The sequence below is a fragment of the Centropristis striata genome, chromosome 23, assembly GCF_030273125.1.
Source record: "Centropristis striata isolate RG_2023a ecotype Rhode Island chromosome 23, C.striata_1.0, whole genome shotgun sequence".
Lineage (NCBI taxonomy): Eukaryota > Metazoa > Chordata > Actinopteri > Perciformes > Serranidae > Centropristis > Centropristis striata.
In genome coordinates, this window is record NC_081539.1 from 15,792,552 (window position 1) to 15,911,421 (window position 118,870).

The 118,870-nt window shown below is 39.6% G+C and overlaps 6 protein-coding genes across 9 annotated transcripts; 4 read left to right on the plus strand and 2 right to left on the minus strand.

The window, feature by feature from the left end:
- The first annotated feature begins 2,981 nt into the window (after positions 1-2,981).
- agtr1b (angiotensin II receptor, type 1b) lies at positions 2,982-15,858 on the plus strand. Of its 3 annotated transcripts, none has more exons than XM_059326527.1 (3): positions 2,982-3,109; positions 5,947-6,081; positions 12,577-15,858. In XM_059326527.1, the coding sequence occupies exon 3, from the start codon at positions 12,683-12,685 to the stop codon at positions 13,769-13,771; it is 1,089 nt and encodes a 362-aa protein (XP_059182510.1). In that variant the 5' UTR covers positions 2,982-3,109; positions 5,947-6,081; positions 12,577-12,682; the 3' UTR covers positions 13,772-15,858. The 3 variants fall into 3 exon arrangements, with proteins under 3 accessions (XP_059182510.1, XP_059182512.1, XP_059182511.1); XM_059326529.1 differs by lacking the exon at positions 2,982-3,109 and adding an exon at positions 4,394-4,503; XM_059326528.1 differs by lacking the exons at positions 2,982-3,109; positions 5,947-6,081 and adding an exon at positions 7,203-7,340.
- Positions 15,859-16,680: 822 nt separating this feature from the next.
- cpb1 (carboxypeptidase B1 (tissue)) lies at positions 16,681-23,237 on the plus strand. Its single transcript, XM_059327010.1, has 11 exons — positions 16,681-16,745; positions 17,968-18,043; positions 18,393-18,517; positions 18,612-18,711; positions 18,799-18,900; positions 19,010-19,114; positions 19,203-19,313; positions 19,435-19,525; positions 20,883-21,085; positions 22,382-22,466; positions 22,768-23,237. Exons 1-11 carry the CDS (start codon positions 16,681-16,683, stop codon positions 22,953-22,955), a joined length of 1,251 nt encoding a protein of 416 aa, XP_059182993.1. The 3' UTR covers positions 22,956-23,237.
- Positions 23,238-25,221: 1,984 nt separating this feature from the next.
- Positions 25,222-37,403, plus strand: gyg1b (glycogenin 1b). The gene is made up of 7 exons (XM_059327100.1): positions 25,222-25,348; positions 27,075-27,210; positions 27,337-27,511; positions 27,598-27,760; positions 34,202-34,328; positions 35,559-35,775; positions 36,484-37,403. The coding sequence occupies exons 1-7, from the start codon at positions 25,342-25,344 to the stop codon at positions 36,628-36,630; spliced, it is 972 nt and encodes a 323-aa protein (XP_059183083.1). The 5' UTR covers positions 25,222-25,341; the 3' UTR covers positions 36,631-37,403.
- A 6,477-nt stretch (positions 37,404-43,880) lies between these two features.
- bdh1 (3-hydroxybutyrate dehydrogenase, type 1) lies at positions 43,881-51,516 on the plus strand. Its single transcript, XM_059327507.1, has 5 exons — positions 43,881-44,314; positions 46,515-46,625; positions 46,814-46,955; positions 47,047-47,199; positions 49,868-51,516. Exons 1-5 carry the CDS (start codon positions 44,102-44,104, stop codon positions 50,332-50,334), a joined length of 1,086 nt encoding a protein of 361 aa, XP_059183490.1. The 5' UTR covers positions 43,881-44,101; the 3' UTR covers positions 50,335-51,516.
- Positions 51,517-51,813: 297 nt separating this feature from the next.
- nck1b (NCK adaptor protein 1b) lies at positions 51,814-83,608 on the minus strand. 2 transcript variants are annotated; one of them, XM_059326796.1, is made up of 5 exons: positions 83,403-83,608; positions 70,921-70,973; positions 70,187-70,427; positions 57,583-58,337; positions 51,814-56,254 (listed from the first exon to the last, which is right to left on the minus strand). In XM_059326796.1, the coding sequence occupies exons 3-5, from the start codon at positions 70,410-70,412 to the stop codon at positions 56,054-56,056; spliced, it is 1,182 nt and encodes a 393-aa protein (XP_059182779.1). In that variant the 5' UTR covers positions 70,413-70,427; positions 70,921-70,973; positions 83,403-83,608; the 3' UTR covers positions 51,814-56,053. The 2 variants fall into 2 exon arrangements, with proteins under 2 accessions (XP_059182779.1, XP_059182780.1); XM_059326797.1 differs by lacking the exons at positions 70,187-70,427; positions 70,921-70,973; positions 83,403-83,608 and adding an exon at positions 66,553-68,152.
- Positions 83,609-86,079: 2,471 nt separating this feature from the next.
- Positions 86,080-89,343, minus strand: slc35g2b (solute carrier family 35 member G2b). The gene is made up of 2 exons (XM_059327109.1): positions 89,055-89,343; positions 86,080-87,839 (listed from the first exon to the last, which is right to left on the minus strand). The coding sequence occupies exon 2, from the start codon at positions 87,816-87,818 to the stop codon at positions 86,568-86,570; it is 1,251 nt and encodes a 416-aa protein (XP_059183092.1). The 5' UTR covers positions 87,819-87,839; positions 89,055-89,343; the 3' UTR covers positions 86,080-86,567.
- Positions 89,344-118,870: the final 29,527 nt, after the last annotated feature.

Consider the following 118,870-nt stretch of genomic DNA (forward strand, 5'->3'; position numbering starts at 1 on the left):
CCTTCACAGCAACATACTCACTTCCTTGCTGGAAGGCAACATTACCTCTTCCTCTGTTATCTCAGTCTATAATGCTCCTCCAGCGGAACCGGATAGTAACTTAAGGAAGCAAAATACGTCTATATGACAGCTCACTGTTTCATTGAATTCAAACGTCATCCCTGATAAACCTCACAGGACTGGAGGTAAGTACAAATGCCTTTTTTAAACTGCTCATAGATCTAATAAAGAGCCTAAAATATTCATGGGAGAGGTTACACTAAAGGAGGAGTAGCATCACCCTCAGTATTTTCCCATCCCTCCCTGTGTGTGCATGTAAAAAGGCAACCTTGGGGAGCCCAGACCTAAACAATGTGACTCTTTAGAGGCCCGTCACAGGCCTTCCCACCACTTTCCTCCCCACCACTTTCCTCCCCAATCTCTTGGACACTTCCTGTTTGTGCAAAAAGATTTGTTGTCTTTGCCATATCTGTTCTTTTTAGCTCCGATCAAGAGAAGTGTGACTGTTATATAATTTTTTATCTCCACACACAACCTCTGGGTTAGTGATTTCCGTGACGTTAAGCAGCAATTAAAGCTTAGGGGCAAAGGTCAATCCAAAACCAGTGTACTCACAGGTTACTGTACACAGACTCCTTACAGCACCAACTAAGTTATGTGACAGAAGACACTTTCTGCTCCGTTACTTGTTAGTCTTTGTCCAAGTTATTCTCGCCCTCCCTTGTAAACAGTTTTTGAGTCAGGCTCGTGCAGTCAACAACACTAACAAGGCGGGTCAATTCAGTGTGAGAGATGCAGTAAATATTTTCTGAGCCTTGACGGCACCAGAGGGATGGAGCTAGAGCTGTCCTTGACACCTCCGCAGTGCACTGAGAAAATAAAAGGCTTGTTAAAGTCACTTTGGACGGGTCCCTCGTGGGCCATCGGAGGGATATGTATGGAGTCCTGGATGTTTAGGACTGTCAGAAGTCCGTTCTGTACAGATGGATGTTTGTTATGTCTAGATAAAGTGTGAGAGTCCGTTAAACAAAATACATGTCCGATGGTGTTCTGGTGACTTACTGGGGTCCAGCCTTCCTGTCACATTAGCTACACTACAAGTCAAAACACCACAAAACATATTTTTAAGACAGCATAGCATTAAAACATCCCACACCAGATGTAAATCAGTTATAGTGCTTCCTATTGTCAACTAAACCACCAAGCTCCCCCCAATGAACATCAGTCTTTAACATGAGGTTCATATGTTATATTTATTGTAGCACTATAATCACTGCAATATTTAAACATAACTATTTATGTTAATTAGGTGGCTAATTAAGTTGATAAATGTCTTAATTAACGTATCTCTAAGTCAGCATGTTGTCACATAGCAAGCATTTATGGATATGTCTGCTATGCTTTTAAAAGTACAGTGTTAAAAATATTTTTTTTCCTCTCAATAACAATTTATTTATTGTGCTTTGAAATTAATTTCACCTGGGTAATTGGGACACAATGTAATCATTGCACCCGGTCAATAGGAATAAAAACAGAGGGTTGTTTGAGGGTTGAACTTTATGGGAATCTCTCGCTCTCGCTCTCTCTCTCTCTCTCTCTCTATATATATATATATATATATATATATATATATATATATATATATATATATATATATATATATATATATATATATATATATATATATATATATATATGTAACCGTAGAGAGGAAAAAAAAGTCAGAAATAGGCTTTGCTATGTGGTTATTTGATATGATATGATATGATATGATGTGATATGATATGATATATATCTTTATCCAGATATGAAATTACCTACATTGAGATAGAAGATTTTGGCCATATTGCCAAAAATGTGACTATAAAATCTAATGTTCTGCATACTACTACTGTGTATATATCATTGCGTCAGGGCATTAACATGGCAGCTATGGGTCGGTTCAACTTACATGAGAGGGATTTATTATGTGAACTCAGAGTTGATATTTGGCATGTAGACTCTGACCTCATCACTCCCCGCAAGCATTCACTAAGTTCAGCGCAGCAGGAATTGGGGAGCAATGACAATAAACTTTCCTCCTCAGAGGAGAACTTTGAGACTCAGTCCACATGTGGATGCAGTGGTGGACTTGGAGCGTGTGAAATGCAACATACCATACACAGTGTATGAACAGCAACAGGAAGCAGTTTGAAAGCTGAGTTTGCAACAACAAAAAACAGCAGATGAGAGCAAAACAGTAGGAATAGCTATGGGGCATGCATGCAGCACACGGTCATTAGGACATGGATGTAAAATGATAAACAGCTGAGTAGCAGCAGCGGAAACCACAAAGCAGGATTGCAGGAGTAAATCTTATAAGATGAATATGAGAAGGAAATGGTTAAGTAAACTGCCACATAACAGAGTTGAAATACTGATTTAATTATTAGAAAAATATGGAAAAGTCCTCAATGAAACCAGCATTACAAGGTAATAAGTGAAAAGCATGTTTGCAAGACAATAAATACAACCTACAATACACAAGGGACTTCTTCTAGAGCTATGTCAAGCATACAGTTAGAAACTATTGCCAAACAACAGCAATGACTGGGAAGGAAGGGTGATGCAACATTGTACCAATTCTGCCAATAAAAACATTTCACAACCATGCAAAATCATCACTATGAAGATATCATAATTCAAGTGCAAAAATACAACCCAAGTTCAGAAAACACAACACAGCATCCCAATTAACATCTATGCGAACACTGCATATTATGAAAGCAGCAGGCCACACACAGCTCTGCCTGAGAGCTATTAAACAGCAAGCAGCTTGTCAGCAAAGCACACAAACAGCAACTGAACAGAGCCGGGACATCTAGAGATACTCACAATATACCGTATATTAGCACAAGCAGCAAGTTCTCACCTTAATGAAGCAGAGCAGTGGCGTCTCGGGGTTGCAGAAGAGCCAAACTTCACAGCAGGGACGAAAAATAGCGTTTCCGGTTTGGGGTTCAAGTTTTGGGCCGACGAAGGAATGACGAGGGTTGGATTTTGGCGACTAACGGCCCAGAGGACGCACAAAACATACTTATTTTCCTCGCAAAAACATCCTGAAACAAAGGTGAGAGGAACAATGCCAGTTAGCTCATGAAATGCTACATTAGCATTAGCACCAATTGCTTATGGCATTTAAGGGGCAAAGTTAGCTTTGTTGTTTCATATTAGCGCCAGAATGGAGACGAAGTGACGATGCGTTCAATTACACTGCGGCAAAAATGTAATAATGCTACTTGCAAACATCGCCTAGCTTTACGGCACAATTTTTTAGACTTTGTTTTGGTTTTGCCTGTTTTCTGTTGTTGTTTTCCCCTGTTGTAGTCATTTTGCATTTCTTCATGGTTTTCTGTGTTTTTGTAGTCATTCTGTGTCTCCTTGTGGTTGTTTGTAGTCTTGGTGTGTCTTTTTGTCACAAGAGGCAACGCCTTGTGATCATTTGTGTCTATTCGTGGTCGTTTTGTTGCTCGAATGTCTAATTATTATTGGCAAATATTGAGATCAAGATTATTTAACACAATAACTCACTGGCTTTGGAATCATTATGCCTTTTTTTAAGGTTATATTTTTTTGTAAACTTATTCAACTGATTCAACAGAAAAATCTAATGGAAAAATTAATATAATTTCACTAAGTAAATTTATATACACAAATAAGTAAATATGAAATAAATAAATTAGATCAAAGTAAATAAGATCACCTGCTACTGCTGAAAATTACTAAACATACAGTTACGTCAATAACCGTATATTTGGGAAACATAATGTGGCACAGATTTTTTTTGTCTTGATTATCTTGTTTTCATAATCATTGGAAAGGAGAATCATAAATGTAAAAAGAATCATCATTATTGAAGATAAAATGTCATTAGTTGGCAGCCCAAGTCATTTTGCAACTCTATGTGATGGGTACGTGTCTCTTCGAGTTACATTTTGCAGTTTGAGGCTAAGGAGGCCATTGACACTTTGAGCCCCAGGGCCTGTGTCCTATAGTTCTGTTCAGTAATCCATCCATGCTTAGCATCATCTCTCATCCAGCCCAGTTTGTTCCCTTTCATGTATTATTTTACTTCATGTAAATTACAGTAATGTCGCACAGTCAAAGACCTTGGTAATACCTTAAAAGGTAAATTTGAGCTAACCCTCTTCCCTGCTTACATTTTGACCTGTCAAACAGCAGTGTATCTAATAACATTATTAATTGTTGCATTTCACTGCAGTGATTGCTGGAACATGGACATCCTTAATGTTATTGGTTCCACCTGTGCTTTTCCTGCCATGATGAGTCCAGATGTGTGCTGTTGTGAAACAGCTAAAATTCACTCGGGAACAATGACGCACCAAGATTTGTGTGAGATTTAAAACACGGACAACTACAGGCAGAACCGACTTTTGAAGAGAAAGAGATGATTCTCATTAAGAAAACATGTCAGCCTGTTTTGATACAGAAGAGATGTCTTGCGTAAGAAGTTTGGCAGTTGTTTCTGTTTAACTTGCATTTTTCAAAAGAAACTAACAAATAGCATGTGAGGACAGGAACATGCTCATGCAGCTCATGTTCTTGATAACTTTATTTTTATGTGCAATTGGCCCCTTTTCACTTGTTAAAACGCAATTAGTTCACACATGTTTTTTTAAATAACACCATGCAGCCACATGTCAGATATTTTTAAACGGGTGGAAGAGATGACTCATCTTCTTGTCAATCAAAACAGGTCAGCAGTTAAAGCTCAGGCTTCACAGAGTATTGTCTTTCTTCAGCAGGTGGCTGCGTGATGGTTTGGCATTTTAGTACCTGTGTTGCTCTGGTGTAAAAGGTCTGCCATGTCCCGCAGTGCTCTGTGCTACCAGTAATTATCTTGGTCATCAATTCATTGTACTACAGCTTAAGTGCTAACACAGCTTATCTTGTTAGAGTGATTTGATTAGCAAGAGCATCGCCCACAATCACACCTCCAGGGTATGAGCATTTGAGATGAAGCTTTGTCCTCATTCTGGCCTTACTCACCCAGAAATGATGCATTGCCCAATAGAAGATAAATTACCTCTTTTTTTGTTTTACTACAGTTGCATCAGATTCCTAAGTGTTGCACAACACCAATTTAAAAACGATCTTGGAATGAGTAAATATGGAGTTCTTTTGTAGGACATAAATGAGGCCCCACAACCCGAAATAAACACCACTCATCCATTTAAAAAAGTTACTGTCCCATAGGAAATTTAATAGCCTCAAATAATCTTCTCCTCCCAGATCTCCTTTTTTTGCTTTTAAATCATAAACATCTGTTTCTGCTTGTACTTGCGGGGTGTAAATCAATGTTGTAGTGCAGTGTGTTGCAACAACATCCTGTCCCCAATGAGGATTTTTTGTTTTGAAAATGCAGCAGAGATTCAGAGCTCGATACATAACTCTCTCCTCGCTTCCTGAGAGGTCTCGTGGGTCACATATAGATTGTTGATAATTCTTGTGGCACCGAGACCAAGACGGTGCAGGGGATGTGATACTGTACGGCTGCTCATTGCTGTGACAGGATAAGATAACATTCGCCTAATGGATGATTCTTATCATTCACAGTAATTGAAGACATAATGGATCATAATCCTCCCTGGAGGTGTAAATTGCTCTGTTGCTGTGTTTCAGACTCTTCCTGAAAAATGACAGGTATAAAGACAGAAGAGCTCTCTGGTGCATGTCATGTACTTTCAAGAAGTTTTCCAGATTTTTGTACCTGTTGCCTTTACGCCGCATAACCTCCGAGACACTGTGAGCCATAGAAACCTTGTTAAATGTGATCATTCTCAAATAACTGGGTCACACCTAAGTGAGCAAAAGCCACCAAACAGGACCTCCACTTAGCCCAAAGTGTTTGTTTTTCCTTTCTTTCCTTGTTTGTCTTTAACCCAGGTGATGGCTTTCTTCGCCATCAACGCCGCAGACACTGAAACTGAGGGGATTTAGAGGATGACAGCCATGCCTCCTCATCCATCACTATCCATCTCCATGACAGTTGCGATAGCGGCTTCGGACTGAGACAGAAAGGTGAGGATGTGACCTACTTCTCAACACCTGTCAGGACCTTGAGAAAGAGAAGAATAGTGAGAGACAAATATCTTTAGAGCCAAGGAGTGTCTGATGGATGTTTTAGTCGCTAAAAATAGAAATCTTGCACAACCAATGTATGCAGGTTTCAAATTCCTCAATTTCACACCAATCGAATTCCTTTCTATCCCACGTGAAATTATTCTTTGGAGTACATTTTTACCAGTCACATTCTTGGGCAAGTGCTGCAATCACACTTAAATAGCCTCAACAAAGGCTGCCGGACCACGGGGAGTTGTCAGATCGGTCACCCTGACATGCACATACGTTCGCACACTCCAACAATACGTCCACCTAAAAAAAACTTTGACAAATGAGTGACAACTGAATCAAGCTGGAAAACGGGAAATGTAGTTAGGAAGCCCAGCGAGGAGTGATAGAAAAGCGGTAACCCAACTCTCCCACTCCACCCCGCCAATATCCCCCCTGTCCGAGCCCCTGATCCAAGCCAAGGGCGAGCAGCTATTAATACAGTGTGTCGACAGGTCCAATCACAATCAAAGCCTGGGCATTCCTTTCATGCTGTGCAGAGGACAATAGACAAGGGGCTGTCATGGGATGAGAGATGGACATTAGTGGAGAAAAAGAGGTGGTGCAGATATTAAAGCAAGATTAGCCAAAGTGCTGTCTACGCCAGTGTGCATGCACGTCTGGTTAATTAAACTGTAAAACTGAATTGAGCAGCCTCAAAAGGTTGCGCAACAGGCCCAGATTTGGCGCTTTAATCAGCTCTACCTGTCAAAGGCAGCAATAAATTTCATATGAAAGGGAAAGTGAGTGATTAAAAGCAGACATTAAGCGGAGAGGAGAGAGAGATGGTGCTTGGGGGTGGAAAGAGGAGAGGAGGAGGAGGAGAGAGGGGAGGAGGAGGCGGAGGAGAAGAGGTGCTATTGTGCAAGATCTTGTGTGTGTTTGTTTGTGTGTGCGCAGGCCACAGAGAGAGATGGGCAAGGACAATACGTAGCTGACTGGCTCCAGTGTAATTCATTCATCATTGTAGTGTGTGTGTGTGTGTGTGAGAAAGAGAGAGAGAGGAGTGGGTGTGTGTGTGTGTGTGTGTGCGTGTGTGTCAGACGGTATTCCTGCTCGTCTCGCTCCACCAGTTAAGTTAAATCAGAGGCAGCCACTGGCACACTGCGGTGGTCTCTCTGAGTGTCCTGCTCTGACAGCATCAACAGCTACCTGATTCAGCACCACAGGTAAGAGCTCACATTACATCATTTTAGGATGTTTTTACCAACTTTTTAAAACATTATCTTGTCTTTAAACTCTTGAAATGTAACTCGCGGCTGTTTTTAGGCGTTTCTAATGCTCCAACATCGGCACAAAAAGGTTTCAGTGTCTGTAAATATTTATCTCACCCTTTGTTAAAATATTACCTTGGGAACCCGCAAACGTACAGCAGCGAAAGCATTGAACAAAACGACATATTAGATGTATTCACTGACTTGATCTGTGCCACCTGTTGTTGCTGTTTGTTCAAGTTGTTCATGTGAAAGTCCTGTGTGTGCAGAGCCTTTAAAACTGCTACTGTAGCTGTGCGATAGAGACTGGAAGAATCCAGAATTAAATCATGCAAACTATAGGCTACGAAGGGATTATTATGGAGTCTATTTGAACGTTTACATTGTCTCATATCCCCTTAGAGAACTGGATCCACTTCCTGATAAACAGTTGCACAGAGCTTCCTAAAATCCTGCCTTTATGAAGAATTTAATCCCAAGATAAGCAGGGAAAAGGGGAGGAGGTGAAGTGAACACAGTGGATGTAGACTAGCAGGGAAAGGTTACTGAAGAAAAGAAGAGAAGAACAGGTGACATTTATTTTTCTGCCTTGTCAGAGGGAAAGACAGGTCTAACCGTTGAAATAGAGCGAACACGAGGAAAAGAAGTTGTGGCTTCAGAGTGAAGGCTGCTCAACATCACGCTCTTAAACCAAGAGCTTTGTATGGGTTTCACTTTTATAGGTGCTTACTTTGCCCCCTAGTGTATCCATGTTGGAGGCAAATGCTACTTGTGAGAGCCAGTAAATGTGTTATTCAATATAATCTCAGATTCTACGGTGAAATAATCTTTAAACAAACTATCTCGATGATTGAAATTAAGTAGGGGAGAAAAGGATTTATAATTTGTTTTGATTTTGTAATTGAACCTTTGGCTTATTTGAAAAAAGGCAGCACAGGAAATGAAGGCAGGCTTTGCAGGCTGAAGTTTGGGCTGTTTAACTGTGCAAGTCACATTAAAGTGCAGTTTTGTAAACAAAAAAAAATGTAGACATGGTCTCTGAAGCCAATATTTCCATTAGCTCCTCTCTGGCACGCACAAGTCAAGTCATCATGTAGTTCATGGACACTGTCACTCTCACTCTATCTCACAGACATATAAACACAAACACACGCATGCTTAATCAGAATCTTCTGTTCTTACTATTCCCGAACATACATGTATGAGGTGCAGAAATGGAGAAGTACGTTGGTTTGTTTTTTTAAGTTTGCTCTTGGTCAGGTTTCCTACTTCATACACTCTTCAGCTGAAGTGAGGACCTGTAAGTTGAGAAAGAGGAGGAAGTGACTTGTAGGACGATACGGTTGAGGTGCACTACACTTTAGGACAGCGATATCATTACTCCACAACACATGAAAGTGACATATCATGCTGTAATGCCATTTTAAGCATGCCATTTGTTGTTGGTGGTAGTTGGATATTAAATTGACAGTTTACACTAAATCAAAAATACATATTTTTCCTCTTCCAAGGAGTGCTGTTTATCAATTTAGGCTGTTTTAAGTTGTTGTTCGTGGACATATCAGCCATAGAGATGTCTGCTTTCTCTTGATTATTCAGGAACTAGATGGCACTTAACTTTTGTTGCTCAAAGCGACCATAAAACTCAACCGCAATGTCTCTTTCCAGATGTCATGACCTGGTTACTCAAGATAATCCACAGACCTTGTTGTAAGCAGTTTCGTATAGGAACTATTTACTTCCTAGTGTATAGTTAAAAATATTCTTTCTAGTACATACCTTAGTGTCTTTATGGGACTTACAACAAGATCTGTGGATTACCTTGAGTAACCATATCATGATTTATGAAGAGAGACATTTCTGTAGAGATTTTCAAATGAGGTATTTTGGCGCTTCGAGTACCACAATCTCTACCGCCAATATCTTCAGTAATCAGCAACTTACACCAAAACAATCTAGATTGATTAACAGCACTACAGGTAAGAAGACAAATATGCATATTTGCTTTTGGGGTGTACTGTGCCGTTAAATGTGTATCCCTGTAACATGTTTAAAGGTTCAGGATGCAAAGCAGGAAAGTGCCCGTCGTTGCAAAACGTTCTGTTGACCGAACAGGCCTGAAACGAGGCCTAAACGAGAGGATGATCATGAGGCGGGTGGCTGAAGCGTTGTGTTCCCAGTAAGATGAACCTCACTTCATAATGGGCTGATATAAATCATTAACTCCATCAAACAGACATTTTAGTGGCTCTCTCTATGGGCAGCCAGATGGTGGTGCTCATGTCAGAGCAGCCGGCTGCTCAGGCCGAGGGCAGCCTCAGATAGCTCCGTTGATGGGAACCACCATTCCATCCAGGATCATTTGGCTGTGAGTTTAATTTTCCTAGATTTAGTTTTTTAAGAAATTCCCATGATCCCGGGAAGGGGCTGCTTTTTAAATACCCCAAAATAGGATTAGAAAAGGAATGTTGCTTTTACAGTGCCATTCAGGAGTCGGCCTCTGCGCTGTGGAGTGGAAATGCTCCCAAACTTCCTCCAAAACCTGATTTTATCATTCACTGTAAGCAGTTGTGTGTTTGCAAACAGGACCATTGTCTGGTCCGAGAGGATGCAGCTTGCCCGTGGACCTTGTGAAGTAGCTGTTTACCTTCCTGTCTGTGGTCACCCAGGGTTTATGGCTGTCATTCAGTAATGTGCCATCTCACTCCCGAGCTATCGCTCACTGGACACAGCCCCACTAAATCACCTGCTTCCGACTCACCTTCTGTCTTTGCCACCGCACCTTTATTATGGGGCTCACTTACATACTATATAGGCAGCAATAACTTTCAGCTTTGTTTATATTAACTCCCCACACACGTCCTCTCGCCTTGAGCATCTCCCTCATGGAAAAATACTGGCGGTTAAAATGCCAGCCTTTCCAGTCACGGTGAAAGGCATGTGGTGTCCATTTTCTCCCATATTTCCATTTGTAGTCACCAGAAATCTTCAAGAGATATTCTTAAATGCTTTTGAATCCCTAAACTGTGAAACTGATATGTGTTTTCACTTTCTTCTGTATAGTTTAAATTTACAGCCACCCACTGTTATAATCATTATAGAAAGAAAACACATGTACACTAAATCCAAGCGGTGACATCTGTGTTGGTGCTTTACCCTACTCACTACACCGGAGTCTGAGCAGGAAACTCGCAGAGATATTTCATTATTCTGTTGCCCTTGGCACCCACACATCTTCCACACTCAACTATCCCCACATCTGCAACCGATACGGTAGTAGCTTTAGTGCACGCAGGGGTTTTTTCAAAGAGTTCATCCACTGAATCCTGCTGGAAAATGAGGAGATCTTTCACTGGGAGATAAAATAGTTCTACTGTAAGGGCTCAGACTGTGTTAATGCCAACCAGAGGGCAATAGGAATGCAGATAGGGAAGGTTTTTAAAAGTGCATCCAATAAGTTGGCAACACTAGTTGTAAGAGCAGACTCGATTTCTGCAACAACATAAGGCACTTTTCAATATTTTTAGCTATAGAATGATTTCCTTCATGATATCACTGTGCAGTGTCAGTTGTGAGAGGGAAAGAGTAAAATCTTGAAGCTAGAATGCCATCTTGTGGCAAGACACCAGCTTAGTTTAGTCAAAGTGGGAATCAGAGGATATTCATTTATATGGCACCAGCTTATACAGTAGTCTGCATTTTATCTACCGGTATATAAAAAATAGTCCTCTTCAACACACAGTTTTATTATCAATATATCAGTGTTTTCCCTAAGTTTGTGGAATAATTTTTTCATTCAAATTATACAATTTCACATAATTTTGTACCATAACTAATAATGTATCTGAGTACAAGAATTTTGGAAAAGCTAGAGCAGATAATACATTTAAAAAAACACCCAAACAGCTTGTACAAAATGTTCTCAAATCTCCCCAGAGGACCAACTACAACTGTTAAATTAATAATAAACTGGGAAATCAGTTAGTTAGTTTTACTGCTTTCCAGATTGATTTTACATTGTGTGTGTTGTTGTTTTTGGTATTTTTCTTGTCCCTGTTTTTCATTTTGATATGAAACTTTTTGTTCTGCTGCACCTCTTTCCCAGCAGAGGAGATATCATATCTCAATGGGACCTTTCTGGTTAAATAACGGTTAAATCAATAAAGTAGATGAATACATTCACTGAGCTTAGTTGTTGCCCAGACTGGCTTGCATGCTGCGCTTCAGCTTTTGAGCTCCAAATTCAGAACATGTTTTCCTCGAGCATCTGTTTGGGTTTAATGCAACCACAAACATGTTGTCATTTTCATGTAATTAGTAACAGAAACTATCTTTGCAGCTTTAGTAATAGAATATACGAGGCTTATGCAAATATTATTACATCAGCCCCGCTAATGACACTCACTAAGCTATTCTATTAAACATAAAGACTCTCAACAAAGGGGAGAATTTGTTTTTTATTCCCATTTCACATTCTGCTGGTACAAATGAAGCAAAAACTAGCCCCGAGGCAAATTTTCCGCAGCACGCAGGTTTGATTTTCTCACAGAGCAAAGTTTCCACAGAGCCGAATCCCTGCTGTCCTGTTTGTTTAGGTGTGTGCTGATTAGAAGTTCTCATGCTGGGTACAATGTATCTCTGCACACCAAGGGTTTGAAACGTGACATGTCTTTTACAGTGACTGGAGCCTCAACGCTCTCTTTCTCTCTCCTCCCCACTCCCTCAGTACCTCAGTGTTTAATGGTGTTGTTATCCAAGCTCGCACTTTGCCATGCAGTCTTCATTAACACAGGTCGTAACACAAGGCATAAATGTTCTCCTTCCGGGTGCTGACAGTCCACCCAGATGGACGGACCATTTGATAAACACTGTACTGTTTTACTGTTGCCATTCATTAGCCGAGAGACGATTTAAAGGAGAGGGGAGAATGGAGGCTGTCTGAATAATGATGTTTCAAAGGGCATTTTTGGAATATTGAATAACATACAACATCTGTTTTTCATGGCTTCTTATTTTACAGAAATAACATAAAGCGTCAGGATGGCTTTAATGTGCAGGTCTTTAATGAGCTGGTGTAGGGTGAGCACTTTCATTGGTGCTCGTGTGGATTAGCGTTTATGGACCATGCCAGCGGTAATGACGGCTCTTCCCCTAGACTGCCTGTGACATTTTTGTTGTGTTTCTTTTATAGGACTCGCTGAGGCCCTCGCCCAAGGCCTGTATCAGTCACCACAGACGCACCCTGCCGACAGGGCCCCCTGTTTAAAAGTCCCAGGATCTGGCACTAAAAAGGGAAAATGCAGAATATAACGGCAGGAGCACCAGAAGGGGTAGATCTGAAATGCGGCATGTCTGGAAGCCATGATTTCATCTTCACCCTGGTGCCCATCGTCTACAGCTGTAACTTTGTCATTGGCATTGTTGGAAACAGTATGGTGGTGGCTGTCATCTACTGCTATATGAAGCTCAAGACAGTTGCCAACATATTTGTCCTCAATCTTGCTATTTCTGACCTTACCTTCCTCATCACTCTGCCCATGTGGGCCACTTCCACCGCCACAGGCTATCACTGGCCCTTTGGAGCGTTCCTGTGCAAGGCCAGTGCAGGGCTGGTGATTTTTAACCTCTACACCAGCATCTTCTTCCTCACAGCGCTCAGCATTGACCGTTATCTTGCCATCGTCCACCCAATGCGCTCGCGCAGGTTCCGCACTGTGGTGTACGCACGCATCACCTGTGTAGTGATCTGGCTCTTTGCCTTTGTGCTCAGTGTGCCCACTGGGATGACGAGGGACCTCCACAACATCACAAACTACACTATAGTGTGTGGCATTCTGCACCCGACCGAAGAGAACTCTGTGAGGTTGAAAGAGCTCCGGCTGGCCATGAGCCTGATGAAAAGCCTGCTGGGCTTCCTGGTGCCCTTCATCATCATCATCACCTGCTACTGCCTCATCGGACGGGCGCTGCTGGGGGCGAGACGCATCCAGAAAAGCTCTCGTTCTCGGGATGACGAGGTGCTACGCATGCTCGCAGCAGCTGTCCTGGCCTTCTTCCTGTGCTGGGTGCCCCATCAGGTGTTCCACTTGATGCAGATGCTCACCCAGCTGACACTGGCGGAGAACTGCGCCCTCCTGGAAATCATTGACACCGCCATGCCCTTCACCATCTGCATCGCCTACTTCAACAGCTGCGTTAACCCAATTGTGTACGGCTTTGTCGGGAACAATTTTCGCAAGAACTTACTGCGTCTGCTACACTGCTCGCCAAGTGGACCCACAGGGCCTCACCCGAGCATCAGCTCCAAGATGAGCGCCCTCTCTTTTCGTGCCTCTGAGGCACTGAGCCTCACAGCCAAAAGCAAAGCCTCTTCTGACGTTAAGTGATGGAAAAAAAGGGAGAGGGTATAAGTTCGCTCTCCCCGATCTTTTGGTCTGTGGTTGAGGGGCCAGGGATGGAGACATTCCATGCTTTTAAAACCCCAACTGTATTACCAAGCACTGAACCATACAGACTGGTTGAAACATTGTGTTCATGTCCCTCTGTGGGTCCAAGAGACATTCCCTATCTTGTACAATGCCTATCTGCAGGATAATTCATCATAAAGCATCACATGTTACACAGCGTTCATTCATAATGCAGGCACATGTCCCCCACTCACATTGGTGAAGTAAAAAAAAGTTGTTGTTTTTTTTTTTAAGTTTTTAAAAAATCACATAATTAATTATAGCAATGATAGAAAATACTATACATAACTAAAGATCACTTATCCCATTATTTATATGAGATGTCCATGTACTGCAGGATTCTGTGTCCGTCCTGCCTTGGGGACACAGTGCAGTGATATATTGTCCAGTGATAACTATTCTGTATGCTCAGCAGGTCTTTCACCAGTTGGAACAGTGATCAAGTGCTCAGCAGCGATGCCAAAGTAAAAAAAAAAAAATAAGCCACCCATGCATGCTGTGTCAGAAGTTTCAGTTCATCTGTTAGTTAGAATGATCAAAAATATCACACCATTGCAGCAAAGGTTCAGTGCAAATATTTTAAATGTAATGCAGCTGGAGCAAAGGAAAGTTTAAACCTATTATCAATTAACCAAAGACCATGTTTACCAGTTATTTTGCTGGCTACTTTAACCATGTTGGAAAGATGCTTTTTGTTTTGCATTGAAAGGTTCCCATACCAAGATATCAGACAAAAGGTGGACTCAATAAAATATTTGTAAAATAAAACCATCAGTGTCTTGTCCACACAAAAGTATCTGCAGATCCCAGATGTGTTGAGGTCGTGTTATTTTAAATCCCTGGTCCCAGGTACTTGTAGCATTCAACAAGCTCCACAAGTGAACCCAAAATAATGTCTGGAAAGGTTGAGTGGGAGAGTTTCCTAATGTCTTTGGTTTTGTGGAAATTTAACTTAAGGAAGTGGTCGTTTACCACTCTACAAAGTCTTTCATAACTGGCCTGTGATCGACTAGGACGCAGCCCGGGGGTGAAGCTGTAGACCACATCTGCTTCTGGAGTAAAGCACCATTAGCCCTAACTGTCTTGGCCTACATGCAGAAGAGTTTAATACCCATTAGACCAGATCTGTATCAAGATTAAAAGGGAACAGAAGCACAGCAGCTCAATGTCCATAGTGCACACAGTCTTTCTGACACAGCTCCCCCTTGGGACTGTGATGTCAGCATCCCTGACGTCAGCACACAAAAACCGCTGAGGGTCTGTCGGTATGCTGGAGTCAGTTCGGTCTCGGTCAAAGCCATGACGTTAGCTTGGATGTTGCTGATTTATTTCAGATGGTCTGGGCATTGCTTAGTGGTGTGGATTAGGACACTTAAGCCTCTGTCTGACATCTCCCCGTCTTCCCAGTTTCCAGACTTCACATTATTTATGTCATATATTGAAGTAGGGGAGACTGGGAGCGATTGTAATATAAGGACAAGAATTACCCCTTTGGTGGGAGAAAGTGTAGCAAAAATACAAATAAGTCATATTTACCCAGTGTTTCCCTATAAAGCCAAACTGATAATGAAAGGAACTTCTCAATTTTAATGAACCCTTTTAAATGTTATTTTACATTTACATTTAGTAAAATGCTTTCATTTTGTAACAGAAAAGTTTGTCAACATAGACACTTGTGGCACATGTGGCACTGTCCCTGATCCTGCAGCCTTGGTAAAACATGCAAGCTTGCAACACCTACATCAGTTGATCATGTTCATTTATAACCAATAAAAAACTGATGTAAGTTTCAATGCACTCATGTAAAGATTTAACAGCAGTAGAGAAGTGCTGTACCTCCAAAATGTAACTTTCATACCTCAAAGTCAGCTGATCAAATGATCCTGCTTCATTTCCACAGAGAGAGAATCCAACTGAGCATGTGCAGAGTAAGTGTCATCACTCTGCTTTGTTTTGTGATTTGAGTAATCGAGTGTTTTACAATTTCTTCCAGTCCCCCATACTCACAGAGATGTCTCCTATTTAACCCTAAAAACTGACTTATATCTTAAATAAATGGGTAATTCTTCAGTCATGATATTTAAAAGGACTTACAAACACTTAAAGAGGAGACCTCTACTGATTGTCAGTAGCTTCCACTGCAGCCCTTATCTTCCATTCATTCCTCAGCAGCTGTATACATGGAACAATAGGAAGTGTAGCAAACATGTGATGTAAGTTTATATCACTTATGACTATGATAACTGCCTGTATACAATATGTGGTTAAATGTTTGCATAATAAGACTGAAATGATGAAATCCTGCCTGGTCTGGGAGTAACATGCTGTATAAATAAGACACAAAGTCCAGGCAGGGTGATTGTTGTTCATATCTCTGGTGGTTGTTGTTGTGCTATTTAAACATGTTGATAGATTTTTTTTCTGTAAATGTACAGTTTGTGAATATATAAAAATATGAATAAAATGTAAAAATTAACAGTATTTCTTATTACCTCCTAATGAAACGAGACAAATCATACTGATTAGTGATTCAAATGTGTCATTATTTTTGAGAATTTTTGCAGAAATAACAGCTGATCTGAGATGAAGTACCTATTATGAATAAAAATCAAGTGACCTTGGCTCAAACAGCAGCTCTAGTATCTATTAATCATTGACTATGCATCATGCACGCCCCCCTGTTCCTCCACGTAGCACTTAAAACTTACAGGTGACTTTTTTTTGGAGGATGTGTGACATGTTGCTGCATCACAGATGGGGATTGGTGGATGGGCGGCAGGTCGGGGTTATAAGTGCTGTCGAGCCGGGAGTTCAGCCTCACTGTCAACATGAAGGTCCTCCTGCTTCTCGGATTGGTGGCTGTTGCCCTTGCTGACCTCACACGCTTCGAGGGGTAAATCTCTAGTCTACTTCACTGTTGCTATTAAAAAAATTCAGTGCTAATCATGACTTTGCACTGAGGTGAGACAATACAGGTTTCTCTTTCATGCACTGGTCAATTCCACAACATGTCATTTTTCACATCCAAATTTTACTACACTTGCATCTGTAGATTTCTGCTAAATTCACCCAATGTTATCATTAGATAATGCTTTATTTGTGTACTTAAACATTGTATTTCAAAAACTAATACAAAAAAATGTATTCATGTAAATAATCAACTGGGGAAGTTTCTTGGTTATATCTATCACTTGCACTGTTTCACCCTATTCCACTGTAGTGTCTTTAAAATGTACAGAATTTTACAATAACTTAAATTGCATTGACATGCACCAAACTTTCATCCCCATCTATATTCTGAAGGTTTTTACAGAGGGGGTTGTTTTATTATTATTTATAATCTGGCTTTACTATGGCTGTTGACAGTATTTTATGATTTATGGAGTGAGTAAAAGGGATATCCAAAATTCCATCTGTAAAAACCTAAAAATGAAATAAGAATTTCATTCAGATTTCTACTCTGGATAATGTATAATTTGCACATTTAAAAATAAAATATTAGAAAACTTGTAATACAAAATAGTTTCATTGCTATATCTATTAGTTAAAAGTTTTACCCCATGATGATCATGATGACATACTGTATTATGATTCTTGACCTGTCTGCTTTGTATTATAGGACTGCATTAGCTCACGGTAACTAGTGGACCAAGTGAGTACTGTATAGGCCAGAATAATGGTTCAAAATAATTCACTTGCATTCAAGTTTAAGTATTTCAATTTTGGTGTTTGTGGCAATTTACTAGTTGTTAAAGTTGTTTTGCAACTGTTGCTTCATGCAGCTGCAATACAATTTACACAAGATACAAACTGTTCAACTGCTCAAAAAATGGGCAACTGTTGCTTTAGGCAGCTGCAATTCAATTTACACAAGAAATGTTGTGAAATTAGTCAAGAAGTGAAATTGAAAACAGAAATAAAATAGGTAATGGATATAAATCCTGCACAGATGCCATTTCATAGCTCTGAAGCACATTTCATTCTTGTGAAAGGTCAGCGTCAGTTCAGTCAGTTTACATGAGTTTAAACTGTGTATTGAAGAGACTGCCCAGTCATATGAACCACAAAACTGTGACTTTTATACTGTATTTGTGATCTCTGTCTCTTTTCACTAGAGAGAAAGTCTTCCGTCTGAAGCCTGTGCTTGATGAGCATGTGACCCTCATTAAGGATCTGGCTAAGAGCATCGAGGTACCTTGCTGCTTTCTCTCACACACTCACACACCTTATAATGCCATCCTTACTCACTACAGGATTTAATTGGTTTGCTAATGGTGAAAGAGGCTAAATTAGACTTGGGTTTTTTTTGGTCATGTCACTGGAGGCCTGTTAGGATATGCAAATCATATATAAGTGTGCCCTTTTTTGAACGCTTGCATTGATTACTGTCTATACTTACTGGCTATTTGGCATTTCATAGTCATTTCACAATTATAATCTCTTTCAGTTTACCACTGTTTGTCGAATGAGAGGCTTACATTATGATTTCATATCTAATATTACAACATGCTCAAGTGTTTGACTTTGGCGCCATCTGCAGGTCGACTTCTGGAGCCCCGAGAGCGCTGAGGTGGTCACCATCGACATTGATGTGGACATCCATGTGCCTGCCAAGTACCTGGACATTGTGTCCACCATCCTGAATCAGAATGACATGGAGCACGAGTATGTCACATTTATTCAGTTTCCATTTAGTTGAACACAAGGTTTTATTTTTTTTCTATATGTTTATTTTTTTTATTAATGAATCCCTCCTCAGGGTCCTTATTGAGGATCTGCAGGCTGCTGTTGAGGGCCAGATTGACAACAAGCCCGAGCCCAGAGCCTACAGCTACACCAAGTACAACAACTGGAACAATGTAAGAGACAAAAATCATAATCATCCAAAAACTTGACCTGACCAGACAGTTATGTCCCATTCTTATTTTCTCTCTGTTTAATTTCAGGTTCAGTCCTGGATCAACTCCATTGCCTCCTCCAATCCCAGCCTGATCAGCAAGCAGGTGATCGGGAGCACCTATGAGGGACGCCCCATGACTGTCCTCAAGGTATGTCAGGCCTTGTCCACCATACCAGGCTTTCCTGTTTAAGAATTTTAGACAGAAATACTTTTCTAATTACCTCTAATAAATGTTTTGTGGTCACTTTTAACAACAGCTCGGTAAGAAGTCCAGCTCCACCAAGCCCGCTATCTTCATGGACTGTGGTATCCACGCCAGGGAGTGGATCTCTCCAGCTTTCTGCCAGTGGTTTGTCAAGGAGGTAAGGAAGACAGCTGGAGGGTCATGGCAACATTTATGCCAAGACCTTGATCAGTAACAGCACGGATTGTTTTTCCAATCGTCCTCAGGCCCTGTCCACCTATGGCAGTGACTCTCAGATGACCAGCCTGCTCGACCAGATGGATGTCTTTGTTCTGCCCGTCTTTAACATTGATGGCTACGACTACACCCACAAGAGCGTGAGTTCAAGTTTATAGTCTGATTGAACAGGGACCATGCTATCTTGTTTATTTCAAAGAATTTGTTGATTTGTTAACCGTATGTCTGACATGTTTCTTTTTGTCCACTTGGGGACTTTAGAATAGGATGTGGAGGAAGACTCGCTCCAGGAGGTCTGGATCCAGCTGCATTGGTGCCGATCCCAACAGGAACTTCAACGCTGGCTGGTGCAGTAAGTGCAACATATATTTTAAACGGGAACTCAACTGATTTTTTATTGCACTTCCGTTAAGTTGGGGCTTACATGAAACAGATTTTTTTAAAGGATGGTCAAAATATGTGCAGCAAAGGCTGAGATATCTTGACTTTTTGTGCATAGAATGAATCACACCCTAAAAAACTTAAATCCTTCATTTCCCATAATGCAACTGGGTAACATCTTTGATTAGAAACACCATATCTTTAAAATCATCAAATTTCTAACGTTTGTAATTTCTATTGACAGAAATCTGCATTTGAATGTAAAATCTGTAGGCAACAGGCAAGATAATGATATCAGAAATGAGAGTAGTATGAACCAATCAGGTTTGAGCGGGATTTGTTTGACGACAGGAAACAATCTGATCATAGATGTCATCTCTAAACTCCAACTCAATTCTCGTATCTCCAGTTGCTAATCAGACTCTAAACAATGCATGGAGGAGATAGTCTTGGCCCAGGAATCCATTTTTTTCCCGTTGCCCCAAGAGGCTTAAATGTCGTCAGACATATAGTCGATAGGTTTAAGATTTTAATGTCTGTAACGCAGGGTTTCTGTTATAAATGTGTGGTCTTAAGCTGAAACAGAGGCAACCCTGATGACATCACTTTGACATCATCAGGGTTATTTTCTCAACTCCCTGCAGTAAATTGAACTTAATGTGTCACAATCAAGGTTATTATAGTTAACGAAAACTAACGAAATAACGAAAACTAGAATTGAAAAAAAAAATTTGTTAACTGAAATAAAAATAAAAACTAGAGTTTTTTAAAAAACGATAACTAACTGAAACTGTATTGTGTGGTTACAAAACGAACTAAAATTAAAGTGAAAATGTCCTTGTGTTTTCGTTTTTGTCAACTTTTTTCATTCATAATTCAGTGTTTCTATTTGAACATGCAACACATGGTAAATATGTTTACTGAGACTGGGATGTCTACACTAGAACCAAAATTCAAAACACCCAGAACTGTAAGAGTTAATAACCTTATTGGGGCTGAGATGGATAAACCAAAGGAAATAAAGGCAAAATTTATTATGATCTATTTGAATCTCGCACCCTACAGCCCATTACAAAAAAACTAAAACTAACACTAAAACTAATAAAAAACTAAACTAAAACTAAGCATTTTCAAAAAATAAAAACTAAACCAAAACTAGAAAACTCACTCTAAAAACTAACTAAAACTAACTGAATTTGAAAACAAAAATTCACAACGAAATCAAAACTAAAACTAATGAAAAATCCAAAACTATTATAACCTTGGTCACAATGCATTTGAAGACATAAAAAAAGAAACTGTTTTCAACTATGTAATTTTCACTCCAGCCACCGGAGCCTCCAGCAACCCCTGCAGCGACACCTTCTGTGGCTACAAACCTGAGTCTGAGATTGAGGTCAAGAACGTCGCCGACTTCATCCGCAGGAACAAGTCCATCCTCAAGGCCTACATCACCATCCACTCCTACTCCCAGCTGCTGCTCTTCCCCTACTCCTACACCTTTGAGCTGGCTGCACACCACAGTGAGCTGGTAAGTCGTCATTAGCTGCCATAAATGCCGTTTTGTACATACAGCTGAAAAAGGAGAGGGACTATATTAACTAGAATTATTGGTCACATTGACTATATAATTATTCATCACGGCAGTGTCACATGCATCGCTATAGTGTGGCAGCCTTGTGTATATAAAGCCTTGATTGAAATGTATGCACTGAGAAGGCAATAACAACAGATTAACTGCATCAGGCATAGGCGTGTTACATTTTAGATCAACCTCTTTATATAAATATCTTTATAGAATGTTTGTCAGACATGTATTAAAAGTAAAAGAAGTGCCACTATACAGACTATACTGGAAGGAGATTGGGATTTTTTTTAATTATAAGAACTTTACAGAAAAAGCACTATTAGATGCAAACTATATAGTGTGAAAAATGTCTAGAATAGCAGAATAACAAAACCTTAAGATCAAGGGGTGTTATATATTTTGAATATAATGGTGTTTCCAAAAGCTGAAGCAAGAATTCAACCCAGCCCCATTATGACTCTTATCTAAAGGCCACACTTATCTGCTGCAAATCATTTACTCCCTGCTCATTTGCCTCATTCTCATGGCTCTTTTACCTCTCACTGGGGTGTACAGTTAACACTCACACCCCTGCTCCAGCTCTCACACTAACCGAGGCAGATCACATGTCTCTGCCTCTCTATTACTCACTCGTAATTTAAGCTCTCTTCTGACACTTTGCAGAACAAAAGAACTCCGGGGATCTGTCATAACTCATCTGTTCTTTGAGAAATATCATTTCCTGCTTGTGCATTTCCCTGGGGGTTTCATTTCCTGTTGCAACTCACTGAGTTCTTCTTTTTCCCTTTTTTTTACTACGATATCAGTAAAAGATGCTTTGTTTGAAAAAGTGCAATGGATGGTGGAGGCTGCAGGGCACAAAAACAAAACAAAACATATATTTACTATTCTTACTACCAGCTGTATTTTTATAGCTGTTATTGTATAGTATTATTCCATTATCAAACAATAATTTCAATTTAAAGTCATACTATATAAAACACACACTGTTGCTCAATTCATTGCACTGAACTGTTTTGTTGATAAATCCTTACTTGGTCTGCTATTACCAGTAGGTTATGGTGGCTAATGTAAGATTTTCTTTGCTCCCTGATGCTGTGTGAAGTGTATAAATTCAGAAAATAGAAGATTTATAAAATGATTCAGTAACATATATGAAAAACTCTGTACTTTATATATTTAAAATCTTCTGACTGGTCCTTTAAAACATCTAACTTTTGTTTCTTCTTTATATTGTAGCTGAAGGTTGCTGAGGGAGCCTCTGCTGCTCTGCGTAGTCTGTATGGTACTCGCTACACCAGTGGACCCGGTGCTGCAACCATCTGTAAGTATTGCAGCTGCATTGGTCTCCGTGGGGAAATAATGTATGAGAGGAAGAGTGATATTCTATTTCCCAGCTATAATAGTATGCATTATGATGTATTCACAATGCACAAACCTCTTTTTATAGATGTGTCCTCTAGAGGCAACAAAATGGAATCACCTATCATGAAAGAAAGCTATTTCGAGCAAACAAAGGGTTTTTTTGGCCCCTGAAAGTGAAATTTGTATGAAAATGCATCCTGGCTGTCCCAGGTCATCAGCATATCCCACTCAGAATAATCCCTCTCCTTATCTGCCCTCAGACCCCGCTGCTGGAGGTTCTGATGACTGGGCCTACGACCTGGGAGTGAAGTATTCCTACACCTTCGAGTTGCGTGACACTGGTCGTTACGGCTTCCTGCTGCCCGAGTCTCAGATTAAGCCCACATGCGAGGAGACCATGCTGGCCGTCAAGTACATCGCCGCCTACGTGCAGAAGAACCTCTATTAAAGAGCGGAACTGCCAGGACCCCTGCCAACTCAGCTCCTCTGTACCAGCCCCCAGCCCCGCCAACCTCTCAGCCATCTCCAGCCCGTATCCATGGATACGGGCACCACCCGCCATGTTTTCTCGCTGTGCTTGACAGAATGTCAAGATGAGTGCAAACAATAAAATCAATGATCCATCCCCACATGCTGAATCAATTTTTTATGTGTATATGATAATATAGTGTCTGATGGACTGAGCCTATGTCATTTGTATGAAAATATACAACAAAACAGTTGCAAAATAATTCTTACAGCACTTACAAATGGCACTTAAAGGCCAGAAAACTTGTGTGAAGAAAATTATAAGAATAATTGTTCTTTGCCCAAGAAAACATCGTAAGACACTGAACTTAAACAATACAGACCATCCTGAACTTCAGCTTTTACATACTTAAACTTGACAACGCTCAATGAAAAAAAGGTACACAAATAACAAACCATCTACTGATCCACTGTATCAGACCCTTTGAACCGTGGTGATCCTTCTTGCTCTGCTGGCACTGTTCCAGTGGTGGAGCTTTGGAGGGTGGGGGTATCAGTCTTTAAGGTTTTCAGCCCAGCAGCACAGCACGTGACCCCGACAGAGTAACTCCTTGGCAGCGTCTCAACTCAGCCAAGCATTTGCCTGAGAGAAGAAAATAAAGGAGCCAAAGATCAGCAGGGAGTTTAACTGCACTGGCACACATTTCTGAAGTAGGAGGTAGAATATCGGTGATTGCTTTTGTAGCATTATGACAATTGTAAATTAAAGCTTCAGAAGGTGCTGACATTTGCACTGTCACTTGTACATGGAACAGGTAACCTATGAAAGAAAAGCTGGTTCCTCTGGCTCCTCCTATTGCTCCTGATGGTATTTGCAAGAATCCATGGTGCCTGAATGAAAACAACAAATCAGAGCCTGAAGGAGTCTCTAATACTGTCAGTCAGTGCTTGTGAGTCCGTCGGACGGCTGGCAAGTTAGCTGGGTAGCTCTCTGATTCCCATGGATGTTAGCTAATCCCACTTGTTTTCATGCAACACAGAAAATGAGCTGAAAAACAGCAGTTTATTGGGCAGCAGCATTGGAAACTTTTTGCAGTGTAGGCAGTACGTGCAGATGAACAACCCTCCCTCTCACACCACAGCACAGCACCCGGAGCTTCCCCCACTGACCCACTGGCAAAAGGATATCTTGCTTCACAAAATGAATTACTTACCTACTTAAATTAATTACCAGCTCGCTCTCTGTCTGCGAGATTGACAGTTGGAGAATCCTCCTGACTGTTTGGTTGTTTTCCTTCAGGTGCGGTGGATTCTTGCAAATACCATTAGGAGCATGAGGAGGAACCCGAGGAACTAGATCTGTCTCATGTACATGGACAGTAGTACTGTCCAGATATAGTGACAGTTTCAGCAAATATGAACAGATTTTTTTTTAAATAAAAGTTGCCTACTGAACCTTTAAAGGTTTCATTATTTGTTGAACTTTTTCCTAGGCTGGGTTCCTCGTCCATGTTCATAATTTCCCTCAAATCAGCAGTGCAGTTAAGGGAATATTCCAATATATGTGCAATAAAGTGCACCCACCTAATGTTGTTTTTATTTAACTATACAAATAAATAGGTACAGTTAATCCCCCTCCCCCTATTATGAGACCCATGTCCACACACCACTTGATCTGAGAATTAACGCAAGAGCTCCACTGAGACCACTAAAAATAATTCACTGTTGTGTAACACAACAACAAGAGGACCAGGGAGCTCCACAATTACCCCTGTGTGTCTTATGACTGTCCTGCTATACTGTCTTTACTCCACAAGATGGCAACAAAATACAAAATGTGTAATATGGGACATCTTGTTCTTGATTTCTGCAGCACCTCATTACAGCATCATCACCATGTCTACATTGTCATCAAGAGTAAAGCTGACACCAGATAAAGGAGCACCATGGGGGCTGTTTGAAAGGTCAAGGCTGCAGGATGATGTCTTGGGAATGCGAAATTATGTCAAGGTTCGTTTTTGGCTTTTTTTTCCGCGTTGAAACGAATTGTAAACAAACTTTAGCTGTACAAAACCGGCACAAAAGGAACATAAAGCCCGTTAAGAATGATAACATGATACTTGTGCCTCTACATTTGAATAGAATACTTTGTAAATCTGTGAATAGCCGAACTCCCTGACCTGCCGGGGGGTGTGGAGGCTCATGTTGGGAGCAGGTGGGTGTGTGGACACCGTCACATGACGCTGCGGCTGGCTACTGTCACACTGGTATAAATCCTCCTCTGTAGATTTAGTCAGCCCTTTCCTCCACGCAAAGCTGCTGTGTGTTCGAGTCCAGGCTACAAAGTAGCTTCGACTTCTTCAGTCATGGGTGGTATGTAACGTTTTAAACTGAGATGTTGCTGTGTCGTTTTCATGTAGCTACATTCAAGCTAAAACGTGCTCTCTGCGAAGTTTTAAAGTCTTTCGAGGTATTCAAACACCGGTGTGTTAGCTTGTAAAGATGTTAGTCCTTCGTTAAAGTTGCTTGCCTGTTGTTTGGTTGTGTTTGTGCAGCTGTCCCCCGAAGCGGGCAGAGTATTCAGGGCCTAATTTGCAAAGGTACATTGTGTCTCCCTCTGTGTTTTGCTGTTTATCATACTGACCGTCACGTCAAGGCGTGAAGTTGTCGGCCATATCTGAAACATGCTTACCATATAAGACAGTGTCACCAGCTAGCCTGTTTAACTGTGTGGTCCACTCTTTAAAAAAAACTGTTGCAGTAGCATGGACTATTTCCATCTGAACCATGCCCAACTTCTAATTCTAATTCTTCTAATTAATCTGTTCTGGTGTCAACATTTTTTTGTATGGCATTGCAGCAAAAGAAGTCAAGCCCCTTGACCTTAGCTTTCGAAACCCCTCTGCTACTGTATGTCATGAATCTTCATTCCCCAACTCCCCACTTGTGGTATAATCTTACTGTGGATTATAGAAGTGGGCGTGTGCAGCCTGTACTGTAAATTCACTGAGCCTGTGCTGTGGATGAACTTTATTTATAATGTGTTTCATGTTGCATATATACTACATTGCTTGTTGTCCCAATTGAAAAGGGTGGTGGTGTGAGAGAAAGGAGGTGTGGCACTCGTGCAGCCAGTGAGACTGAGCAACTTTTCCTGGCAGCTCATGGGCAAAACTGCACTCTGACTGATCCATTAACATTTTATACTTACTGTACCTATACTCTCCTACTACCTCTACCCATTCTTGGGAGTACAGTACCAAGAGGTTGATATACAATCCAAGTGTGATTCATGTTGGCCGACATGCTACAGTCACACAACCTTGCCAGCTGGCTGCCTGGCTGATTTCATCATCACAGTTTAAATGTCCTCTCACAGGCGAGTCATTGTTCTGAATTCTGACTTGGCAGGTAGATGACAGATTTTCCTCCCTGCCTTCGGAGGTGGTGGTACAAAGCAGGCACCACACTGCAAATAAAACTCACCTTATTGAGACATTTAATCAGACATTGGAAACTAAAGTATTTTTTCCTGAAACAAGTTGGAGATCTCCCATTGAGGCAAAGCCATAGTGCTTGTGGAAAATGCTTGTTTTGAGTATTTAAAATGACATGAAAGGTGCATATCAGGCATTATTTGCATTAAACATTTAACTATTCAAAGCGTTAACATCAAATGCAATGTTTTAGTGTCAAACAGTCAAATAATTATGGCTACTTGTTGGACACCTTTATCACCATTTGCTTGACCACAAAGCTCAGCTTTGTGCTTACTGTGTTACACTTTTTTTTAGTTTTTTGGCTTATGTTAGCTGGCTATATTAGTACATTGGCTCTGAAACATGTTTGCTGGGTTTTGTGGAAATCTTGGAAACTTTCAAATTTCACCAAGTCGATGGGGCAACTCCAAAAAAGACAAAGTGTGTGGTAGAAAGTTGGACGATCAGTTTACACCATCAAATAACTAATTAAATGACAGTGTGCACAGACATACGTCTTCAGACATTCAGACAAGTGTTTTTTTTAACACTAGACATTTTCAGCTTCACAGATAACAATTAACTGCTTATGAGTGTAGTAATCTTTCTTTCCTTTACAGACCAGGCTTTTGTGACGTTGGCTACCAATGACAACTATGCTCGGGGAGCCATGGTTTTGGGCAAGTCCCTCCGCAACCACAACACATCCAAGAAGCTGGTGGCCCTCATTGGTCCACAGATGTCAGATCCTTGCCGGTAAGAAACCCTAACCGCCAACCAGTGGTGCAACATTTCTAAATCACACCTGGCATTCTTGTCAAGTTTTGTTTTCCACCTGGATTGTTGGATGGTGATTCATCCTAGAGTATTGTGAATCATTAGGGACGTGCTGACGAGAATCTATGACGAGGTGAGGGTGGTGGATGTGCTGGACAGCGGCGACACAGCGCACCTGGCCATGATGAAGAGGCCTGATCTGGGCATCACCTTCACCAAACTCCACTGCTGGACTCTCACACATTACTCCAAATGTGTTTTCATGGACGCAGACACGCTGGTGAGCATTTTCTTAAGCAAGAGTCATTCAACATGTTGTACTGTAACTATCCATCTACTGTATGTATTTGTTTGTTTTCCCCCTAGGTGCTTTCAAATATAGATGAGCTGTTTGACAGAGAAGAATTGTCAGCTGCTCCCGACCCTGGCTGGCCTGACTGCTTCAACTCCGGTGTGTTTGTTTTCTGTCCGTCTATGGAGACTTATGGCAAACTGCTCCAGTATTGTACAGAACACGGCAGCTTTGATGGTAAGTCAAGAACACATTTTTTAATATTGTAGATTGGACTTTTGGTTAAACCAAACCATGAGTAGATTACCTTGCCCTCTGGGAACTTGTGATCATTTTTTTCCCTTATTTTTTGCATTTTACCGATTTGAAACATAAATTGAAAATACTTTGTAGTTTAATCAGTAATAATCCTAAATTGTATCCCTACTTTTACTTAAGGATTAGTTTTACATTTTTGGAAATGCACTTTTTTGCCAAGGGTTGGATCAGGAGGCAAACAGTAGCACCCAAAACTTGTTGTACATCTCAGCTTTGGAATAAATGCGACTTAATAATATGTGAGCTTTATGGGTGCTGATGGTCATCAAACTCAACAGGAAAAGGAGTAAATGCATTTCCACAAATATTTTCAGACATTTCCTCGAAATGCCCATGACATTTTCTGCTGCTGGGGTCCATTCAAAACCATGCCAAAAGACGGTTTGATAACGTTGTGAAGTAGTGTGGGATCATGGGAGTTGTCCTCACCACCATTGCAGTCAGTATCTCCATGTTAGGGTTCCTTCATTGTTCAGTGGGGTTTTACTATGAGCCAAATTATGTCTCCTCCACTCCAGAACATACTGCCCCGTCGATTAAAACACTGAAGATAGGAGTTTCACATTAAAAATCAGTGTTTCTCAGAAGCTGTTTGGTGGACAAAGGACATCCTGGAGGCGCTGTGAGCTGAGCTGCTTGTTAGTCTGATAACTTTAGATCCAGACGTCCGATGACTAAAATCCTACATCTGCTTAAAAATGACCAAGCAATAAAAAGTGTAGGATTAAAGTTAGGCTTAGAACTGGATAAAAACTCAATGGCATCGTCCGGCATATAAGCAAAACATTGACCCAAGCAAGGCCATTGACGGGCGACCAAATGAAACTGACTCTAAAATATTTAGGATAATGTAAGAACACTACTCACAAAATTTAATTTGCGTTACCCTTGACTCAATACACACATTTCCAGTTATCCTTTGAACTTACTTCTGCATGTTGGCATTAGATAAAATGTTTTTGTGTCATGTAAAAGTTTCTCCAAATAGACACTTCATATTTCACTGCCAAATGCATTAAAAAGAAAGGATTTAATATGCCCAGAATTGCAAATATTTCTGGTTTACCACAACTTGGTTTTGATGTCTGCAGTCTTTTTTCAGTCATACTCAAACATTTAGGCTTTGACCAGCTTTGAGTAACATTGAGTTCTTGGTAACATGAAGTTAAACCAAGCTTGTTTATGTTTTGCTCTAAGTAGGGCCTTTATAGAGCCCAGTGCCCGGACACAAGGCCCTCCTGTCACAGACTGTCTAGCTCTGTTGAGTTATTCTCAGGGGCTCACTGGGGAGGGGTGGAAGTTAAATTTGAGAGGCCGTGTTCTGTACAGAGCTCCGGTTGACATTCAGCAACTCTTCTCCATGAGGCATACTGTAACTGAATTGTGGTTGTCGTTTTGGCTCCATATCAGGTTTACTGAGCAGCTCAAATCTGCGGCTTAAAAGATCATTAGTCATACTTATAAAGTGCTGTGTTTTGCATACTGCAGGTTTGCCACCTTTGCTTTCCAGAAAAAAAGTTATAGCTCAGTACAGCTAGAATGTTAACACTTGAATCAGCCACTAACATTTTTGAAATATTACCAAACTCTGACAGACCACCCATTCACATGACCAGGACCAGCATAAGTATACAATTACATCACCATACCTTGCATACCTTTTCCAATACGCTAGCTAAGAACTTTAGAAGGGCATTTTCTCATAGACTTCTTTACAATCTGACTTATTTTTGCAGCCAGTGGAGTCGCCCTCTGCAGGCCATTGGAAAGTTTTCAGGTTTTGGGCATTTCCGAATTGGGCTTGGAGGTTAATGCTTTATAGGTACTGAAAATTGAACTCCAATGCTCTGTTGGTCAAAAATTGAATCAACTCAGAATTACCTCAAACATGTATATTTGGCATTTTTCTACTGTAGTTTGTTTCTATTATCAGCCAACCTATAAGGCAATACCATAACTGGGTTTTGACAAAATAATCTTGATTACTCTCTGAGAGTGTGAGATTTAGTCAAAAGCCCTGGTAAAGCTTGCAAGTGTCCATAATTGACCAACCTCCTGTACAAGTTACAAGTGTACAAGTTTCCTCAGTGTGTTCAACAGTACAGTAAACAAAGGAAACAGTTGTGGAATAACCAAAACAGGATGCAACTTATAGTAGGGCTTGGAAGAGCTGGGGCTTGTCCTTGTTAGCGGCAGTGAACCTTTTAACATTAAATGGCAAGCTGTTCTCCTTTGTGATACTGTGAAAGAGATTCCATCAGTGAGAGTTCATTGGGAAATCCAATTAGTTTGCTTAGTCGTGGCCAATGCTTTCAAGCGCCGACTCATTCTGGCTGCCACAAGTGTTTGTTGGCAAGAATTTGTCAATCACTGACAAAAGACATTATTGTTCTAATTTTTCCAGAAAAAATATCTCTTTGTCAATGAACATTCACCTTTTTTCAGTGTCATTTTATTTACATTTTTATGTCCAATATTTCAATGGGATGTCAGCGTCTGTATGTCTGATGGAATGCTAATGAGTAAAGCCGTCTTATTTATAGCCGTGGATGGTCTTTTCATGTGCACTGGGGCATGAGTTGAAGTTGCTTTGACCTTTAGCATTTAACTTCCACTCTACTATATGATGTACACATGCCGCTCTGCCCTGCTGCAGTTCATGGATGATATTAAAAAATTGCTGAGGAAAGACAACAGGAAAATGACTTCAGCCTCGAATAAATTCACAGGCTGTATCGCTGCATCTGTAGCCACGGTGTTGTCTGCTGCCAAGACAAACTGGCAGAGTTAGATGCACATTCTTGCTGAGCAGTGCTCATCCCCTCAAAATGAAGACACTCAGCCCCATATTAAGTTTGAAATCTCCCCAGTAAAGGTTGTGGGTTCAGACAAACAGCAGCTATGTGTGTTATTTTAAACTGCAGCAGGCTGTGGTTTCACAGACTGTACAGTCCTGTGCTTCTTTTTAGGAGCTAAATGTAAAAGTTCTATTAAAGGCCAACATCTTGTGCCAGTGTTGGTCCAGTGACTTACTGTATAGGGACTAGTTGAAGCAATTCAGCATGAATAGTCAATGAGATTGTGTTATTTTTTTGCTTGGCTTCCAAATTCAGTGTTCAGTCTGGCTGGTGCAGATTTGATGATGTAACAGAGAGGAGACTGAAAAAAAAAAAAAGGCTTTTTAGTAAGGCTCATTTCAGATCTGGTTGTATACTTGAAGCGTAACTGACCTACTTAAGGCCAATTGTATTCCTGGACCCCAAACTGTCCTGAGTTCTGTGTTTATGTAAGCCACCGGCACGACAAGGGCTGCCCAAGTTCTAAATTAGCCAAATTGAGCGAGGGCAAGTGGCCGACCAGCCCTCCAGTCGGGCCCCTAGGAGCTGAGGCAACTCAAGTGCAAACTTTAAAACTAGTGAGAGCAATGTTGATCCAAGTCACCAGAGACAAACAGTTTAAATACTTGTGTCACGTTCTATTATTTACAGTTGAGTAGTCATGAATAGGGCTGGTGATCTGTGAATATTTTAATAACAAGTCCAGGTCATATTATTACCAAAAATAATTACCTTAAATATCTACCTTTTTGAGAAATATAAAAATCCTCAGACTCAAGTTCTCCTCGACTGCTGACTAACGTGGACCAACATAAGCCGAAACAATAATTAATCTGGCAGTCACAGGTGTGCGGATCATTTGACTGAACTCACTCTGCTTTTCCTCTTTCAAAAAAGCCATCCAGTCATATGCTGAACCTGTCAAAGCATTTCATAAGCTGTATTTCGAAAGCAGGGTTGGCTGGAATAACTGACATTCTCACAACATGTTTACACTTGGGCCTGAAGTTACTGGATTTCTTTCCTTCCCAGGGAAATGCCATTCAGTGACACTGAGATTCTGCAAAAGCATAAACCTTATATGCGCCCCCTAGATCTGATTTGACCAATAAATGTGAAGCAAATGTGCTTTTTGTGATGTGGATCAACAAACTGCTGGAAAAATATAAAAATCCTCAGACCCAACAGTTCTTCTTGGATATATGGAGCATTTTAGTGTTTTTCAGTTCCGATTTGCAAAGGGGGTCATGTTCTCGGCTCTGTTTCATTGTCTGCTTCTCAGGTCTGTGCTCAGGTTGTCATCCACAAAAGAAAAACTACTAACTGTTTTGGTTTAGTCTCGCTGCTTTTTATCATTGTTGTTTCCAGACACACCAAGCTGATGTTTCCAGCAAAATAACTCTGATAAACCTACTGCATGCGACCTTCCCAGCACTACATAACAGATGGACAAAGCTGGCGACTAGCACACACATGCTCCACATACGGCCCCAAGGCCGGAACTGGCCCTTGAACCACCTTAATCTAGCATGCGATGGCTTTTAAAGGAAAACAAATGACATCCTCCCCATCAATAAAACGCAGCATTATGGTAATAAATCTTGAGGGCAAATTACTACCATGAATCTGTATTGCTACAACCCCGATTTGAAAGAAGTTGGGATGTTTTGGACCTGTCCAGGTAGGTTTAGGTGTAGGGGAAGGATTGGACCAAGAAACAATTTAAGATAAAGCTTATTACAGAAGAGTTTGGGCTTTTAACATCTAGTTTCTTCAGTTGTTTGTTTAGCATGTGGCTAAAACACAACCAATACCACATATGTTTAAAAAAAAAAAAACATTTTTTGACCGACTCCTACCCGTACCTCACCCATTGGTGGGCGTATTGGTTTTAAGAGGTTAAATATAATGTCTTTGTTAAAGCATTGTATTGCATGTTTCAGTTCAATTGTCCAATGTGTGGCCCTTCGCTTAATTTATATAAATCAGTATGGCCCTCTGGGGGGAAAAAAAATCCTACTCCTGGACTTGCAGGTGAACGTAATAGAGCAAAGAGCAATCAAAACCTAAAAAGACTTCTCTACATTTAAACAGTCTACATTTAAATCAGTAGGTGGTTCAACCTTTACAAAATGTTCACTCAAAGTAGAATTTAATTGTTGGTTTTTTAAGAGGTTTTAATTTTGCGTTGTTAAAGTTACAACTTACAAGACAGTGTGCAGTAATACATTTTATGTGCATATCCACCATATCTCTTACTATATGTTTATGTGAGGAATTGAATCATTTGGCTCCATTGACGACAAACTTTCATTTCCGTCTGCTTACTGCCTTTGATACTGCAGGTGGTGTTGAGCCAAGTGTTGGAGGTCAGTGAACAAACAACAGGCAATCAATCTTTGTCAAACAGACATGAATAAATCTTCACCACAGAAGTGGCTTAGCCAAAGAGCCATGCCTTCCTATATATATACCCCTGGGCCTTTAACAACACACTGATCTTTGATATTTTGCCATCAGTGGAGAGTTGGATGTCAACAGTAATGCACATGTGACAGACATGTTCTGTACATAATGTCTCTTGAACGCTCCGTACGGATACAGTACATAAATAAATCTATACTGTGCTTCATGTTATGTTATTTTAGAAAACCTCGGATAAAACCTATTGAGTTCTGCAAATTACTTCTAGCAAGGCTGATAATTTAATTTGAAATGGGCATGGCAGATTGTAAAGGAGGGAAATCTATCTGTGTTCTGAATGTGTGGGAACATTTCTCTTAACAGCTTGTCTGGACTGATGTCAGCTGACTAATGTGGACCAACGTAAGCGGAAACACTAATTAATCTGGCAGTCATAGGTGTGCGGATCATTTGACTGAACTCTCACTCTGATTTTCCTCTTTCAAAAAAGCCATCCAGTCATATGCTAAACCTGTCAAAGCTATTCATAAGCTGTATTTCGAAAGCAGGGTTGGCTGGATTGTCACCATAACAGTTTCTCACAGCATGTTTACGCTTTGACCTGAAGTTACCTGATTTCTTTCCTTTCCGGGAAATTCCATTCAGTGATTTTGCTCACTGAGATCATGAGCCTCATATGTGGCCCAGAGATCTGATTTGACCAAAAAATCTTTGTGAAGCAATTGTGCTTTTTGTGATGTGGATAAACAAACTGCTGGGAAATCAGAGCTCGAAAACATGGGATAATGAATATGTACACCTAGTTTGTGGTTTTACCATGTGAAACGGCATTACAGATCATTCCTAACGCGTACAGTACGTTATTAATATACTGGCATAAGGAGCTGCATCATTTATCGACAGAAAAATAAAGTGTTTTCAGCTTCTCTGATATGGACTGTAACTGCCTTTTTTTATATCTAGTTAAGTTGAATATCTTCTATGTGGACTGACAAAAGATATTTAAAGACTACCTTGGACTATGAGAAAGGGGATTGACATGTTTCTGTTTTCTGACATTTTCTAGAACAAACTATTAACCGAGCCCCATCTCTTGTAGGTGGAGACCAAGGTGTTTTGAATGGCTTCTTTGGAGACTGGGCAACAGCTGACATATCAAAACATCTCCCCTTCATCTACAACCTCAGCAGCATAGCCATCTACACCTACCTTCCAGCATTCAAGCAGTAAGTGTCTACTCAGGTTATTTTTTATTATTTCTAAGAAAACAATCAGTTAGAGGTGTTTTGGTGTTTCTACTTTAGTGAATACAAGACTGTTGTATTTTACTACTGCAAGTCTGTCAATGTGACTTTCGGATGCAAAGCCAATGTGTAAGCAGACACTCGATCACATGAAAGTGTAGTCACATCGTGACGACGTCAGGTTACGAGCGAGATGAGCGGTTAGATTCCAGAGGCTCTACCGGAGCATCCCCCCAGCAGGCCTCAGCGCTGGGTTGGATATCCACCCTGAGCTCCCAACAGCTGAAACCAAATCCAAAAATAGAGTGGGTTATTTAAAGACCTTTTATGCTCGCCTCTAGGACTGGTCATTGTGCACTCGGCCTTTAGCTCCCCCTCCCATCCTCGCTGCATCTCTGAGGCCAAACCTTTCTTTTCCATAGTAACAAACCTCATCAACAAGGTCTTTGGTTTGACATTTTCTGGCATCCAAATCAGGATGACAGGGGTGATAAACATGTATATACTTGTTAGTTGTCAGCATAGTGGTGCTTAAGAGGTCTGGCAAAAACAACAAAACAAACCCCCCAGGGCAAGATTCAGGTTTATTTGTGTACATGTGCAGTTTGCCAATACTAGGAAGAAAACCATGTCTGCTGGGGTTGGCAGGGTCTGTAATAGAGACTGTTTAATATAATGTGGTCCAATATAAACAGGCTACCAATACAACAACACAATGTGAACCTTAAATCTTATTTTTAGAGCTACAATTTCATGATATGAATGGGGACAGCAGTACTTTTGTTATGCCTTCGCGCAGGTGGTTGTACTTCTGTCCCGTTCAAGTAAATGCAAAAGCTCAGAAAAGCCTATTTCAATTTCCACTTGGACTCTAGGATAAATTCATTCGATTTTTGGGATCAAAGGTTACTGGGACCTTAACCTTCCCATTCGCATGAATGCAGTATCTTCGGAATCCCCTCAGGGACTTAAAATTTTGACACAAATGCCATTTGGACTTGACGATGAACTGATCAGATCAAGAAGGTCAAGGTTAATATGACCTCCATAACAAATTTCTTTGACTACAATTCAAGAAATAAAAATTATGACAAAATTTCACAAAAATGTCTAATAGGATAAAATGATGATCTGATTGGAAAATCACTGCTGTGTCTTAAATCAGGTAGGTGTCTGCATTCTAATTCTCACATACTATACATCTAATTTCAGATATGGTGGCAATGCCAAGGTGGTCCACTTCCTCGGGCAGACCAAGCCATGGAGTTACACATTTGACCCCAAATCCAAACAGATTGCAGGAAGCGTGCATGAGTCGAGCTCACATCCCACCTTCCTCCTGGACTGGTGGAAACTGTTCTCCAGCGCTGTGGTGCCCATGATGCAGGAGCAATATGGAGACCAGCCTTTCTACTCCGGATGTGTGGAGGTAAATTGTTTCGTAGATTTTCTGCTTTACAATCATGTCACTTTGTGTTGTTGCATTAATATGGGACAAGAAAATAATCTGTATTCCATGAGAGCTGTAGGTTCATTGGTTAAGTATATAAGCCATTGAAAACTGTCCATCGAAGCTGTCAGCTGATTGACATAACCAACTTTTACAACATCCAACTATGTTAAACATCAATAAGCTAAACAAGTTTTCATGACTTTCCAGCTCTGCAAAAAATAGTTTGTTGATTTTGGTGCTGTATGTTTGGACATGGGATGTACAATATTAATGTACACGTTTTGCTGTCACACACTGTATGTTATTTCACCTTTTATTGATTTACCTGTTCACCTTTTGTTCTGGATGATACACCTCTTTTCTGTCTTCCTATTCATCTTGTAAAGTGCAAGAAAATTGAAAATGAAATGGTCACTTGTGAGAGTACACAGGTATGGTGAAAATGATGGGCTTTTTATAGCTCAGCAGTCGATAACAGTTTGTTGGCTATTTAATGCTGCTCTTCCCCTAAAATCCAAGCTGTCGCGTGTGTTTGCCTTTGATTTGCCATTAATTTGGAAAGGCTACGTATGGCAAAGTTCACTGCTTTGAATAAAAAAAAATATGCGCAAGGGCTTTTTTTTGTGCTGTCAGTGGCTATCTTCATAGATTAATTTTCCTTTTTTTTTTTTTTTTTTTTTTCAGGATAGCTGCCCTTCATTTGCACAGTCACTCGAGCCCGAGATGTCCTCAGAAGAACGGAAGCAGAAATGGGAGCAGGGCCAGGCAGACTACATGGGAATGGACTCATTTGACAATATCAAAAGAAAGCTTGATACTTTTCTCAAATAAAGAAGCAATGAAGCGGGATATCAAAAGAGCACTTGCAGTTTATAAACTGTCACCACAGGCCTTTCATGATTTTCACAACTAGAACTGGTTGAGTCTCTCCCTCCACCAGCATTACCCCCCCTCATACTCCAAAGACAACGCCGTTTAAATGGGAAATGAAAAGTAAATATTCTGAACGGCTTTAATTGTCTATACAAGACTGTTAATATTCAGTGTACCCTGCCACCGGTATCTGATCTGCTAAACTGTGAAGAGAAATTGGAAAGATTTTTGATAACACAAAGTCACTCATTTTGAAGTTTCTTGCAATATAAATTTTGCAATGTTCTTTTTTGTCAAATGTTGAACTGGGTCTTTTGTATCTTTGTCTAAGATGAGCAGTCACTTAAATGTACATTCTTTGTTTTTCATTTTCTTTCTTTCTTTTTCTTTTCTTTTTTTTTTCTTTTTTTTTACTATGCAGTCACCTAGCAGTCTTCCAAGCATTAACAACTTCTTTTCTCAGTTTATTTCTCGTGCTTTTGAATTGACTGTCTAACATGAATCTAAAAACATGTTTACAGGACATCTAAAGGCCATAGTATGGTCATTTAGCCATACAGCATATCCTTAGTGCCTTACTGTGTTTGCTCTCTCTTGCCACCATCCTATCTATTCTTGACTAGCAGCTTTAATGTAGAATGTTAGGTTTTTAACTTTCTTGTTGTACTTGACAAGGATGTTGGCTGTACCACAATCTTTCATCTGGAAATATTAAAAACACTAAAATGGAAGTGTTATTGTTTTCTTTTGTGTGTGAGGTCTGAGTGGAATACCATAGCAGCATGTTCATTTATATTTGCGTAAAAGTAAGTGAACAGGTTCCAGTTCTGTAACCAGTTCTTTAGCTGTAGGAGTTGCAGGAAAATAATTGGGGCCCGAGCAGGCAACAACCTGCGAGGTCCCTATTGTATTTCGAATGATTTTTTTTTTTTTTTTTCTTCTTCCCAAATGATCGCATTTTTCACTGCCTGAACATACCCCGTAACTCATAAAACTTTAAATATAAGTCACACCTGGCGAAAAATTGTATAATCTATTGTCATCCTGAATTTACACCACTAGGTGGTGCTATAATAAAAGTGCGTTTTGGCTAATAACTCCCACATACTTTATCGCACATTCAAAAACCTTATATCCACGCATGCACTGAGTTGTGCTGAATCTCGTAATTTTTGCAAAATGTCGTAAACATACTTTTCCGAACTCCTCCTAGGCAATTTCATCGTTTGCACCAAACTTTGCACACAGCATCTATGGACCCTCATAAGTTATTAAAATAATTTTGATAACCCAAACAATACTTAAGTTATTAAATAACAACTTCCTGCAGGTGGCGCTATTTTAAACACAAAACACAAAGTTTGTGTGTCTGAATGACATGAAACTCAAGATCCTACTTCCCCATGAGCCCCTGAGGCTCTGTGCAAAATATTGGCCGATGACCACTAGGTGGCGCTCTTTAAATTGAAGTATTTTATATCTCCAAATTGGTTGGTCGGATTAACACCAAACTTGGTATACTTATTGTCAATGCCCTCCTGAGGATAACCCTTGAAGGTTTTATTGATCGGCCCCTAGGTGGTGCTCTGGTGGCAGTCTAATTTAATATTTGGCACTGTGCCCAGACCATAAGACTTAAGGCAATGAAATTCATTATCATGTTTTTTATCTTTTTATCTATGTTATTTACTTCATACTGCAAACAAAATCTACCTCTGGGTACAAATAGTCCTCATACACACACACAAAAGAGGCACATTTCACACATCATTCAACTTAAGACAGTGGGAGTTAAGAAATGGCAAGTTAAATAAAAAATTAAAAAATTAAATTAAAAATTATTAAAAGTTCTTAGAGGTCCAGACTATACTTGGATATTGATGTGAACTAAAATACGAATAGCAAAAAAAAAAAGAAGACAGAAAAATAAACAAAATAAAACCGCAAAATAAAATAAAACTTGTTTTGGCTGTAAAAAAACGTAGCTAAAGGTTAAAATGTATATATAGAAATAGTAAAAACATACATAAAAGCAACAATAAATAAACACCTGTGCAAAGCATAGCAGGGACAAAACTGTTTTTGTGTCTTTTTGTTCTACACCTAGGGATTGTAAACCTACGCCCAGAGGGGAGGAGCTGAAACTCTGTGTGCAATGGATGGGAACTGTCATTTAAAATTGAACCAGTAATGCGCTGTAATTGTTTTGTGTACAAGGTCTCCACATTGAGCTGTGGCTCACCAATCAGACCACTTTACTATTTGGTTGACTGAGTTTTTATTTTTCAATGAGAGGTTGCCGTCAGTGTGTGCATTACAGGGGCCAGTCTATACCACCCCTATGAATTTCATTGCCTTAAGTGTTATAGTGTGGCCACGGTACCAAATATGAAATTAGACTGCCACAGTGCCACCTAGGGGCCGATCAATAAAAACTTAAAGGGTTATCCTCAGGAGGGCATTGACAATAATTGTACCAAGTTTTGTATAATAATGCACAAACTATTCCTTTAATCCGCATACAGTGTCTGAAGGAGGACTCTTAACTGATATGTATAAGTTAGAAGAGGCAGGTAGCAATGGTGGAAAGTAACTATGTACATTTACTCAAGTACTGGACTAAAATTTTGAGGTACTTTTTTTTTTTTAACTTTTTTTACATTTATTTTTCTTTTATTTTTATTATTATTTTAATTTTTTATTTATTTTTTTATTTTTTTATTTTATTATTTTTTAATTATTATTTTTTCTGCGTTTCTGCTTCTGCGCAGTGTGCTTCTGCTTCTGCGCAGCGCGGCCTTTTTTTCCATTTCTGCGCATGCGCGGCCTTTGTTCCGCTTCTGCGCATGCGCGGCCCTCTTCTGCTTCTGGTTTGCGCAGAAGCGAAAAAAGTTGCGCATGCGCAGAAGCGGAAAAAGGCCGCGCATGCGCAGAAACGCAGAAAAATTAAAAATTAAAAATTAAAAATTAAAAATTAAAAATTAAAAATTAAAAATTAAAAAATTAAAAAATTAAAAAATTAAAAAGAAAATAAAGAAAAAAAAATGTAAAAAAATTAAAAAATTAAAAAATTAAAAAATTAAAAAATTAAAAAATTAAAAAGAAAATAAAGAAAAAAAAATGTAAAAAAAAGTAAAGAAGTAAAAAAGACAGTGGTGGAAGAAGTGTTCAGATCCTTTACTTCAGTAAAAGTACTAATACCACACTGTGAAATGACTCCACTCCGCTCATTTTAACTACCTAATGAACTTTTAAGTGGTTTAATTTATAAAAATGGGTAATCATTTTAAATGTATCATGTTTTTCATTTTAAATCTTGACCTGAAAAGTAACTAAAGCTGTCAGCTAAATGTAGAGGAATAAAAAGTACAATATATGTCTCAAAATGTAGTGGAGTAGAAGTATAAAGTTACATAAAATGTACATAAAAGTACCTCAAAATTTTACTTTAAGTCCAGTACTTGAGTAAATGTACATAGTTACTTTCCACCATTGCTACCTGCCTCTTCTAACTTATACATATCAGTTAAGAGTCCTCCTTCAGACACTGTATGCGGATTAAAGGAATAGTTTGTGCATTATTATACAAAACTTGGTACAACTATGTCAATGCCCTCCTGAGGATAACCCTTTAAGTTTTTATTGATCGGCCCCTAGGTGGCACTGTGGTGGCAGTCTAATTTCATATTTGGTACCGTGGCCACACTATAACACTTAAGGCAATGAAATTCATACGTGCGCATGTGTGTATGTGTAACTAAAATCCCAAAGTTACGTGAGTGTGTGTGTGTGTGTGTGTGTGTGTGTGAGAGAGAGAGAAGCTTGTGTATCTGAAGGAGTGTGCACGCTTACGCGCACGTGTGTGTGTGTGTGTGTATCTGTAACTGTAATGTGTTGGTGTGCATGGTTGTGTTTGACAGAGACTGGATATTTTTGTATGGGAGACAGGGGTCAGCAGTAGATTAACTGTGGCTCTGGCCTGAGGCTCAGAGGTTACCACGGCAACTTCAGGTGGTTGTCAATGACAACAGAGGCAACCCAGGCAGAGACCCACAGAAACATTGAGAAAAAGTTTTGTCCTCCTCTGCACTCGTCTCATATTTGGGCTTATTCTGACCAAACGGTAGCTCCTATCAGAAAAAACCCCAGACCGTGAGCGTCACAAGGACTTCCTGAACATTTTGATATGATTTTGGTGTTTCTACAGTAAATATTTTACAGACGTGCAATTTTAAAACAGGAGTCTGTTCTGCTTCTCTCAGAAAATCGTTGTATAACAGTCAATGAGGAGAAGAGAGAGACGTGGCCGCACTTGGAGGCTGCCCATTTAAATTCCATATGTCAGATTTTTTTAGCACATTGTGAGAGACATAACAAGTTTGTCTACAAATTTGGAAAAAATAATTTGTATAGAAAGTAAATTGTGGCCAGGAGGAATGTGGAAAGAGAAACGTTTCACACAATTTCAGACCACTTCTCCCACTCTGAGCAATGATGTCACACACTCTGACACGAACATTCCATGTAATACACACCCATTATAATCTCAGAATTTCTCCAAAAATGATCATGGTCATTGAACATGGATTGATAAAAAAACTCTATGACCTATCGAAACGTGGATTAATACACCAATACACAAGACTTGTGTCTACTGTTTAAAGTTTAAATGGAGTCTCTAGTAGACGTTTGAAAATCTTCAATTATTGTTCTTTTTCGCTAATTTTTTTCGGCCGTCCCATTCACTTCAATGCAACATTTTGCGCAGTTCTTCGCGACGTATTCGTATTCCGTAGAGAAAAGTAATACCACACTGATCCCGATCAAACAGCATGTTTTGATATATAATTTGTCCTGCAGGACGAGTAGCGGGACGAAATTGTGTCCAGAAGAGGAAGAAGAAAAAATCCACAGTAGTGCTCGGGCCGGGGCCCCTAACCATAATAAATAAAGGCAAAGTATAGCATCAGAATTACATAATTTCAAAGTTTAGGATATGAAAAAAATGTACATTAAAAATAGTATATCATTCGTTAATATATTCGTTAAATTCCCAGCAAATCCAGTGAAATTACTGCTTTTGCATTTATGTTTGTAAAGTTGTCCAAAACTAAACTGCGGTCAAGTGAGCCGTCATCCGCTTCTCCGGAGTCAAGCCAGCCGTCCCTATATAATGTAGTGCGCCCGTATTGTGACATTTACGGTAAATTCACTGAAACTGCTCCGAGCGAGCTGGCATGAAGTATAAACACTTTATTGTCATTTATCACCTTTTTTTCAGTGTAAAACTCTTACCAGCAGAGAGGAGATGAAGTATTAACGTTACATCAACAGTTACATATACAGTGAAATATTACACTATATTTTTTAAAAATCATAAAAATTAATTTGTCTGTTTCCAGTCAATAATTTCACTGCAGGCTCATTCTATGGCACCTAAGGTATATTATCACAAAATTACAGCACTATTCACTGTGGAAATTCATAATAAAATGCACTTCAATATTTACTGTACAGTAAAATATTATATTATATTTTTTTAAAATCATAAAAATTAAACTGTCTATTTCCAGTCACTAATTTCACTGCAGATTCATTCTACAGGACTTCAGGTATATCCTTGCACATTTACAGGACTTTTCACTGTGGAAATTCATAATAAAATGCATTTGAATACTTACTGTACATTAAAAATTTTACATTGTATTTTTAAAAATTCATAAAAATTAAACCTTCTGTTTCCAGTCACTAATTTCACTGCAGGTTCATTCTATGGCACCTAAGGTATATTATCACACATTTACAGGAATTTCCACTGTAGAAATTCATAATAAAATGCACTTCAATATTTACTGTACATTAAAAAGTTTACATAAAAAAATAATTAAAATTAAACTGTCTGTTTCCAGTCACTAATTTCACTGCATTTACTTTACAGTAAATATTCAAATGCATTTTATTATGAATTTCCACAGTGAAAATTCCTGTAAATTTGTGAGAATATAACTTAAGTCCTGTAGAATGAACCTGCAGTGGAATTAGTGACTGGAAACAGACAGTTTAATTTTAATTATTTTTTTAATACAATGTAATATATTACTGTACTGTAAATATTAAAATTCATTTTATTATGAATTTCCACAGTGAAAAATCCTGTAAATGTTTGAGGATATACCTGCAGTCCTGTAGAATGGACCTGCAGTGAAATTAGTGACTGGAAACAGAAGGTTTAATTTTTATGAATTTTTAAAAATTACAATGTAAAATGTTTAATGTACAGTAAATATTCAAATGCATTTTATTATGAATTTCCACAGTGAAAATTCCTGTAAATTTGTGAGAATATAACTTAAGTCCTGTAGAATGGACCTGCAGTGAAATTAGTGACTGGAAACAGAAGGTTTAATTTTTATGAATTTTTAATGTAAAATTGTTAATGTACAGTAAATATTCAAATGCATTTTATCATGAATTTCCACAGTGAAAAGTGCTGTAATTTTGTGATAATATACCTTAGGTGCCATAGAATGAACCTGCAGTGAAAGTAGTGACTGGAAACAGATAGTTTAATTTTTATGAATTTTTAAAAATGCAATGTAAAATGTTTAATGTACAGTAAATATTCAAATGCATTTTATTATGAATTTCCACAGTGAAAAATCCTGTAAATGTGTGAGGATATACCTGAAGTCCTGTAGAATGGACCTGCAGTGAAGTTAGTCACTGGAAACAGATAGTTTAATTTTTATGAATTTTTAATGTAAAATTGTTAATGTACAGTAAATATTCAAATGCATTTTATCATGAATTTCCACAGTGAAAAGTGCTGTAATTTTGTGATAATATACCTTAGGTGCCATAGAATGAACCTGCAGTGAAATTAGTTACTGTACATGTAACTGTTGATGTAACGTTAATACTTCATCTCCTCTCTGCTGGTAAGAGTTTTATACTGAAAAAAATGTGATAAAGAATGACAATAAAGTGTTTATACTTCATGTCAGCTCTCTTGGAGCAGTTTCAGTGAATTTACCGTAAATGTCACAATACGGGCGCACTACATTATATAGGGACGGCTGGCTTGACTCCGGAGAAGCGAATGACGGCTCACTTGACCGCAGTAAAACTAACGGGTTTCAGACAAGAAGTGTCACTCCTATGTACTTCCTGCTTCGCTTCAGTCCTTTGACAGCCAGACCGGACCTACAAGTACGGGCAGCTGTTAACCGCTACCTTAAGTTTAACCGTTATCTGACAAGCTTTGGTTTAACCAAAATGAAGAACGGATTAAATACGGTGCTTTCTTAAAGCGTAATTTAAAGTTTTCCATGAACATGAACACAACCTCCGTGATCTCATAGTGGGGGCGTGCCGTGACTCCGCGCTGGGTGATGTAGCCATAGGAAAGTAAACACACCATTCTGGCAAGATGGCCCCGCTCTCTGTGTTCCGAGTGGCACTTCTCGTATCATTTTCAGTTTTCCTGACTGTTGTGTTGGGTTTTGGACTCCCTGGTCTACTGAATGGAGCGATGAGGATTTTGGGATTACCAGAGACAAGTGTGACGGAATGCATAGTTGTGCTGTATTTACTTTTCGTGTTGTATGTGGCGACGCCTCGAATTCCTAGAGGATTGGTGCAGGTAATAGTACAGTATAAACTGTTCCAACATGAAAATGAATTCATGTCCTATGTCCTACAGGCATATTCTTACAACATATTATAGAGGAATGCAAACACCACAGCATCAGTTTAATATCACGCAGTTTCCACAGGTGATAATTAATGACTGCCTCGTAACGGTAACACTGTAGTATGTAGCAAAAAGTATCATACAAATGTCATTGTAAGTCATAATAAAAAAACGTCATGATATACTACGCCGAGAAAATATCACAAAAATTGTTAGTACAGTATGTCATGAAGAAGTCATTATTAAAAAATCACAAGATTGTAAGTAATGCAAGTCATTAAAAAGCATAGTACTATAGTACTATAGTTATTATAATAATAATAGTACAAATAATTGTAATAGTATATATATATATATATATATATATATATATATATATATATATATATATATATATATAAGGGTATATAGTATAATATGCCATTAAAATGGTGATAATGATGCATTACAGTGAACCCTTAAAATGTCATTAAATGTCCAAAAAGTATATGTTATTAACGTTTCATAAAAAATAGTATTAGTTAGTTAGAGTTAGTTAGATCGTCATAGTATAATCCTAAAAAATGTCATATTAATTGCCACAGTATATATGTCATAGTAAAGTTTGTCATCAAAATGTCAGAAAATACTATGTCCAAAAATAAAATGAAAAACGTCATAGTGTAGTATACCCAAAATTGCCCCCAAAATGCTATAGTATAGTATGTTTATACACACAACACCATATTATTATTATTATTTGTGGGGTTTTTTCATAATTTTGGACATACCATATAGTACATTGAAAGGCAGTGAACATGCAAAATAACAGGAAAACACCACATTATAGGATTTTCAAAAAAACCCATGCCATATTAAATTATTGAAAAATAAGAAAATAAAGTCAAAAAGTTTTAAAATGCCCTGAAAAGCTTAAAATGGTCCTATTATAGTGTGTTGATACATTAAAGTATAATCTGTTGAAAAATCACAGAAAACACCATATTATAGAAAAAAATAGTCATACTGTAGTATGTACATTTTTGTAAAAAGTTAGCAAATTTTAAAATGCCCAAAAACTCTTAAAATTGCCCAATTATAATCATACATATTAGACCATAATATGGTCAGAAATTACAAAAACACACCATATTTTGAGATGTCCAAAATTTGGGAAAAAAAGCATGTTGAAATTTTTGGGGAAAAAGTTGCAAAATTTTTAAACTCTCAAAATGAGCTTATTATGGCATGTTGATACGTGTAGTAGGGTAGCTTTTACAGTATTAACAAAAAAAACCCCACCATATATTGAGATGTCCAAAATTTGAAAAAAAAGGTATACTATAGCATGTCAGAATTTTTGTGTCGACATTTTTTTGGGGAAAAGTCGCACATTTTTTAAATGCCCCCATACTCTTAATATTGGCTTATTATAGCCTGTTGATGCGTGTAGTAGGAAGGTTTTTCCTGAAACCACAAAAAAACACTACATTTGGAGATGAAAATTTGGAAGAAAATGCAAATTTTTAAATGCCCTGAAACTCGAAATGAGCTTATTATAGTCTGTCGATATGTCTAGTAGGGTGGCTTTAACAGTTTTAACAACAAAACACTATTTTGAGATGTCCAAAATTTTGAAAAAAAATTCATACTATAACGTGTCAAATTTTTTGGTGAAAAGTCATAACATTTTTAAATAAATCTAAAAACGGTTTTATTATAGTCTGTTGATACATGTAGTAGTATAGTTTTTCCAAAAAATAAGAGAAAAACACCATATAACCGGATGTCCAAAATTTCAAAACATAACAGTCATATAGTATGTCTTATTATTTCCTTACAGATGTCATTGTCATGTGTGCCATATAAATATCATACAAAATTAGTCGTAAAATATATTGTAGTGTGTGATAAAAAATACAAGTCAAAGAATAGGAGATCAGCTTCTATGTGGAGTAATGCATATTAGTCGTAGAAATTGCTGTAAACATCTAGTTATTGATAATAAAAATAATCTTAAATTACACAATCATTTAAATTTCTTAAATATTACCTTTTATTACATTACATGCATTAGATATTAATGACTGTACACTTTTATATTGTGTTTTTGTTTCTTCTTTAATATATCATTAATTACAAAAGCTTAATATTATGGTCTTCTCTGCAGGTGAAGGGGAAAGCTGTGTTTATTACAGGTTGTGATAGTGGATTTGGTCACGCACTTGCCAAACATCTGCACAAGCTCGGCTTCATGGTCTTTGCTGGATGTCTTTTTAAGGTATGGATAAAACATACAGTAACAACTCATCTACTGAAATTGCCAAGGCAATTCCCCACCGTTTTTAATTCTCTGAGGTTGGTCATTTGTTTGCATATTTTATGTATTTTGCCATAATTTTGGGATTCAATTGGTGCATTTCATCGTAATGTCACAAATTACTGAGGAGACATGTCATATATTTGCAGGATAAAGGTGGAGAGGGAGCAAAGGAACTGGAAGAATTTCATTCAGATCGCATGAAGGTAGTACAGCTGGATGTCTGCAGTGAGGAGCAGGTGAACCAGGCTGCAGAATACATCAAAGACAACCTGGAGGACTCAGAACGAGGTACTGTAAACAACTGACACGAAGATCAGCATATGTGTTAATTTACCGACTCTCTTTCCTCTTTAACTATCTGTCACTGGTCATGATCCAGGTCTGTGGGCTGTGGTGAACAATGCTGGTGTGTCAACGTTTGGAGAAGTAGAGTTCACACCCATGGACACCTACAAGCAGGTGTCAGAGGTCAACCTGTGGGGCACCATCAGGGTCACCAAAGCTGTTCTGCCTTTAATCCGCAGGGCCAAAGGTCAGTGGCTGGAAAATAACACAACACTTTGAATTACACATTATCACTTTGTGACACATTAACAGGACAAAGCTAGTGTCCAAAATAAAAGCGCTAAAATAAAACTCACACTTTATTTTTGTATTTCATATTATTTTTGAAATACTAAGTTTCTTTATGAGGGATTAAAGGCATTCTTATTATTCATCAGGATAAAAAATGCTGCAGCCATTCAATAAGTTGTGTCGCATGATTTCTGAGAGGAATGCTAACAATGCAAACAAGCCTGCAATTGGAGAATAATGTAAAGTCTTTTTCTAACTTTATTTCTCAATATTAATAACTTAATCTATATAGCACTGTCCTTGAAATTGATAGTTCATATTTATTGAAGAACACCGACTATGGATAAGTACCCCACTTCAATAAAGTCAAACTTTTCCTTTAACATAACTAAATAAAACCGGATAGAATGGCATATAAAAAATACAACAATATAACCCTGTTATTGATTATCCTATAAAAGCTAGTTTGAAAGGGTGTGTTTGTAGCTGACGTTTAAAATAAAATGCAATACTCTGACCTTACTTTCATGTTTCATATGTGTCTTTATAAAGGATTATACGCATTCTTAGAATTCCTTGGGAAAAAAAATGCTGCAGCCTTTCAATAAGGAAACCGATGGTTTCTGAGAGGAATGCTAACAATGCAAACAAGCCTGCAATTTACAAATTCTGTTTTAAGGTCTTTCTGTGTAAGGTGAAATTAAAATTTTAATATGTATAGTGCTTTCCTTGAAAGGGATATACAACGTCCCTTCAATAAATCTGAACTTTCCCTTTAACATAAATAATAAGTGCTTAAATGAGAAAGACAACAGTCAGTAATACAAATATACAATGAAAAGTAAAACAGGATAGCATGGTATATCAAATACAATATCCATCCATCCATCCATCCATTCTTGTCCGCTTATCCGGGACCGGGTCGCGGGGGCAAGAGGATAAGCAGACGTCCCTCCCCCCAGCCACAACGTCCAGCTCCTCTTGGGGGACACCGAGGCGTTCCCAGGCCAGATGAGAGATATAATCCCTCCACTGTGTTCTGGGTCTTCCCCGGGGCCTCCTACCATTTGGACGTGCCCGGAACACCTCTAACGGGAGGCGCCTGGGAGGATCCTTACCAGATGCCCAAACCACCTCAGCTGGCTCCTTTCGACGCAAAGGAGCAGCGGCTCTATGCTCCCTCCGGATGTCTGAGCTCCTCACCCTATCTCTAAGGCTGAGCCCAGACACCCTACGGAGGAAACTCATTTCGGCCGCTTGTGTCCGCAATCTCATTCCTTCGGTCACTACCCAAAGTTCATGACCATAGGTGAGGGTTGGAACATAGATGGACCGGTAAATCGAGAGCTTTTTGCCTTTCGACTCAGCTCCTTCTTCACCACAACGGTCCGGTACAACGCCCGCATTACTGCTGAGGCTGCACCAATCCGACTTTCCATCTCACGCTCCGTTCAACCATCACTCGTGAACAAGACCCCGAGATACTTGAACTCCTTCGCTTGAGGCAGTACCTCTCTTCCCTCCCAGAGGAGGCAATCCACCGTTGTCCGGCAGAGAACCATGGCCTCAGACTTGGAGGTGCTGACTCTCATCCCAAACGCTTCGCACTCGGCTGCAAACCACCAAAATGAGTGCTGAAGGTCCTGGTCTGATGAAGCCAAAAGAACAACATCATCCGCAAAAAGCAGAGATGCAATTCTAAGGTCACCAAACCGGACCCCTTCCTCCCCCCAGCTACGCTTTGAGATCCTGTCTATGAATACCACAAACAGAATCGGAGACAAGGGGCAACCCTGGCGGAGGCCAACACCCACCGTGAACGTGTTTGACGTTGTGCCGAGTATGCGGACACAGCTCCCCCTTTTTGAAAATGGGGACCACCACCCCGGTCTGCCAATCCACTGGCACTGTCCCAGACCTCCACGCGACACTGAAGGGGCGTGTCAACCATGACGGCCCAACAGTGTCCAGAGCCTTCAGCATCTCAGAGCAAATCTCATCCAACCCTGGTGCCTTGCTGCTGGGCAGCTTCTTAACTACCTCGGTGACTTCTGCCAGGGATACTGGTGAAAAGTCCAAAAGTCCTAAAATATAATATGAAATACAATAATACAAAATTGTTATAAACTATCTTATAAAAGCTAAAGGTGCATTTGTAGCTGAAATTTGAACATGCAAAAGCAATGACTGTCATGACTGTGAATGCTGCCTCACTCCACAGCTGAGTTGGAATAACAACTTGATAGATAATGTTTTAAAGCAAATAGAAAACCTGGTGGGCTTACTGTTCAGAATATCCAAGGGTCACAAAAGTTGTCTTTTATAGAGTTTATCAGCAGCCAACAGAACAGCAGTGAGGTGACAGTTTTTTAAATAATTTGTCAATGAGTGACTCATGAGAAATAGCAGAGCATAGCACAGTTCTGGTTAAGAATGACGGTTGAACTTTGGATTTGGAGGCTTAACAGGCTTTATTTCATTGCACATTTTTGTAGTACTGGTGGTGGTGCATACAGTTGCCATTGTATCACACTATTCATTCTAATCCATCATTTGTTTTGAATAGAAATATGGTCACATAGAGGATATAAATGCCTACATCTCTGTAACATGTATCTCTGCAGGTCGTGTTGTGAACGTGGCCAGCATGTACGGGAGGATGGGGAATGCCCTGCGCTCGCCGTACTGTGTATCTAAATACGGCGTGGAAGCCTTTTCTGATTGCCTTCGCTACGAGATGAAGACCTGGGGAGTTAAAGTGTCCATCATCGAACCGGGGAACTTCATCGTAGCCACCGGCATCATGACCCGTGACATTGTGGCCAGCACGGCCAATAAGCTGTGGAAGGAGGCACCCGAGCATGTGAAGGAGGATTATGGGAAAGCCCACTTTGAGCAGTACATGGCTTTGATGCGCTCGTACTGCAACAGCGGCCAGAAGAATGTGACCCCGGTGCTGAATGACATCACTGATGCCATCATGTCCAAACGTCCATACACGCGGTACAACCCCATGGAGCCGCACTGGTGGATCAGAGCTCAGGTGATGACTCATCTGCCTGGCGCCATATCTGACTTCTTCTACTTCTAGAAGAGCTGTTCCTGTACGAGCTCTCTCTGTTTTCGACCAGCAGCATTTTACTCAGCTATGTAACACTACACAGATCTACACTCACTTCCTCAGCACTTTAAATCATTCACTGATCAAGCCTTAAAACATTTTAAATGTACAATGATTATTGCACTTTGCTAATTGTATGTATTAAAGGAACCATCATTCTATCTATACAGATATATTCCATAAGTAGTAACTACTTTGTGTTGAATATCAACCAGGCTATGACATACTCTTAGCTATAAACAGCGTTCGTACAAAGTCTTAAAAAGTTTGGAAAGTGTAAGTAAGTATTCAAGGTTAGGAAATTGCATGATTTTGAATATAGTCCTTGAAAAATGCTTGATTTTAAACAATTTTACATTTTACTCATGTAAACCAAAAAAAAATCATAGCTAGATAAGTCCTCTGTTGATTCCTTACTTTAAACTAGCAAACATTAAATAATCATGATCAAATCATACAATCAAAGTTAATATGAACAGCTGGTAAAGTAAACAAAGTGACAGATATTTCATACTGATTCAGGTGTGAAAATAAAGGCTAGCAGAGTGGATTCTTTTTGTTGTTGAGATACCTTAAAAGTGCTTAAAAAGTGGTTGAATTTAACTCTGAAAAAGCTGTATGAACCCAGTATAAAAACTATATCATTATTGCTTGCTGTGGTATTATCTTAAAGTTTTCCTTAAAAAAAAGTTAGAAAAACATTGTTTGTCCCTTTATATATATATTTTTTGTCTGATACTTGTAATATTCTGCCTTATGGGAATTTTCTGGGGCCACACTGGCATGAGGACCAAAACTGGTCGAGCTGGAGAAGAAGGCTCCTGCTGTTCTGTTGTGGTTCACGCCGGAACAAACCAAGGTCAGCTACTGTAAGGCCGTGGTGAGATTTGGCTGGATTCACCCCAAAGTTACGTAACAACAACACAAGCCCACTTTGTCTCACATGCACCACGAGATCCTGCGTGCTACTTCGACAGCAAGGTTGATTGATGTGATTAATGGGCGCGCTTGAACAAAAAAGGTTTTCCCCCTCTCTTTAATGGACTTGGATATAGCATGATGGGAATGAAAAAGCATTTTTTTTGTTTGGGAAATTTTACAAGCACAGTTTCATTGTTTAAAAGTGATTTGAAATAAAGTGACCAAATGAGATGGTGTTTTCTCATGTTCTCTCATTTAAGGTTCAGAAAATGTAATGATACAAACGGCCACCAGGTGGCAGACATGCATCATAAATAAAAATAAAACTGCTCTCATGCATGAATCATCTGCTATCTATCAGTTAATGTACCAATTTAAGCTGCATTATCATCTTATAAAAGCAAAGCTAAAGAGAAGAGATGAAAAAAAAAGAACTTTCATGTAGTTTGGACTTTTATACAAACAGTATAAAACATTTTTGTGATATGCGGTTTTGTAATCCAGTAAAAAAACAGCTTAAAGACAAAATTAAAGTGGAAATACCAACATTTAATTCAGAGTATTCACACATTGCAGCAGATAAAACACAAGACATCATTACGGTATTGTTTTTATGTCGTTTATTACGTCTTTTGAACACTCTAATAAACTCTTCTAAATTATTACACCTGAAGACGACCTCCCCTCCATAAAAACAGTATTAAGAGCATGACATTAAATTTCACAGCACTGCCTTTATCATTCCACAGCATGGATCTGTTTTCTTCACTCTCTCTCATACAGGGGAAAAAAAAAAAAGCTTTGTGAGACAACACCAAGAAGCAGCACAAAAGCACCAAAGTTGAACACGGGGTCATTTGTTTGGAATATTATCAAGAAATCCAGAGATTCAAGATTTATCTCAGGCTAGTTTAACAGTCGAGAAACAAAAGAGTTGCCCTGCTGCACTGTAGTTCTTGATCATGAAAAATAGTTTGATACAGGATCTCTTGATAATATCCACCACAACTGACTTCAGTGTCTTTTTAAGCAGATTTAAAACCATTTCTGTACAGCTACAAGGCTCTGCTCATGCGGCCTCCATTGGTGAAAAAAGATCCCAGTTTATAACAATATCTATGTAGGGAGATACTGTAGTTCTGTATTTGAATATCAAGTAAAACATTTAAGTATTGAGGAGTTTTTTCTTTACATATTTAAGTGTCTAAACTGCAAAAGTGAATGTCTTACACTAAGTCTTATATGAAATACATACAGACATAGAAAACTATTTCCTTGGAAACCATGACAGTTCCTTCACAACTGATGCCGTTACTTGAGGTGCTCATACATGAGATTCAGGTCATGATTACATCACACCTGGGGGTTATGTTTCTGAATGAACATCACATATTTTATACTGTACATGTAGGCATTCACTGTTCACTTAAAGAAGTTATACTTGATGAAATCAGCAAAGGTAAGGTCACTTGAAACTACACACAATATCACCTAATGGGCATTTTATGCAAAAAAAAAAAAAAAAGTTAGACAATGACATTTTCAGCCAACAATTAAATGAGGAAATACCCCTCTTATAGGGATGACACCCCCGACACGTCGATCACTAATCAGACGCACATGCAAAGCTTTAACCAAACAGCACGCAGCGGTGACAAGAGAAGTGGGAGGGAGAAAAAAAAAAAGGGACACTAAACCTTTGGTTGACAGAAAGCTGTGAAGGCACATTAAAATCTCCTCCTAAATCCTTCAAACTGGGGCACATTGCGTTGGCGTTTGTCACTTTAATGCTGCGTAATATTGCAGATGCTGTTGAACTGGAAGTCAGGGAGGAAATTTCACCCAAAAAAATTGTTTGTTGATAGCAGTTGGTTATCACTGCAGGCAAACACTATCGCACATTGAGCATCAGACGAAATGGCACCAATACAACAGCCAGGGATTGGGTGTAAGAAATGACACGTAACAGGACTCCTGTAACCCGAATACTTATCTGGTGACTGACAACTACGGAAGCCCTGAAGGGCAAAACAAGGATTTTTTTTTGACCCAGTATCATTATTTAAGTCACTTTTTTAAAAGTAATATATTGTAATGTATTTCTTTTTTTCCATCTGTAAAAACATTTCTTTTTATACCCGTTTATACAGATGGAAAAAAAAGTAAGTTAGAAAAATGAGTCTGGAAAAACAAATCAACAACAAAAAAAAAAAAACATTCTAGCAACAGCAAAACACCTTTACAGATGAAAAAAAAATAACTTAAAAATTTGATTCTGGGGAGGAAAAAATAACACAAAACCAGCCTTTTGGGCTTCCGTAGATAACACCAAAACCAAGAGGGAATAACTGAAAATAAAGCGAATACAGGTACAAATGTTCTAGACAGCTTTTTTCTATAAATTTGGGACCCAAAATCAACATATCATAATCACTCCATCCATACTGATAAACAATCCTGCAATTTACATTTTTAACCATGTTAGGTATTAAACAGAATCTTTGAGTCCAGACAAACGCATTTTAAACTTGGAATGTTGTTTTTTTAATCAGATGTAATCTCACGTAAATTAACTGACGACTGGTACTGTAGGTGCATAATTAGAACTTGCCATTTTAACCCGCCATAAATCAAACTGAAAGACAACTGTTCCACCGTTTATAATCCGTCGTTACAGCTCCAAAACTGAGAAAACATACTGGCAGCTCTCGTATGAATAGCTCTGTCAATCATCTGGGGAATGGAGAGAGGAAGAAAAAAGGTTCACACCCATGTTTTGTGTTCTTTGTGGCATGACTGACTTTTTTCATGCTTGGATTAATTAGACCTTAAAAGCCCTCCCATCCAAATCTCCTTTATTCTCTCCTATGATACATCAGTGTTGGCCTCCGTTCATTTCCCCACCCGTATATGACTGGGAGTGCTAATCCAGATACTCTTATTCAATGGAACACATTCTCCAAGTCTCCTCCCTAGATCCTACTTCACTGCTTTTGTTTTTTAGGGTCCAATTTTTCCATTCCTCCTCTATGAAATCCCTCTTCCTCCCCCCTCTCCCTTTCTCTGCTGCTCGGGTCCAACTGGCTGCAGCTGGAGAACTCATCATCGCAAGCATCGTGATCATCATCATCTTCTCTGAGCCCACTGCTCCCTGCCAGCTCTGATTGCAGGCGCTGGTGCTAGCTGCCCCTTCAACATTCAAAACACTACTTGGTCCATTTTCACTCATCAAACACCCATTCACTGTCAATATAAACCATGTTCTGCTGAAAACATTCCACTGTATTCTAACTTGACCATACATTTTGGGGAAAAACAAGCATGATTCCCCGAGCTAGGACACTTCTTAAGACATGTTGGCGATGAAAATAAATGCCCAGATATCAAAGAAAGGGTACTTAGCTGAAGGGATTGTTTTCTGAAAATCCTTTGTGCCTCCTTGAGGAAAAGGGCGTCTCCTAGCTTGACGTGTATATGTGCGCTGCAACCGCACAAACGCGACCCCTGGGCGACCCCTACGTTCCCTCCAGTGATCACTAATTCAGGAGCAGTGACATCATGCTCTGGACTGGTCCCTCCATTTCCCCTCCCAGCTCCACACAGAGCTGGCGGGTGTTTGGAAGCCGCGCTGCTGTCAACGTACACCCACCCCGCTTGCCCTGCTCCCTCCTCTTCTCCAGAGAAACATCCCCTTTAGCAACACTGGAAGGATGCATCAGCTGTCAGTCACACCCCAGCAGGGGAGGGAGTGTGAGGAAGTCTCCAGACTATGAGGAAAAGTACTTTCTGACTCTTCGCATGACCTCTAAACACAAGGGTAAACTCCCCATCGCTCACGTGGACTGCTGATCACTCTTTTAAGAGGTAACAGTGAAGGTGTGAGGACATGCACGCATGCAAAGTCACCCCCACTGTCTGTGATGCCTCGGCTTTGTAACATTCACATGATATGGATACAGCAATATGTGAGACAAGCAGTTCCGTTGTACAAAAAGAAAAGTTGAACAACTAGTTTGACTTTGCACAAGAATCCTCAAAATCCTCTGACCACAGATGCGTGCGTTTGATATTCCGATCTCCACCGCCATGATCCTAACAGAATTCTATCAATAAATATATTTTGGTCACTTAATTTTTATTCATGATTAGGAGTTAGCAGAAGTTGTGGATTAGTGCGTCCACAATCATAAAGAATTAAGACAGACAACACAAAAATGAGTTGAAATGTAGACCTCTGTGGGCTAGTTTGCTAACGTGAGAAATGCCTCATATGGGTGGTTGTTGTGTACTGAATACAGTTTAAAATCATCACATTTTTAAAAAGAAACTGTTAAAAAGATTATATATTATCAACAAAAAAAAAAAAAAAGAAACTAAATGCAACTCTAATAGATATCAAGGTGGAAATACATGGCATTGCCTATGACCTAACTCATCTGGATAATTTAAAATAGGCGACCAAGAGGTCTGTAGTCAACTCTCAGGAGTCCATAGTCTTTTTGTCTCCTCCTTCCATTGCTCCGTGTCTCTCCCATGCTTTTTCCATGCCTCCTCTTGGAATGCTCACAAATCGGGCATTTAAAGTCCTGATGATGTGTTAAGTCCTCAGGCTTGGAGTTTAAATGTTAGTGTGTGTTCTGGCGTAAGTAATCTGAATGAATATATATGGATGCAGTTAATGTATAAGTGTGTGTGTGTGTGGGTGTGTGTGTGTGTGTGTGTGTGTGTGTGTGTCTGCGTGGAAGTGCAAGTGTGTGACGGAGAGGGATCAGGAGGCAGCCAGGGCCTTGATCAGGTACAGTTTGTCTCCCTGCTCACTGGTGAAGATGGGGGCCTTTTTGTAGTGTTCAACAAGCTCTTCCATAGAGTTGAACTTACGCTGTCCAATGCAGTAAAGGTTTTCCTTCAGCTGCACTTTGAAATGCTTGTTCTTGCTCTGCGCCTTCAGGGAGATGGAGAAGTCGTTTGGCTGTGAAAAGAAAAGGAAATACAAGTTTATATTATCAGTGCACAGATGGCGTTTTTAAGATCTCCTCCTTCCTCTGTAAAGGCCCCTTTAGTGTGACAACAACAACTGTGTATATTGTAGCATTTATAGTTACATTGTGAGAATTTGGTCCAAAATTTCTGACAGCCAGGATTTTGCCTCGGGCCGTCTTTGCTCGCCAAAGCTTCAAATCGGCCGTCTGTAGATTTGTCTCAGAGCTCATTTATGCTCACATTGGATCTATATGTGGACAGAAGGCTCTGTCCACACTGTCTTCCTATTTGTGCACATTTTCTGTAGGCTTATGGACACACAAAACAGAGCAGTATCACAATAATTTGTGGCGTCTACAATACTGCCTTCACTTTAAGTACATTTTTATGACCTCCTCTGAACCACAGTCATGCTTGTAGTCAGAAATTTTTGAATCCGAGCTGAGCTGCCTGCAAGTGATGATTACATCGTTTGAAATGGACGCATCTTTCTTCTTACATAAAATGGAGCATAAATAAGGCTTCATAGTACAATCTAGGACCACTGTTTTGGACTAACTACCAAACATTTTACTACACTTTCTCTCATTTCAGATAGTTGAAATCAGACAGTATAAAGGGACCTAAAAGGGATAGTTGGAATTTATTGAAGTGGGGTTGTATGAGGAACTTCCCCATAATCGTTGTATTACTTGCCTGCCCCCAGTTTGGAGATGCAGGCATGTGTACCAACATGAAAGCTGAGTGATGAACCGCTCTCGACAGGGAAAGCAGCAAAATGTATTTTAGCCAACCAAAAATATCCAAGTTTGAGTGTAAGCTATATTAGATAAAATATTTTCACTGCTTTACCTTGCTGTCAGACCACCCTCTTTCAGTTTACGTGGGGGCTAACTGAAGCGGTTATCTATTCCACCAGACTTTTTGGACCAAATTAGACATTTTACCTCTCAGAACATGAGTTGTTGTTCCCAAAAAAGTCTGGTGGCTTTGGAGTGAGCATACAGTAAAAAACATTTCCACTTCCCTGTCAGAAGGAGCTGTCTGACAGCAAGGTAAAGTGTTAAAATATTCTAAACCACTTAAAGTGAGTTTTTTTGTGCCTTTATATGCCAAAATACTTTTTGCTGATGCCCTCTTCCCCAGGAGTACATAGCTTAGCTTCGATGTTGGTACTCCTATCTGCTTCTCCAAACTGGGAGCATGCTGACTGCCTATGGATAACTATTTAATTCAACCACACTTAAATCAGAAACATCCCTTCAATGCTTGAACCATGTATGATGACGGTTTAGTAAGCAGGTGTAGGCTACTGACCGATGACTCGCTGTCTCGGATCAGAAAGTCTCCCTCTATGCCTCTCTGGTTGAGGGCCACCTCCGCCTGGTGGCGCGTCACCTTCCCGTAGTACCACTCCTTCCCCGCGAAGCGCCCGCTGCCTGAGGGCGAGATGTAGTCACAGTCAGGTGTGGGCGGCCCAGCGGGCCCTGCGCCAGGTTTATGGGAGGTGGAGTCCAGCACAGTGACGTAGTTTTTAGGCACCAAGCCCAGATGTCCGTCCGCTTTGCGACACTTCCACCACTCCGGGTCGTTCTCGGGCTTCTCCACGACCTCCATCACCTCGCCCTTCTCAAAGTTAAGCTCCTCGTCGTTTTCTGAACTGAAAGGGTAGAGCGCCTGAACCGTGTGCAGCACTCTGTTCCCGTTCGTGGTGCTGTTCACCACCGCCGCCAGCTTCTCCGTTAGCGATCCGGCCGGGTCTCCGGGCCCGCCCATGCCCCCTCCCCCCGCCGTCCCATCCACGTCCTCCGTCACATAGTTGGACGGAAACCAGCCAGACCGTCCGCTGTAGCTGCCGCGCCACCAGCCGTCGCTGCACTTCTCCATCACCACCACCCGCGTGCCTTTCACCAGAGACAGCTCGTCCTCTCGCTCCGCTGTGTAGCTGAACTTGACGAGGGCGGGCAGGTTGAGGTCGTACAGCCGCTCGCCGTTATCTGCGTACATGTCTGTGTCTGCGTTGGAGGCTGTGTCTCTCATCCCCCCCTTTCTGCTCTTCACCTTCCCGATTCCTAGAGAAGACAATCAAGAAAAGGTGTGAGAGTTAACAGAGAAAACATCATCTGGACTAAAACAAAGTCTGGTGAACTAGGGCAGAAACTGAATTAAAAGGCACTCAGGCCTCCAGGTTATGTGTGAATTAAAACTTAAAAGTCAGCATTTTACTAAAAAGGAAGTCCCTGAAATTCCACTTTTCACACTCTTCCACTGATGTGGAACAAGTCTCAACAGAAAAACAAAAACCACACACGCACCATTAAAAACACCTCTGAAAATTTAAGGGAGGAGTAAAAACCCCAGACAAATACCAGGCAGCGATAATAAGCATTAGGGGCTGTGCTGAAATACAGGGAGGGTGGGTAAGTAGGCTAAAATCATTCCTTTTCCACATTTACAGTGGCCTAACCCCCCACTCTCCAAATCCAGATACATTCTTGAGGATTAGGCCTAGGTGCTGAGGAAACAAAAAAGCAATGCTGGTGTGGTTGAGAGAGAGAAAAAAAAATCAGAGTGGGATGAAAACATGTTTTGGCATGGGGCAATAAATCCTGTGGAAACCAAAGAAAAGTACACTAGTTTATCAAAGTAATGCTACCTAACATTGGAATGAACTACAAACTACATTTAGCTTTGAACTCTGCGGGCAAAAAAGTTCAGTCACATTTCATTGTTGCTAATCACATTGCGCTAATCACTTCGGCTGCCCTGACACCTGCGGCCTCGCTCGCACAGCAGCTGGATACCAAACTCTGTCCCACTTCTGCCAACTCTCTAGCTTCTAGCTCTCCTTTCTCCTCCCTATTTACACAAACTCTCCACTCCCACATCCCTCCCAGCCCCATCACGCTCCAAGCACCCAACTGGGCTGACCAAATGACTCAAGAGTAGAAAGTGGATGATTAAAAGGGCATATTTATTAAGACCTTATCAACTGTGCTTTTCCTTTCGGTTTGCAGGCTAAATGTCACACAGGGAGTGACCACGGGGTGAGTTTTATCATCATGTAGTCCACCGCTTGGCATCTCTGAAGAGCCCAGAGGGGAACAGAAGGGGGATTACCAAGCCCTTTAGCCTTTTTCTGGGTTATGGAGCCCGGAGGCCGAGCTTTGGCAGGCCTGTGGTCATCGTCTTACTGGACAAGAATTTCCCCTTGGCAGCCTGACATGGTAACAGTTGTATGAAACACGTGTAGCTTGCAGTGGACGGAGTGGCGAGATCACACCTTCTTCCAACTTTCCTAAAGACCAGAAAGCAGCTTGATGCGTCCATACATTACTTGTGCAAAGCAACAGTCCACCATTTTGCAAGTTCTTGCACGGCGAATTTAACAATTGTTATTATTATGGATGATGCAGGCAGACCGAAGCTGACACAGACACCGTTACCAGACACAAGCGAGCAGACCAAAATCTATTTCTGATTACGTTTGCAAGGCTATTGCTTGCATAATCAAAAGTCAGCTGGGTGAAATTATACAGGAAGGCAGGGTGTAGTCTCCAGAACACGACTGGGGAGGATGGTGTGTGTGTTTGTTTTCTGAGCGAGCAACGTGACTAATTTGTCACAACGCCATACTGTATCTGCTTCACCACAGATATACTGGTACTGAAAAGTGTCCGTGACTCAAGCAGTGCAGACAAATTTCATGGTAGTGCCGAGAGTCCGACGTCAAATTGCTTCCAGGTAGACCCTGTTATTAGTCACACCACTGTAGATAACTACAGACTACAGACAGGGTGTTAAGAGCTGATGTCTGTACGTGGAGGTTAGGTCTACTTATGCCTCTGTGCAGGCTTAATAACTCAGAGAGCTGCAAAACACAAGGACAAAACTTCTCTATATAAATATACATATTTCACATATAGCTGTAGCCAAATAAGACCAGTGTTTGGAAGGTCACATACACATACCGTTACACTTCAGTGTTTAAAATGACACAGACAGAACCTACAGCTACAATATCACAAGTTCAGGAAGAAGAACATGTTCGTGCAGGTGCAAGCCCCAGGATGTGCTCTGTGCACAGTTGGAAATGACCTAGTTAGCTCCAAACAAAGGTTAGAGGTCAACCCAGCATAAATAAAGTCACTTTTTTAGCTCCAGCTGAGGCTGCTGAGAGCTTATATTTTATCTCTCTGGCCAGGTAACACAGCCCTAATCAGTGTCAGGGATTTTATTTGCAGCTTCCTGCTGAAGTCACACGAACACTTTGCATAAAATAAGCACCGAGGCCAGGAGTACTGCATTTGACTAGATGCTCAATCTAAACTGAGGTAATAAAGGTTGGGATTTGCCTGCACAGCCATAGGGAGATGATACTCGGAGAAGATAAAGGGGCATTGAAGGCATCTGCCTTTCTGAGGGCCCATCTGTCGTGCTGTTCTAGGTTAATTGCTGAGAAATCACTTGTGTGGTGATGAAGAACAACTGTGCTTCCTTTTACAATTTAACAGAGGCTCTTATCTTACCAGGCTTTCACGCCGCACACACACAGCATGGTACATCTTAAGAGCAGGGCCACTGTCTTCAATGGTGGACACAGCTGCATTCTGCTCAGTTGGCGGTGACCGATTTTGGCGGGCACTTCCTTGATATTCTGCCATGTTTTTCTGCCAGGTTCGTGCACTTAATGAAGCTGAACTTAGAGGACCTTTAAATAAATGGACCTCTACAAGGCATGTACAGTGGGCATTCTGGGATTGACAAGAGGCTGAGTGTTTGGACATTTTACGCTTCTCTCTACACCTGAAGATTCCTCCTCTCTTCTTGTTTGCAGAAACGCACAAATTGTCCATCTAAAAAAGTACAGGGAAGTGTGGAGTAAGTGTGTCTAATTCAACATTGTTTGGACACAGAATTATTTAAACCATTTTTACCGAGAGAAATTTCTGATCACTTCATCAAAAATAACTAGCTGAATTTAATGCAAAATGTATATTGTAGCACATATATGGTTTCCTTCTTCATTACTTCACAAGAGAGTTGTTTTCTTTATGTCCGTCAGTGTCAAGTGGAGAGAAGTCTTAGGAATTAGATTGAACTTCTTATTGTTGTTTCCTGTCAGAGGAAACAGCTGATCAGTCATGTGATTAGATATTTTCTAATCTTATTTTTGCTGATGAAAACACGACTAAAGACAGAAAAAATTCCGTTCGTGTGTTTATATCTGGAGTTGACGTGTTCATTATTAACGGCAATAAAAGATAACAGTCTGTTCTCGGCTTCCGTTTGTATGTCAGCACAGAAAAACTACTCAGAATTTTCATGAAACTTGGTGAAAGGGCGTAGCATAGGCAGAGGAAAAACACATTCAATTTTAGAGAGGATCTGAATCACGGGGCAGATACACAAATTAATTTTCACTTTCCTTAACATTGCAGGATAGGGCAATTGCGCAGCATTCATGTGGTGTTGGACTAATTGAAAAAATGCATTTCCTATCATACATCATGGCTCAGCTGATCTGTTTCCTTTGCTCTTTATTGTCACGAACGTACTGGAAACAGCTCTCAACATGTGTTTGAAAAAGCTCTGAGCAACAAAATACAACACATCTTTTGTTGTTGTTTTCACATTATAACTTGGTCTGCACTCTCTAAATTCCATTCTAGTTTTTCGCACTCTAGACTACCCAAAACCCTGCATATGGAATTAAAGTTATAGTTACAATGACTGGGCAGTCTTGAGGTCAAGCACATCAGACAGGACTCATAGTTGTTGTGACGGACAAATCATTGGTTGTTATTAGGACAGAAGCTGGGAATCTTTAATTATGGGAAAGACTATCTCACCAGCCAGCCACAGAACTATCCAGACCTGCCACCACACAGCCATGCAAGGAGTATAAATGAATTAAATAGCAGATAGGCTGTTAACAACTAACAGAAAATGCCAATGTTGTTGCACACCAAAATAAACTGGATTCTATGTAACTATCCAATCCAAAATGTAAAGGGTTCTTTTTTGGCCCATGCTATAGTCTTGCCTCAAGTTTTATGATCATCGAGAAAGTAGTTTTCTAACAAGCCTGCTGACAAGCAAACAAGCAAACCAAACGAAACAAAAACATAACCTCCTTTGCAGGGGCAATTTGAAAAACAAAACCCTACCCCTGAAAGTTCACCCAACTCCTCTCTAGCTGTGGGAAGCACACTCCTCTTCATCTCATCACCTGTAGTCAACCCTGATACTGCCAACTGCATGAACTTGCATGTGTATATGCAGAGGTGGTAGCTTTCGCCGAAAACCCACAAACCATGCCACTCCTCTGCTGTTACCTGGTAAAGGTCTTACAGACAGAACAGAAATTAAAAGTAAGTACTGTGCACTGGAAACTTTTCTGTTTCAACGTCAGATGCTTTTTCCTGTGTATTTCCTGAGAGAAGGATGCCGAGGAAGGAAGTCACGTTGCGTCAAATGGCAGTAAATCACAGCAAACAATGACAAAGACCTGAACGAACATATGTTAAACCCCTCAAAAAACGTCACTTTTTTTGTTTACAGATGAGGTGCAACAGCAGGAGGAGAAGAAAGTGCCGGAGAGTTTGTTTGGCTACCAGTGACAGACAGGAACTGGTTTTGTTTTTTAATTCTGGCCTCCCTACGCTGGCTGGCTGTCCATTGTCTGCCAGGGCCCTTTCGACCTCTCGGCTTCCCTCCATTCCAGGGCTCTTCCTCTGTGGACGACAACACCCCGCGTCAGGCTGTCTGACAGCGTCTGAACATCCCCGTACTTGAAACAGAACATGATCACTGGGACGAGTTCAGAGACAGTGAAATGGCTTGTCAGCTAACAAAAAGAAATATTTAAGAGCCAAACGTGTGGCCATTCCGTATCATATCCTGACATCTATCCTCCATGCATCCGTGACAATTTAAACTGACAACAATGTGTCATTCGCCTTCACCAGACATGTGACGCAACCCAGCAACCCCCAGCCATATGGTTTGGTATGAGACTTACACATTAAATGTAATGACACCATGTGCAGTCAGAAAGAGTGAGTCAAACTAACTAAAGGGAACATACATAAGAGCGAGCTGGCATATTCTTCAATGGGGCTGGTTTGGGGTGCCTTTTAAGACTTCAATCAAGCTGCTAACTTGGCTGACTGATAGCTGCACAGGAAACATGCAAAGCTCTTTCAACTTCAACTTCAGTCTGAGACATCAAACGCAGGCAGCCATCAGTCTCTGTGATGGAGCAGAGGGAGGGATGGAGGCTCCGAGCTCCATTTGGTTTTTACAGCTCTGGACAGAGCAGCGTTGTCAAGCCATCAAGACGCTTCGCTGAGTGAAACCCTTCCTGATAGTAAAACAAGGGGTTTGTATTAATTTCTGCAATTATTAACTTTGTTCCTTAAAATCCTTCTGGGTTGTGAATCAAGCTTGGGTATTGTTTTTTGTGTACCTCTGTAACCACAGCAACACTGATTATCTCACTCTTAAACTCTTGTATTTCTCTTTGAAAAAAAATGTCTTTACAGATCGTCATTTTCACTTGACCCATTTTGTTTTCACCTCTCCTCTGGTGACCTAAATTTAAAAAGGACCTTATATCTTGGGGTTTCCCTCAATTCAGTACCCAATACAAAAAGATTTCCTTAACTTCAGCCTTTTGTACCACTGTATTATTTTTGCTACACCAGTGTCATGACACTGATTGTTCTACTGTGTTAAAATAAAAGTAACTTTAAAAATAACATTTATTTGTGGGAAGCAGGGACAGCTGGAAGGAAACAGAGATAAGCATTAACCTTTGTGGCTCCTACAAAAATCTGTCTAATGACTAAGGCTTAAAATCTTTGGTACATGTGCCAACATGATTCTGTAGCTTTTGTAACAATAATAAAATGATACTTGACTTTAAGACATATTTGTTAAAGAATACACTTTGTATATCATCTAACTTTAGATGATATATAAAGTATATTCTTTAAAAAAAGATTTTTAGATGAGCCATACTTGATAAAACTTTTATCTAAAAATCTGAAACTAACCCTTCAAAAAAATGAGTAAAAAAGATTAAGAAACTGACCAGTCTGCTTTCACTACCTGACAATTTGATACTTGGGTTTTCCATTTTAGTCAATAATGGAAGAATAAGAAAGTACAATGACACAGGATACACACTCAGACAACCACCCAAACCATTCAAATCAGGAAATTAGACCGTTAGAGCTGAAACACCTAATCGAAATGCATCTGCAACTTTTTGATAAATGCCTTTTTCTGGTTTGTTTATGATATAAATTGGATATATTGTTGTTTTGCACTGTTTGACATTTTAAGACTCTGCTTTGGAAATTTGTAATTAATCTTTTTCTATAGACTAGGGCCCCAACAAACAGTCATTTTTTATTTATTGATCTATTGATAATTTTCTTGATTATTGTATTCATTGTTTTGTCTATGTCAAAACTTTGTAAATAAATAAATCTTTTAGAATTTCTCAAAATACAAGGTGACGTCTTCAAATGTCTCATTTTGTCCGACAAACATCCCCAAACCCAAAGACAAATGGATTACAGTTATACACAACAACCAAAAGCACCACTTCCTCAAATTGGAAAAGCTGAAAGCAAATGTTTGGTATTTTGGCTTAAAAAAATAACTGAAATGATTAACTGAAAAGTAATCTGCATCTTTTTTGATAATTCAATTATCATCCAATTGATTTGTCAACCATTAGTGGTGTTGTAGAAGTTTCCACTCCTCTTGGAACATGTTTACAGAATTTGCTAGTCTTCACTAAGCCCAAACCACTGCTCACTTCCTGTTAAGCAATCCTTAATGGCAGAAGACACAGGAAAACAAAGATGAGTGGACGGCTTTACGAGAGAAAAACATCTTAAAGCCTAAGTGACGTTGATGTCTCTCCCGCCAATCTCTTAATTATGATTTTGTCTTCAGCTTTATTTGGTCTGGGAACTGTGAGCAGTGGTTTCGGAGAAAAGACGCGCGAGTTGGAAGGAGGGAACAAGGGACAGAGACTGCCAGAAAGTCAAACGGACAGCCTCGGCACAATGATTCAACTTCCTTCTAACTTCTCACTTCCTCTCTGGCCTGCACTCCTCCAACGCTCAGGGAGAAATGTGGCTCAAATTAGAGTTTCCGCTCGCTGGGGAGGCTAAGAAACAGGAAAACAGAGGGAGGGGAAGAGACTAACAGCTCTCAGTTTACACAAGCAAAAGGTTTGTTAGCTCATCTCTATGTTCTTCTCAGCCCTTTACACGCTCTGGATTCTTTACAAGCCATGGACACACACGCACACACACACACAAGCAGGGAAGATAGGCAGAGACAGGAGATACCACTCAACAGTTACAAGGTGAGATTACAGCATGGGTGTGTGCCAGAGCCTTTTGAAAAAGTGTGTCAGTGTGGCTGTAAAGTATCCACAGCCCGCGGAGCTGCCGGGGTAATGACATTCCTCTGATAACCGGGTGAGGTGCGGGAGATGGGAGCCCGGGTCCCATCAATCAGCAGAGACCCCTTCCTCCTCTCAGTACAATGACTACAGTGTTCTACACGAGCACCCCGCGTCCCTTCAACTGTAGCTCATGACTGGCGGTCGGGTGGAGGAATGGTGGTAGGGTGGGGGGGACCCTCCCAGAATGAGCGAGCTCGCCTTGAGGGTAGCATAAAAGAAAACAGACTTTGGCTATGTCTTGAGATATTCCTAAACAGGGTGGAGAGTGGTCTTCAAGCATGATAATGTAATCCACTGGGTTGCAGCCCACTCACTAGGACAAATACTAGAAAAAAGTGGAGTAGGATTACTGTGTGTGTATATATATGTGTGTGTGTGTGTGTGCGTTTAAAAGAAAGAGACAGAGAAGGATTGCTGAGGCAATTACAGGCTTCGGCTCAGCAGAAGGCTTCTGAAAAGCATATCCACCCAGTCTTTGCAGCCGCTCACACAGACACAGCCTCAAAAAGCTGTTAAGACACCCGCTCTCTGCCAGCACAACATGTTAGCACAGAAATCACTTTGCGCCTGCTCTAAATATGACACATTCACTTGGCTGACCTGGAGCTGAAAGTTACAAAGTGAAAAAAAAAATCAGAAAGGGAAGATGAAAGAAATCCTGACAGCCGCTCGTGCAGTCAGAAAGCAAAAAAGAAAAGAAAGAAGTCCTCAAACCTCAAACACCTCTCTACACCACTTATAAAACGAAAAGAAAATACAATGCTACAGAAGACGAGGAAAGTTTAAAAACTCACGAAAGAAATGTTTGAATAGGTTAGCCATGTCCATTTTGGGCTCGCTGTCTCTCCCTCTCTGTCTCTTTCCCGGCCCCTGCTCTCTTCCCACTGCAGCTGTAGAGTTATTCCATGTGAACACCCAGAGAGCTGGGCGGATATCGGAGCAGGGCGGCCCACTCCATGACCATGTGGTCAGGCTTAGCCAATGAGAGTGTGGGATAGAGAGGCCTCCAGTCCAGCTCTGGAAGGCAAGAGTACAGAGGCCTCATGGAAAGGGGAAGAAGTAGAGAGGGAGGGAGGGGGCTGAAGCTCAGACTTGGAGAAAGAAAAAGAGATAAAGAAGAGAGATGTAGGGAAAGTGACGGAGCTGTTCTATCAACATTAAGCAGCAGAATGAGGTTTCCAAGAGACTAGAGGTCTGATAAATACAAGGATTTGTGGGGAAGTTGCAACGGCAGAATGAGTCAGTGAGTGCTCAGAGTCACATGACTCAAGTTGTTTGTAGAGAGACACACTCCTAACTTTACAACAAACCCAGGAAACATGAGTCCTCAAACACACACACCAAAACACAGCCATCTGCAGACGGATCATACCCTCTCACATTCTTTCAAATGATGACACCACTCCACACCCAGCAACTGGCTTGTTTTAAAAAGAAAAGAAAAGAAAAAAAAGGAAAGAAAAAGAGTTGCATTTTCCTCCCACATAACATATGAAAGTTTAGTCATCAGACTGCTTCTCTTATTGTCCTCCCACAAATTTACAAGAAAAAACCCAAACCACCCACAATCTTCTACTTAAAAATGTCTTAAATCCAATTATAGATCATAAAAAAGGACAAATGAAGGTGAAGTATTTACAAGCTTTCTATGATTGTATTAGTGTTTAACAAGGCTCGGTTTTGCCTTAACTCATGTTTTACATTAGTCTGTTTTTTTATAGGTTTATGTCTAAGTGAGACCTGAGCCTATGTGTGTGTGTGTGTGTGTCGTGCAGCTGTTCACCTGAGGTTATGTGATCAATAGATGCAGTGACAGGTGGGAAGTTGTTGGGCACCTCATGGCTTTGGTGCACAACAACTCATGCTTACAAACTGAACACAACAGACAAATAAACCTACACACTTAAAGGCTTGAAACAATCTACATGCTTGAGTCAAACAATAACAAATAGGAAATTGCAAGTACATTAAAGTCAGTGTTATCAGGAACGTGACTTAAAGCGCACATTCACAATGAGCTAGACATGAGCTGTATGTATTAAAAAAGCCCAGAGAGGTCTCTTCCTGTTCTTGTATGAATTTTCAGTGGAGTATTTCAGCACACAGCGCTGCCCGAATATCACCAGCCTCCTCTCACCACAACACTTGCAAACAGGAAAGCACAGTTCACACGTCGAACAGATAAGTGTTTTGCAAACACTGCAGTGTGTGATACAGTCACAAATTGATCTCCCACACTTCTGGTCAGAAGAACCCAGAACAGCCCCTCTGTGCATGGAAAAGCCACTTTGGGGCCCCAGGGCTTCCTTGCAAAAGGGTCCCCCTACCCTACACAGGGGTACGTCATCACCACCACATCAATGAGCAGAGGAGATAAGGCCATCTCTTTTGTCAGTCTCACCAGTGCGGTTTGAGATTACGTTATATCAAACGGGCCCATACACAGCACATCCTGGCATCGTTTGTTGTCAGCTTCACAAAAAGTAGAATTAACTATAATACACTGGCAATACTATAAAGTACTGTGTTCACATTTCAACCACAGTATTTATCGCCTTAAAAAAGGCTTTACCGTTTATATCATGCAGACCTGCTTTAGTGTGCCTTTAGAGGGTACATATTATGTCAATTTTCAGGCTCACATTTAGATTTTGGGTTTCTACAAGAACATGTTTACATGCGTTCATGTTAAGAAAACATAATTTCTCTCATTCTAAATATAAAACACTCCATTTTAGCCTGTCTCTTTGAGTCCCCCTCCAGAAAAAATACAGAGTTCATACAGCTTTTTAAGAGTAAAAATCCAAGCACAATTCAAGCATTTTCAAGTTATCTAAACCAAACATTTACAGTCTCACATTTAACTGTAAATATCTAATCCATCTAGTTCTAACACTATAAATGAAAGTGTGGAAAAATAAAGTTGACATAATGTATATACACCCACAACAATCAATGTATATTGTTTAACTTTAGCTTCGATCATGATTGTTTAATACTTGCTAATTTCCAGACAGCCTAATCTAGCAATGGATGGCAAAGGATCACAAGGATAATTTCATTTCAAATATTTAAATTTAAATGTTTATATGAAGATAAAACACCAGATTATTTTGAAAGCTTTGCATTTCTCAAGGAGTATATTCAAATTCAAGCACCTGGTAGCGGCATTGTCTACCCATATATAGTAAAGTTGTGACATCAACAGGATACGGAAGGCCTGGCAGCTCGTTTAAAGACAAAGTTTCTGAATACAGGCTGTGTGCATTTCTCCATGGATTGAGTGTTTTGATATATCCACAATATTTAAATATCACCAAGATCTGCTTTATAATCAAAAAAGAAAAGAAAATCTCTGTTCTTTTTTTTTCCCAATACGGGACCTGTCCTGTAGCAAATACTGGAGTACAACCTTAAACCTAATCTAATGAGATCTGGCCCAAACAAACATGGTTATCCCATAATGCTCTTAACAGAGACAATGATGCCCTGCAGAGCAGAACAAGTTGGAGATTAGAGTGTGAAAAGCATCAGAAACTAAAGACAAGACCTTCACCTTTTATAAGAGCACGCAGGAGAAATGATCAAAACACAAAATCAGAGGCAAAACAAACACCAGGTTTGTGGGCTGTTTTCCAGCCTGGATGCTAGCAGTCAGTAGTGTGTACCTCAAATTATCATGAATTCCTGTCATCAGGCAGAATTAAGCAAAGACAAATGCTAACCTTGGCTTACATACAAAGTCACATTTGGCTTGCTCCTACCAGTACAAGGCCCTTGGCAAATGGCAGTGCCCAGAAATATTACTGCAGTGTTGACAGAGCAGACGACACCTGTGCTGTGTCAATTCTGGTCATGGTTAAAAGCCACAAGACTTTTTTTTTTTTAAATACCAACTTTGTTGGCATCTATATTTAGTCTAAAAAACATTTGTAATCAAATAAATAGGAAGCTTTCTTACCTGTGCAATGCTCCAAGATAAAATGGAAAAACACCACATAACATTAGACACTCTAGTCAGATACTAAAGCTTTAGTCAAAGTGTGCTGCAAGACGAAAGTAGCTCTCAGCATTTCAACCAATCAGCCTGAGACCATCTTCCGGTGGAGGCTGTTGTACAGTTCAACACACACCACAATGTGGTCAACAAAAAACTGAGGTAGAGCTGGCCTAGATATATGATGCTATCTGACACAACAATAGCAAGTGACAGCAAGTCAGTCTCCCTCAAAAAGATGGTGTGAGTCACTGAAGATATATAAATGTTTAGAGTGCAAATACAGGTTAACTGGAATAGTGCGAGCTCGTAAAATAAACAGACTTTGGAGAGTGTAAACTTAGACATGATTTCTGGTCAGAGCTTATCAAATCATCACAAGTTGAATTCAACACATCCAAACTGAAGAAATCATAAGTGATTTGTTTTACCCAGTGTGTCTTTGAGATTCTTGACAATAGAAGCTTTCCTGGCACTGTTTTTCCTCTCCACATAGTTGGACGGCACAAAGCCTGTTTTGTTGGTGGCATTTCGAACCCTCCACCAGGACTTGGAGTCGTCGAGGAGCCAGAGGCGCTCATTTTTCTTGATGTCCAGCTCCTGGTCCTGCTGGGCCATGTAGTCGAACTTGGCGATGACAATCACCTCTTCCGTCATCTTGCACTCGGTACACTGGAGGAAAATAGAATGGAAGGATGTAAAAGTGGCAAGAATGAATATTCTAATATTCAGAAAACTGATTGAATAGAAAAGTATTTCTAGTATACCATGAAATCTGAGTCAATGTTTGCATTATGTGCAACAGTAGTCACAGTGATAACTTCCCCCTCGATCACCACAATGAGGACAACATGATGGCACAGCTTCTGTTGTAATTTAAACAATGCAGGGTTTCCCCAGAAAACTGGTAACTGGAGGTGGTGTTGCAATTCTGACATTCTTTTACAATAATATGTCAAAATGCATTTAAGTAAGTAAACTTAACTAGGAAATTAGCTAGAAGACTTACACCTACCACCTTCCCTTGAACCAGTTTCCCGTTTTGCTTTCTATTTCTACCCCAGCCTTCATACACATTTTATTCTCCAACTGTGCCACAATGATTAGCTTAGAGACACACCAAGAAGTAAATTTAGAAACTGTGTTTGAATATAGATAGCTGTACCTGTTCTGCATCAAAGCTGAGAACTTCAAGGGCTCTTACACTTCTCTGTAGACCTAGAAAAAGAACAGACAGTGCAGGAGAATTACAAATAGAAATGTGCCCAAAGATTTCTTAATACTCAAAAACTTGTATCTATATTTCTGTCCAAGTGACTTGAAGACCTTAGCCAATGTGATACTGCTTTAAGTCTATATTAATTCCAAATTATGGACAGTTTTATCCAAAACTTCTCCAGCTCAGGCAGACCTCCGAACAAATGCCAGCAACAAAGTTTAGTCTTGTCAAACATAATTTCCCCCCCACCAATTGTACTCTTGAAATAACAGATATAAATGACTATTCTTTCCAGTCATCAACAATAACAGCTGCCAGAGAGTATAGCGCCAATCTCTAAGTATCTACATTCTTCATAAATTTACAGAGGGGATGATTTCCTCTCAGAAGCAGTCCAACGATTGTCTATTGTGTCAAACACGAACCTGGGAGCCAGGAAGATGGCAGAGATTACTGTAATCGGGAAGTAAAGAAGAGGGGCACTGTGCGTCAGCAGTGCGGCTACATCAGGGAGTGCAGCTCTTGCTGAGCACTAATGATGTAGGATATTGCTTTCAATTTAGCACAGACCTATAAATATTCCTGCAGTGCAGCCTATGCAAATGCTGTGATTATGTGAACCGCATTACAAGCATGGCTCCATTGTTTGCAACGTTGCTTATCACAAGAACTTTCAAGTTCCCCAGGCATTTTTAAAATTATGATTTGAGAGTACTGTGATCTACAATCAAAACTTGTTTGTGTTCAACAATGAGCACATTCACAACAACTGGTCTTATGACCCATGTAGCCATCAGCACATCTATGCTTATGTTAACACTGCAGCACTGGGGGAGTGAGGCTGAGGCACCATTGAAGCGGCTGCTTAGCTGCTCTGATGTCATGAGAGTGGATGGAGTTTCACCTTTCCCCTCCTGACTGTCATCAGGGACCAGACACTGACCTCATTGATTGAGAGCTCTTGGATTTTACTTGAAGCAGTAGTGTCTAGGTTTCAGCTGCAGCTGGCTTTGAGATAGGCCCAGAACCTGATCTTAGGCAAACATAAGGAGCTAAGCTAACTTTCAGGATGATTTGCCAAGGGGAGTAAAATAAACAGTAAATAAGTACAGGGAGTGAGCAGAGAAGAACATGATTTTCTAGAGAAAAAGTCAAGATGATGATGTGCTTTTTCATCATTTCAGAAAAAAAAAACAGTGGATGATAGCGCCCCTCCCTTAACAGTATAGAAGGGTTGGTATGACCACTAAATAAGGTAAAACTAAGATTTGTAATATGAAGACCCAAACTGTCTCTGCATTTCATTAACCATTTTTAAGGGGAACACCTGTGGTCTGGGCTATTTTTCCCCGATGCGGGGTGTTGTTGACTTCATTTACCAAAAAATATTCGGTGGTACACTGTGGTTTTATCTCATGGCATGTTATTGCCTGCTCTTTTTCCATGTCTAATTAAATTAATGAACACTGGGAGACATGTTAGGGAGCGGCACACAAAAACAAAGAGCTGATTTACTTTCCTCAAGTGCTGCCTCTTTCACCAAGACAAAGGCAACAATCTCTCCACTCCCTGGGCTGGGCTTTATAACTGTCTGCCAAAGAGGCTGACAAGTGTGTATATGTGCTCCTTCTCCATTTACAATTTCCCTCCCGTACTATCTTCTTTTTCCACTTTCTATTCTCCCTGCCAGTGCATGAAAGAATAATCAATGTAGAGCTCAACCTTTCCCAGCCATCTCCCATTTTCAGAAAGCACACTGTATCCAAGTCTCACTTTTTTTTTTTTTTTAACTGCCATGCCAACACCCCCCACGTCTAGGGTGGCTGCACACTAAGTGCACATTTACACCACAGTGACTTACGATAGTGCAGATGTGAGGGAGGATCAAAAAGTTGGGCGACAGATGCTCTGAGCTAATCGTGCAGCTGCAGACTGAGCAGAGGCCACTCGCCACTCCAAAGCACTAAACACGAGGTCAGACAGGTCAAACTGCTCAAATGGTGTCATTTCCACAGTGGATCTCCATTTACCCTGCTGCCAGGCAGAATTAACAGGTATCCAATCTATCACCACCCCCACAGTGCACTTTCAATAAATCTGAACAAAGTCTGATTTTCTTCTTTCTCATTCATAATCAATACTTTCCTTTTTTTTCATATTTTACTGGTTAAGAAAACACGGCAGAATTAAATTTTGAGCTGATTTTGTGATATTGAAAAACAGACCGTGGTGGGACCAAAGATGCAAGAATTATGGGGCTATTATCTTTTAATGAACCGGTTTGTTTAGTGACAGTAATGTCAATATTGTCTCCTATTTGACATTATTAACATTTGTAAGACTTGTTAAAAAAAAATCTAATTATTATTTTGTTTGAACAGCTTGTTCATAATTATACAGAAATTCATACAGGAGAAGAATAATTAAACAGGAGTTTTGGAATCAGGAAAGGATTGTTACAGATGCAATGATGTTATTAATCACTGTTCCTCGTTATATGACCTTCGTAATGAGCAACTGGTTGTATAGATGTTTTTGAAGAAGCAAGTCCCACTCTAAAAATAACTTGGGTACCAGACATAAAGCAAAAACAGGATCTGAATACACGAGCTTTGTGGTTGTCAACAAGGGCGACCAGACCACATGGAATGGTAGACAGGTGGTCAAATCCGGTGGCTAGTGGTAACTTTAGGGTTTTCCCAGCTAACTGTGGCTATGTCTTCTTCTACTATTCCTCCCTCGCAATATGCAAAACTGATGTGCTGACAGAAAAGCACCAAAGGAATGTCCCTTTCTTGATATCTGGTTTTTAACTGAACAGAAATGAAAGTAATTTAAGGTAACACTTACTGTAACTGCTTCACAATAAGAGCCGCCTGCTTGTGTGAAGCAGCACCAGCAGTAGCAAAAGGCAGTAGGGTTGGCGAATATATTGGTTAACAGCAAATGGTTAAGAAAATCGGCAGTTGGTTACCATGGGCGATTTTTGTAATTTCATGGCCTTTAATGGCCTCAATCAGCAGACAAACTTGTGTGAATGTAATAGCAATCAACGGTTGCGGGGCTGACATTGGCAGGTAGGAAAATTTGAGCATATTTCCCACCCTATTCCGTTTGTATTAATGAGTAACACAGAATTTAGCACCTTAATAGCAGTATATTTGATTAAGGCTGCAAGTAATTAGCATTTTCTTTATCGCTGAAACTGTCCATTAGACATTCAAATCAATTGTTTAGTTGACAAACTTAACTTTTGTTTTGTTTTGTCTGATCAAAAGTCCAAAACAAAACAAAAATGTAACAAATTTTATTATGAATTAATCTGCGAAGTCCAAGGTGACATTTTCAAATCTTGTTTGTTAGTACAAAAGCCAAGGATATTTCGTTTAATATCAGAGGAAGAGAGAAAAGCAGGAAATCCTAATATTTCCATGAAAAACTACTTTACAATTAATCAGTTATCAACTCATCAATAAGTCAACTAATGTTTGCAGAACTCTATGTGCAATGATAATACCAGGTGACAGAATAGGTTAATAAATGAGAGTGAGCCTACAAGTGTCATGCATTTAACAACAAGTTAACTACTAAATACAAAGCTGATAGAGTTGGCCCATCTTATCTGCTGCTATAGCAGCAACAACCGCTGTTACTAACAGTCATCCACTTGTGTTCTCAAGAGTGTTAACACTGGTCATGACTGTTCCCGTCAGCAAAACACAACTACCCCAAGTACTGCACTGTTCTCAATAGTATAAATGTATTTTTGATTTGTTAATAAACTTACACTGTAAGCCACAAACCACAGCAACTTCATATCAGCGGTGAAATAGAGATGTAGTGTGCAACTTTGCACCTTTTAACCTTGCAATGTTACAATGAAACAACACTGACATGAGGTTACCACATCCTGCAGTCTACAGCTGCTGACACAACCCCTCGAGTCTCTGCAGGGGAAAAAAATACACAACTGAAGATCTAGTCAAAGAGCACACCCAGTGGCCTGTGTGGTAATACATCATATGGGGATATGATAATAGAGAAATTACTAGGAAAGAAAGAACAGGGAAAATATTAGTGTTCAGCATAAAGTCCAGGAATAGTTCCGACAGCCTAGAAGTTCTTTTGTAAAAATGAAGTCACAACAACTGGAGATTGTAAAATCTAAACAAGCCGAAAAGAACAACTATGGATCCTTGTCTCTCTTCACGGTGTGAGCCAACAGTACCACTACTCGACAGGACTGCTGAGGCACTGAGACAGCAACAGCATGAGCTCACAGAGGCAGACAGAGTAACCTAATCCCTGTGACAGCCTGCTAAAATCACAGCCTCTGCTGCCTTCTGGAATGTGCTCTGTATGCTCACTGCTCACTCAGCCCCTCTGGCACTGCTGCACTTCCTCCAACTTACACCAAATCTCACATTTTGGCCACAGAGCCGGTCTGGCTTCACAACTGGACAGTGCGGGACGGCGACGGACCAATGAATATGCGCTTGTGCTCTTTTTCACATCGAACCACAGCAACTAAAACCCATGAGACTGCATCTCATCCCAGCTGTCCTAAATTCTCTCTAAACAAAACAGAAGCATAGCAGCAAAGGGTCATGGGAGACTTGGCAGGCCAGCTGTGAGACAGGAAGTGTGGACACAAGGGTGACCGGATGATGGGAAAGTGATGCAATCTGACAGAGAGCAGGCTTGACCTCTAAGTTGAGATGAGTTCAGATAACTTATCTGTGCTTTGCATTGATGCATGTAATGTATCTCAATTAGGGGATGAGAGATCAAGTTCAACACCACTTTCAACTTGCATGGAAAATATGACAGTTTACTATTATCTATATTGCTCCACTATCATAAAACTTAATTAAGGTTAGAGGGGCCTCTAGTATTTTGGGCTAAGCATATAGGCTCATGACTGTGTGAAAACAGTTGGTTATCCACCCCTCGGGATCACCCTCAGCAGTTGGGAATGGCCTAAAATAGACCGGGGCTCATGTCCTTTGAGAATTGCCAGAGATTTACTCTCATAGCAACAACCAACACCAAAAGTTTCAAGCTTTCTTTAAGGCCAACATCACATCAAAAGACGCACGCTATGCTCAAAACAAATCTGTGAGAAGCGTACACAAATGCCACTGTTTGAAATATGTTGTATAGCAATTTGGCCACAAAATGAAAAGTCTCACACAAAATCTAGCCTGGCCACTTTGACATAATGCACAGACAAATTATTTAAAAAGACAAGAGCAGTACTTATGAACCTTAGAGTAATCTCATCCACACTGTATTAAATAAATACATATTTTATTGCTCTAGAACCCCAAGTACTTAACTTTAATCACAGACTTTTGTATTCAAATCTATTGCATTAATCTTACATCACATATTGTGATAGAGTGGGCGCCAAATAGTAAGTAAATTTAAACAATCATAAAAACTGATCATAATAGATAAGATAAATAAACAAGCTGAATAGGTTTCCACTTCCCCATTTTCACTTCCTAGTTCATTACGACCGCATATTCTCCCCTTCACAAGGCGTGAGGCTGGAGGTTACGGTCTAGCCCACAGAGAGACGGCATTGGTGAACTGACTTGCCGTTTTTGTGGCTGGAAAACAGGATGAGATGTCCTTTTTTGTGTCCTTTATTTTGGAATGGTGAGACCAACTCAACATAAAAAGGGATGACACACCAGACAAAAGTGGTGGCTTCACAGAGCCTCTTATACGAGTGCTCGCTGAAAACAGAAAACCAAGATCCTCACAAGTAAGTAAATAAGTGATCTGTATCAGCTCTGAAAAGCCTGATCAAAGCAATCCTATCATACACCACAACAAATTACATAACCAATGTGCTTGTAGCAAACATTGCATAGAACATGCTAAATTTAGAAATGAGGCAATTGCATTAGTAGATCCAGACCCACATATTATATAATTATTACCTTCAAGTATTTACACAAATGGGTTTAATATAGTCTACCACTAGCCTTGGAAGCAGCCTACTAGCACGACAACACTTACATTCTCTCTGTAAGCAAATCCACACCAGAACATAATAGCTCTATGTAAGAAAGGATCCATTTCCTCAGACCCCACCTACATCAGCAGAGCCTACACATCCGCATCCACACCCTGATAGTTGCTGGAGTTGCCAGTTGTTGTCCTGGGTGGCCTGTTTGCTTATAGCTACCAGGTCCAATGATGGCCACATCCAAAGCACTCTGAGATCAAGGCTACAGCAAAATAAACCTTCAGGTTGCCTCACCAACTCTGAGAGCTCCCGGGGATTTCCCAATGACTAATCCAAGTTTACAAAGCAGGAGGATTCCTAACATCAAGTACTACTGTACAATAAATCTGTTCGCGGTTTGGTTTTGTGTAGTAGGGTACTTACAACTACTAGTAGCATTAAGGAGTCAGTAAAAAAAACATGATCTTGCCACGCAGTGTACTGTAGCTGTATGTTGCAACTGCAGCCTTCTGGAAAAAGCTATTGTTGCAGTCAAAATAGCAGATCATTTGTAAACCGCATGATAATAATCCTAGGCAGGCTGTGTCAGAGAGATGAAATGGATACACTGGCTTCCTCTTAGTCTTGGTACATCCTGGCAAATATGAGCCCCAGGGTGCTGTCACAATAGGACTAAACAAGCCACTTGGGACACGAGTCTGGGAGGGCCACGTGTTGGAACTTGTGTATAAGCATCTTGTGAGCGGGAGACATTCCAGATTACATGGCGATGGCACGAAAAAATCTGGGGTCTGCACAAATCAACAAGATGTTTGATAGCAGGGAGACATGAAAAAACAACTTTCAACAGACATCCTCATCTCTGTACTGCCTGACTGAGGAAAAGCCTACATACATTTTAAACACTGGGAAAACTGTGTTTGATGAAACTTAGCTCTAATACAATATAGTTATTTTACTTAAAGACACCATTTTTAGGGTTTGAAAATGATTACGTATAACAATTCATGTTATAGCCAGTAGGGGTGTAAAATCACAAGTTTCATCCCAATATGAAATTATACTTATTATTTGAACAATACAATATTTGCTAATATCACAAAGCCTGTCACGACACAATTTCAATTTGATTATATTCAGGGTCCAGCGATTGCTATGAGACTATATTATATGCCCATTTAACACAATCTGTTTAAATTAAATCAACTCACAAAGAAACTAAACATTTTTGAATAATTTTACTGAGCTTTTACCGACATTTAAATAAAATTCAATCCATTCTTTTTAATGACAAGAACACTTTCAAAATAAAGGCAGATCTTAAAGATTACAATATGGAACCACTTTGCATCTGAAAATATCCATACAGATCAAGCTTAACATACAGCAGTTGCCAGCAAGACCTGGGAATTTGGCTTGAGTCTTGAGGAGTTCCAAAGAAGTTTGGATGCTGCGTAAAATGTAAATAAAAACAGAATGCATCATTACAAAATACTAAAAGTTTATCAGTGTGAACATTAAATATCTTGTATTTGTACTGGATTTAATTGAATGTAGATCGAAAAGTAAGTCATTGCTTTCTGTTTTTATTTACGTTTTTCACAGCATCTCAACTTTTTAAAAAAATTTTTAGAATGTGCCAAGCTGATCAATGAAAGGCCCTTGTGGCTGCAGGTTTTTGTTCCAACCAAGCAAGAGCACACCTGATACAACAAATAAACTGAGTGAAGACAGTCCAGGTGATTGAATGAGTGGAGTCAGGTGTGCTCCTGCATGGTTGAAACGAAAACCTGCAGCTACACTGGTCCTTTCATGGATCAGTTTGACACCCCTGGCCTTTAAACTACTGCACTGCTATGTTCACAGCTATAACATTACTGCCAACAAAATACTCTGTTTCTCTCTTTAGTCTTAAAACCATCTTAAAAGTACTTTTTTTTTTTTAAATTCCCTGATGCTTAAGTCCAGCGGGAAGTCAACTAAGGCAGTAGTTCTCAAGCTTTTCCATGCCAAGGCCCCCAAATAGCATTAGCTTATGGCCGGGGCCTCCCTTTTGTAAGATGTTTTTAAAAACCCAGATTAGCTTTGTGGCAGGCGCAGAACATTACAGGTCAAAACTCACAGCTAATGACATAATGAATAATGTTACGATTGGCAGGCAATGAAAAATACTATAAATTATTTTATAAATAAGCCACATAATAACACAAATAATAACAATAATATTCAATAAAATCAATGAAAGTGACTAACCTAAGGACTGACAGGCCTTAGTTACAGTATACTGGCAGAAACCCTGCACAGTCAAAATATGTTATAAAATGTGGTGAACTTGTAGCTTAACTGTTAGTGCTGTTAAGTAAAACTGAACTTTGCTGCAGTGGCTCCACATTTTTCTTCTTACTTAATGTTCAAAGTAGAACTACACAAAAGAAATGCTGCCCTTCTCTCTTTTTGGCAACATTTTTTAAAGACACCTTTGTCTTGTTTTAATAAGCTTAAAATTGAAACTGTCACCGGACAAAACAATGTGAGCATAAGAGTAGCAGGGTCTGGCCCTATGAAAGCAGTTTTTGCTCAGCTCTAGATGTCTGAAATTCTGTTTACCAAAACATCTTACGGCCAAGATGATCTCCACTTACACATGAACAATGACACTAAGATCATCGCACATAATAATCAAGCATTGGATGTAGAATATTGGTTCTTAAAATGTTTTAATTAGACCAGTGTCTAACAAATGAGATATATGAAGAGCTATTTGAAGGTTTGAATGGTTTTTCAAAATGGGACAACCAACGCTGATGGAAAAAGTCCTCAGAAGAAAACTGTGGCCGAGTGAAGTAGACATGTAGGTCTACTGTTGGGTCAACAAATTCATATAAAATATCAAAGTGGGAAGACTAAACATAGCTTCAGTGCATCACAGTGAAAATGTGGCTGTGCCTCAAAAGCAAAGTTTCATCAAGAAACAAATTTGCACTTCTAACAACACATTTTGACAGCATAGCTTTTTATAGTCATGGACACAGCAGATTCTGTCATCACGATGAGAGCCGGAGTTGCAAGTAGACACATCCTCATTTTCATTCTGACAAACCCACTGAAAGAAAAACCCAAAACCATAATGAACTAATGGAGAAAAACACTACTGAAACTGCTCACTTCTTTCCTCCTACATGAGGAAGTCAAATCACTTACTCCGAATGAGAAATGATAGCAAATATTTAACCGCACATAGCCTTGACGTAGATTTTTACAGAAGTGAGGAGAAATGTTGACACGCCATCAAGCAGTGCTTGATTACTTTGTTTTTGCACACATTCACAAAAGGAACTCAGGAGATTTTTCAGGTTAAAAAGTTGCACTAGTCATTATTTACGTTATTGTTCCTGACAAACGGTTAAGTTCCCCTTTCAGCAGGTGACCTTGGTTAACACATTGAAAGAACCTTTATTTCAGACTGTTCAAACATGCCTACATGCATGAGTAGTCAGGGGCAAACATGTCAGGCAGAAAATGACAAAATCATAAAAGAAAATGAGGAAATGGAAGAGAGAGTATGCAATAACTGAGACTAGTGCGCTAACAAGAGAGCAGAGACACAATTAGGAACAAAAATTCCCCTCGTTTCTCAACTTCAATAGAAACTTAAAGCCACTTAATACATTAGATTCCTTGGCTTGTCATTTGACCAGGGAATTTTTCAGCCACATTAGATTTCTGGCTATCACAAAAATGCACAGTTGGTATTTTCCCCTAGGCTGTGAGGGCAGATTTGGATGCTTGAGGCCACTGCTAGCACATAGCAGGCACTGAGAAAGAGGCAAGGGCAGGAAAAAGAGCTCATCACTGCATATCCATAAGACTTTACTGTCATAACATTCAAATATGGGGATTGTTAGAGAGTATCTGAGTTGACAGGAGCTATAAATAGGGACACAAATGAAGTAAATAGGGCCACATCAGTGCGATATCGACATGCATAGCTGAACTGTAAAAGCTTTAGTTCAGGGGGAGCCCTCAATCCTGAACATGAGCTCATGACCTGGCAGCTGAAGGCTGCAAATGTTCTCCATGGGTCCTCCTAATAGCCATTTTCACATGTCTTACAAATTGGCCTCAAAGCATAAGAGAAATGTAATATCAGCCTTCAAGCAAATCATGCTGGTGCACAGGTCTCGACCATCTTTGTCCAAACTGTGACTATCCTCCCTTTGACTCCAACTCAGAACAGAGCAGCAGCAGACCAAATGTCTCTCTCCCCCTCTCACCTCCCTGAAACCTTAATGAGAGACTGTGAAGAGGTCTGTCAGTGTGACAATAATTACAGAAACTATACTAATCAGCAGCTGCAAAAAAACAACCTTTGGCGTTTGGAAAGACACATGCTAACCCCCTTAAATCATTCACATCTAACTAACCACATATCTACAAATTAATATATGCGAGATAACAGACTGATGTCGTATTAATCTGCTGATTGTTTCAAAGTACTGTTGAACAAATTCTCAAACAGGCCACACAAACATGCAGCATAAGAGCTTGCCAACAATTATACAGTCTTATCGCCCATTGTGCTACTGAAGCATGACATTTAGTCTGGCTTTGGTTGTGTAAGGTAGAAACAATGTTAGGAGATAAACAGAGGGAGCATTTTCTAAAATCTTGCTGCAAGACAGAAATGGTTTTACTTGCACAGTTCATTTGCCATCCTATTACTGCTTTCCCTAGTGAGATGAAAATGTAAAAGACATTTTCCTACTAAAATGCAGTTGTTAGTTTCTGCCCTTAAACTGGAGCTGAAAATAAATAATGTCAAGTCAAGTAAAATCACACCAATCTGGTGCTAGCTTCTCCAATGTGAAAATGATCTGCTTTTTAACTGTAAACAGAATATATGTGGGACAGCTGCCCTCAGCTGAAGAAATTTGTAGTCTGCAAACACATTTTTTGTTGATTAATGGATTAGTTCATTTAATCAACAGATCTGCAAAACTGAGTTTCTTCACAAAGAATCGTGTAAAAGCACAACTCTAATTGTGCATTTACCAGATATGTGCTCATAAGTTTCTTGGAAAGAAGTTACTCAGCATGAAAAAAATGACTCATCAACTTAATAAATCTCAGTTGACTAATCCACAAAGAGAGGGCAGCACTAGACAGTTGTTCAGCCAAAACAAGAGCCATCAACTTGGACTCTCAGAAAATGTGATGGATATTTTTTAACTATTTGATATGCTATAAATTAATTGTTAAAAAAATACATTCCAATACATCAACGAAAGGCCATATTTGTAGGCAAACAAGCGGTGACAGACTGACTACAATAACCATTTGTGTGTGTGTGTACAATCACAGCTAACTGGCTGTTTCACACAAGTACAGGGAATCACAAGTTAATATAAGGGAATGTCTCCATTGTGGTCATGACTAAGCTGGGTCCTATCACTGCATAACACTTTAAAACTTGAGCATTGGTTAACGTTACACAGTATACGCAAAAAGACAGTGAATGCAGTAAATTAGAAGATTCAATTTGCATTTTAAACCCAAAGTTCATACACTTTGAGTGGTCAAATTCAAACACTTTTCAAGGACTTTCAAGGTCCATTTTCAAGCTTTTCCAGGACCTTACAACGGTTGTAAGTTGCATGTTTTAGATGAGTACTTACATGCTAAAAGGGGTAATTTCACTCAACCATACCAACAGCGATGGTTTTACACTTTTAACAACCAAAAGTACAGTTTGCTAATCTCAATATTAATGTATTATTTTTTTCATTGAACATGTGATTATCTATATAATACAGTAAGAATTTCAAGCACTTTATCCAAAATCCAAGCACTTTTCAAACCTTGAAAATACAGCATTAAAATGTAAGCATTTTAAAGGATTTCAAGCATCCGTATGGACCCTGAACGTTACACAGTATACGCAAAAAGACAGTGAATGCAGTAAATTAGAAGATTCAATTTGCATTTTAAACCATTTAACTGTGGCTAGTTCTACCACTGAGGCGTCCTCTCCATTTTCTCAAAAAATAAAACGTGGTGCACTGCACAAAATGAAGTGTAGCGACATTCAGAGCTTGTGCAGCAGTTTTATCTGAGCTTTTTTTTATCTGATAACTTAAGCTTGACAGCGTGTCACGCTATCAAACTTGAAGAAAATTCACCAAAATTGCGTTGTAATGGCTACCAATATGAGCCGGTTACAGGCAAACTAACCGCTAGCCAGCTGGGAAACCGTATGTTGGCCATGTTGGCAAGGCGACAGACTGGTTTTGTCTGGGTTAACAGTTAGCTGTTAGCCGACGTGACTTATAACGTTACTCGGTGAATTCAAGGATAGTAGCAGGAGCTAGCCTGTAGCTCTTAGTGCGGTAGCCTGGATCAGAAAGCTTCACCGTCAGTGGCAGCTCAGATTCATCATACCGTGTCTTACCTGATTCCTGATGGTCACCTCTTCTTATCCCCTTTAAGATATATTCAGTGTCTAAGAAGCGTCACACAAACGATATCCAGAATCCTCGCTTTGCAGCCAGTGTTTTTTCCAGTCCAACAAGCTAGCCTAGCTGATGAGACGCTGTGCCCCGTTGGAATAGCATTTCTATATCAAAGCATGTCATTGCTCAGCAGCACGGCTAGGCTAGCTAGCAGCAGCCTCACAAGCTGTTCAGATCCCAGAATCCGCCCACTCGAATCCTATTGGCTGTGGAGGAATATGCTCTGTATTGATTGGATCGTGATGCTGCCAGTCAATCACACTGCAGCTGCTGATGTTTTGCGTTCCTATATCAGCATGCATCATGATTTTCGCTTTATGGGGCTTAAAAGTCAACATAATAACTACTACAAAATAAACATGTGTATGAGAGAGATTTATTTTATTATTTGTATGCATTCATTAATTAATCAAGCTCAGAATAAGCTGTCCAAAAGAAAATATGTACCAGAGTCCTTTGAGTGGGCCTTAGGTGTCATCCTGTATAATTCAGTGAAAGTGATCATTTGCAGACCCATCCCATATTTCAATATTTCTACATGTATTATGCTTTCTGCACCCAAAATCCAATCTATTTTTAATATACAACTAGATGAAGAAAAAGTCAAAAAAGGTAAAATAGTGTGGACAATCAGCTTATTTTCCTAATTTATGAAGTTCTCCTAAAAGTTGGCTGCAGCTGACAATATGCTGTCTGTACCTGCAACTTGCAATTTGGACCTTAATAATGAATAGATCTATATTTAAGAGTTTGAAAGTCTCATTAGCCTTTCATTAAAAACACTCATGGTTTTTGCTATCTGAGGCCAAACAGTCAACATAATTATTATTATAAAAAAAATGTGTATAAAGAGATATACAGAGATATCATATTATTTTATATTATGTGTTGCTTAATTTATTTTGCTCAGAATCAGCAGTCCAAAAGAAAAGATGTACCAGAGGCCTTTTGAGTGGCCCTTATATCTCATTGTGTATAATTCACTGAAAGTGATCATTTTCTATACCATCCCATATTTCAATATTTCTACATGTATTATGCTTTCTGCATCCAAATCCCATCCCATTTCTTGCAGCTCTATTTTAATGGACAAATATAAAATAAAAAAGTCCAAGTAAAATAGTGTCTACGATGAGTGCACATAAAAAATGAATCACAACTTTTCCTAATTTATGAAATTCTCCTAAATGTTGGCTGCAGCTGGCAATATGCTTTCTTTACTTGCAATATGGCCTAATATGATGAATAGATTATTTAAAGTTTGAAAGTCTCATTAGTCTTTCATTAGAAAAACGCTCAGTCAGTGGTACTGTGCGGCACAAACACAGACACTCTCACAAAAACATACAATAACTCATCATCAAATTCCATTCAGACCCCTCCTGGGAAATGATACTGCTAATAAACATGTCTGTGGTGAAGAGGGTTGCAGAGTAATTTGGAAGGTTGTGCAGCTCGCTGCAGGATGCAATCTGTTTCCTGCTCAAACAGATGGGCCTCCTCTGCATGTATTCTGCTTTCTGCACCCAAAATCCCATCTCAAAACAACACTATGATACAGCAGATATAATGGCAAGTAAACCCGCTTTTTTCTGTTTTTTCATCTTTTGTTTTATTTTGTAAAATACACTTGTGTTTTAAAAGAATAAGTGACATGGCAGAAAAAGTGTGCCAGTCTCAAATTCTTATGTTTACGATGATGTTTGTTCAACTTTAGGCTATAAAAAAAAGGGCTTGTAGTTTACTCACCATTTTATTGACTGTGTTATCACACAATGATTTTATTTCAGCGACACCTCTGCTTTGTGTGGTTATAACCACAGTGCAGATTATTTCCGGTTACAATAAAAATATGGTAAACATTTAAGTGTCGTAAATGGATAACACTGTATCAAGTCGTAAATTTGTCCAATGACTCTTCTTCTGCTGCCACTCACTAAATAAAAATGGTTTGAATTAAGTGTGTCCTGTCATGCGTTTAAATTGTTTTGTTGTAATAACTGCTGTATATTATTAACCACTGAATACACCACTAATAATTGTGACTTCAGTGGATGGTGAATGCCACCTGCTGGGCTCTTAGTGAAACATCCATGCTGTGTCAGTTTCGAACCACAACATGTCCTCTTTCATCTGCTCTGCATCATCATTACGTGCTTATTTCAAATTCCATCACTGTTGCTTTGCCACAGGGAAATCTCAGACACTGACTGCCTCAGTTTGGTTCTCTAGAGAAAAGGAACAGCACTGGTGAGCCACTGAATTGTCCACTTCAGAAAAAAAAGCAGCTGGTCTCATGTTGAAGGGGACTTTAATTCAATACAGTGCACCTGCCTCTGGGCATTAGTTGGATATGCGTCTGAAAGTAAACAGAAGCAGTATCCAGGGATGTAGTGTTAAATATCAAGCGGCTGTCTGGCCAAGATTGTGAGTGAGAAAGCACTGAAGGGTAAAATTTGTGCACAAGAAAATAGTATATGGAATAATAATAAGACTGCTAGCCCTCCGGTACACAAGATAAGATATAAATAACATATTAATCCCTGTTATATATGTCAGTTTATTTGAATAAATGACACCATATTGGGGAGCAACAGATTAGAAAAGCAATACCAGTTATTTTATGAAACGTGGGTGGTATTTATTTTTATTCTTTCATTCCTTGTATGTAGTATGAATGATTCCTGGGCTGACATTTACACAGTGTGACAACTGTGGCAGTGTGACAACAGACAACACCTTGTTGATGTTAGTAATGTAAAAGGTGCATGTCATTAAAATGATCATCTTACACTGCCACTCACAAGACCAGATTCAATATGGTTTAAAATGTTGAATCAAAAATAAATTACAGAAAATTAAATCGTTTTTTTTGCTGACATTTGGTCTTTGACACTATTCGACATTAAAGCAGTACTATCAGGGGGACAAAGTCACCATATTACATTTGTCTTTTATTTCACACACAAATATTAAGACATTAGTTACACAACTGGCACCCTTCCAACAACACAACAATACAAAATCATCAGATGAAGATCCAGACATTCTTTAAATTGCACAACCAAGCAACATTGTAAACAAATAGACTGACATCTCAAAACTCATTTGATGGGCGAGTCTAGGATCTCTTGATAATCCTGCCGAATGGCCCTGCTCACCCTATACAGCTTGACTCCTGTCAGAGTGAACACACTGATCATGATGACCAGGCCTCCGATGACGTCGTAGACAGACGGGATCATCCTCAGAACAATGAGCTGGAGGAACATGGCAACCACGATCTCAAGGTGCTGCACTGTACTAACTAAGGCTGGATGAAACTTGTTTAGAGCATAGTAGACTCCGAGGAATGCCACGGTGGAACAGATACAGATCCCAATTAAATAGCCCCAGGTCTCCGCATCCAGAGGAATGATGGGCTCCTGCATGACAAACATGGTGGAGGCACCCCACACCGTGCCCGTCCAGCCGAAGGTAAAGAGTGCCGTCCACATGCTGACGCGCTCCTTAATGGCCCTGTAGACGATCATGGAGAGGGCAGCGGTCAAGCCGGCCATCACTGTCATTGTGTAGCCAAAAGCCTCCTTCCAAAACCCCAGCCGAGACTTCTCCTCATCTGCGACGTTTGGCACCATGACCAGGCACAGGCCGAACACGCTTCCCACAACTGTGACCACATCTGTGTAGCCCAGCCTCTCATCCAGCAACAGGAAGGCCAGAATTGCACTGAAGACTGTGGTGGATGCACGCCACATGATGGTGCCATTACTGGGCGGTACTATAGCAAAAGAGGTGTAGGCGCAGGTGATTGAGATTACATTGCACACACCGTAGAAGAAGAGACGCAACCGGTAGCCCTTAGGGCCAAAGGGGGCCTCATGGTAGTAGAAGACCACCAGGATGGACAGCACTTGGATCACGGAGCGGATGAAGAGCAGCTCGAGGGAGGGCACTTTAGAGCGGTCGGCTGCTAAACGAGTAATCAGTGCCACACAACCATGAGCCACTGCTGCCCCAAACAAGGCCATCCAGGTCACCCTGGAGGCCAACACATTCGCCTCTCCGAAGCTGGCCAGCTGGCCCCCGACCCCCTTGTCTCTTTGCACAGTTGGCTGCTTCGGCTGGGTCTCCATGGTTCCAAACAAAGTCCTGCTACCTTTGCTGTCTGACACCAGTCTCTTTCCCACATTAGCTTCCGCGAAGGCGCCAAACTCCTCGAAAGAGGGTGCATCATCATACCCTTCATCGCCAGGCTGGGGGAAGTGTGTGGCGTATTTCACTGTCACTGTGTTCGGGTGGATCTTAACCCGCTTTTTTGATCCGTACTGCAGCGAGGATGAAGATACATCCATGTTTCCTTATGATGGGGTAATCTGGAAAATGAAATAAAATCATTGCACTATTATTGCATTGAAATATTATTAAATTGTTGCCCTGTGGTCTGATTTTATTTCCCTAATCAGGCAGCTTTTCTGAAAGTGAGAGAAGTGTTTGCATAATTCATAACTTGTTTTCTCAGTGTGCACCCCTCACACCCACACACACAGAACACACACGTGCTGCTGACACACACTCATACACATGCATGCACACAGATAATGCCCACACTTACTGTATCACCCCATATCTCACTTACCTTTTCACACTGCCTAGCATTGCACTTGTGCTGTGTTACTTCTATATATATCCCATGTGAGCTCATATAAGCCAAGCAGCAAACACTGAGGCTGATGCAGTCTGATGGGGATGAAATTACATAACAGGAAACCACAGAGGGGACGACACATGAATGTGTGCCACTTGTGAGATGAATGGAATTGCATACCATAAATGAACAAACCCTGGAACAAGGACTGCGTGAAAGGGTTAAGTGAATAGTTTGAATAGTCCTTCCAGTCATGAGACATTAGTGATGCTTCTTTTAAACAGTAATGGATTTGGTTTAAGGGGGGAATGACCAAATATTGTCAGAAAATCAACGATATAATATATATAAAAAAAATAAAAATAGAGAAATGTTACGATATCATTACCACTAAATCCTTTAAAGATTTCATTATTATATTCATTCTGTCAATCCCTTAAAACAGCATGAATCAAAACCACAAGGGGGCAGATAGATACTCTTATTTGCCTTCTCTCCTCTTGCATGTTATTCCTTATTGAAATATGCATAATATAACTTGATCCTTAATAATAAACGACGATAATAAAATGTTAGGTCGAGAAATAATGTCAAAAAGGAACATCTTTTTAAAAATCTTTTGGAGCATGAAAATAAACCTCAAATCAATTCTGTGAGCATTTGAAGCCAATTTAACCATGGCTTATTATCTCTAGCTGACAAAAATGTTGTTCCCAGGAAATCAAGACATGAACACCTGATCAAAAATAATAATTTAGTTCGATAAAAGCGATATATTGTCATGCGAATTATTAAAAATGTAGTTAAATGCAGGTTAAAACTGGCAAAGAGCGTTTTTTCACTCCCAGTCGTTATCAATGGACGTTTTTAAGGACGGTCCTATATGACGCGATTGCTTGTAGTATTAACTGAGTGCAGCAAGAAAAACACAACATCGTCTTACCTTTTGTTCTTTGAATAGTTCCTATTGGTGCATAAATCCGGTTTTGTATCATAAATGAAGACGTCTGTTGATTTCTTGCTCCTCACATTTGGTCAATTGCCATTTCCCCATCTTCCCCTTCGAGTGGAGCGCCTCCTGAAGATGCGTGCAGCTTATTTGTTCTCCACGCTGCCGATGGACGCTGCTGCTGCTGCTGCTGCTGCTGCTTCTGGCTGCTGCTGAAGCTGAAGCTGCTGTTGCTGAGGGCGATGATGATGATGGTGGTGGTGGTGATGATGAAGCTGAAGCGGAGGGGGGGAAAGCCGGGGAGAGAAGCAACTGTCACTGTCACAGTCAGTGGTTTCTCCTCCTCATCCTCCTCCCCACCTAGACCCGCTCATTCGTCATCTCTCAGAAGGGAAAAGGGACTTGCGTCGGTCAGTCATCATCATCATCATCATCGTCGTCGTCATGTTCATAAGATTAAATCCATCCAAAATCTGATTTGTCTGTTTGAAGTAATTATGTTGCGATGAAGGAAATAAAAGCTTTTGCAACATCTTAAGTGCGCTTTAATGGTGGGGGTCACCCCTATAGGCCTATGCATTGCTTATTTGGCAGTGGTGGAAAGTAACTAAGTACTGTACTTAAGTACAAATTTGAGGTACCTTTAATTCACTTTAGTACTTTCATACTTCTTCCCTACTACACCTCAAAGGGAAATATTGTTTTTTTTTTTTTTTTTAACTTCATTACATTTATTTGATTACTATTGTTATAATACAAACCATGACAAAGTTGCACAACACAACATAAAATGTGAAAAAAAAAGTTTAGCGTGGGATTATATAAAACTCTAAACCCACTCTACCTGTCACATATATATTTCAATTTCTAAATGTATTGATACTGTCAATATAGTTATGTTAATTGGTTACTTTTACTTAAATCAAACTTATAATAGAAAAATACTATCAACAAATAAAAGGTGAAATATTACTATTGATTACCCAGCAGTATATAAAGTAATTAAAATGAGTTCCACCTTTATAGCTGCAACATTAAAGAGAAGAGCACATTAATGCATCAATAGTTATAATCTAATACTATGATTTTATTATTGTTCTGCATTATGATTTTTGAATGCAGGACTTTTAAAAAAATATTTCTACACTGTGATATGACTACTTTTACAACATCTTTGTTTGGCACAACATCTGCAAACAGATACTGGATGAGCTGGACTATTTCTTTAATTTGGTGTTGCAGTCGAATTGATCCCATAATCCTCTCTGGGATGCTCTCATTTGCTCCATTAAGACTCTCACGAGACAGTTGCTTCTCCCTTGTGTGCAGTGCTAATTTGTTCCTAGCAGCCATGAACAATAAATGTCCGTCTGTCCTTAGGAGGATCACTTTAAACATCACTTTGTAAATACAATGATCCATTTTGCAAAGAAAAGCCAAATGCACTGAATAATGATGTCAAACAACCTCAAAGAAAAGGAGAGTTGGTTGGCATATGCTGGCTGCAAGTTGATGAAAGGCAGGCAAACGTTTAAAGTCACTCCAAGAAGGGGGAAGTTGAAAGCACTAAAATTAGATTGTTGAGTTTACCCTCCAGGCAATGCAACAGGAACCTCGGCTGGTGATGCAGATCACACTACCACTAGCTGCCACTGCCTCTGTAACATGACTGTGAATTTAATTGGCACAGAGCGCCGTGGACAGTGATTTGTGATGTTGAGGCAATTAACTCTGTGTCAACGTTTACATTGAGTTATTTACAGTGAATCAATCAGACAGCAGGCAATGTAACCTTTAAGGGACATGATCGACGTATTATGGGTGCAATAATTTTACAAGATTATTTTATTATTTTATGAGGAAATTAATATTGAGCAAGTCAACTTTGTAAAACATGAAGACATTTTTATGACACATGGTTGTTCAACACACATTAGAATAAAGAATTGCCACATCATATAGTAATCTTAAATGGAGAAGATGGATATTTATTGGCAACAATGTGTTTATGCATTATTCAGGACAATCAAAATGCCAGTGAATAATCAACACATATATCTTTATGTTTACTATCATCATAAAATGTGTTTCTGTGACTGAGATATTGTAGAATGAATCCAAATCTGTTGCATTAATTAACTCCACATTTTGGGAAATAATAATTTGCTTTCACACTGATGGATGGGTAGTTCCAGAGGTGTCATGTGACTTGGACTCATACATTTCATGACTACTGGCTTGCTTTGATATCCAATTCCAAAAATTAAAAAGTATGTTATTTTAAAAAACAAATGTGCCATGAATTGATTAAGTTCCCTTTATTTCCTAAATCAACTAACAATAAAATTTTTCATTTCCAGCAACTCCACACTTAATTCCTAAATCCATTTTGGTTGAAGCAAGGTTGATGCCGTTCTCACGTCTTTCTGTTACGCTATTCTTTTGCAGCTTAGCTTAGCATTAAGAAATGGGAAACAGCTCGCCTGACACTGTCTAAATGTTAAAAGAATCCACCTCTGGAAATCACGTGACTCATTTTGTTTACGCTACCATTTTGGCAGGAAAATGTGAACAAAATGAATGGTGCCATCTGTGATTTAACTGCCAACTTTAAGTCAAAGGACATTGATTTCTGTATTGCAAGTTGAAAAAAGCTTTAAAAATCTGAAACGGATACCATTACACCTACAGAAATATAGAACATAATGTGGATATGTGCATTATATTCATACATTGTTATACTTTACTTGTGAGATCCCATCGCTCAGCTTTCTTTTGTTTCTTTCTAGCTCATTTAATTGCAGTAATTCATTTTGCCATCTCTCAGGATTTCTAGGAGTCTGATAAAATGCTCTCCCTTTCACTTGTCCCTGAATGTTTTGGCTTCCTAGCGAACAGCAGTTATCTACCATGCTCACTCTGTACTGTATAAATACAGCAGGCTGAGAAACTTGGCAGACATTTGCACCACAACCACTTTCCTGCCAATATGGCGGTGTTTTGATTTCAAGTAATTCTGTGACGTAAACTAACAGGGATCTATAGACACAGCCAGGCAAGCTGTTTTCCCTGAGCTTCCAGTCTCCATGGCAAGCTGAGCCATGGTGGTATTAATGTTATCATCTAACTCTTGGCAAGAATGGAACTGGACATATTTCTCAAAATGTCAAACTATTCATTTGAAATCTCCCTGTTGGTTTATTAGTTGTGAGCGTCTACAGTCCTCTCTGTAATATTTGTTGGCTATATGTTTTTCTTTCTCTGAAACTGATAAGGGAACACCTCCATTTTCCTCGAATGACTGCTCTTAGTGTGTATGAAGCTGTAAATGTTAAGCATTCAGTGTCTGTGTCACAGGATTAAGTCGAGGGATGAGAAAATAAACTCTAAACTGCCTCACAGCTCATTGCACCAAGATGAAACTGGGAAGCAATAGCATCATGTCCTTTTAACCTACCATCCAGAGTGCATAATCAGGGCATGAGAAATTCATGGATGGTTTATATGATTTACTTGAAGAAAAATTCTAGACTATTGAAGTTCAAGGGAGTGGAATGCTGGCGATTTCTTATCATCTCACTTAACAGGGGAATGAATGTGCCCGATTAAATATCTCTAGGGAGAGAGTAACACATCCTATAATCGTGACTACACTCATTTTATGTCAGGCTGCTTTAGCAGAGGCTCCACTGGCAGATGCTTTCCTTAAAATAAAGTTATATTGATTGTAAGTAGCTTGTATACCACATGTTGCCTGAGTTTATCAACTGAATGTGTGGACAAGGACAATTTAAAACAGATGTGAGCACATAATGAAGACTAATTACTGGGGAGAGCAGGTCGTGTTTGTTATTATGCCCTGTAGAGCAGCAAGTTTCACTGCAACCTAGTTGAGTCACAACAGATTTGAAGTCTGTAAAAATCCAGCACATAACTGATAATTATGTAGTGTGCACAGGAACAATGCTCCACTTGCACTACATGTGGTTAATGAGTGGGAAAATCTCATGTCATGTGCAAAACTTTTTCATGGCACTTTGTGACATTTTTATGGTTTGTTACTAATTAGCAAAAAGCAACACAAAAATGTACTTCTTTTTTTACACAGAAACTTCTTCTATGGACTTTTGCCCAGTTGACTTTTCATACTTTTTCTTTCTGTGTTGCAATTTTTTTCTGTCTTTCACATATTTCAATGCTAAATCACTGCAGCCTCAAAGGAGCTGCAATTCATTACCTGTCTGTGCAACTGTCACCTCATATTTCTCTTACTCTTTTCTTCATTTATACTGAAAATTGAATTTTGTATAAACACCATTATTTTTATTGAGCATATTGGAGAATATATAAGAGCCATGGTGTGTTTTCATATTGATTACATGTTTTTCCCCCCTGTCCTCTAAAAGGCTTTTATGATGAACATGTGGCTCATTTATCTTCAGTCTAGGGCTTAGGCCATCTGTCATTGATTAAGCAGTTATAGCTCAGTTTTATTGGCTGGAAAGCTGGAAAAGACAAGCCACTATCCTCTTCTATTGGTGCATTGACTGACAGGCTTATACAGCAATTTAAGGATTTGGAGAACAGGGAAGGTGAGAGCAGGGCTGACAGGGCAAATAAAGTGGAATAAATGGAAGATGGTGGCTTAAATAGGCAATATGTGTGTGGGCGGTGAGATAATAGATGGTTCTTGTTCTTGTTCACCTTTGGAGGATAGGAAACAAAGTACCATAGTGAATGAGATCAAACATTCGTGACAGCTTCCTTGTTCACATACGAGACCGTGAAAGGTGTGCTTTACTATATGCTTTGCATGCAAATCTAAATCCAGTGTATTACCATTGATTGAATGAAAGATCCTGCAGTCAGATCAGCTGGAGGCTGATAGACTTTCATTTTGTCTGCAGGAACACACTGTTATTGTTTGCCCAGCTGTCAAGAACCAAGTCAAACTTATTTCAACATGATGCTACCTGCAGACATTGCTCTGAGAATAGCTCATCCCTGTTGGCAAGCTACCCGCACTTTTGTTTTCTTTCTATTTGCTGAACCAGAAACCAAATGGAGCCTCATTCTTCAATGAATCATAAATGGGCCGACTCAGCAGTTTGTTCTAAATCGAGCCTTTTTTAATTATGCATGAGCTGAGGAGGATTCCTACTTTGCAAAGAGGAGCTACCCCTCTGGTTTTGATATTATCTTCCACTCTGATCAAAAAAGAAAACGAGAAAAACGCAGATAAGTATCTGCTCACATGTGTAATCATAGATCATGCAATATGATGCATAAAATAACTTTGCCATTCTTTTTAGCTTTAATATAGACACAGATGTTAAAAAGACGAGTCTGCAGCCATGCTAGCAGCTCTGTGAGGTTACACTTAGACTGGGAATGACATCACACAGATATTGCATCTTTTCTTTGGTGGACTAACTGTATACTGACAGCAATGCTAACAATATGTAAAGAGAAACAAGCATGTTCACCAAGTAACTCTAAAATGATGGATGAACCTCCACACTATGATCATAGACTGTGTGGGTACTCCAGACTCCTCCTAACTCTTGGCTAATCCAAAAATGGGCAAAAAGGTGGATGTGAGTGAACTGAGGCGGGCTGAATGCAGAGGTTAGCCATCTGTAACAGCACCCACCTGTCACACAAAGTGGCCATGTTCTTAATAATGCATAATTTTAAGCCTAAATATAATTTAAATGGGAGACTTGTGTAAACATTTACCAACTGTGCAGTTGAAAAAACTGGAAAAATAAGCAACAGAGACAGAAAATTGTTTTTTGTAACACACAGCAAAGATGTTTCCTTCTCTTGTAAAGTTAGGCATTTGAACATAGGGGTCTATGGGGATTAGGCACTGGCAGACTTCCAAAAGATTCTATCAGCTGCAGTATTAGAGACAGGGAATCAAAGACTTAAAAACTTAATTCAAATAACAAGCAGAACTCTATGAGGAATATTAAAGGAGATAAGCTGCCATCATCCCTTATAATAATTACTGTATCACAAAGTATAAAATAAACACAAAGGTATCACCTCATTGAAAACCCAGACGTGGAGGAGAACATGGAGGAGCACATGGAGGAGTTAATTGACCATATGGTGCATCTGTTTCAATGTGACAGGACGATGATGAAGGATCACACTGTACCTCTGAGGATTATTGCTCTCATTTCTGCCAATTCAAAAAGTCTTGGTCGAATAAAAGCAATGTAAAATACATTTTAAAAATGTACTTTCAAATGAAATAAAATCATCATCCAAGCAATTGTATAAACATTTAAAAATATCTGTCAAAATAGACTGTGAGACTTATCATTAAGGAGAAAGCAGTTTTTCAGACTTTTTGTTAACATCCTGTCCACGCTGCGGATCAACCTTGTACCCAGTTTAACAGATAATGAGTTTTAACACATTATATTTTTCATTGACTGTGATATTATCAGCTCTGCAGAGCAGCCGATGATGAACATAATTGGATCCGGAAGCTCCAGCAGCTGTTAATTTTCTTTCTTTCAATCTTTTTTTTCAGCTGGTTTGCCTTGAGCCTTTGCTGTGCCTGTGAGAACTCTTCATAAGTAATTTGCCAGTAAAGCTTATTATTTCATTCAGAGGGAATTTTAAATAGAGAACAATTTGGGAGACTCGTCATTACTTTCTGTGTCTGCACCTTGAGTCTTTGATTAGCTTGATTGAATGTGAGCAGCAGATCGGCCAGTTTAAATTTGGTCTCATTTATTTTTTCAGAGCAAATGGCCCAAAGAAAAAAATGAGTCATTTAATGTGTTTGTTTGTTCCTAAAAGTGCACATTGTGTGTTTGACTGCAGAAACAGAAAGACATCTCATGAGCATTTAGATGCTTGCAAAATTACAAATTACCCACATTGTTGGTAATTTTTCAAGTTTTCTATCATAACTCAACCAGACTTTCAAACATAAATATGATGCTGACCTTGTCCCGGCCCATCTTTCGTTATACTGACATGAAGGATCAACCTCTGCAGTCCAACAGTACACAAAATAACTGACATTCTCATAAGGCTCTTCAGTATATGACTGATATATGATTGATATTTGACATTTTATGGCATTTAATAGCAAGCCTTCCGAATGAACAACGATGGAGAGTGGGGCTCTATAACATACTGTAGCTATAATATAGCTTTTGTAGGTAACATCTGACCAGCCATTACGCTAATAGGTTAACCAAAAGACATACTCACAAATCTTTCTTTTGTGGGTGTTGTAGTTTAGGCTAAAGTTTGGATGTTGTGGTCATCATATGAGTGATTTTTAAGCTACATACCTACCATACTTTTTCTTACTGCAGTCATTCACAACATAATCTTTGAATCCAAATGTTATTTTTTGGACTAGCTCTCTCCATGATATCTGCATCTTGTGTTAGCCTCTGCTGGCCTGCTATGTAGTATTGCTCGATTGCCAGGTTTAGAATTAACCCAATTGTGTTTCCAAAAACAAAATGTAACTTCTCAGTATCTAAAGAAAATGCAAATATTTTATTTTTAAAGTCATCTTTCAAGTCTGAAGTCATAAATTCCAAGTCAAGTCAAATATTTAGGGCCACAGGGCGATCGCACCGGCTTCACCCGAGCACTATTGTTATACTGTGGATTTTTTCTTCTTCGTCTTCTGGACGAAGTTATCAAATGCATGTATTATGTATGTCAGTGTTTCCCCTGTACTGTGCAAATATGCTGTAATAAACAGGGATAACAGAGTATGTTAAACTAGAAATTAGATATTATGCTAGCAAACTAAACATACAGTATTACCCAAAAAGGAGAAATTTAACATTAAATCAATCAATTTAAAAAAATCAATTAAATCAATTAATTCAAGACATTTTTCTGTTTTGTGTAGGCATCTGAAATTCCTGTTAAATTCCTGATGTAACCTATAATGCTTAAGTAAAGCCCCCTAATTAAGTGTTTTAAGTCACCTAGACGCTCAACAAATTTCATCCATCTGACACTATTTTACATTAATTGGAGAGAAAGGCCCTTAACAGCTGCCTGGTGGAAAGTTAAATCGTAAATTGCTCTGAATATATTGCCCACCTGTCACCCTCATTACACAATTTTTATTCCGTGTAGTACTTCAGGGATTAAGAACGTGCCTGAAATCTGCAAAGGCACACAATGAAATAACCATTTACCTTTTGGATGTTAAAAGGTAAGAAATTATGCTTAAGGATCAAAAAGATCAGCAAGCTAAAAAAATGGGAAGCACATCACAGGTTATCCATGAGCTAAATGTATCACTTTCCCCTTTCTGTGAGGAGATGAATGTGACAGGTGACACTTCTTATGAGCAGGTGCGACACGCTGCCTTCAACTCCATTTTGCATGTCCGAGATTTGATTTGCTGAGATATCAGACTTTGTGACATTTTTAGGTGAGGTAGTGAGTCCTGGAGCTGTGCTGTTTGCCAAACTCTACAAGCATCATATGAGAGTATACAAGTGGAAGAGATGAGTTCAGTGGAGTGAAGCATATGCATGACTACCCGTGGGTACAGTACCTCTGTCTGTTTAACAGGGTGAATCTTATACCAGTCTCTTATTCAAGACCTCTATTCTATCTAGACCTCTAGTTTACTAAGAAAGGACTCTGAAAGAACATGATTATTTACATATTTTAAAATAACACCAGAAAGACAATCTGGAACAGAAACATCCAGTTTTGCCCCAGGTGCTTTAACCTTACATCAGAGTCTGTGATTAAGACATGGCCATTTCTGGTTTTGATTAGCCTGTGCCTCAACCCCTTTAGACTCTTGCCACTGACTGGCCCGGGAGGCCCAATGCTGCAGCCTGTGTGTGTGCGAGTGTGTGCATGTGCTGATCCATAATGCATGCAACGCTTTTGACTAGACGCCTCCTCTCATGAGAATGCCCTTTTCTTTGCATCTGTCCGCCCATTACAGCATTACATCTCCTCTGATCCTGATTCACAAATAACTGTTCTGCTCAATTTATCAGATTTACAATTATGTAAATGGTGCAATGGATGCCATTTTATTCAAAGTCCTGTCTGTTCCCCGGGATAGATTAAAGCTAGATAGAGAGAGATAAAGACTGAGGACAGTGTGAAAGCCCAAGAGGTAGCTGGGTTGTTGTTTATCGTCATTATGCTCATGCAGTGCTGTGCAACAGAGACAAAAGCATGTATTAAAGTCGGGATGCATTCATCGTGCTGTTATGGAGAACACAGGATGCGTCAGTTATAATATGAGGTGCAAAACGAACCAAACTGTGACTGCTTCAATCACACTCTCGCTGTGTGTGAGAGAGCACTGCAGGCTGGAGTTGCTGTAGAAGCACAGAACAAAAACAACACTCAAAGTGTTTTATGAAAGTAGGTGCAGCGAAGGCTGTGGTGTGATGGTGGAAGTCAGGAACACACGCCTGCAGCTTGAACTACATGAATCTACATCAATAGTAGTATTGATTATGTGGCCAGCAGTTAGCTCAAGAAAGGACTGCTGCATCCAATACACACTCTAGGAAACAATTTTGAGATCGAATCTTAAATCATAACCTCATTGGTGCGTGTCTGTCTTCCATTCTTTGCTCTCTAAATTGCATGCAAATGATGCCAAACATAAACTGCAATGACAACCTTTTGAGTATACTCTAATTTTTGTGCATTAAGATATTTAAACCAGGCTTATATTCAACCCCAGAGGAGAAATGTAGGTGTTCGATTAAGTGTTTCTGTCAAATGAATGCATGTGCTGTACGTTAGAGGTATAGTTTGGGATTTAAGGCATTAAGTTATATGAAATACTAGCTAGTAGTGTAGTGGATGCAAAGCTATTAACTTACTTGCTGAGCTCCGGTTTCAGAGTTCTGGCCAGTTCAGATCATAGAATAGATAGTTCTGGCAAGCTGGCAGGGTCACAAAACTACAAGGTTTTACGCCACAAAACTATGTACACTAAAAGGTCAACCATTCCACCACAAAAAAAACGGTCCTCGTGCATGTCAGAAACCAACTTGACTTGGGTTGGGATATCATTTTCTTTGGCGTGTTCATTAGCTTTAAGTGGAATTAACATGAACACTACAAAAAAAGTGTTTAATTTTATTGCAAATAGCGATTAAACATGTTTCCTAGCTGCTTCCAGTATCTGCAACTAAGAGCAAAGAAAGCAGATCATGTGAACTATATAATGTGTACCAATGTTTTTGATGACTTCCTGACTGGAGAGAGTGTTTATATGAATTTTCCTGGCTTGGAAGTCATTTTTCCAATTATTCTGACACATACCAAAATGCAGCACAAATGCCAAATATCTTGTAATGTTAACAGAAGGGAAAAATAATTTGTGTATCTACTCGAAATCATTCTCCAAAATTCAGTGGGTTCTTTCTTGGCCCTTTCACCAAGTTTTTTAATGGAAATTTGGCCATTAGTTTTTCAATTTCCTGCTGAAAATGTAACAAAACAAACAAACAAACCGAAAGCATGACCTCCTTGGTGGAGGTAATAATCGATTCATTGTTGAGTCATTTTTTTAAATACTGATTTTGGGTTTTGAGCTGTTGTTTAGACTGTCAAGAGACTTAAAAACTGAACTTTCACTATATTCTGAAATTTTTCAGACAAAGTTTGTTTGATTCATCAAGAAATTATTTGGCAATTTAATTGATAGTGAAAATAATCATTATTTGCAGCCCAATTCCACCCACAAGCATGGGTGGAATAATCTACTCTCAGTCCATGTTGCCTTTACTCATGTCTTTCTGCTACAAAGTTTCACTCACATTCATTAGATTTCTCGACTTGGAAAAAAAAAAGTGTGAAATCGATGCGAATGACATGCAAATACATTTGACGAGAACATTTCACACACCAGACAGCAGCCAGTTCTTTAGTCACAGACGAAATGATTAAACATTTCTGTGTGAGCACTGAATCTAAAGGTGAGGCATGTTGAGACAGCGCCGACCACCTGAGACTATCCTTTAACAATATATTTTTCCAATCTCTTGATCATGTTAAATCATTTCTGACCAATGCCTGACATTTACCACATCATTGGGGGACGTAGCTATTATAGAGGCTTTGTTCAGATGTCATGAGTCAGCTACAAAGGTCGCAGACACCTGAGGGATATTATTCTGCTGTAATAGCCCGGAGGGGAGAGAAAAGACAGAAACATGATCGAGTAACACAGAGAGCTTATTATGTTTAAATTTTCTGGGTGAAGAGGTGACTTTCCAGTTGCAGAAACTATCCATTCATAACTCAATTTGTGCTCTCTAGCATAAAGTCTACCATCTAACACTGAGTGTAAATATTCATGCTGCCTTTTTGTTTTGGGTTCTGTCAGAATTAATTTAGGGAAACTCAGATCAGCACAGAGAATCCTCTCTGGCTTTATTCTGTATCAGAAGTGAAACAGTAGTATCACTGTACTACAGTCCATGTACGATGCCTTGAAAGAAAAAAATGAATCAATAGGAGTTTCTGTTTTACACCTCAGTTGTCTCACGGGAAGTCTACCGAGGCGTTCACCAGCAACGCAACCAAGGGCCTGAATAAAATCAATCTCAAAACAACATCAAATGGGAATCAGATTGACTGCCGCACCTGTGTCCTTCAAAGTCCTTTGCAGAGTCAGTAGTCTGATACAAAACAAGCTGTCCAGCATCAGATCCATTTATCATATTCAATACCTGAAGGGGGTTTCTAATTGGGCAGCAGAGAGAAGAGGGAAAAGACGCAGAATGTTTTGACATGTGATGACTCCTTTCCCCCCTCTGGCCTATCACTCGCTGTGACAGCCCTGTGATGCACACCAGCAATTACAGAGAAATGTGGGGCCAGATAATCAGAGGAGCACAAGCCATTTTTTTTGAAAGAGAATTAATCATCATCTGCATCATAACAGTATTGGGTAAAGATGGAGTAGAGGGACGGAGGAAGGTCAGAGAGCAAGGTGATTTATCGTTTAGGGGGGGATTATGGATTCACTGGAGCCCTATGTTAAATAGATGCTTAAATCAAAATCCCTCTAATTATCAGTATGTGTGCTGTCAGTGATATCCCCACTCCATGAAATGAGAATAATGTTGATGCAGCTCAGACATGAAAGCCAAGCTGTTTTTATAGAAAGCCAGGCTCAGACTGTCAATAAAGCTTCATGTCAGTACATAATTTTGATTCCTTTCAATTGCATATTTTTCCTATTGTCAACAAATCCAACAAAAAGACCAAAACCAACAATTAATTGTTCCTATTAACAAGAACTGCCTGTGGAGCCAAAGTCTGATGTAGTTTATTGCTCTCTGTCACTGAGCTCAAGCAGCAACCTCTGGGCCTGGAAAGTGAAGCAAATGTGGAAGTGCCTCACACCTGCATTCTTTCTAGTGGCCAGCAGGGGGCGACTTCAATGGCTGCAAAAAGAAGGCCAATTGTATAGAAGTCTAATGGAAAATGACCCTACTTCTTCCTTGATGTATTACTTCTGTTAACAATTTCCTAATGAGTGGATGGTCTCAATCGCTTCTTTAATAATCATTTTCATTCGCTAAGTTATTGTAAACAGACAAAGCATCAAATTATTTAGCGTGCGTGTCTGTCTTCCATTTTTTGCTCTCTTAATTGCATGCAAATGATGCCAAACCAAAACTGCAATGACCACCTTTTGACTACACTGTAATTTTTGTGCATTAAGATATTTAAGACAAGCTTTTATTCATCCCCAGAGGAGAAATGTAGGTGTTTGATTATGCATTTCTGTTAAGTTAATGCACATGCTGTACGTTAAAGGGATGGTTCGGGATTTAAGACATTAAGTTGTATGAAATACTTGCAAGTTGCCATTAACAACAACTGCTTGTGGAGCCAAAGCCTGATGTAGCTCATTATTCTCTGTGACAGAGCTCAACCTCTGGGCCTGGAAAGTGAAGAAAATAGGGAAGTGCCTCACACCTGCATTATTTCTAATGGCCAACAGGGGGCGACTTCAATGGCTGCAAAAAGAAGGCCAATTGTATAAACGTTTAATGGAAAATTAGCCTACTTCTCCCTTGAGTTATTACTTCTGTTAACATTTTCCTAATGAGTTTATGGTCTCAATCACTTATTTATTCCGGCATCATTTTCATTTGGTAAGCTATGGTGAACAGAAAAAACATTGTATTCTTTAGGGCATGCTACCATGGTGTTGGGTGTTATATTACAACTTTGACCCCTTCACAGTGATTTACAGTCTACAAGGGTTAATTTTAATATTTTGATTCCCTTTTTTTCAGCATTTGGATAGACTAAAAGACATTTTTTGTCACTTTTTAAGTCAGCTGTTCATTTTTGCACCTTCTTTATCAGCTAGCTAGCCAGCACTAGCACTAACTGATAACTTAGTTCCACCTTTTCATCCAAATATGATCACTTCTGGCTGCAAAAAGCCAAGATCGTGGCAGACAAAATGCCAAACCAACAGGCAACATCATGCTGGCTGTGTCCACTTCTTTGTTACAGTCTACACTACAGCATCATCAATGTCCATAAACTATTAACAAGACTGTCATCTGCAACTATGCTATGAGCTCTTTGAAACTGTATTTAGGGACAGTCGGGGTGGATATTTGCATGATCAACAACATCACTGTAAACATGTTGTTGACCATCTTTCTTTTCAACATTTTACAATTGACACTAACAACAAAGCTTATGGGAATTTCATTTGGTTTAGTAGATTTTTAGTCATTAACCAACATTTTGGGGGAGTTTCATTTTGTAAAAGGATTGCCAACATTAGTAGGTTTCATCCTCTGGGGACCATGAATGTCTGTACAAAATCTCATGGCAATTCATCCAATAGTTGCTGAGATATTTCAGTATGGATTAAAGTGATGGACCAACCACTGATATACTAATATTGCCATCCTTTCTCTTGTACACTGTTTCCCAGTACACAAAATGTCAGCCAAAGATATAATTAGAGGACTTCAGTGCACACTTCTCTCTTGCTGTTAAGATTGTAATTTATTGGATCATGTTAAAATCCAACATGTTTCAGTTTGTGCCTTCATCAGAGTGTGATCATTATGTGTTTTAGTAGTCCTCAGTTGAAAGTAGTTCCCAGTAAAAGCACTTTTCGCCTCTGTTTGAGTAATGTCTGCTGAAAACTCCAGTGCTCAGCTGTTTCATAAAATTACTGCGGCACCAAAAAAATGAAACGATATATTTGGGACACATTTTTTATAGATTGAGTGAGAATGTCTGGGCTCTGCAGTGACTGCCACGGACAGAGCATGGAAGTCAGAAAGCAAACTAATTCATTCTTGCTTTTGATTTTTTATGGGATTTGCTGACAGCAAGAAAACAGAGAATAGCAGCAGACTTTTCCTTTGAATGTGTAAATCAAAACAACTCTACCTCCTTCTCTATTAGCTCCCATTTCTCAGACTATTCAGTCCTTCAGGAAAATTACAGAGAAGACTGCAGTTTGCCATTTCTTCATTACCTTTGACTACTCTTATTTTCGATTGGGCTTTTAAATTCAGACTGACTGCCTGGGTTTTCCATTACGCCCTCAGAGTGCCTCCTTGAAATGCCCATCAACATGTTCTCTCAGTGTATTAGACCATGAGGCGGGGCACTTTGTTTTGATTTTGGTCGAAGGGAACATTTTCTTCAAACACTCCTTGTCGCCAGAACCCACAGAATATTGATTTGAGCAGTCAGGTCAACCCATTACATTTATCTCTGCAAACACAGTTGCCATGACATAAAACCTGTCGCTAAGCTAATTTAGCATTTGAGCTGAAAAGGTTGACAAGAATCAGATAATGAGAGTGGGAAGAGGAGGAAAAAAGGGATGTGAGATAACAGAGCTGGTGTAAACAGTTTCAATCAGGCATGGCAGAAATGTGTAGCATAGGTTTTGTCAGGGAGGCTGATAACTTAACATACTATCATAAAACACAGACACAAATGTCAGCACTGTGTCAAGCTGAAAGAGATTATAAAAGAGACATGCTCTAGTGCATTTTAATCAGTGAATAATGTCAGGAGAGGAGAGGAAGGACATAAATCATATAGAGTAATGAACTAGGTAATAGAAGGGTTTTAGTGCACACAAGGGTGTGCTATATCATATTATTCACGATAATACTGGTATATTATATATGATTTAAAAAATGCATATCGAGATAGTGGCAACATTCATACTTATTGGATAATTATTTTTTATGCATTTATGTAAGCAGAATTTTATTGCCTAATTTTAACCATCTGATATACTGATATGTGGTTTAATTTATTAAAATGTTTAATCACATTTTTTATGTTAAATCTCGATGTGAAAAGTAACTAAAGCTGACACCTAAATGTGGTGGAGTAAAAATTACAACATTTGCCTTTAAAACGTAAAGGAGTAGAAGTATAAAGTTACATAAATGGAAATACGCATGTTAATTAGACATACACTACTTGATGTGATTAAAATGTGTTTAGTTACATTCCACCACTGACATTTGCAGTATTATTTTTATAATCTTCCTTTTGCACTGAAGAGTCAAGAGTACATTTTTTTGTATTTGGCAACTGTTGAGATTTTTTACACCACAGAATTAGATTTATGATTGACTTTTATTTTGTTTTATACATACTTTTTTTCTTTATATTTTATAGTATTCTGTCATATTGTCAGGAATATCATTATTGAAAACATACCCTGAAATATTGTGACATTCTTTTAGGGCTATGTCGCCCACCCCTAATACACATAATGCAAGAAAATGTGTTTCCGTATGGTAAACAAAAATCTTGAATTTTGTCACAGGATAGACTGCATTATGAGTCTGAATAAATTGACATTGCAGCACTCCGATAAAGCATTTCCCTCCTGCAGGCTTATTACCAGTCACTGAAGGCCCACCACAGCTCATTATATTCATCATAGTTCCCACGCCTCTGCTTCAGAGCCCGCACAACATCTCATCGACCAGCAGAACAAACCATAGCCCTTATTGACTGGCTACCTCTCAGGGTGGCCATTATCTTTACTGCCTTGTTACCAGATGGAGCCGGTCAGCACTGGCACACAAAACGACCCTGCTCTCCTCCTTTGGGTGAACAGATGGACCGTGAGGAGATGGGAAATATCACACGGAGCGGCAATGCACGCACTACAGAGGGAGCCTCGCTGACCGTGTGCACCAAGGCAATACAATGAGAAAAGAGAATAAGACATCGGGCAATTGGGTGTTCAGGAGAAGGATGATATGATTAGTTTACATCCTGAGGAGGTGCACAGCCAACCACCAACCTGAAACAGACAAAATACCTCTCTGTGCTTTTGTCTCGGATTTTCTGCTTCATGAAAACAGAAGTAACAAGACTTTTTGAACATCGATTCACCCCCTCAACCCGACACACCCTGCCACTATATCTCCACAAATAAATCAATAGTACTTTAGTAATAATAAATAGTGGAAAATACAGATACAAAAAATGAATTGACATTCCCATTGACCTACTGAGACACCTTTAATACTTAATATCAAATGAACTGTATTACCTTTCATGATCTTCTGATTCATTTAGCACCATTAGTGGGCCAGAATTTGGTCAGTGCCCTTGTCACTGTGCAAAGTGGCAAACAAAGTGCCTGAATGCGCCATGGTGACATGATAAAGTTGGTCAAGCAGCTGGTGGCAACAGAATACATGTCTCTTGGATGTTTCCTCCTATCACAACCAATATGAACAAGAGAAACGTTGGCATGAAATGCCTGCCTAACTTTTGCTGATGGTTATATTTTTTGGTTCTGATTTAGCAAGCCAGCTAGACTGTGTGTGTGTGTGTGTGTGTGTGTGTGTGTGTGTGTGTGTGTGTGTGCGGAGCTTACAAATAAATCTTCATTGACAATTGTCAATAGCCAGATGAGTCTGCTGGGGTCGACATGTCTTTTTAAAAAAATTTATTTTACATATTGCATTACAGTGCGAACACTCTGATCATGGCTAGACGGCTGGGCTGTACAGTGTAAGCACATAAATTGTGAGACTTGCTTTTAAATTGCTGTTGATTTACTCATATGGTAGGATGTTATTCAAACATTTATACATCATATAGTGTGTGGCCATCTTAAAGACTTACCGATCACATCGACGTTACCAAATCACATTATTTCTTCATGACATCACAACGTGAAAATCCATGCCAGTTTTTAATTGATGATGATATAGGTCAAGTAAAACTGGAGATAAGGTTAAATATATTTGGTACAAAAACATAAAACCAGATGTTTCTAATTTTACCTCTCATATGTTATATTTGACACCTGTGCTCACATTTAAATTATTCACTGAGCATGATTGTGTTCTGAAAGTAAACAAAACATTATTTTCAAAATCAAATTTTATGTTTTTTTGTGTGTGTTTCTTGGGTTCAAAATGTTGACCCAGTAAGTCAGATTGAAATAATAATTATCAGGTCCTACAGGTGAGAGTGTGCTGAAATAAATGATACCAACATGGCATGGTAAACATTTTTTAAATGGGTATATACAGGCAGAATGAAAGGTCAAAAATGGCTCAAGAAATCAAATCGATAGCCATCACTTCCAGGACCCGACATAAGGACATTCAGTGCATCTTTGACCACCTGTAATGAAATATGCCTTTCAGATAAATGCCTTTTAGCTCCTGTAGTATTTTTCAGCTTCTTCAAGGTTTTTTTTAAACACTTACTCACAGGCTTCGGCCCGATCACCACAGGATAGTCTGTGGCTCTGTAAGTGTGGATTAGTTCCTTCCCACTCACTCGTTATTGCAAATACACCTCGCAGGGAATCGTGGCTGCAGCACTATCTGCCAGACATCGTTATCACTGGGAAAGTGATTTAAATATGCACAGATGCATGGAAAGAATAACTTCAAGGTCTTTCACGCTGACAGAAGGAAATCCCGCTATAGGAGAGACACTGTTACTGAAGTAATTGTTAGAGCCAGCGTACAAGCGTCTGCTGTTTGGGAGGATTTGGTGATTCATCCGCTACTTCATCCCAAAACGGCCTCATTAGAGAGGAGTCTTCCCTGGCAGACATTCCTCCTCATACCGACTCACAACACAAAGAAGTGTTGGGCTTTTAGTAAAGAGGTTTTTGAAGTACTGCCTGCCCTCATTTCTGGCACTCCTCCTCTTGGTATCATGAAGCGACCTGAGCACATGATAAATTGAGACAGATCTACGCCCTACCAACTGTTCTCATCCTGTTTCTCTGTCTTGTATTCTCTCACTCTTTCTCCTCTCTGTGGGTCTGGCCTGGGGGATCCTATTTATGCTACCAGGCAGCTGTCAACATGGCAGCCTGGCAGACTGCAGAGGAGCCTGAAAATGTGATATGCTATTTCTGGGACTCCACAGAATACAAAAATGAAGCCGAGGAGAGAAAAAGTCATGGCACAGGGAAGACGCACAGTGGATGTCTAATGAGGTCATGCTGCTTTTATTGTGCTTTCAACAACAAGCAACCTTCACAAATTCACAAATCACAAAATTCATCTCAGTGCATTTCTATAATTATGTGTTTTTGCCTTAGCTCTCTGTTTAGCTTTCATCAAAAATATATAAGGGATGGGAGGAGAGAGAGTGTGTGCGTGTGTGTGTGTCAATGTGTGCAGTAATGTGTTTACAAATGTGTTCGTGAGAGAGAGAGAGAGAGAGACAGGGACACAGTGAAGAAAGAAAAGGAGGGAGAGGGGGAGCAAGAGGAGGAGCATGAGGGAAGGAGAACTGATAAATAGTCACGACAAAATGGGGCATGAGTCATGTTGAATGGTGACGCACATGGATGGATGGGTCAGGTAAGCAGTGTCCATGTCATGTAATCGCTGACCCAGAGGCAGCAGTCGGGCCGAGAATGCGAAACATTATTCGAGCAATAAAAAGAGGCAAGAATCCTCGATCGATAAGTGCTGTAACTCTCAGTGTTACATCATTTTTATGGCACGTTTTACTGGTTGGTTGACGCGACGCTATGTCCACCAAGTAGAATTTATTAGAAGTCTTTCAAACTATTTACCCATTGAGGACTTACTTTCTGCAAGAGGAAGTGTTTGAAAGTGCATTTTTGTTGCAACAAAGTAAAGGTTCATAAACATGATGAGATTGTAATTTCTAAATATTTTACCAAGCTTAACATGCATCCTGACATTGTAATATTTTACACTGAGTAGATCATACGTTATGTGGCTAAAAGTAGGTGGACATCCATTGACAAGTTAATTACAATTACAGGAAATCTTTAAGCTGCTTGAATCAATATTTTTATGTGAACAATACAATAAATCCTCCAGTGCATACAACCACATAGGGCGTTTGGTCCTACACTCAGCACAGCAGTTTTTTAACACATGGTTAACTTTGCAAAACGGATACACTTTGGGTTAGGTATAGACACTAAAACAACTTGTTTGGGTGAAATGAAAACATAATTATTTGTCATAAAACGTCATAAAAGTATTTTTGTAGGTGTTGTTACGAACTTGCATATAGAAGTTGAAAATGAGTTATCATTCAATTTTGGTTTCACATGGGACACAAACAACTGTCTACCAGGTCAAAGTCCTCCATCCATTTACCCATTCATCCACCCTGACCTACTCTATACACGGACTTTGTCGATCTTGATACTATGTCTTCTGACTTACAACCTTTGCCCCAGTCATAATTACTACGACCACTAGAGGTCACCCCCTATAATGCAGGTTGTAGCTTATAACTTGCTTGACTGTTGGGGTCACAGAGACTTATCCTCCGTTATTTGTCTGCTCTAGCAGCATTTTAGCATCTTTCATCTCAATGATTTGTTTTTACATCCCACTTTTCAGTTCACTCTCACCATTTTCCTAACATCAGCAGCAACAGCAGGCAGCTGTTTTCAGCAACAACAAAAAAAAACCACTGCATGCCTTGTGTCTAGCTCCACATGATAATGAATCCCACTCCTTTTCTTGGCAAGACCTGCCATCCATAGAAGCCAGATTGGTGAAGGTTAGGCATTGACCTCGAGTACCTAGGATAGGATAGCTGACTGATCAGGGTATAGGACCTGAACAAATCAGGTTCTGGTACCTTGTGAAAGCATGGACATCTGGCCAATCCTAGTGTGAATGCAACACAGGGCCTTGCCAATAACAGGATTCTTAAAAATATGCCAGCACCAGCCAAAATTAGCAATGAGCTAATGAACATAGTGGAGGATTTAGTAGCTAAAGAAACAGATATTTTCCCCAGAACATCATAAATAGAGCTAATGTTTCACTGAATATGATGGATGTTTAAATAGGGAATGATTGGCAAATATGTTTAACCTCGTTTAGAGTGGAGGAACTGGCTTGCACTGATGCCCAACTGCAATCAAATCTTACATTGGGATAAACTGGATCGCAGACAAGAGCCAGGTCCTGTCAACCAACATTGGTGGCCAACCTCCTAATGCCTAAATGGCTGAATGGAAGTTAATATCTATATATATTAGGCAGTTCGTGGCCTAGAGGTTAGGAATCGGGCTTGTAACTGGAGAGTTGTTCGAATCCCTTTACTGACAGGTCTAGGACTGAAGTGCCCTTGAGCAAGGCACCTAACCCTCTGCAGAGCTCCCCAGGCGCAGTAATGTGCTGCCCACTGCTCCTTGCATGGTGGGTTCACTTGTGTGTAAAAAAAGGATGGGTTAAATGCAGAGGTTGAATTTCCCCATTGTGAGATTAATAAAGTAATCTTCTTCTTCTTCTTCTATCTGCAGCATATTAAATACTGTGGTTTTGGAATGAGATACAACAAACACATGTAAGTGTCATTTTAAGTGTCCACAAAGTTTTTATTTTTTATTTTATTACCATATGGTCTATATATACACATCAGAAAAATAGCTCTGGTATCCTGATATGAGTATCACTTCCACTGAGTCAGTTTAAATTTCAATGCTTTTCTGTATTTATTCCTGCCTCAGATCGTCATGGATTAAGGAGGACAAAAAAAGAGTGAAAATGGAAAAAGAAATGAGATTTTGAATGCAGCTGACTCATGCACTGAATTTAATGTACTGAATCACAGACTAAGAACTAAGCAGCTTATAACTGCTTGTCCCTGTGGAGCACATAGTGTCTCCTACAGTTCAAACAGTAATGGATCAGAGTCTTTAAATCAACACATACTTGCATTAACACGTGTAAGATTGTAAGATGCAAAGACATAATTTTAAATATCAGGGTCTATGGATAAAGTATGACCTTTCACAGATCTAAAATGCAACATTTATCTTTCGATGCATCACATAGAAAAAGCTGGTCATATCCAACTGGATTGGGGGTGGGGAATAAAAGTGATGAGATAAAATGTCATAAAGTGAGAATAAATAATAAAAAATGTCAAAAACCATCAGACTTTTCTCTTGTTTTGATTTGATTTAGCTGTCATACCACAGTTTTACCCTTCATGTTTCATGCACTTCTTCATTGTTTGGGCTTTGGATTATCTACTGTCCTGGTCTGAGTTTGCATGTGTGTGGTGGCAAGCGGCCATTACTGTCATTTTATTATTAAATCAACAGGCAAGATAAAAGGCTCCTTTACCCACATTGAATAGCAGGTGGAGATAAAAGCCCCTGACAGCAGCCTGAGAGCAACATTATCCGAAAGTACAAATCCAATCAGGGCCAATTAACATGAGGTACCTATTTTATAGATCATAACATCCAGACATTAGAATTTAATATCTCCATTTGGTGTCTGTGTAAATATGAAATATAGAAAACAGTCTTCATAGTTCAACTGTATTATAAATGCTTTAATATTTTCTACAATGTGGATTTGAGTGTATCAAATTACTCGCATGAACAAGGACATTATCACATTTGTATCATCGGGGGAATGATAGGTATGCTTTGCTCGTCTTTTTGCAGCTTGTAAAGCAAAGTGTTTGTGTCCTTTTGCTTGTGTGGTGAAATATTTCAGTTATTGCATTTATTTTTAGAGAAATTTAGTTTGAAACCATCTCTTTTGAAGAAATAGTTCAACATTTTGGCCAAGAGTTGGATGAGAAGATTGACCAGCCCCTCTAAAGCTCATTAAGTAACAGTTTATATTGTGTTTGTTTAATGTGAACAAAAAGTAAAGCAAAACAAAAATGTACAGTTTTAAAACCTTACACATACATTTTGTATGCATATAATAAATGCAGATTAAATAAGCAACAGAGACAAGATGTTGGTATTCTGGTTTTTGTTTGTAGTCCAAGTAGTAATTGACCAATCAAGTTTGAATGGTCTTTGGTTGCATACAGGTAAATAGTCTGTGTGGAGCATAAAAGAGGAGGAACGCATAGATCAAAATGCAATCTGGCGGCAAAATTTCCAGACAGATACTGTCAAATTACAGTGAATAGCCTTACCACAAAATTACATGAAATAATATAAAAAATATATATAGATCAGATTTTATAGTCAAAATTAATGTAAAACCACAATAACAAAAACTACCTTCCTGTTAAAATATTATTTTGTAAATTGACAAAGAAATAATGTATAAATTACAATATGCCAAACAAGCAGAAGACAAAGACTGTACATTGACAGTATTAATCTGGCGGTTTAAATAAATAGATTTAAAAATGTTAATTTGACAGAAAAAACAAGTAGTACATTGAAAACATGGCAAAAATAGCTACATTTAAGAAAAATGACAAGTAAATTAGGCTATTTTATACTTACTTTATGAAAATCCCTGTCTACACAACAGTTTCTCTCAGACAGATATCAGTAAAATATTTGGACAATGCTAACTAAAACGTTACCACTGCTTGTTCCAGTCTTTTTGATAAGCTAAGCTAACTGGTTGTAGCCTCATTTAGCATTGGAATCAATATTATCATCTAATTCTTGTGTATTTCACAAAACGTTAAGCTATTTTTGAGGATGATAACACGCATGGGCAAATGCTAGAGTTCTGTATTATTCATCCAGCACTCAAACATTTAGAGTCTTGGAGCTTTTGAGCCTTTGGGCTGTTCACTCCTTGTCAAAAAGCCTCCCACCACTGAGGAACACCCAGAAGTTAGTCCACTGCAATCTGCTAGGGGGCATTACTTAGATGGAAATGGATCCTTCTAAGCCTTTTCGATCAATTGATTGTTCCTGACTTGAGTACATGCAATTCTTAGAGGTGATCAAGGGGCCAGCAGGAAAGGGAAGGAGCGGTAACCATGGTTGCATTGGTAATGTGGTCAAGGATAGGGTCAGTAATGTAACACTATGCATTTACTAGGTATATCACTATGCATGTAGAGAGTGTGGAGTGAGTGTGGCACTGTATTTCAGGTTATAGACTACACTTATCCATTATTTCCTGTATTTTGCAGAGGTTAAGTTTGAAATCACATCATTTTGAAGATACATTGCTTTAACTTTGATTTCTGAACTAACACTCACGGGGATATTGGAACAAAGGTGTTATTTTTGAAGTAAAAGGAAATTAATGTTCTGTTATTCTGCCAGCTCCCAGGCAGAGGAAAGCTGATTTGTGTTAATCCAATCTTTTGTTGGCGACATTTGTTCCACAGCATTGTGTGACTGCACTGCACTGTCTCTCTATTATCAAATTTAACAGATGGTGTCTGACAGAGGTATGAACATAACACGTCGCTGTGACTGCGCAGACGGTTGTATATTAAAAGCTGAAACATGAGAGCAGATTTTCTTTTCACGTCTCTTACTTGAATTGCATGCTGCCTGAAATGTCATGATGAGTATCTAGGGCTGGGGAAAGGAAGAGAAGAATCAGCAGCTGCCAGCTGGCTAACTTCAGGGCACATTGGTGAAGCCACGCCTACGTGAAGAGCTACATAATGGTGTAACTAGGGGGGAAAAAAAAACCTTTGATCCTATCTCCCTGCACACCAGGAACACCTATATGTTCACTACTGCCTCATTCCAAATGTTGAACATGGTTCACTTTGCAGATAGCTTAGTATAGCTGGTCCTTCAAAAATCAATTGCAAAATCAATATGAACATTACTGGAATAGAAAAAAGGTGGAGGAGGCACATAAAAATGGGAACTTGGAGGGAAAAAAAGATGGATTTTCAGACATTTTGCAGCACCCTGTAATTATGTCCTTCATGGTAATTTCCAGTTGCCATAGGGACACAGACAATGCAATCAATTAAACCACGTGTTGGTCTGCTGGAGACAAAATTATTTAAATAATAATAGTTCAACAGATTAAAGGCAGAATATTTGTATAAGAAAAATATTGTTATCATACTGTTTTTGCAGCAGAAACCTACAATTCATTTAAATACTGAAATCAAACATAATACATTTTCTTTTACATAATCAAGACGTGCTTATGCAACTTTACTGATTGAAAGTATGACAGACAGGAAGACTAATTTAGATGACAGAGAGTGATTCAGTTAATGCAAAGACATTAATTAACCTCGTCACCGTTACTCCATACGTGATAAAGAGTTGTCCTCAGAGGTGAAGTGCATGCAGTGCATGCAGTGGACACAATGTACCGAAGGGAAATTACAATCTAAATCAGTGAGTCGCTTCTTTCTCGTGCCTTGTGCCCGCATGTCTGTGTGACACGTGTGTCTGCAGGCACAGAGCTGGGAAGCTGAGGAGACCACATTCACATTGTCAGAGGACACTCGATGACCACAGTGGAAAGTTGCCATCAGCTCTTTGAAAGCCGCCCCTGCACATGCACAAAAACACACATCCAGATGCGAGCACATACGCAATACTCCCTCCGACCCTTGTCTGTGTGTGATGGGCTGGTGTTGACAGTCGGGGCCGCTGATGACTCACCGGCAGATAAGTGATCAGCCTGCCCAGCCTGAGTCACCTGAGTGTTCAGATCTCCATTTGTCACAGTAATTGCAGTCGCAGGTGAAGGCGGAGGCCTCGACCCACCTGCCATGCTCTGTTTGCCTCTCACTAGGTAAACAAAGACTTCATTTCATACACTAAAACAGATATCTCCACCTAGTCTCGTCCCCATGGACACACACAGCTAAATTACACTATCTGCCAATGAAAAGCCTGCCCATTCATACAATTGCTATAATTATGATAGATTGTTAATGCCATCAACTGATAGCTGCTCACGTAAACTCTAATAGCAATTTAATGGCTTGCATAACAAATGGCTCCCTGATTTCATGCAGCATTTAAGGGTGCATTAGTAATGTGGATGAAGGCTGAATTGGAGAGCTCTTAAGAGAAGCCAGACCATTTAAAAGCAGGAGGAAGAGGAGCGCACGGCTTTCGCACAGCAGGAGAAAAGCACAGCGCCCATCTTCTCCCCCTCATCCTGCTCCACAAAGTAATTAAAAAAATAAAGATATTCTCAAGGGGAGGCTGAGTGTTTGTGAAGCTCAGCTGTTGTTGGTGAATGTGGCTCTGCCTGGCCTAACCTGATAACAGCGCATGTTCACTTTAGTACACATGCGGTGCATATTCTACCCACACACACTCACACAAAATTTTCCACTGGGTAACTGTCATTTTCAACATTATTTTCATTGGCTCTGTCGTGTGTGTCCCTGCAATTTTCACCCCCTCCCAGCTCTGTCTGATTGTTATTGCACTCTCTGTGTCTGGGGGCTCAGGTTTTGTCAAAATAATATGTACACAGAGCCACAGTGCTGAGACTCTGCAGCAAAGGCTATCTCTATCAACCTTTAGATGTTTACATAAGCATCACTTGCCTACAGATACTGCAATATTAGTTATGAATCACAGTGAAATAAGGTTTTTGATATATTCAGATTTTTGAACCGTGTACCCGAGCGAGGAGAGCAGAAAATTCACACTCTTGTGGTCAGATTATCAATCAAAATCAGTATATTTGCAGCCATGATGCCTTATATTTAGACTTTTAATACAACAATTACATAGTAATATCACATATTTTGTCACTGTGGAGTGAATAAGTTAAATGTGGGGATGCATAGTATATATCAGTACCAATAAATAATTGGCCCATTATGGGAAATGTATATTATTATTTTTCGGTAATTAAATAATAGCTGATAAATCGGCCAATAACACAAAGCCAAATTTCTTTCAGTGACTCAGCAAGCACAGTTGTTGTATCAGGGTGTATTTAATAGAGTGACAAGTCTGATTTGACAGATTCTGTCAAAGTATTTCATTTGAATTGTTGGACAAAATCCACTATAAAAGCCAGAGTGTGTATATGAAGTTGATTGACGTACTTAATAAATAAAAGAACATTTGAAGAATTAATGATTCGGTTAGGTTAGAGTTATGGCGTCCATCTCCTCACTGCATATTAGCCTTTTTACCCTCAGATGTGCATAAACTATACATTTTGAACTTATAAAAAAAAACTATCAGTTATATGCATCTGTTGAAAAGAATCCAACCCTACCCTAGTTCAATGTGTTATTTTAACACAAAAACTAATTTCCATATCCCCTCTCCCCCTGCCTTCTTGCACACCTCTGACAGCTCTACTGGATACATTTTTTTATACATTTTCTATCTGTGTGTGCCACCGTTTCTCTCTAATCCCCCTCTCCGCACGACTCCGTGAGATGGCGCATCCATTTTGCTGTGAAAAGCTGACACAGTTCATTCCCCTCCACCATACTGCCAGTGCCACCCTGCAGAATCACACCTCCTCTGGGCTATCAGGTAGATCAGTGGTGTTGTTTTTCTGGCTCGACACTGACGCAAGCTGCACACTCTGTGTTGTCAAATTCAGGCTGTCATCTGTTCATGAACACATACACACATTCAGACCAGAGCACAGCCAAAGCTGATTGAAGGAGCTACTATTGGAAATAAGTGCTGGAGCTGTTTGTGTAAGTGGGTGATAAATCATGTGACAGGGGATTTTATTCATCCACAAAGAAAATCAGTACAGTCTTAGCCAGAATGCATTGAGATGATGTGACTATTATTGTTTAGTTTCTTATGGGTCGGATGTGCTGTAACACAAACATCAAAACTAGGATTTATGCAAATAACAAGGTATAATAACACGTCTGCAGCTGCACTCAATGCTGCAAACCACTTACATGAACACTGTTGGGTGCCACAGCTTCACAGCCTCACCTAACAATTTTCTAGGTGACAGAAACATCACTACAGTGTTTCTGACATTGAGGTTAACCCTGCAGAACTACATTTTCCTTGAGTGAATAGCATGCTATATTGTGTGTTTATATATGGTGACTGAGGAGGGTCAAAGCCAGGCATGCATTGCCCTCTGGGGCGATGGTTAACGCTAAGGGACAGCTCCCTATCGGGTCAAAACCAAGCCTGGGTAGTGGTGGGGATGTCACAGCAAATATGTCACAGACACGGAAAAACAGCAGGGAACGTGCTGAGTTGTGCTTCCCCATCCACTCATATTCTGTGTGGGAGGCTGAGCCAAATCTTTTTCCCTCTGTCTCATCTGCTGCTCCTCGCCAGAACAAAAGGGCTTCCTGATCATTCAGACAAAAAACGAGAAAATTGGGAGTAAAGAAAAAGCTGCTGGAACCATGAAGTTACAGCCGCTTGACATTTTTTGAGCACTCTGTACATCATGTAAAGAAAAAGCTGCCACAACAAAACAGTTTTTCTTGTTTTTGTTCTGCCATAGTGAAAGCAGCAGCCTTGCAACTGTTAGGCTGTGGCAATATTTCTTTTTAATGTCACTATATAATGTCAAAGGAATGCCTCCAGGGCACACTAGGCAGAAAAACATTGCTTGCAAACTATTTGGAAAATAAATGTAATGGGAATCTACCAGAAAACAGCTCATGGGAAAATATCAAATCCATTTCCCCCCTATGTTAAAGAATTAATGGAAGCACCTGAGGGACTGAAAGATATTGGATGATAATTAGAGAAGCTGTCTGATTCAGACAAATTGCACATATTGGATGTTTATAAAGCAGTAACAAAAAGATGGCATGCATAAAAGTGAGTTATTTCATCCAGGTTAAGAGACCGTGAGCCACAGTAGCAGATGGGTGCAGACTTGACATCAGCAGGGTCATCCTGACAGTAGAACAATGTGTGCTGTCTTGTGTGGCCAGCTCCTCGCCCCTGCTGAATGGCAATTAGCATTGGAAATAAGCAGGACACCCTCTCCTAACCAGCTTATTGGCTGATGCATCCTATTTGCTTTATCTCACTCTGCTGTCACCAGGAAGCCAGCTCAAATTGACAAGATTAAAGATTTACTTTGAGCCATTTTGCCGCCCTATATAGTGGGAGGGAAATGTGTTACAGGCTGAGAGGTGGCAAAGATCCCAGACAGGAATGTAGCTCAGAAGACTGGGACAACTTCTTTTTTAGATAGAATAATCATACTGGATTGGACAGGATTGGGCTATTTAGCCGGCAGCATGGCTCAAGGGTTCATAATGTTGTTAGTCAGTTCCCCACTTTCCCAACCATAACATCCTAACAACCATTAGGTGGAATGCCAATAACTGTTACACAGACATTCATGGTCCCCAGAGGACGAATCCTACTGACTTTGGTGATTTGCTAACTTTTGTCGCATTTCTTAGGTCAAAAGTGTATCTTTATCCCTTAAAATATCTCAACATCTACTTTCGAACCATATATTGTTTTAACCGTGTATGTTAGCCTCAGGTTTATCAGAGTCGGCAAAAGGACGCTAACGCTTATTATTAGCCGTGCGCTAACTGTATCCCAAATCGGACACTTGTATCTCTTCGCTGTAATAATGGGGGCTGCTGAGTTTTCCGGGGGAAATTGGATGTTTCTCGGTAAGCCAAATAAATAACACTGTTATCAACCATTGTTATCAACACATCCGTACCGTACTTCTGTCCTTCACAATAAAATACAGTACAGTAAAAATAAAGATGTACTTTAAAGATTGTCGCCCGAGTGTCACCCAGGCATTCTTACTGCTTTCTCTCATCGGATTCACATTCATATTGTAATTAGACATGTAAATCTCTATGTACATAAATTAAATTTCACACATAGATTGTTAAATATGTATAAATCTATTATACCTACACTTCTGGCAATCCTATTCGAAATGACCGTGAAAACACAGAAAAGTGCGGCATTGCAGATGTGTCCGATTTGGGATACAGTCTCTATAGTATGAAGCATGGAGAGCTAGCTGCTAAAGGAGTTAGCTACATAACTTGCTAATTCTACCATGCATCAAGGCTTAAAACAATCACCTGTCTTTTGAACTTTAAGTCAAATGACTGCGGCAAACAGTTCAATATCGTTCTCGTTCTATTTCTATGAGTGATCCATTATCAGGTCAACATTGTGTCTGGTACTTTTATGACATAATACCTATAACGATAATGAAATTCTCAACAGCCAGGCTAACAAACTTACAACCTTTAACTTAGATTGTGAACATGCTATTATACTGGCTAAATATCAGCATGTTGGCATTGTCAGGGTGAGCATGTTAACCTGCTGAGGTTAGCATGCAGCTAGAGCGTTGCAGCGCTGCTAGCATGGCTGTAACCAGTCCAATTCAACTGTGGGTCAATAGAAGCATCACCATTTTTTGGGGGGACAAAACTGGTTAAAATAATCTATTTTTATGCTTTCCTTACAAGCTGCCTCTTCTTCTTGCAAATAATTGTCTGTTCTCGGAAGAAAGGTGATCATCGTATGAAGAGGTTGATGACAACAGTCAACGTAAACTGCAGTTCCTCTAATGGCCATTGAGGCTGACTCCAAAAGCAAGTCAATCCACATAGACCCCCATGTTAAA

Excerpts from the sequence above, each read along its gene's own strand:
- gyg1b (XM_059327100.1), top strand. Across the intron at positions 27,211-27,336 it reads CAGATGTCAGATCCTTGCCG|GGACGTGCTGACGAGAATCT; the intron begins GTAAGAAACCCT and ends GTGAATCATTAG. Across the intron at positions 35,776-36,483 it reads TCTACTCCGGATGTGTGGAG|GATAGCTGCCCTTCATTTGC; the intron begins GTAAATTGTTTC and ends TTTTTTTTTCAG.
- agtr1b (XM_059326527.1), top strand. The coding sequence starts at position 12,683 with ATGCAGAATATAACGGCAGGAGCACCAGAAGGGGTAGATCTGAAATGC.
- cpb1 (XM_059327010.1), top strand. The coding sequence starts at position 16,681 with ATGAAGGTCCTCCTGCTTCTCGGATTGGTGGCTGTTGCCCTTGCTGAC. Across the intron at positions 18,518-18,611 it reads CAGAATGACATGGAGCACGA|GGTCCTTATTGAGGATCTGC; the intron begins GTATGTCACATT and ends ATCCCTCCTCAG. Across the intron at positions 22,467-22,767 it reads ACCCGGTGCTGCAACCATCT|ACCCCGCTGCTGGAGGTTCT; the intron begins GTAAGTATTGCA and ends ATCTGCCCTCAG.
- nck1b (XM_059326796.1), bottom strand. The coding sequence starts at position 70,412 with ATGACGGAAGAGGTGATTGTCATCGCCAAGTTCGACTACATGGCCCAG. Across the intron at positions 58,338-70,186 it reads GAATCTCAAAGACACACTGG|GAATCGGGAAGGTGAAGAGC; the intron begins GTAAAACAAATC and ends TGTCTTCTCTAG. Across the intron at positions 56,255-57,582 it reads TCCGAGACAGCGAGTCATCG|CCAAACGACTTCTCCATCTC; the intron begins GTCAGTAGCCTA and ends TTCTTTTCACAG.
- bdh1 (XM_059327507.1), top strand. The coding sequence starts at position 44,102 with ATGGCCCCGCTCTCTGTGTTCCGAGTGGCACTTCTCGTATCATTTTCA. Across the intron at positions 46,626-46,813 it reads TTGCTGGATGTCTTTTTAAG|GATAAAGGTGGAGAGGGAGC; the intron begins GTATGGATAAAA and ends ATATATTTGCAG. Across the intron at positions 47,200-49,867 it reads TTTAATCCGCAGGGCCAAAG|GTCGTGTTGTGAACGTGGCC; the intron begins GTCAGTGGCTGG and ends GTATCTCTGCAG.
- slc35g2b (XM_059327109.1), bottom strand. The coding sequence starts at position 87,818 with ATGGATGTATCTTCATCCTCGCTGCAGTACGGATCAAAAAAGCGGGTT.